At 40.3% G+C, this 132178-nt stretch overlaps 2 protein-coding genes and 1 long non-coding RNA gene across 4 annotated transcripts; 2 read left to right on the forward strand and 1 right to left on the reverse strand.

Moving 5' to 3' along the window:
- Positions 1-18960: 18960 nt before the first annotated feature.
- Positions 18961-19331, forward strand: LOC134284530 (uncharacterized). Its single transcript, XR_009995825.1, has 3 exons — positions 18961-19034; positions 19099-19162; positions 19231-19331. It is a non-coding gene; the product is annotated as an uncharacterized LOC134284530 (long non-coding RNA).
- Positions 19332-21177: 1846 nt separating this feature from the next.
- Positions 21178-22989, forward strand: LOC109402455 (uncharacterized). The gene is made up of 2 exons (XM_019675143.3): positions 21178-21371; positions 21456-22989. Exons 1-2 carry the CDS (start codon positions 21312-21314, stop codon positions 22944-22946), a joined length of 1551 nt encoding a protein of 516 aa, XP_019530688.3. The 5' UTR covers positions 21178-21311; the 3' UTR covers positions 22947-22989.
- An 11869-nt stretch (positions 22990-34858) lies between these two features.
- Positions 34859-110379, reverse strand: LOC115264097 (elongation of very long chain fatty acids protein AAEL008004). Of its 2 annotated transcripts, none has more exons than XM_062843503.1 (9): positions 110279-110379; positions 90644-90726; positions 73843-73950; positions 61600-61683; positions 60395-60451; positions 53877-53982; positions 51620-51756; positions 51384-51536; positions 34859-35643 (listed from the first exon to the last, which is right to left on the reverse strand). In XM_062843503.1, exons 1-9 carry the CDS (start codon positions 110334-110336, stop codon positions 35350-35352), a joined length of 1080 nt encoding a protein of 359 aa, XP_062699487.1. In that variant the 5' UTR covers positions 110337-110379; the 3' UTR covers positions 34859-35349. The 2 variants fall into 2 exon arrangements, with proteins under 2 accessions (XP_062699487.1, XP_062699489.1); XM_062843505.1 differs by lacking the exon at positions 61600-61683 and adding an exon at positions 65241-65321.
- Positions 110380-132178: the final 21799 nt, after the last annotated feature.

Raw genomic sequence — 132178 nt, forward strand, 5'->3', positions numbered from 1 at the left:
AACTACCACAAGTTGAAAACTTGTTTAAAGATTCATAGTACTCAAATCCGTCTAAGTCAACCACAATTTATTGACATGTCACCTGTGGATCACCGGTCGTACGCAGCTATTGAATTTTAACTTTGTTTAATAAGGGGCTGTCCATAAACCACGTGGTCATGAGGGGGGTTCGGCCACTGACCATTTTGTATGGACAAATAAAACAAATTGTATGGATTAATGACCACGGGGGGGGGGTTGAAAAGTCCCAAAAATATGACCACGTGGTTTATGGACAGCCCCTAATAAGTTTATTCAGATTTCCTCAGCGACCCAAATATATATACGGATACTCATACCACAGATAACAGATGTTTATGCTAGTACAAATTTTTCGCAGAATCCTGTGTAAATGCTCAAAACGATATACGTTGGCTCACTACCGCCATCTACTCAACTGATTTCGACATTACATCTAACTTGAATGCAAAAATACTTCAAAGTTCCACTTTCATTCAAGATCGAATACAATCTTGAATGTAAAATTGCGTAGTTCATGCAATCTTGAAAGCGATCACTGACTATCGATCACTGCGCCATCTCTAAATGATTGCCACATGAGTTTCAGCTGCTCGTTACATACAAAATGACTGTTGAGCATTTTTACACACATTGCCAATATAAGCATAAACGTCTGTTATCTGTGCTCATACCGAATATCGATAGTATATTCATTATTCATACTTCTCCTTAACTACAATTTAATTACAATGATGTCATAAGAACCAATGCATACATCTTTCAAGTAATACCTGCTCTTATGTTTTAAAATTCTGTAAATAAAGCATTACAATCTGTCTTTTGAGAAACGCATAAGTTAAGATACGCCATCGTCTAACATCACCTTTTTTGTCGTGGATATCATCATAATCTATGTTGACAGAATCATGTAATTTCTACCACAAAATACGTCTTGTGAAACAGAACATAGTTCATCTCTTGGTTCAACCCTTATCCAATATACTACTTATTCCAAGTTTTCTATTTATTATTTCTAACATCAAACTATATTACCACGAGAAACTATCCTTCTTCAACTTGAACGCTCGTCTGTCTACCTTTCCGACTGCAAAGTTGGTATATTATATCACAAATGCAGTTGAAACGGGTATCGCAATGTCCTCAATATCATAGCATAGTTTCACCAGTTGTACATTTGCAACATTGTTTTTTTTATCTTTACTTTTCCGTCACTACGAATAAATACATTTAAAGACCACCATTTTCAATATGAGTCAGTAACATCTAGCTTACCGCAAATCAGTATGACACAGTGAAATATCAAACATCAAATTTAAACCTCGAATTGTTGTCAATGAGCTTGTGCCTGCTAGTTTTCTTTTATTACTCAAAATGTGTACCTACGCTCAAACTATTGCACAATCAGTACGAATGTTGTCATGACATCTTGAAGAAAGATAATTCAGACAATTTTCCCTATATCCAAGCATCGTTTGAGTGCAACAATATAATAATTTCACAAGTCAATGTTTGCTTAGAAATAATCTAATGTTTTTACTCTAGCCTCATTAGGTGTCCAACTCTACTACGGTCAAGCCAAAAATAACCTTCAAGAGTACTGCCTCAACGATTCCTTGAGAATATTCCCTTCTGCAAAACGACACCTCATACCGCGATCAAGAAAGCGATTACTTGCCTCATTCTCCCACGCATTTTTGACGGAACAAGAAATTTCTTTTCAAGTTGATTAAAAACTTCACTTGTAACGAAACACCTCCCACCAACGCACGTAGCTTACACTAGTTTACAAAATAAAACGAAAGTCGTGAACTTCTGCCAACGACCAAAATTTTTGAAGTACAATTTAGTGCTGATTTCGAATCCGCGCTTCAAAAAAAAATAAAGTAGAGCAGTTTTTGAGTTTTAGCTTAATATCGAGTTTTACAATTTTATAAAATATGGAATTTACTAAAATTCAAATATCTTGCGTTTTGTTTAACCAATTTCAAATCTTTTTTTATAAATTAAAAGCTGAATACAATACCATTCGATCATCTGAATGCAGGTTTTGCGTCAGATTGATGAAATTCAAGATATTGGCGAGTTTTTGGGACGATCTCCTTAAATTTTAGCAAAATTTCCATAAATATATGAAGAAATGTATTTTTTTTTTCAATAAAAGAAAAAAACAATCTAAAAATTCTTTCTCACCATTCTGACATTTGGCGGTGCGATAACTGCAAATTTGTTGCACTTACCGGAGTTGCAGTTAAAAAGCGTTGCAGTTAAACCGTTTGCACCAACCGAACGTCTACTGTATCACCATTACATGAAACGTAAATTTCCATAGGCTTTGTACAACATTATCGTTCTGCTTTCGTAAACCATCTCAAATTTACACGAAGCAAACTTCGATCATGAATCAACTCGCATCAGTGCACAAAGTATCTAGAACGTTGCTCGAAGCTTAATTTACGATTGCCTGAAGTATCTCTTTGTCTTACACGAATCCACCTCCTTCATTTCATGACGTATCCTTTAACATTACACGAAGCACGAATATCATTGAACAAAGCATAGTAACATTGCACGAAGCAAGCCTTAACAAAGCACGAAGCTTGACTCGTTATTGCACATAGCATCTTATCCTTTACACAAAGCAGCCAAAACACCTGTTCACGAAGAAAACAACATATTGCACGAAGCACGGCTCACTACAGTGCCAAGCATATTTACCTAGCACGAAGCTTGACTCATAATTGCACGAAGCATCTCTCAACCTTGCACGAAGCAGCCTCTCTTAAACTACGAAACATCTTTTAACACTACACGATGTATAACTCCGGGCATCACATATTCTTAACCGAAGCATTACACGAGCTTACACAAAGATACATATACATATCAAGCATCGCACGTGTTCAACTATACTGCACAACAATCCACAAGCAGCATCATTCATCAAAACCAACAATCACAGACAAACAGACGTAACATTTCGAACATTTTTCGATTCAAATTATAGTCACGGAAACATATTCGCCCAATGCTAAAAGGACTTTGTTTGGCCGACCACCAACTAGGTGGCGGTAGCGAGCAAACGTCTAACTCGAACAAAAACGATGCGAGCGCCACGGTTGGGCAGTTGGCCAACTATCAAATTTTGAAAAAGACCGTTAAATCGGTGTACGATGGGAATCATCAGAGTGTTACGTCTGTTTGTCTGTGCAACAAGTGTACATTACACTTAGAGTGCCTTTAACTTAGAGTGGCGTCAATGTCAAAATTGGAACAAAGATCATGTGTCAAATTGCTGTCAAATCCATACAAACGCGCGTTCCAAACGAGCAGGAGACCTGTCAAAATCGGAACATGACGCCACTCTCCCTTCCAGTCACTCTAATTACACTCTTTACATCAAAACAGTATTTTTCAGTTTACCCAATGAACAACAAATTACAAATTACAGAAATCAAACAAAAAACCCTGCAAAAAACTCCGAATCCCGCTCGGTACTGCTGCATTCGTTACTTCTCAAACATTCATCACATAACAGCGGCACTAAATAAACAGTACCAACATCACATCACCCTATCAACAGGCACTAGACCACTGTTAGGTGACAAATGCTCATTACCACACTGAAACCTTTCTTCTATCCATCCGCCAAAACATGGTTCTGTCCTGGAGCGACACACCATAGACTAACAACAATACACACCCTCCCACTGTTAAATCTCGCAATCGCCGCTTGGACCGCGAACGCATAACCGCAACAGTAATGAAACCAAAAAAACAAACAAACAACGTCATCACAAAAGCCAACACGCGCATTGCGTTCCTTTCTTCATTTAGAATAGCCGCTTCCACTTCCAAACACAATCTTCTGAAAACACTGCAGCTTCGCTCCTGTTCAAAACAAACGCCGATTCACCGATCTACTTCTGCAACAACGAGACAATGACCCCTTTTCACACCGCTGCCCGCACACAACAGATCATTTGATTTTTCATTGCAGTCTTTCTTTCACCTTTAATCGTCCATCCGACGTCCGAATCAAAATGTTCATTTTGTTTACATCCCTTTTTCATGCGAAAACAATGGATTACCGGCAAGGAGTGCGTTCAATCACAGAGAACAGACATCCAAGTCCAGTTCCGAAATTGTGTAAGGAATTTAACGGCCATTTGAAATCGGCAACACAAGTGGCAATACCGTGGCGCTGCAATCGGTTAATTTAACATACTAATTAAATTCACCACTTGAAATGTTTCATTTCACCACTGACTGTGGCAATATGGTGTTTGGCGGCGTTAGTGTTGTCATCGTATATTGGTTTGCAACCTTACTCAAGTGAAGATTCAAATCCTTACACAACTTTCTGATTGAAATTTGTTCTAGCCTGGATGTCTGTTCTCTGTGGTTCAACGTTGCTCAACAGGAGTAAAATCATTTTATTTTATATGGCGAAAAGCATCTAAACTCGAATTTCTCGAAATGAAAAGCTTTTACCGAAAAAATATTTGGTAGGCACCAAACCGGTCATCATTGTATCAGGTATCAGAAGGCCGGCTCCAGAGGCACGTTATCCTCCATTTGGGACATTTGTGCCATCGCCAAAATAACAGCCTATTTCATCATCTACCTGAGGGAAAAGGAAGGAAAAAGGATTTGGATGGGGATAGGGACAGGTAGGGAAATAGGAAAAATACCCTGGAAGAGGGTACTAACGCACAAGCGTACCACAATGGGTTCAAACAGCGCCCTGAAAAGGGCACTGTAATAACGCATAAAGCAAAAGAGAGCCTATAGCTCTTTACCACAGCGGGTTAAGAACAACAGAATATCCTGAAGATTCAGGTTTCTGAAGTCAGTTTCACTTAATAAGTGTTTACCGAATACTCGGAAACGCAGTTAAAAAAAGACACGGACACGTTCAATGCTTCCAGTGAGCTTTTCGCTCTTTGAAGGAAGCACGACACTAGACAACGGACTAGCATGCAACGCCCAGTGGCACAGCCGAAAACTTTTCCTGACAGCTGCGGCGGGAATCGAACCCGCGCTCCTCAGCACGATGCGACTAAGAGCTTGGTGACCCTAGCCACACGACCACGGAGCCGCACAAACTGGACAGTTACATATCAAATGATACGAAGTTCCATAATCGGATTCACAGCTATCACAGGCAAATGAATCAGCTTGCTGAATATTCGCCATGTGATAGCTGAGTCGGCAGTGGCCAGTCAATGCTTTGACCAGCATGCTGCAATTCTGCTTAGACAGATTAGTTAGATACTTCGCCACCCGTAGAGATGGCTCAGCACTATACAATTTGGTTTGACGACATGACTCCAAACTATTCCAATATTGTCTGTGTTGAGTGACAGCCCAGGTGTGAATCTGAAGCTTAATCCAACACTTCGATATCGGAATAGCTGGCTCAGGGCCAATGAAGTCATGTGATGCTCCAGAGCGAGCTAACTCATCAGCCAATTCATTTCCAGCTATGGAAGAATGGCCAGGTACCCATAGAAGGTGAACAGCGTTTGCTGAATTCAGCTCCTCGATTTGAGTTCGACAAGCGATAACTATCTTCGACCTGGAGTTGGCCGAAGCAAGTGCTTTAATAGCAGCCTGGCTATCTGAACAGAAGTATATTACTTTACCCATTACGTGCTGCTGAAGTGCTGATTGCACTCCACATATAAGAGCAAAGATTTCGGCCTGAAAAACGGTGCAGTGTCTACCAAGTGAGTAAGACTGATACAGCCTTAGCTCACGAGAATAAACACCAGCACCTGCTCGACCTTCGAGAAGGGAGCCATCAGTGTAACATACGATGCCGTCTGAAATACTTCTTTCCAGATAACCAGATGTCCACTCTTCCCGGGAAGGGAATTTCGTGGAAAATGTCCTATATGGAAAATTACAAGCAATTGTAAGATCACTTGGAGCAAGAACAATGTTGTCCCAATTCACCAAAAGTGAAAACAACGAGGTGTGTGTTGATGTGCGGTTCACAGCAGTTTCCTCTAGTAGACCGAGTACCCGTAACCGGTAAGTGCAAGAAAGTGCTTCTTGTTTGAGATGAATGTGTAGTGGGGCAACGTCAAAGAGAACTTCGAGCGCTGCCGTGGGTGTTGAAGAGAACGCTCCGGACATCGCCATTAAGCACATCCTTTGGAGATGGCCTAATTTTGATTGGACCGTTCTCACTTCACCCTTTTGCCACCACACAAGACATCCATAAGCCAATATTGGCCGAACCACAGTTGTGTAAATCCATTTGATATACTTGGGTTTTAGACCCCAAGTTGTACCAAAAGTACGCCGGCATTGCCCGAAGGCCATACAAGCTTTCTTGATTCTGAAGTCAATGTGAGGTGTCCAGGAAAGCTTGGAATCAAGAATGACTCCAACGTACTTTACCTGTTCAGTCACATCGATTTCAGAATCAAAGAGACGTAAAGGTCGAACGCCATTACGGTTTCGCCTTTCCGTGAAAAGAACAATAGATGTTTTACTCGGATTAACCGAAAGGCCATATTGGCGACACCAACCCTCAACTACCTGAAGGGCGTTTTGCATCAGGTCGAAAAGGGTGCTGATGCACATACCAACTAACAATGTTAGGTAGTCGTCGGCAAAACCATAAGTAGGAAAACCGCTATTATTGAGTTGCCTCAATAGCGTATCTGCTACGAGATTCCACAAAAGCGGTGATAAGACTCCCCCTTGGGGGCATCCACAAACACTCAATTTCCTAATCCCTGCTAGACGCAATGTCGAGAAGAGATACCGGTTTTTGAGCATTTGGTGAATCCAATTGGAAATCATTGGAGATAAACCATGACTCCGTGCGGCTTCCAATATGGCATCGAAAGGCACGTTGTCAAAGGCACCCTCGATATCTAAGAAAACACCCAAACAAGATTGCTTTTGAGCGAATGCTTTCTCGATATCGTAAACAACCTTGTGTAAAAGAGTCACAGTGGACTTACCAGATTGGTAGGCATGTTGGTTCACATGAAGAGGCACGTTGGCCAGATGAACATCACGGATGTGATGATCCACAATGCGTTCTAAGCATTTCAGAAGAAAAGAGGTCAAACTGATAGGTCTGAAACTCTTTGCTTCTTCATACGACGCACGACCCACTTTTGGAATAAACTTTACAGTAATATCCCGCCAGGATTTGGGAATATACCCTGTAGCAAAACTGCAAACAAGTAGTTTTTTCAAAACATGTTTGAAATAATCAAATCCCTTCTGAAGCAAAATAGGATAAATCCCATCTGCCCCAGGAGATTTGAAAGGAGCAAAGCTATTAAGAGCCCACTCAATCGATTCTATAGTTACAATACTCCGAGCCGAAGCTAAAGAATCATAACTACAAGAAAAGACATCAGGATCATCCGAAGATGTAATATCTACACATCCAGGGAAGTGTGTGCTGAATAAGCATTCCAGAACTTCCTCATCAGAGGAAGTCAGATCGCCATTTGGCAAACGAAGTTCGTTCACCCGGAAATCCTTAGATTTCGCAAGGATTTTGTTTAACCGGCTGACTTCACTCAAGCTGGAAACATTTGTACAAAGGTTTTTCCAGCCGGATCGTTTAGCAGACCGGAGAGCTTTCCTGTAGGCCTTGCGAGCCGACCTGAAAGCCTCCGAACCAGCCGAACGTCGTCTGTTCCAACTCTTTCTACATTGTTTCCTGAGTTTCGCCAGATCAGAGTTCCACCAAGGGGTTCCTCTTGTGATCTTCACAGACCGTAGAGGGCATGCTTCTTCAAAAGCTTCCATGATGAAGGTCGTTGTAGTATCAACGGCATCATCTAAATCACTTGGAGTGTCAATGGATGGTGAATATCCATGAAATTTGGCTGCAACCAGATCAGTATAAAGATCCCAGTTTGTTGACCGAGGATTCCTGAAACGCAATGTTTGCGAAGTAACATTAAAATGTTCAAAAAAGATGTAGCGATGGTCAGATAAAGATTCTTCATCTGACACATGCCAATTGGTCAGCTCGTGACTAATTCTGCTAGAGCAAAGCGTTATATCTAACACTTCCTCTCTAGCAGATACCATGAAGGTTGGGCGGTTGCCTATTGTAGTGTCCGAAGGAAGGGACTGACACACCTGGAGCAGCCGATTCCTCCGATTCTGACCCGCGTTTAGCAGAGCTGAGAGCTGCACAACTCTCTCGTTCAATTCACTTTACAAGACTGAAGCATCTTTTCATTTTCACCGTTTGCTTTGTTTTTCTGAAAGCGCTTTGCCGCTGCCAATGCTATATGCCCTGTTTCTCACTTTCTCAGTATCCCTCTCAATCCCTACATCCTCCTCCTGTCCTACTCTTTGATTCTTATGAATATTAAAAATTTTAAGGAACTTATGTTTCTATCAACCATATTTACTCATCATCATCATTCTTCATTCCTAATCCTTCACCTACATCCTATATCCTTTATACTTTACCCTTTATTCTTAATCCTTAATCCATTCTCTTTTAACTTTTATCTTGTATCCTTTACAGGGTACGAAAAACGGATCACGCCGAAAGACAAACGCTTTGTCCTAAGCGGTGCATGTTGGCAACAAAGGCGCTCCGCAACAAACGCATGTCAGGCGAAGAGAGCAATAAAACAAACATCGCTTGCCGTGCGTGTGTTGATATTCCGGCTTTTCTGCTGAAATTTTCGACCCACATTATCGAATGCATAAGCATTTGGACAAAATAAGACTCTCGCAAACCTCAGAGTTGAGTTTTAGTTGTAAAACAATGTGAAAATCACGATGTGAATAGAACGAGACAAATATTCCTACCGTTTTTGTTGTGAACAAAATTGGGAGCGATTTTGTCATTATCTGCTAACGAAAAAACAAAGCGTTGTTGCTGTGCCTTCTTTGTTGCCTATTTTTCGCTTGCGGTGCCATATTCTGCGTACACTGATCCTTTACCATTTATGTTTTATCCTTTATTCTTCATCCTTCATCTTTTTTTCCTTCATCTTTTATATTTTACCTTCATTCTTCGCCCTTCATCCTATATTCTTCCTCCTTCGTACTGCATACTACATCCTTGGTTATTTATCCATCATCTATCATCCTTCATTCTATATATTTCATCCTATATTCTTTATCCTTCATTCATAATCCTACAATCCTCATCCTTTATCATTCCTTGTACATCCATTCATTTTTTATCGTACATTCTTCATCCTTCATCATCATCATCATCCTTCATCCTTTATTCTACTTTCTTCGTTCTTTGTCCATCATCTTTCACCATTCATTCTACTTCCTTCATATTGTTCTTTACCCATCATCCTTCATACTACATTCTTAACCTCTATCTTTTGTCCTTCATACTTTATCCTTCATCCTATGTCCTTTATCATTTTTCATCCCATATCCATCATCCTTCATCGTTTATATTTCATCCTTCATCCAATATACATTAGCTTTTATCATTTATCCTTTATCCTTTTCTTTATCTTACATTCTTGTCCTTCATCCTTCATTCTTTATCCTTCATGCTGTATCATTTATACATCTTTCTTCCCTCATCATTTATCATACATTATTCATCCCTAATCCTTCATACTTCATCCTACATCTTTCATTGTATATCATACATCCTATATCCTTTATTCTTCATCCTACATCATTCTTCCTTTATCTTATATTTTTCTCCCTACATCATTTATTATTTAGCCATCATCATTCATTATTCATTCTACATACTTCATCATTTATTCTGCATCATACATCCTTTCTACTTTATTCTTCATCCTATATCATTTATCCTTCTTCATCATTAATCCTTCCTACATTATCCTACATCCTATCTCCTTCATTCTCCATCCTACATCAATTTTTTTTATCTTATATTCTTCTTCCGTTATACTTCATCCTACATCCTCCATTCTTTATCCATTATCTTTCATTATTTATTATTCATTCTTCATCCTACGTCCATATTATCCTTCATCATTTATCCTACATTCTTGTCCTTTATCCTTTGTCCTTCATCATACATCCTTCATTCTTCATCCGACATTTTTTTCCTAAATGCTACATCCCTTATTCTTTTTACTTCATTTTTTTCTTGCATCCTTAATCCTCCATTCTTTATCCTTTATCCATCATCTTTCACCATTCATTCTACTTCCTTCATCTTGTTCTTTACCCATCATCCTTCATACTACATTCTTAACCTCTATCTTTTGTCCTTCATACTTTATTCTTCATCCTATGTCCTTTATCATTTTTCATCCCATATCCATCATCCTTCATCGTTTATATTTCATCCTTCATCCAATATACATTAGCTTTTATCATTTATCCTTTACCCTTTTCCTTATCTTACATTCTTGTCCTTCATCCTTCATTCTTTATCCTTCATGCTGTATCCTTTATACATCTTTCTTCCCTCATCCTTTATCATACATTATTCATCCCTAATCCTTCATACTTCATCCTACATCTTTCATTGTTTATCATACATCCTTTATCCTTTATTCTTCATCCTACATCATTCTTCCTTTATCTTATATTCTTCTCCCTACATCATTCATTATTTAGCCATCATCTTTCATTATTTATTCTACATACTTCATCATTTATTCTGCATCATACATCCTTTTTACTTTATTCTTCATCCTATATCATTTATCCTTCTTCATCCTCAATCCTTCCTACATTATCCTATATCCTATATCCTTCATTCTCCATCCTACATCATTTTTTTTAATCTTATATTCTTCTTCCGTTATACTTCATCCTACATCCTCCATTCTTTATCCATAATCTTTCATTATTTATTATTCATTCTTCATCCTACGTCCATATTATCCTTTATCATTTATCCTACATTCTTGTCCTTTATCCTTTGTCCTTCATCATACATCCTTCATTCTTCATCCGACATTTTTTTCCTAAATGCTACATCCTTTATTCTTTATGCTTCATTTTTTTTCTTGCATCCTTAATCCTCCATTCTTTATCCTGCATCCTTCATTGTTAATCGTACATTCGTCATCCTTATCATCATTATCCTTCATCCTGCATTCTTCATCCTACTTTCTACATGCTCCATTCTACATCCTTTATTCTTTAACCTTTATCCTTCATCGTCTATCATGATAATAATTATCACAAACATCAACCGTTATCCTACATCCTAATCCTTCATTTTTCATCCTATATTATTCTTCCTTCATCTCACAATCTTCTTTCTTCATACTTCATCCTACATCCTCTATTCTTTATTCATCATTTAGTCTACATCTTTCATCCTCAATCCTACATTCTTCATCCTTTATCCTTCATTCTTTATCCTTCATCATACATTCTTCATACTTTATCCAAGGGGCTAGTTGCTTGGAACAGTGTGCCAAAAGGTGCCAAAAACACTGTTCTACAAGCTGTGTGGCACACTTTTGGCACTTGAATTTGGTGAAAAAACTAGGCAACCGTGTGCATGTGACCTGCAAAATGTAAACAAACAGTCTCGGTGGTTGCCAAGCAGAATCTAAATCACGAGCTAAATCACCAAGCAGTGGCACAACGAGGCACACTGAGACACAATTCAATACTCGGTGGAACACTGAGAATAATGAATTAACTACATCGGCTGTTTTCCTACTCTCCGCATCGACAAATGTGGCGCTTGCTTCTATGCGCGAAAAATCGCTAAAAGTAAATCGCAAAAATATTGTATGGCGAATATCATCTAAAGGCAAATTCTTCAAAGTGGAACACATTATTCGAAAAAATATTTGGTAGTGGTTGTGTACAATGGTGACCACTATTAAGCCTACCAAATATTTTTTCGGGAAAAGCTTTGTATTTCAAGTAATTCAAGTTTAGATGCATTTCGCCATACAAAATTAAATTGATTTACTCCTGCTGATCAACTGTGGCTGCGCGCAAAGCAGGTAGTCCATTGGCACAAGTAAAGATATGCTCAGCGTCTCCTCCTTGACTTTATGCTTCATCCTATATTTTTTTTTTCCTTCTTCATCCTTAATCCTTCCTACATTATCCTACATCCTATATCCATCATTCTTAATCCTACATAATTCACTCTTTATCTTATATTCATCTTCCGTCGTACTTTATCCTACATCCTCCATTCCTTATCCATAATCTTTGAACATATATTCTATATCCTTCTTCCTTTATCCACTATCCTTTATCATTTATCTTATTTCGTTGATACTTTTTCCTTCATCTACATTCTTGACATTCTACTCTGTCCTTCATCATATATCCTTTATACTTCTTCATTTATCCTTCATTCTACTTCTTAAATTCTTTCATCTTTAATCCTTCATTCTTCATCCTTAATTCTTCATCCTTCATCGTACATCCGTCATCCTTATCATCATCATCATCCTTTATCCTACAACCTGCATTCTACATCCTACTTCCTGCATGCTCCATCCTACATCATTTGTTCTTTAACCTTTATTCTTCACCCTATATTATTCTTCCTACATCTTATAATCTTTTTTCTTCATACTTCATCCTACATCCTTCATTCTTTATCCATCATCTTTTATCATTTAGTCTCCATCCCTCATCCTTTATCGTCCATCCTAAATCCTACATTCTTCATCCTATATCATTTATCCTTCTTCATTCTTAATCATTAATACATCATCATACATCCTTCATTTTTTTTCATCCTACATCCATCATCTTATATTCTCTATCCTTCATCGATTATAATTTTTCTTTCGTCCTACATTCTTGACCTTTGGCCTTCACCTACATCCTTCATTCTCTATCTTTCATCCATTATCCTACATGCTATATCCTCTATCCTTTTTTTCCACGTCCTTCTTCCTTTATCCTTTACTCTACATTCTTACTCTTCATCCTTAACACTTCATCCTACATTCTTGGTCTTTGATCCTTCATACTTCATCCTACATCCTTCATTGTTTATCCTCCATCATACATCCTTCATCATCGTCATCATCATTATCATCATCATCATAATTATTATCCTTCATCCTATATTCTTTATCCTTTATCCATCCTTTATCCTACATTCTTCATCCTTTACCTTTCCTACTTCTTTATTTATTCTGCAACTGAATCCACCCTTTCTGTCATCATCATAATCATCATTATCATTCATTCAGCATTATTCATACTTCATACTACATCCTGCATGCTCCATCTTACATCCTCAATCTTCATCCTTTAACTTTATCATCATCATCCTACATCCTATCTTTCATTGTTTATCCTACATCCATTTTCTTTCATTCTATATACTTCATCCTACATTCTTCATTATTTATCCTTCATCATTCATCATCATCAACATCGGCTTACCCTCCCGGGGGACTTCGCTTTCTACTAACTCTCTCGGGGAAATTTACTTTTGTTTCGGCTTACCCTCTCGGGGAATTCGCCTTCGCTTTCTGTTGGGGCTTACCCTCTCGGGGGAATTCACTGTTAGATTTCCTACTCGGGGGAATTAGCTCTTTAGATGCGGCTTACCCTCTCGGAGGACTTCGTCTTTAACTTACCCTCTCGGGGGAATTTGCATTTAGCTTACCCTATCGGGGGAATTCGCTCTTTCAATGTAGCTTACCCTCTCGGGGGAATTCGCTCTTTCAATGTAGCTTACCCTCTCGGGGGGATTCGCCTTTAGCTTACCCTCTCGGGGAAATTCGCTTTTAGCTTACCCACTCAGGGGAATTCGCTCTTTCGATGCGGCTTACCCTCTCGGGGGAATTCGCTTTTAGCTAACCCTCTCGGGGGAATTCGCTTTTTCGATGCGGCTTACCCTCTCGGGGGAATTCGCCTTTAGCTTATCCTCTCGGGGGAATTCGCTTTTAGCTTACCCTCTCGGGGGAATTCGCTTTTTCGATGCGGCTTACTCTCTCGGGGGAATTCGCCTTTAGCTTATCCTCTCGGGTGAATTCGCTTTTAGCTTACCCTCTCGGGGGAATTCGCTTTTAGCTTACCCTCTCGGGGGAATTCGCTTTTTCGATGCGGCTTACCCTCTCGGGGGAATTCGCCTTTAGCTTACCCTCTCGGGGGAATTTGCTTTTAGCTTACCCTCTAGGGGGAATTCGCTTTTTCGATGCGGCTTACCCTCTCGGGGGAATTCGCCTTTAGCTTACCCTCTCGGGGGAATTCGCTTTTAGCTTACCCTCTCGGGGGAATTCGCTTTTTCGATGCGGCTTACCCTCTCGGGGGAATTCGCCTTTAGCTTACCCTCTCGGGGGAATTTGCTTTTAGCTTACCCTCTAGGGGGAATTCGCTTTTTCGATGCGGCTTACCCTCTCGGGGGAATTCGCCTTTAGCTTACCCTCTCGGGGGAATTCGCTTTTAGCTTACCCTCTCGGGGGAATTCGCTTTTAGCTTACCCTCTCGGGGGAATTTGCTTTTAGCTTACCCTCTCGGGGGAATTCGCTTTTTCGATGCGGCTTACCCTTCGGGGGAATTTGCCTTTAGCTTACCCTCTCGGGGGAATTCGCTTTTTCGATGCGGCTTACCCTCTCGGGGGAATTCGCCTTTAGCTTACCCTCTCGGGGGAATTCGCTTTTAGCTTACCCTCTCGGGGGAATTCGCTTTTTCGATGCGGCTTACCCTCTCGGGGGAATTCGCCTTTAGCTTACCCTCTCGGGGGAATTCGCTTTTAGCTTACCCTCTCGGGGGAATTCGCTTTTAGCTTACCCTCTCGGGGGAATTCGCTTTTTCGATGCGGCTTACCCTCTCGGGGGAATTCGCCTTTAGCTTACCCTCTCGGGGGAATTTGCGTTTAGCTTACCCTCTCGGGGGAATTCGCTTTTTCGATGCGGCTTACCCTCTCGGGGGAATTCGCCTTTAGCTTACCCTCTCGGGGGAATTCGCTTTTAGCTTACCCTCTCGGGGGAATTCGCTTTTTCGATGCGGCTTACCCTCTCGGGGGAATTCGCCTTTAGCTTACCCTCTCGGGGGAATTCGCTTTTAGCTTCCCTCTCGGGGGAATTCGCTTTCTTGGTGCGGCTTACCCTCTCAAGGGAATTCGTTTTGCATTGTGGTTTTCTATAAAAAAATCTTTAGTATTTAGAATACGGAGTCTAACGAGTAACGAAATTAATATTGATTTCTCACAACTATTGATAATTTCTCAGCCAGCGGCTCAACCGACAGACAAGGAAACATATAAACGAACTTTTCTAATTTTTTCCGCAGTTGAACTAGCAATTAATACCGTTATTTTACATGAAAAGCCATTAAATTGAAACTTTACTACCCGTGCAATAGAAAATTCTGCGAACTTTCCACCACAAAAAATGTAGATCTACTACTACGATAATTTAGAAACCCACTGAATTATCATTTCTCAGTCACATTTTACACTCGATTTTACAGTAATCAAACTTATTTCGTTGACTTGTGCATCCAACGCCGCTGTCATGTACTCAAGCGAACTTGAGTACATTAGCTGCTGGAAGTCATGCGGAATTCGACTGTGATAATAACGAATTTGGGCCGAGTCTAAATGGGTGCAAATGTCGCAATAAACAAAACTCCAAAAAGCGTCGTCGCAGCCAAGCTCTTCCATTTTCAACACGCAGCTTTGTTTGTTTTGGTAACACAATCCGCTAAATCTCAACGTATCTATCACCTGACATAGAAAAACACAAAACAAGCCACTTTCCACTCTAACTTCATCTCTAAAAAAACAAAGAAACAAAGCAGCTGTGCCCTGTGGATGCGATCGGCGCGGAAAAATCTCCCTTCTACCTCCTTTCGCTCATATGACGCTATCATCCATTACGCTATTATTGCCGAAAAAAATCACCAACCAAACAAAACACAACATTTTCTGGGAGCTTACCTACCGACTGCGCCATTGTAGTGTCCGAAGGAAGGGACTGACACACCTGGAGCAGCCGATTCCTCCGATTCTGACCCGCGTTTAGCAGAGCTGAGAGCTGCACAACTCTCTCGTTCAATTCACTTTACAAGACTGAAGCATCTTTTCATTTTCACCGTTTGCTTTGTTTTTCTGAAAGCGCTTTGCCGCTGCCAATGCTATATGCCCTGTTTCTCACTTTCTCAGTATCCCTCTCAATCCCTACACCTATGTTAAGTAATGCAAGATCTGTACTACTTAAGTACTCCATCAAACTGGAGCCTCTCAAGTTAATGTCTGAGCTGCCCCAGATGATATGGTGAGCATTAGCATCACTGCCAACAATTAGCGGAAGGCCTTTTGAAGTGCAGTATGCGATGACTTGTTTGAAAGCATCCGTAGGGGATGGTTCATCATGCGGTAAATACACAGAACAATAGACGTATTTCCTGTTGAGGTTTCCAACAGATACATCAATGGACTACCCGCTTTGCGCGCAGCCACAGTTGATCAGCAGGAGTAAATCAATGGACTACCCGCTTCGCGCGCAGCCACAGTTGATCAGCAGGAGTAAATCAATTTAATTTTGTATGGCGAAATGCATCTAAACTTGAATTACTTGAAATACAAAGCTTTTCCCGAAAAAATATTTGGTAGGCTGAATAGTGGTCACCATTGTGCACAACCACTACCAAATATTTTTTCGAAAAATGTCTTCCACTTCGAGAAATTTGCCTTTAGATTGTATTCGCCATACAATATTTTTGCGATTTACTTTTAGCGATTTTTCGCGCATAGAAGCTAGCGCCACATTGGTCGATGCGGCGAGTAGGAAAACAGCCGATGTAGTTAATTCATTTAATTTTGTATGGCGAAATGCATCTAAACTTGAATTACTTGAAATAGAAAGCTTTTCCCGAAAAAATATTTGGTAGCCTTAATAGTGGTCACCATTGTCCACAACCACTACCAAATATTTTTTCAAATAATGTGTTCCACTTCAAGAAATTTGCCTTTAGATTGTATTCGCCATACAATATTTTTGCGATTTACTTTTAGCGATTTTTCGCGCATAGAAGCTAGCGCCACATTGGTCAATGCGGAGAGTAGGAAAACAGCCGATGTAGTTAATTCATTGTGATAGCACATACATCTCTGGTGGTTAGTTCAGAGATGAGTGTAGCAACTATTGCGTTGTTGACAAGCACACAGGCTCGAGGCATGACACGCGAGTTTGCCATTTCATGTTTACTGAAAGTGGCAAACACCGGGTTCACAAGGTTCCCTAGATAGAAATTTCCCTTACGAAAGTAAGGTTCTTGTACAAAGGCCACTTGGGCTGTACCATTTTGCATAAGTCTGCAAAGATTGATCGTTGCTGTTCTTTTATGCTGAAGATTGATCTGAGCTATCTTAACCGTAGCCACTACCCAAACTAGGTAAGATTAAACTCTTCGCAACAACAGCACAACAAAGAACAGCAACGATAAAACCAAATCGGTATCGATTGGAAAGCAGATCATTTGATTTTTCATTGCAGTCTTTCTTTCACCTTTAATCGTCCATCCGACGTCCGAATCAAAATGTTCATTTTGTTTACATCCCTTTTTCATGCGAAAACAATGGATTACCGGCAAGGAGTGCGTTCAATCACAGAGAACAGACATCCAAGTCCAGTTCCGAAATTGTGTAAGGAATTTAACGGCCATTTGAAATCGGCAACACAAGTGGCAATACCGTGGCGCTGCAATCGGTTAATTTAACATACTAATTAAATTCACCACTTGAAATGTTTCATTTCACCACTGACTGTGGCAATATGGTGTTTGGCGGCGTTAGTGTTGTCATCGTATATTGGTTTGCAACCTTACTCAAGTGAAGATTCAAATCCTTACACAACTTTCTGATTGAAATTTGTTCTAGCCTGGATGTCTGTTCTCTGTGCCTGGATGTCTGTTCTCTGTGGTTCAATGTTGCTCAACAGGAGTAAAATCATTTTATTTTATATGGCGAAAAGCATCTAAACTCGAATTTCTCGAAATGAAAAGCTTTTACCGAAAAAATATTTGGTAGGCACCAAACCGGTCATCATTGTGCACAACCGCTACCAAATATTTTTTCGAATAATGTGTTTCACTTCGAGAAATATGCCTTTAGATGCTATTCGCCATACAATATTTTTGCGATTTACTTTTAGCGATCTTTCGCGCATAGAATCTAGTGCCACATTGGTCGATGCGGAGAGTAGGAAAACAGTCAAAGCATTTAATTCATTAATTTTCTCCTCGTCGCCATTGTAACACAGAGAACAGACATCCAAGTCCAGTTCCGAAACTGTGTAAGGAATTTAACGGCCATTTGAAATCGGCAACACATGTGGCAATCGCGTGGCGCTGCAATCGGTTAATTTCCCATACTAACTTTATTCACCACTTGAAATGTTTCAATGAACTACCCGCTTTGCGCGCAGCCACAGTTGATCATCAGGAGTAAATCAATTTAATTTTGTATGGCGAAATGCATCTAAACTCGAATTACTTGAAATAGAAAGCTTTTCCCGAAAAAATATTCGGTAGCCTTAATAGTGGTCACCATTGTGCACAACCACTACCAAATATTTTTTCGAATAATGTCTTCCACTTCGAGAAATTTGCCTTTAGATTGTATTCGCCATACAATATTTTTGCGATTTACTTTTAGCAATTTTTCGCGCATAGAAGCTAGCGCCACATTGGTCGATGCGGAGAGTAGGAAAACAGCCGATGTAGGTAATTCATTCATTGAGCCTTAACAGAAAAGCACCTCTACCGCCTTTACCGGCACTTTAACATTAACGCAGCTGCTTGTTTCCCACTTCAAGTTGTTTTTGTTTACCTTGACTGGCATTTCCCACCCGTGTTGTGCATGATATTTCGATTGGATGCACATCCAGACACTGACGAGAGTTTCGACTGGAAATTTGTTGAATATTTTAACTGTCTTTCTCAGTCTGGGGAAATTCAAAACGACTACGGGCGACGTCGGGCAATACAATACGTTTCGGCCTTGTTTATTTGGCCTTTTTCAAGGGTAAACTAAAATAGAGTACAGTCCAGGTCGTTGATAATAGGTGTGTCCAGTCCAGTGTCCCCAAACAAAATCAAATAGTTATTTCGTAAGTTTTTGAATATGGTATAAAATGTTAAATGTCCCTAATAAGTGTTATTTACAAAATCCAGGCATACAAGAAGCCCAACATGAAAATTGCGGCATATATAAATGTAACGAAGAACGACAGACAGTGTAGGTGTAGTTTTATGTTATGTTTTCTGTTCTATGTTGTGATACCAAAATTGTATACTCTATTTTAGTTTACCCTTGAAAAAGGCCAAATAAACAAGGCCGAAACGTCGGGCAATACAAAACTAGTCGTTTTGAATTTCCCCAGACTGAGAAAGCCAGGTAAAATATTATAGACACTATAGATTCCATACACTGAAAAAATAAATCACATATCACATGGAAAATTTCCATTAGTTTGGCTATATAACTGTTATTGGATTTTCCGATGAAAATTTCATTGGAAATTTCACACGAAATCGATACGGTATATGAAAAACATTAGGAAATCACATAACTTCTATTGGAAAATCACATAACTTCGCAAAATCTATGTAATATTCCCATATAATTCAATGGATACGTGTATGGAAACAGTCCATGTGAAAATCAGATGAAAACAATGTGGAAACTTTTTTCAGTGTAGATTCGCGGAGACATGGTTGAGCAATATTGATCATCCGAGAAAAAGTTGGAACTTCGGAAGTCAAAACTTCGGCGAAGTTCGGCGTCGGCATTCTAATTTGGGGTTCGCCGACGCATAAGAATTCGCCCCCAAAACGACGATTCGACCGCTTGGGAGTGTTGTCGTCGTCGTGATGATGCTTCCCGAAAGCAATGTCAAATTCGTTCGGGGTTTCAAAACATTGGAAAGAAATTCATTTTTTTACAGTCAGATTGAGATTTACGAGTAAATGAGTGTGATCCGAAGGTATAACTGCTTATTCTGAGCATAACAGTATTTTTTACGGCAGTGAAAACTAATTAGAAGTACGATATTTCTGGGTCTGAAAATCGTTCAGGCGAAGTGGATAGCAAATCTAACCTAGAATATCCTACAATTCTAACCTCAACTCCTCACTTGCACAAGCCGGATCTCATTTTTCACGAAAATGGTGGAACAAAATGCAAAACTAATGTACGTGCGACCGAGGGAATTGAAAGTTCTACCATTCCCACTTAAAAAAATTGTCGGATGTGGGTTGTAAGTAGGAAAAATAAAATAATTCCCCCAACAGATTATGTTGATAGGTATGTAAAAAAGGTAAACATCATCAGTTCGGTAGTTGCGCTACCGAAACAAAGATGGGTAACAGTATGTTTTGTTTTGCCCTTGAAAGCCAATAGGAAGTAAGCAGCTGCGCTTATGCTAAAGTGCCGGTAGTGGCGCTTTTCGGATAAATGCGGAAAACGTGATGACAGTGTAAACAAGCAGAAAAGTTTGCGCTACGGAATCATAGACGGCGCTCGTGTTCCATGTGTTTTTCACATATACAGCGGCGCCGCCTGGCACCTATCCACTCGAAACATCATGCGCAACACGGGTGGAAAATGCCAGTCAGGAAAAAAGAAGTAAACAACTTGAAATTTGTATGGTGATGTAATCAATTTTCTGTTACTGCAATGAATCCAAAAGAAACGCGTAGGTATAATGATTTTGTTTCTAATAGTAAGAAATCAAAGCTTTTTTTCTCAGAGATGGCGCCACCACATTAAAAGTAAAATCATTTTTCTTGTATGGACAAATCATTGGCTTGCACTCGTTCCGCATCGCAGCGATTTGTGCCTTGGGGCAAAAAGTTGCAAATTAGAAACAAAATCATTATCCCTACGCGTTTCTTCTGGATTCATTGCAGTAACAGAGAATTGATTACATCACCATACAAATTATTGAAATCGTGACGTCATGCTCGTTTGGCTACACGAACTGACAGTTCGTTTGGCTACAGTTGTCTTCGTCTCCGCGTGTCTATGGAATCTATAGTGTCTATAATTCACATGTGTAAATCTTACCCATTTCTGAATAACTTCTTCTCAGCGTGTATGAAATAAACTTCGACGTCAGTCCACCTAGCGGTCACTAGTCATTTGAAATGCTGCTTGTACTGCCACACGCTTCTAGTACTGCGTTTGTTCTGGTACGTCCTTATTCTGCCGACGAAAATATCAGATGTTGTTTATTTTGATTCTGATACTTATCATCACTCCCACGCAAACCAAGCGCGCGCTTCATTGCGATGCAGTGCCCGATTTTATAAAAATAATCAATGTAAAGTGTTTTTTACCGGAAAATTGTGAAAGTTTATGTGCAACGCTTGTCAGAAGAGGAATAATGTCCGGGAAGGAAACGGAAATGTGCTCAAAAACGACCATTCAAGATCTTCCCGACGAGGTAGGTACAAGCTGTACAGCAGGTTCTTCTGCTTGGACAGAAGTGGTAACAGTAAATAACTGCTTTTCCATCATCCCCCCGCAGATGCTGGAGCAAATACTCCTGTTCCTGAGCCTCGACGATCGCCGCTCGGCCCTTCAAGTCAGCCGCCGGTGGTCCACCCTGAAGCCGTTCGATTGGTCCACGGTCCAGCTGGTGGTCGATTTCGCCCGGAACACCGGTCAAGAGGGTAACTACCACCGGACGCTGCTGGCCAGTTCACGCCAGTACCGGCACTTGGTGTTCTATTTTGGGTACGATTCGGAGAAGTACGAACTGCTGGTGGACATTCTGAGGCACTTCTGCCGGAAGGTGGAAACGCTGAAGCTCATACCGAACAATTTCGTTCCGGTAAAGTTGGCGCTGTTTGCAGATATTACGAAGCTTTGTTCAAATCTCCGCCATTTACACATCGATGCGTGCAATTTCGACTATAGTCGAGGGGAGTTGGAGTTTCATCCGATGGACAAGCTGGAGGAACTTTATCTGGAGAATAATCTGCTCAGCTTGATTCCTTCAATGAAGGATATCACCCCCAACATCACGCGGTTGCACATGCAGATCAGCTACTACTCGGAAGAGGCCCGGTTGTTCCTACGCTATTTCAGCTCGCAGTTGGTCGAGCTGGAGATTTGGTTTCTATCAGAGGATTACTTCCTTACGGTTTGTGAGATGCAATTTCCTCGTCTGGAAAAACTCAACTTCTACTGCGTCGATTTGGAAATTCTTCCAGGAGCATCAGAATTAGAGGTTGAGTTGATTGATCTGTTCTTCCATCAACTACCGCTCTTAAGGGAAGTAACCCTGCGGTGTAACATAGACGATCGGGTTATCCAGAATCTTTGCCGATCGTGTGTACACATTCAGTTCCTATGTCTCAGCTTGGATTACTTCCTGCAGGACAGCTTTAGAGCCATCTGTGAGCTAAAGAATCTGCAGCACCTAAGAATCGAAGAAGCAGCTGTTAATGTTCCCTTAGATTCGTACATACCAACGAAAAGTCTTCAAAAACTCTCCCTTTACTCAACGCGTATCGTCCACCAAGGCAAGTTCAACACCTTCGTCCAGTGTGCCTTCCCGAGCCTGGCGGTAATGGAAATGCTCCACCTGACGTCTCGCACCAACGAAGGACGCTTCTTCGAGCTGCATGGCGCCATTTGCTCCAAGATTCCCTCCCTTCAACGCTTGGTCCTCAGCGAACCGGCCGCCAACATAATCCTGGGACCGTTCCTGGAATTTTGCGCCACCCACGCCCCCAAGGAGCTCCGTTTCAAGTGCTGGAACATACTGGACGTCTTCCCGGAAGAAGAAATCCCCGCCACCCAGCAGATTCCAGTACAAAAGCTGATTCTGGACGCTCCGTTAATTTCCCCTTCGGTGCTGCAGAAGCTGATCCGTTCGATGCGGGAACTGCGATGGTTGGAGCTGGCAATGGCCGATTACTGCTCACCGGAAGTGATCCGGTCGCTCAGGGAGCAGTTCCCTCGCTGCTACGTGGTGGCGCGACGGAAGGTGCTGATTGAGGAACCGTTATGACAGTGTTGGGAGCAGTGCAAGGACCGGTCGTTTAGGTAGAAGGACGTCGTCGTTTGGCGATCTTTTGTACGGAAACGTACGTTTTGAAATATAGATTATTAGAATTTATTGTTACGTTAACATATTACGTATTTTCTGGAAACAAATTGTTCAAATCCGATTTTAGGATATTTAGCATTTAATCTATTGATGAAGAACTATGTATTCAGATTAATTTCTTCACGTCTACTTAGGCCATGAACCTGGTTTAACTATATGGGTAAACTAGCTTTACGAGTTACGCGGAGGTAAAGAAATTGGTCCTAAGTGTTGATTTCTATATTAGAATTAAAGAAATAACAAATGCACAACCTAAAACATAATAATATAGGTACTGTTTTTGCTTCGAAATTTGTCAAACCTAACGGATGTGGTGTAGGGATATCAGAGGCACGATCCCCTGTATGTGCCTGGAAGAGGGCACGAACGCCCATTGTGCCATTTGTACATATTTTAGAGTATATATAGTCTTTCCTGGGTGAATTCCTGAAGGAAATTCCTGAAGAAATGTCTGAAGGCACTTTAAGCATATAAGTTCTTATATGTTTAAAGTAAGTCACAGTGACTTCTACTCAACCAGAACCTGGTGCCGTGGATGACTCTTTTGTGGCATGTATGTAACTTGGAAGAATCACTGGAGGACTTATTGTCTCGCTTATTGTAAGAATTGCTAATGGAATCCCTGAGTAAACTTCTGAAGAAACTGCTGAAGGGATTCATGAAAGAATCCCCGGATAATTTCTTGGTTCCTCTATACATCCTTTTAAAATTATCTTCCAATACTAGTCGCTGGAAGAATTCTTCCAGAAATGCTTCAAGTAATTTAAAAAAATCGTCAGGTAATACCGGAAACATTCTTGGGTACATCCCTGAAGCAAATGATTGAAGGATTTTTGAAATTTCTGAAGGAACTTCTTTAAGAATTTTTGAAGAGAAACTGTGTGGAATATCTGAAGAAATCACTTCAGATATTCCTGGAGCAATCCTTGGAAGTATTCCCGGAGGAATTTCTGAAAGTATACCAGGAGGAAGTCGTGGATAAATTTCCTGGAGAAATCCTCGGATAAATTCTGGGAGCAATCCCTGAAATAATTTCTGAAGAAATCTTTGGAGAAATTCTTAGAGAAATTCCTGAAGCAATTCCTGGAAAAATCTCTAGAGAGAATCCTGAAGGAATGCCTGGAGGAACTTCTGAACAAATGTTTAGTGTAATCCTTGGAGCAATTCTTGGATGAGACCCAGCAAAAGTTCCTGGAGAAATTCTTGGATAAATTATTGGAGCAATCTCTGGAAGAATTCCAGGAGAAATCTCCAGATGAATTCTGCGAGGAATTCCTAGAGAAATTTCTGAAAAAATCAGGCAGCATCCATAGAAAAATTTCAGAAGAAATCTCTTGAGGAATTCCTAGAGGAAATCTCTGAGAAATTTCTGAAGAAATCTTAGAGAAATTCCTGAAGGAATCCCTGGAGGATTTCCAGAAGTAATCTTCGAAGGATTTCCTGGAGGAATCTCTGGTAAAATCCCTAAAGAAATTCTTGGAAAAATCTGGAGGAATCCCTGAAGCCATTCCTGAAGGAATATCTGGAGAAATTCATGATGGAAATCTCTGAGGAAATCCCTAGAGGATTTACTGGAGAAGCTGACATAATATCTAAAAAATGCCCAGGAATAATTCCAGGAAATGGTGGAATGAATTAAATGCTTTGGCTGTTTTCCTACTCTCCGCATTGACCAATGTGGTGCTAGCTTCTATGCGCGAAAAATCGCTAAAAGTAAATCGTAAAAATATTGCATGACGAATAGCATCTAAAGGCGTATTTCTCGAAGTGAAACACATTATTCGAAAAAATATTTGGTAGCGGTTGTGCACAATGATGACCGGTTTGGTGCCTACCAAATATTTTTTTGGTAAAAGCTTGTCATTTCGAGAAATTCGAGTTAAGATGCTTTTCGCCATACAAAATAAAATGGATTTACTCCTGCTGATGAACTGTGGGCGCGCGCCAAGCTGGTAGTCCATTCTTGAAAAATTCCTAGGGTAATTCCTGGAGGAGTTCCTTGAGAAATGACTGGGAAAAATCCTGGAGGAATGGCTGCAAGAATTCCTAGAGGTATTTCTGTGGGAATGGATTAAATGCTTTGGCTGTTTTCCTACTCTCCGCATCGACCAATGTGGCGCTAGCTTCTATGCGCGAAAAATCGCTAAAAGTAAATCGCAAAAATATTGTATGGCGAATAGCATCTAAAGGCAAATTTATCGAAGTGGAATACATTATTCGAAAAAATATTTGGTAGTGGTTGTGCACAATGGTGACTACTATTAAGCCTACCAAATATTTTTTCAGTAAAAGCTTTCTATTTCAAGTAATTCAAGTTTAGATGCTTTTCACCATACAAAAAAAATGGATTTACTCCTGCTGATCAACTGTGGATGTGCGCCAAGCGGGTAGTCCATTTATGAAGGGATTCCCAGATTAATTCCTGGTGAATTCTTGGAGACATCCTAGAAGTAATTCATGAGGTTATTTCTGGAGGAATTTTTCGAGGAGACCCTGGATGAAATCCTGGAGGAGCCCCTGAAGCAATTTCTGGAGCAATGTATGAAGGAATAGCAGGAGGAATCTCTGCAAGAATCCAAGGAGGAATCCCTGGAAGAATTCCTAGAAGAATGTCTAGGAATACCTGGTGGAATTCTTGGAGGAATTCCTGAAGTAACTTCTGGAGAAATCTTTGGAGGAATTCCTATAGGAGTCTCTGGAAAAATCCTTGGAGGAATCCCTTGAAGAATTCCTAAATGAGTTCCTGGGGAATTTCTGGAGCAATTCCTAGAGGAGTTTCTGAAGCAATTCCTGGAGAAATATCTGGAGGAATACCTGCAGGGATCGCTGAAAGAATTCATGGAGAAATCTCTGCAAGAATCCAAAGAAGAACCCCTGTAGGAATTCTCGGAGAGATGCCTAGAGGAATGCCTGTAAGAATTCCTGAGGGAAACACCAGAGGAACTCCTGGAGAAATCTCTAGAAGAATTTTTGACGAAATATCTGGTGGAATTCCTGGGGGAATTTTTAGAGAAATCCCTGCAGAAATTCCCAGAGGAATTCTGGGAACAATAACTGGATGAATTCCTGATGAAATTTCTGGAGGAATCTCCCAAGTAGGGGAATACCTGGAGTAATTTCCGAAAAAATCGCAGATGGAATTCTTTAAGAAATTCTGAAGGAATCCTTAGAAGAGGAATCCCTGAAGAAATTCCTGGAGGAACTCCTGAATAAACTCCAGACGGAATCCCAGAAGCAATTTCAAGAGGAATTCCTAAGGGAATATCTAAACAGTTCGTGGAGGAAGTACTGAATACATTCCTGGAGGTGTTTCTTGGAGAATTCAAGGAGGAATTCCTGAAGGAATACTAAGAAGAGTTCCAGAGGGAATCTTTGAAGGAATTTTTAAAATAAGATGTCCCAGAAAGATTACCAGAAGGTATTCTCGAGTGAAGTCCTGGTGAAATTCTTGGAAGAATCCCTGGAGGTATGCAAGAGGAATGCCAATTTCTGGAAGAATTCCTGGAGGATTTTTTTAGAGGAATCCCTGCAGCAATGTCCAGAGGAATCCCTGGAATAATTCGTGGAAAAATCCCAGGAAGAATTCCTGAAGAAATCGCACATGGAATTCTTGGAAAAATCTTGAAGGAATCCTAAGAAGAGTTCGTAGAGGAATTCCTTGACGAATCTCTGTTGCAGTTCCTGAAGAAACCCCAGGAGGAATCGTTGAAGCAATTTCAAGAGGAACTCCTGAAGGAATGCTAAACAGAGTTCCTAGGTGAATCCTTGGAGACATTTCCCTGTAGTTTTTCCTAAAAGAATCGCAGAAGAAATTTTCGGGTGAATCTCTGGAGGAATCTTAGGAAGAATTCCTGAAGAAATCAAAGATGAAATTTTTGGAGAAATCCAGAAGGAATCCATAGAGGAGTTCGTTAAGGAACTCCTTGAGAAATCCCTGTAGTAGTTCCTGGAGGAATTCCTGAAGAAACCCCAGGAGGAATTCCGGACGCAATACCAAGGGGAATTCCTAAGGGAATCCCTAAACATTTCCTGGCGGAAGTACTGGATTAATTCCTGGAGGATTTCCTGAAAGAATTTCAAGAGGAACTCCTGAAGTTTTTCTAAAAAAAAGTTTAAGGTAGAATCCTTGGGGGATTTTTTTTTTAAATAATCCCTGGAGTTGTCCCTGAGAAGAACACAGAAGAAATTCATTCAAATTTTACGAGGGAAACCTGGAGCAATTTCCCATGAGGAATTCCTTATAAATTCCCAGGAAGGATGCTTTTCTAAACAAATTCCAGGAAGAATTTCTATAGGAATATTTAAAAAAAATGTAGGAATCCATGTCTGAAATAAATTCTGGACCAATTATTGTTGGAATCTTTGGATGAACTCAGAAAATGTAGGCATTTAACCAAGCTTGTTATTTGGTAGCATTCTATGATAAGATTGGAATGATTCTCTTGGAGAAATAATTGGCGAAATTTCTTGTAGTTTTCGAATAAAAAAGGTTGGATGACAACCTTATTTATTAGAATATGTAGTTTATTTCCTGGGATAATTTTTCTGGAACTCTTAATTGTTGATAATCTTTGAGTTGGTTCGAATTTTTTAAAAAATCCTGTGTGTAGCCTCAAATGAACTGGTTTTCGGACAAATGTTCGTGGAGTGGCCAGTGACTTTGTCACGAGACAACAACCATGATGTTGTATTCCGAAGGTCTCCAGTGAATTTAGCTTACCCTACTACAACAAACCATCAGGTAGATCATTCCGTTCCGGTATGACTCTGCAGTCATAGGTAATCCTTGCACTGATGGCGGGTACCCAATCATCATCATCATCATCAACTATGAACAATGTAACTGAAAGTTATGCAGCAGTTATCAATTCGATCCCAAGTAACCAAAAGTTCTGCTTCCCATGACAAAATGCACTTTCAAGTTCCACAAAGTTCAGATAAAGTTCCGCACGGAACTTTCTAGCTGCTTATGGTAAGTTTCCAGTTCCCAAGTAGAGCGCTCAAGTAAAATTCCTCCTTTTTCCGTAAGTAATTTTGACATTTGTTTTACCGACAGCATTTTTACGAAACGATGCTGTAAGAAGGATGTGAAGAATAGGGCACTGCATACGGCGGTTGCTAGATAAATTGTTCGTTGTTCGTGTGGCGTTTCGTGGCCTTGTTGTTTACGATTTGGACTTAGAGAAATTTCGTTCGTTTCCTCAGGAAGTGTGATTGAAATTAAAATTTAATTTTTGCGCGCGTATGGGGAAAATTCAGATTGTGAGATTTCAACGGAGTTCCAAGGGAAATGCTAATGAGAGACATTGCGCTGGGATTCTAAGGGAACTTTTAATGGTATTACAGCGAGAACTATAGTTGGATACTAATTATAAATTCTGCAATATTGGAGTTCGGACTACGGTGGGAAGAATTCTGCTGGGACTCTGACGGTTACCTTGTGGAGTTTTAGACGAAATACGAGGTAGGACAAAGCTTTACGGGGAATTTAATGAAGATCCACGAAAGATTCTTTGTGATGAATCTTTTGGCATTCCGTACGAAGGTTTTTCTTTGGGGTTTCGCAGAAAGTCCTCTTGAAATTCTTCCAGATGTTCCACCGAAAAATCCACCAGAAGTTCACCAGGATTCTCATAAAATGTCTCTGAGATTTTCATTAGAAGTTCTACAAAAAATCCCTCCGTGAGTTCCTTCTAATTCAGGATTCATTTATTTATTTTGTTTTTTTTTCGGGATTTTCTAGGAGTTCCTTCAGGGTTTTCTCCAGAGGTGTTTTCTAAGATTCTACCAGGAGTTTTTTCGAACTATTCTACAATAATTTCATCCGGGATTTTTTTTAGTATTTTTTATCCGGGGTTCACTCAGATATTTATTCGGAGATTCCCGCAGGAATTCCTTCCGGGATCATTTCAAGAGTTCCTTCTAGGATTTCTACAGGAATTCATTCTTAGATTCGTCCTGGAGTTCTTTCAGTGATTCTTCCAGGAGTTCTTTCTAAAATACAACTTTTTGAGATTCCTCTAGGCATAATCTGGACGTTTCTTATGTGAATCCTCAAAGAATTCCTTTTGTAATGTCTATAGCTTCTTCCGGGATTCCTCCAGGAACTCCTTCTAGGTTTCCTCTAGGAGTAAATTTATGGATTCCTCTCATAGTTTCTTCTGGTATTTCTCCAGGATTTTCTTCTAAGATTACACCAGGGGTGGCATCAGGGACCTCTCCAGAAATTTTACCCGGGATATCTTCCGGGAATTTTTCAAAAGTTCTTTCCGGAATTTCTTCAGAACTTCCAGACTCCTGGAAAATAAGTCAAGGTTTTTCCAGGAGTTCCTTCTAAGATTTGTCCAATAATTCATCCAGGATATCCTTCCGGGATTCCTCCAAGAACTTCTACTGGGATTCCTTGCAGATTACATATTCTGGAATTCATTCTGGAAGTTTCTTAAATTTTGCTCATGGAAATACTCCAGAAGTTTTTTTTTATTCTTTATGGAAGTACTCCAAGACTTGCTCTTGTGTTCCTTATAAAATTCCTCCAACAGCTTCTTAAGGAATATCTCCAGCAGTTTGTAGGGAATATCTACACGAGCGATTTTAGAGATTCTTTCAATAGTTTCTTCCCAGATAAAAATCTGAAGACATTCCAAAAGGTTCTGGAGAAATCCTAAAAAAAAGTCGTGAAGGAATCCCTGAAAGAACTTCTAGAATAATTTCATAGGAATCTTCTGGAGAAATCTCTAGAGAATTCCATGAAGGAATCTCTGAAGGAATCCCGTATGGAATTACAGGAGTAATCCTAGAGAGAACTCCTGGAAGTTCTGAACAAATCCTAAACAAATTGCTGGAAGAATCTCTGAGGGAACTCCCTTTGGTATCCCAGAAAAAACTCCTGGAGCAATCCTGAATTAATTTCTAGAGAGATATAGGAAGGAATTTCTGGAGGAATCCTAAGCAGAAATTCTGAGGGAATCTCATAGCAACTCTCGTAGGGATCTCGGAACGAATTCCTGGAATTCAGAATGATTTCCTAATAAAATGGTAAATGACTATTTTTTTACCAGGAATAGTGTATTACGTATTTAAAGCTAATACCATACAAATTTCATCAAAATCGGTTGAATATTGGTGGAGATATCGTTGAAACAAGAATTTTGCCATTTGAGAAGTTTGAGCAAACGAATGTTTTGAAAAATATCACTTCTTCACTGTTATAGCTCTAGTCCAAAAAATACTGAACCGATTTCAATCTGTTCTGTATGTAAAGTATACATGTAGAAATATTGTGTAAAAATTTCATTCAATTTGATCTAGCCGTAATAAAGTTATAGCCGTATATGTGGCACAAAGTCACAATTAGCAAAAATGTTTTTTTTTTTTGTATCGTGACATTCAAACAGTTATAACTTGAAAAGTTTTCAAGCAATTTGGCTAAGAACAGTTTTTAGACCGTTCGCAATGCTGTTTTATTTTGTATGGCGAGTTTTAAAATTTTTAAAACTCGCCATACAAAATAAAACAGCATTGCGAACGGCCTATTATAATAGATTTACAGTTTCAAATGTTGATAAAAATCGGAACAGTCATGACAGTTGTACAAACAAAATAGTACATACGGAATAAAATGATTAAAAAGTACCTAAAATAGGGTCTTGTACCATTTGGGCAGGTGTACCTATTTTGGGCACTTGCCGCTATAACTCAGCGAATGTCAAACCGATTGATTTGATTTTTTGTATAGAGTTGGGCACGTACAGTATCTAACTCTATCCACTTATCCGCGAGCGGTAATGGCAGCGGCGGGCATATCCAACCGGTTCGGAGTTTGACGTTTCTTGGGGGAAAGTCAAAACAGTTTCATTCTCCCCCTCACCCCTTCGCCTACCGTTTGGTGGCGCCAACCGGTTGCCATCCCCAACAAACGTCAAAATGCGAATCGGTTAGTGGTGCCCGCCGCCGCCATTACCGCTCGCGGATAAGTGGATACAAAAATTCAAATCAATCGGTTTGAAATTGACTTAGTTATAGCGGCAACAAGTGCCCAAAATAGGTACACCTGCCCAAATGGTGCAAGACCTATGCCTTGAAGCGATTTGAGTTTTGAATACTAGGAAAACGTATTGAACCGATTTTGAGATTTTTTTTACCAGTTTATTGATACTCTGTTAAGAACTTCGAGTCAAATTTTCAGACGTCTTGACGAGTTACATCAAAATTATAGCCTACACAATTTTTAAAACGGGTGAAAAAATTTGCTAAAATCTTATTTTATGATATTAACAATGCCTGCGCCAATACCAAACTGAATTTGTTGCGATTGTGATGGTATTAGTTACACATTATATATTATTCCTGTTCAAAAAAATATTTGATTTTGTGAACGCAATGAAAAGCTACATTATTTTCGGTGTCCAAATTTCATCGAATACAGTCTTTACTTCCCTGGTTCTAGTGCACCATAGAACATTCAACAAACGAAATGAAATGATTATGATGCAACAGTTTTTAAAATCATTGTCTCCTCATCAGCTAAACTCAAATGCTATTTCCTTTTTTCAACTGTCGAACTATTTATAAACAATTCAGTTTTGGGGTGTCTTTATAAATTTTTAAACTACGTAACGGCAAATTATTCAACCTCAAGAAATTCAATCTTGTGTTCTGATGCAGCCATGCTGAGGGACGACGGAGTACGCATTATAGAGCGACACGGCTAAATACTAATGCACACTGTGAACGCGCAGGCGCGAAAGAAGAAACACAAAGAAAGAGAAATGCCCCTTTTACTCACGGAATAATACATCGACATATTATTCCGTACGGAAAATCAACAACATGACTGACAGCATCGCACGACAGTGCCATCTGTTGGCAAATAGCTTTCTGGCTGCGAATTAATTATCAACTGCGAACGCTTAAGTAATTTTGATTGCAAAAGTTTTACGTGAGCATTACTTGTCCTATCCTTTTACACAGTACTTATCAAGTGGAAACTAGCCATTAAGAGGTTAACAATGAGCCTTGCTGGAACTTCGCACACAAATTCCAGCAAGGCTCATTGATAGCCTCTTTAGCAGCCAGAAAGTTCCATACGGAACTTTATCTGAACTTCGTGGAACTTGAAAGCTGCTTAAGATGCTACTCAGAACTTTCTAGTTCCTTGAAGTTAATTTATTTTTGTCATTTTAGCAAAACCATTATAAGCAAATTTTCATAGACAACTAAATCAATGAATATGAAGTGCAAATGAAAAAAAATATGACGCCCACCAGATACGAACCGGTTATCGCTGCGTTAGAGCCCTACACTCTACCCCGACACCACATTTGCGATGAAGTGCAAAGCGGATGAAATCTAACTTGAATCAAACCTCTGTCGACATCAAGGTTTGCACACTTGTACAGTATTGAAGTTAATTTATCCATATTATGTATCTGTAGCAGCGTAGCGGTATGACGGCAGCTTATCACGTAGGAGGTCCCGGTTGAAACCTACATAGGAGCGCATAAGTATAAGTAAATATGTATGTTTCTCAACAAGTTGTGATGAACTTGAACATTTTTGTTTTCACATTCATTTTGAGGAAGTTTCGTCAGAAGCTGCTTAGAAGGCTATTCAACTTCCTTATGTGAACTTTCAAGTTCCGAAATTACTTAAAAATAAAGCTGCTTAGAAGGCTAAAGAGCAACCTCTAACAAGCTGCTTAGCTTATAAAGTACCCTATTATCTGAACTTTTGGTTACTTGGGATGACAGTACCATAGGGGGAAGGGAAATAAAGTTTCAGTACAATATGGGGACAGCGGAAAACAATCGCTCTTAGAAGTTAAGGATCGCTTAAGTATGACTGTGAAGAAGTCTAAAACTTTTCAAGTGCAGAAAAATGGAACAGTAGTGTCATCAATCTTGGATATATAATATCGGACAACAAATATTGATTAGTGCCGAGAAAAAATCGCTTGATTGAAGAGGACACGCATCAGTGCAACATTTACAACCTACAACTTGTCCCATGGGAAGAATAATGCAGTGGAACAGAACAACCCAAGACGAGACGATGAGGAACCTAATGCTAGCTGAGGCTAAGTATAAAAATAAACTTTTGATAATCGTAGAGTTTTTTTTTTTTTGCATAATCGTTCTACAATGGGATTGTAAAATCCTCGGACGCCATGATGAAACAGTCCAAACTGGGAATTTCGGATCGTCCAAAACCACAACCATTTCGTAAATTTTCAGCAATATTTACCTTTATTGGATTGACCGCCCAAGCGCTCTAACAGGTGGTTCTGTGTCTGTAACCAATGTACTTTGTTCGACTTTCATTTTTTTTTTGTTTCGCCAGATTCGCGCCATGGAAATGACTGCGCTTCCAATGCTTATGGCGCTGTTGTTGTTCTGTGTTTGTGTCTATGTGTATGTGTTTTGTAAATATTCTGCGAATGGCTTTTCTTTTGTATATGTACGTACTCGAAGCGGATATACAATATGGACACGGAGCGCACTCGATGGGTGTAAGCATTTGTTTTTCTTTTTTCTACTTTTGGATTTAACAATTATTTGAAATTGTTTGCGGCGGAATATGCTTCAATATTTTTTTTTATTTTTACATTTTCTCCTTACTACACAATTTGCTTGCTTTTGCATTTCCCTTACAAAAAAATAAAGAAATCACATTAGAGTTTTTTCGTTTCTTATCATTTTTTAGGTTTATATCCTACATAACGACAGAGGCGTCTCTGTCTGTCTGTCCCCTAAACACCTTCTATTTTTTGTGTGTTTTGTATTTTGTGTGTATCATAGACTTGATATCTACTGTTGTAGCCTTATTAAAGTAGGTAGTTCCTGTTCCTGAATCAGTGTGTTTTGTCTGTATGGGTTGATGATCGTGTTTGGGTGTACGTTGAATGATCTTACCGTTTCGTCAAGAGGGATAGAAGGAAGAAATCCAAAAAATGGCCCAATATGCCAGAGAAGCCACTAAAACAAATACACATTTATTTTCCTCACATTGTAAAGCTGTCTGTGTGTGCCTGTCCTAACAGTCGTGTCCTAATAATTGAAATAAGTAAAAAAAATCCTAGTTGATAGGTAAAATATAGCATCCAAAGGGTACTGTCTGGCGTTTTCTTTTTTAGAATCTTCACCGTTAGTTCACTTTTTTCTTCCTCCACTAACTGCTGTTGTATAACCTTAAACCTACATCCTTAACGCCTACGCTTTCAGGTTATCTAAACTATTTACAAATTATATGCTTGCCTGTCTCGCTCTTCGCCCAGTAGTAGTTCCTCTTTGATTCTATTCCTTTACATTCACAAATTACTTCCCTACACTGCTCTAAACAAAACCACTCCAAATATGCCGCCATTTTGTTTGGTTTGATTCTGTTTTGTTTTATTCCTTGTTTTTTTTTTTTGCTTAATTTTTCCTGAATCCTCCCCACAGTGTAAGACGAACCTGCCAGGCTGACGCTACTATCACCACGCAAGTTACTAACACTTTATTTAAAAACTCTAAATAAAGGTAACACATTTCTCTCCTATCGTCGTCGCCGCATCCATCCATCCATCGGAAGGGGCCGGCGACGATGAAGATCGAAACGGAAAAGCTTTCACCTCTCGTTTATTCTCTTTCTCTCTCTCTCGCTTAGTTTGTTTTGGCTTTTGCTTACATTTTTTTTGTATATGTGTTGTGTGTTTTGTGTGTAACTGTGTGCTTTGTTTGTTTGGTTTACATTTCCTGCGTGTTTTGATTGTTTTCTTGCTTCTCTGCTGATTAAAACTTTTTATCATAATTTTCGCTTTACAAACAGTAACATTTTTTTCGGTGTGTACATGTTTCGCATTTTTTATTCTCGATAAAATATACTTTGCTTGCACTTTATTGCGAATGTTGACGATTTTTATCCCGATTTGGTGTGAATATGTTTCAGTGTGTATGTATGATCGAAGAAGAGATTGACAAAAAAAACTGGAAATACAAATAAAAACTTGACAGCGAGTTCACATGCACATTTTCTGTGTGTGTCTTTGTGTTGGTTTGTGTGTGTTGGTTTATGAATTAATAATATTAAAGAAGTTTCACAATAAATTAATTAATCATAACAATAGAAACCACTGCGCTTTGTATGCGTGAAGGAGTGTACTAGGGAAGGAAGGAAGGGGAACTTTTGGTTCTCGTTGAGAGGAGCAAAAAGGAAGCCAGGGAAGTATGTTGGATTGCATATTGTCTGTGTATGTGTGTATGGGTATTTGTGAGTGTACTATCGCCTCCCGTACGGGGAAGTGTCTGCTTTATCGTATTCGCTATTATTGGACCTGATTGCGGCTGCTGGGTTGTCGCTGCGTGATCTCGATCTCGGCCGGGAGATCGCCCCGAACGTAGTAGTCGGCGGCCTTGTTGCCATTGCCGACGCCGTTGGACAGTAACGAGGTGCCGTTGGAGGTGGCACTGCCGTTACTGTGATGGTGCACCGAACCGTTCTTCCCGTGGTGTCCGTTGGCAGTGATGGCGCTACCGTTACTACTGGCAGCACTGCCATTCTGCAGTTTGGCTTCTTCTGCTGCCAGCCGTCTGGCTTCGGCGGCTGCCGCTTTTCTCAGCTGAAAATGTAAGAAGAAAACAGTTGTGGTTAGCAATAGTTGACGAAACATAGATCGTAGCTTAACTGCCTATGATCGCATAATTCGACAATGAGTTTTCATAAGGGCCTAACTGACTTGATCGATTTCTCTTCGTCGACTCTCTCTTTCGCTAATAACTTGATCGGAACAAACAAAATCATTATTCTTTTTGTTTCTATAACAACATGTAGTCGTCTTCTTCGCATGTCAACCAAAAAATCTTTGGAAAACTCAACACACATTCTGTGATGACACAAAGAGGGGATCGATGAAGAGAACTCGAAAATGTCAGTTAGGCCCTGATATGCGATCATGGGCAGTTAATATGTCTGATAAAAAAGACGAGAATTTGCAAGGAATGCGTGTTAAAAGACACATGTAGCCGCATCTGTGTCGGGTTCGACACCCGATCAGTCCAGGAACTTTTCGTAAAGGAAACTTCCTAGCCTTCCATGGGCATAAAGTATCTGTCACGCTATCGCTATCGTCACACATGCAAAATGGTCAAAACTTTAGAAGAGCTCATAGGTACTGGAATTAGATGAAGGCAGACTTTGTCTGAACACTGTTGACTGCTGAAAGCCGGCCCGCCACCGAAGTAAAGACTATCACTAAAATAACTAAAACGGCCGCTATGAAAAGAACAGATAGCGCCACCGTAGCCTTGTGTGTTTGACGTAACTCGACTGCTGTCACCGTGTTACAGTCCAAATGCGGTGAGTAGCGAAAAAGTTGGCTACAATGATCCATTGGAAACTCGTTATTTGAAACGTCAGGACCTTGAATGAACCTGGACGAGTGAATCTTTGGTTCGTGAATTTCAGGAAGTTGATGTGAGCTTGGCTGCTAATCAAGTAGTACGATGGCTCATATTAGGTGAATGTGGATTCAGGGCGGTGAAATAGGTCAACTTTGCTGCAGACAGCCGGATATAATGGTCATCTTCCTGACTGCAGCAAAGTTGACTTATTTCACAGCCCTGAATTCTCATTCACCTGATATTTCACCATTATATTCACCTACTTTGAACGCAAGGACATCCACAAGCATACCTGGTGACACCCAAAGGGCAAAGTTCTTCTTCTTCTTTATGGCTCGACGTCCCCACTGGAACTTGGTCTACCTCGCTTTATCTTAGTCTTCATTGAGCATTTTCACAGTTATTAATTCTAGATTGAGTTTAAATAAGGGCGAAACTAACATGATCGATTTCTCTTCATCGACTCTCTCTTCTTCAAATTAAACTGACAAGATGCAAGTTTGATTAAACTTTTTTACGTTTGGATGCAAGATCGCATCCCAACCTAGCATTTTATGACCAAAAAGTTTAATCAAACTTGCATCTTGTCGGTTTAATTTGAAGAAGAGAGGGTCGATGAAGAGAAATCGATCATGTTACCACAGATAACAGACGTTTATGCTTATATTGGCAATGTGTGTAAAAATGCTCAACAGCCATTTCGTATGTAACGAGCAGCTGAAACTCATGTGGCAATCATTTAGAGATGGCGCAGTGATCGATAGTCAGTGATCGCTTTCAAGATTGCATGCACTATGCAATTTTACATTCAAGATTGTATTCGATCTTGAATGAAACTGGAACTTTGAACTATTCTTGCATTCAAGTTAGATGTAATGCCGCAATCAGTTGAGTAGATGGCAGTAGTGAGCCGACGTATATCGTTTTGAACATTTACACAGGATTCTGCGAAAAATTTGTACTAGCATAAACATCTGTTATCTGTGATGTTACTTTCACCCTTATTTAAACTCAATCTAGAATTTAAGGGCTTTCTTTGTCTGTCATTGCATGAATTTGTATATTGTGAGGCAAGTACAATGATACACTATGCCCAGGAAGTCGAGAAAATTTTCCCGACCGGAGCGGGAATCGAACCCGCCGTCTCTGGATTGGCGATCCATAGCCTTAACCATTAGGCTAACTGAAGACCCCAAAGGGCAAAGTGTGCAACCTAATCAACCATGCACTGGTATATGGCCGACACTCGGACGTCATTGATGTTAGAACTTTGAGGGGTTCCAACATCGACTCAGATTACTATCTCGCACTGCTCAAAGATGACTTAGGAACGGGTGGTTAAACGAGGAGTGCCAGAGGGTAACAGACGAGAAGAATGCTGCCCGGCAGAGCAGTGAGCGATATACCTAAGCAAGAGTAGCCGAAAACCGCATTCGACGCAAAAAGAAAAGAAAGCATAAGAAAAATGTCATTGCTCAGGCACAAGAGTATATGGAACCGAATGATATGCGGAGGTTTTACGAAACAGTTAACCCGGGAGTGGTCACGTCGTGTACTGAGCACACACACCATAAAAAATGCACGCTTGTGGTACACAGCGTGAGCTCGGCGTCGCTGCAGGTAATCAAAGACGCGACTGCTCGATGGTTAACGGTGTACGAAGATAAAACCAGGGGTGGTAGATCCTACCCTCTACGCCCTCCCAAACATGCCCACCTGCGCGCCATCTGCTGTTGGTTCTAATTTGTAAACATCTTTTGTTTAGTTATTCATAAACATCACCAATAGTAAAAACATTAGCGTTTTTCTCTTCCTTTCGGTGCTGGTGCTCAGTTTTTTAGGTAATTGTCGAAATTTCTTGGGTTGTAGTGTTAAATTATCCTCATATTAAAGCACCAGAACCGCTCTGGGAGTATTCAATTTTCCACCGATTTCCGCACTCCAAACAAAAGGAAAACAAAAACAAGCGAGAGTAAGCGAGAGAAATATTTTATAATGGCGAAAACAAAACACTGATTTGTTTTTGGAATAAAATTTTTCAATATAATCTAAATAAAATGTGTGGGATTATGCTTGAATCATATGCTGACTCGCTTTTAGCATGATAAAACGGTGTTAAAATCAATTTTGCGAAGGAAAATAGATATTTTCTTGGTTGGCCGTTACGTCCTTCTAATTGATTGATGCACCAAGCGAAAAGAAGAAGAAGTTTTGACATCCAAGCGGTGTGCCGTCGATTAGATCCTCGTCGCTGATTGGTCGATGGATGTAAACGGCACACCGCTTGGATGTCAAAACTCTTCTTCTTACCGCTTGGTGCATCAATCAATGGTACTAAAATTGAATGGGCCTTTTCATTTGACGTCTTAAATCAGCTGATTTTTCGGGCGTTTGACAGTTCTTCTATGAAGATGACACTTTCTTGTTAGCATCTGTTGTTCAAGCTTTGTAAACAAATGCATGCACGGAACTGTCACATGAAAAGGCCTATAGAGGGTAGGCGCAAATTGTTCCCAGTTGACAGCCAGCTTACTCCCCTGGATAAAACAGCACCTTCTCCTGTCATGTGCTATGACCGTGATGGACAATAGTAAGAAATCAAAGCTTGTTTTTCTCAGAGATGGCGCCACCACATTAAAAGTAAAATCATTTTTCTTGTATGGACAAATCGTTGGCTTGCACTCGTTCCGCATCGCAGCGATTTGTGCCTTGGGGCAAAAAGTTGCAAATTAGAAACAAAATCATTATCCCTACGCGTTTCTTCTGGATTCATTGCAGTAACAGAGAATTCATTACATCACCATACAAATTTCAAGTTGTTTACTTCTTTTTTTCTGACTGGCATTTTCCACCCGTGTTGCGCATGATGTTTCGAGTGGTTAGGTGCCAGGCGGCGCCGCTGTATATGTGAAAAACACATGGAACACGAGCGCCGTCTATGATTCCGTAGCGCAAACTTTTCTGCTTGCTTACACTGTTATCACGTTTACCGCATTTATCAGAAAAGCGCCACTACCGGCACTTTAGCATAAGCGCAGCTGCTTACTTCCTATTGCTGACAGATACCCACAGTAGGTGCAGTTCATTGAAATACACGGTAAAAAATACATTAGGTTTCTACACACACACACTAAGATCAGATTACCCATAAATGATGATTCATTTCTGTCAAATACACTGAATTCTGTTGTTACGCGAGTAATCCGTCCGCACGGAGAAAAACGGATATACTTGTTAGTATATGTTATAATAATATTTTTTCATATCAAGGCTTTATTCCTTGCTGTGAATAAAAAATATGCATTGCGTTCATTTACATTAAGCAATGCCATGCATATAAGGTAAATATTGGCTCCCATGGATATCGATATGCTTATGTTACTCTAGGCACTTAAACATATTCAACTTGCCAACCGCCATTGCTGGAAATCATCTAAGCTGATGTTGTTCCTTTAAGTTACGAGTTTTTTTTATAGAAAACAGTGTTTTTTACATTCTGGGGAAAAAGAGTCAATGGTGAGTGCAATGGTTATTGTGATGTCGGTCATACCGAGGCCAAAGAATATTACAGACCGCATTTTTTTTTCGTTTTGGTAAGTACGGTAGCAAAAGGTATAAAAATTGGATATTTACGTTTCCCCTCGTCTCCATCAGATATCTGCACTGCCGGAAACTATTCATCCAGTTCCTGCGCCTGCACTGATCCGGAGGAACTATATTCGAAAATATTCGGTGGAGCAGAATGTAGGGACTTCTGTGTGTGCGACCTGATTGGCGGACCGGAGCTGCAGCTTATAATCGTTTTTTTTCTATATTTGTTGTATTTAATTTATTGTAGTTTAACTCATAAAATGTGAAATTAAGTCCAAAATTCCTGTTTTAAAAAGCGTAACTTGTTTACATACTTCTATTGAATTGCCATAATGAGAAAAAAAAAACAAACAAAATCGAATATACATTTGGTCGATATAAGCGATGTATGCATTCTAATGCAAAAACAAATTTTATGCATTGAATGAATAACCATAAAAATATGCATTCCAAAGGGTGGGCAGATCGAATATGGTTTTAGTAAACATTTTATGCATTTTAGCATTTTCCAATCTCTCCGTGCGTGAAAAACTAAATCGTGTAACTTCGAGAAAATCGTGTAAAAAATGGAGCAAAAATCGTGTAAAAAATGGAGCAAATAAAATCACGTACAAAAAGTCGTGTAAAAAAGAACTCACACACCAAATGCTTTCAGCAATATATCTTCAAAATTTTTTGCTTAACTTTTAGGAAAGTATGCTGAGTTTCAGCGAAACGTTACTGGTGATCAGCAGAGTATACTAAACAAAAGAGCAAATTTTGTTGAATTTCAGAATTTTTTTTGCTGAAACCTTCAGCTCGGCAAAATTTAGCAAAATTTTGCTGAAACCCTCAATTTATTTTTGGTGTGTAGTGTATGGGTAACATAGTTAGGCTGACCATCCGTCCCGTATTTAACGGGACAGCAAAATTTTCAAACACTCGTCACTAGAACATAGTTAACGTTTTTGGTTCAATTATTCGTTCTTTCTAGCTGAAATAGCATTATTAACAACATGCAATTGTGTTTCTGGACATTGATTTGCTTTTTGTTGTGTTTCCGAAATGTGTCCCGTATTTAAACGGGACAAATCTGGTCAGCCTAAACATAGTGGTTTCTGCTTTTAGTGGTGTTGCGTGTACGTACACGCTGCATTACACGAACACCACTTGAGTTACTGGTTGAAAATAGTAAACAAAGATCAGCTGTTCCCAGCAAAATCAAATGGGCATATTTTCAACCAGTAGATTTGCATTAGTGTTCGTGACACCGCGCTGCGAAACCACTATGGGTAAAGTTCGTTTTGAGTAGGTCGTAAGGTTACTGATTCACAAAAAGCTGAAGACCTATTCGAATCAAAATCCACAAAAACTTCAGATTTTTTCTATATTTTTTTTGGCTACAGTTGTCTTTGCCTCCGCGAGTCTATGGAATCTATCCACTTATCCGCAAGCGGTAATGGCGGCGGCGGGCACAATTAACCGATTCGGATTTTGACGTTTCTTGGGGATCGCAATCGGTTGGCGCCACTAAACGGTGGGTGAAGGGGTGAGGAGGAGAATGAAATTGTATTGACTTTCCCCCATGAAACGTCAAAATCTGAACCGGTTGGATATGCCCGCCGCCGCCATTACCGCTCGCGGATAAGTGGATAGTGTCTATAGCCAGCATCAATAGACCACTTCACGGCGAAATTCTATCTCTTTTACTCCTTCAGAGAGTTTGAAAACATCAGGACCAGTACCTGTCAAATTTGACAGGTGTTGGTCCTGTTGTTTTCTAATTTCCCGTAGGAGAGAAAGAGAGCGATTTCTTGATGACGTCACCGTGCAATGGGCAATAAGTCTTTACGATTTGTTATTTCTTGGATGCTTCTCAATACTGGCTGTCCAAGCACTAGAATAAATGGGCCTTTTCATTTGACGTCTTCAATCAGCTGATTGTTCGGGCGTTTGACAGTTCTTCTATGAAGATGACACGTTCTTGTTAGCAGCTGTTGTTCAAGCTTTGTAAACAAATGTATGCACGAATCTGTCACATGAAAAGGCCTATTTACGAGCGCTAAAGGCTGCCACACTTATGCTCGCTTTCTGGTAGGGATAAGCCTATCTGACTGTTGGCTTATGCCGTTTGGCAACTGGCATTGGCGGAGCCAGCATTTTCTTTTTTCTTACTCACTCTCCTAAACATACACGAGAAAAAGAAAGATAGAAGAGGAGGCAGCTTGCCCCCTCTTTCATCTCGCTCTTTCGCTTGCATGTTTGAGAGAGTGAGTAAGAAAAAAGAAAAAGCTGGCTCCGCTAATGGCAACTGGTCGATAAGATCGATCATAAAACTTATCGATCAGCTGTCAAACGACACAAGCAAAATATCAGATCATTTTAATCCTACCAGAAAGTGAGCATGATTGTAGCGACTACCTAATACCGCTCGTCAATGGACTACCCGCTTGGCGCACACCCACAGTTGATCAGCAGGAGTAAACCCATTGTATTTTGTATGGTGAAAAGCATCTAAACTTGAATTACTTGAAATAGAAAGCTTTTACTGAAAAAATATTTGGTAGGCTTAATAGTAGTCACCATTGTGCACAGCCACTACCAAATATCTTTTCGAATAATGTATTCCACTTCGATAAATTTGCCTTTGGATGCTATTCGCCATACAATATTTTTGAGATTTACTTTTAGAGATTTTTCGTGCATAGAAGCTAGCGCCACATTTGTCGATGCGGAGAGTAGGAATACAGCCGATGTAGTTAATTCACAGAGAACAGACATCCAAGTCCAGTTCCGGAACTGTGTAAGGAATTTAACGGCCATTTGAAATCGGCAACACAAGTGGCAATAGCGTGGCGCTGCAATCGCTTAATTTCCCATACTAATTTAATTCACCACTTGAAATGTTTCAACTCACCACTGACTGTGGCAATATGGTGTTTGGTGGCGTTAGTGGTGTCATCATGTATTGGTTTGCAACCTTACTCAAGTAAAGATTCAAATCCTTACACAACTTTCCGAATGAAATTTGTTCTAGCCTGGATGTCTGTTCTCTGTGTTTAATTCATTGCTGGGTGGACTCAAAACTTGGGGACAGTTGGGGACAGAACGGCGCATGCGACGATCGCTTTAGGGACGTCAACATCCGCTGATTCGAGATGCCGATGCCAAAACTGCAAGTGAAACCTGGAATCAATTGAAGGAACAGAACAAGAAGACCACAATAATGTGTTCAAGAGTATCGCTCATCTGCCTAGTCAGTGGCAAGAAGCTTTCAGTGGGAGAGGACCTTGAAGCGCACGTGTTTGAACTGGAGAAGCTGTTCTCAATACTCCAAGAAGCAGGTAAAGATTTTGGAGAAGTTCAAGTGACAATCCTGTTGAGGTGACTTCCGGCTTCATACGAAAGCGTCCGATCGGTCCTGCTGGTATTAAAGGACAACGAGTTGAAGATGCTTTTTGTCAAAGGAATAGTTCTGAAATATGCCCGGAAGCTGCAAGAAAAGAATATTATGTTGTTGGAGCAAAGAAGCTAACTTGTCATTTTTTGCGGAGGATTGTCCGGTATCCAACAAAACTGGCCATCACAATAAAGATCGAGACAAAATCGGCAGCAAGTTGGCAAAACGGAAGAATAAATCTGGTAAGGACTGGATTAGTGACTCCTGTCCAACGTTCCATATGAGTTGCGACAGAAGCTTTTTCGACGGCCTGAAGTCATACGCTGAGAAGAGTTTATTCCTGGTTAACTGTGAAGAAGTCAAAGTTCAAGCAACTGGATCTAAGACAATTTCATGCATTTATTTCAACGGTGGTCGGACAATCGTCACGCTGTCTGAAGTAATGTTAGTTCCCTGAATGGAGATTCACCAGGTGTTGGTAAGCAAGCTGAAAAGGAGCCAATATCCGATTTGGAACGAACAGGTGTCAAGTTCTCTTCAAGAAGAAAGTTATTGCTGTAGCATTGATACATGGATGCCTGTATCCAGTGAAGGTTTAGGATGAACGAACGATAATGGTTGTCGGGCAGATTTATACGAAAGATTGCCAGCATATGTGGCATAGATGCATGGGATATCGCTTTTATATCCTTCAAAAGAAGAATATTAAAGTTGTTGACAAGTCCAAGGCTTGTGCAGTCTCTGTTTTGTGGTCCAATGACCACCCATATTAATACTACCTTAGGTAGACATAATGAATCATAAACATTTAGGTACTGTCATGAATAGTATTTCATGTAGGTAGATATCCAATGCACACAACCATTAGGTAGACACTACAATCGCAAGGATGCAGTCACCCAGCAGATCGTCGGTTAGAACTTGGCGACTGGTATTCAGATGCGTGACAACGGGATTCAAGCAAACCTGAAAACTGGTCGCAAAAGTCACAGAAAAGAACCTACTACACACGGAAGTTTGCGGTCCCATGGAATTGTACTCGGCACAATAATGTACATATGAGAAAATATATAAAAATGATCAAGACGCAGCATGGACGGGTTCATACATACATTACATTTATTTGTTCAACATCATTAAGACAAGACATAATCAACAATAGTACGCCACAATACTCGGTTTGTGGCTGCCGCTCTCCATCCTCGGTCGCGCCCAATGCTCGCCAAGTCACGCTCCACCTGGTCCACCCATCGTGCTCTCTGCGCTCCACGCCTTCTTGTGCCAACCGGATCCGTTGCAAACACCAGCTTTGCAGGGTTGTTGTCCGGCATTCTTGCAACATGCCCTGCCCACCGTATCCTTCCGGCTTTGGCCACCTTCTGGATGCTGGGTTCGCCGTAAAGTGCAGCGAGCTCGTGGTTCATCCTTCTCCGCCACACACCGTTCTCCTGCACACCGCCGAAGATCGTTCTTAGCACGCGTCGCTCGAAAACTCCGAGTGCTTGTAGGTCCTCCTCGAGCATAGTCCATGTCTCGTGCCCGTAGAGGATCACCGGTCTTATTAGCGTTTTGTACATGGTGCATTTGGTGCGTGGGTGAATCTTTTTCGACCGCAGTTTCTTATGGATCCCATAGTAGGCCCGACTTCCGCTGATGATGCGCCTCCGAATTTCTCGGCTCACGTTGTTGTCAGCCGTTAGTAAGGATCCGAGGTAGACGAATTCCTCCACCACCTCGAAAGTATCCCCGTCTATCGTAACATTACTACCCAGACGGATCCGGTTGTGTTCGGTTCCGCCTACCAGCATGTACTTTGTTTTTGAGGCATTCACCACCAGTCCGACCTTTGCTGCTTCGCGTTTCAGGCGGGTGTACAGTTCTGCCACCGTTCCAAATGTTCTAGCGATAATGTCCATGTCGACCGCAAAGCACACAAATTGACCGGATTTTGTGAAAATCGTTCCCCGGCTGTTGAGCCCGGCTCGTCGCATCACACCTTCCAGCGCGATGTTGAAGAGTAGACATGAGAGTCCGTCACCTTGTCGCAGTCCCCGGCGAGATCCGAATGAACTGGATAGTTCACCCGAAACTCTTACGCAGTTTTGCACACCGTCCATCGTTGCTTTAATCAGTCTAGTCAACTTCCTAGGAAAGCCGTTTTCGTCCATGATTCTCCATAGCTCTGCGCGGTCGATACTATCGTATGCCGCTTTGAAGTCGACGAACAGGTGGTGCGTTGGGACCTAGTATTCAAGGCATTTCTGGAGGATTTGCCGTACGGTAAAGATCTGGTCCGTTGTCGACCGGCCGTCGATGAAGCCGGCTTGATAACTTCCCACGAACTCATTTGTTTTAGGTGACAGACGACGGAAGATGATCTGGGATAGCACTTTGTAGGCAGCATTCAAAATAGTGATCGCCCTGAAATTCTCACATTCCAAATGGTCGTCTTTCTTGTGAATGGGGCAGATTACCCCTTCCTTCCACTCCTCCGGTAGCTGTTCGGTTTCAGACAGGTAGCCAACTTTTCTGGGCCCATCTTGATGAGTTCAGCTGCGATACCATCCGTACCAGCTGCTTTGTTGGTTTTGAGCTGGTGAATGGCATCCTTAACTTCCCTCAGCGTGGGAGTTGGTTAATTTCCGTCCTCCGCTGCACTGGCGTCGTCGTTCCTTCCGTTGCCGTGGGCTCCCGTGCCTACGTTCTCCACGCCGTTCAGGTGCTGATCGAAGTGCTGCTTCCACCTTTCGATCACCTCACGTGCGTCCGTCAAGAGGCCTCCGTCTTTATCCCTGCATATTTCGGCTCGCGGCACGAAGCCGTTGCGGGATGCGTTGAGCTTCTGATAGAACTTCCGTGTCTCTTGGAAACAGCACAGCAGTTCCATTTCTTCACACTCCGCTTCTTCCAGGCGAAGCTTTTTCTCCCGAAAGAGGCGGGTCTGCTGTTTCCGCTTCTGTTTGTAACGTTCCACGTTCTGTCGAGTCCCTTGCTGCAGCATTACCGCCCTCGCTGCGTTCTTCTCCTCCAAAACCGTTCTGCACTCTTCGTCGAACCATTCGTTCCGTCGATTCCGTTCCACGTACCCGATGGTGCTCTCGGCTGCGTCGTTGATGGCTGCTTTCACTGAACTCCAGCAGTCCTCTAGAGGGGCCTCATCGAGCTCGCCCTCGTCTGGCAACGCGGCTTCGAGATTCTGCGCGTATGCTGAGGCGACATCCGGTTGCTTCAGTCGCTCTAGGTTGTACCGTGGCGGTCGCCGGTACCGCACATTGTTGATGACGGAGCGTTTTGGGCGCAGTTTGACCATCACCAGATAGTGGTCGGAGTCGATGTTGGCGCCACGATAGGTCCTGACGTCGATAATGTCGGAGAAGTGCCGTCCGTCAATCAGAACGTGGTCGATTTGAGATTCTGTCTGCTGTGGTGATCTCCAGGTGTAACGATAAGGGAGGCTGTGTTGGAAAAAGGTGCTACGTATGGCCATATTTTTGGAGGCGGCGAAATCAATGAGTCGTAGGCCGTTTTCGTTCGTTTGCTGGTGGGCGCTGAACTTACCAATCGTCGGTCTGAATTCCTCCTCCTGGCCTACCAGAGCGTTCAAATCTCCTATGATGATCTTGACGTCGTGGCTTGGGCAGCGGTCGTACTCGCGTTCGAGCTGCGCGTAAAATGCGTCCTTGTCATCATCAGTACTTCCGGAGTGTGGGCTGTGCACGTTTATTATGCTGAAGTTGAAGAATCGGCCCTTGATCCTTAACCTGCACATTCTTTCGTCGATCGGCCACCAACCGATCACGCGCTTCTGCATATCACCCATCACGATGAAAGCTGTTCCCAGCTCGCGTGTGTTGCCGCAGCTCTGGTAGATGGTATGATTACCTCTAAACGTTCGCACCATGGATCCTGTCCAACACACCTCCTGCAGCGCTACGATGCCGAACCCGCGGTCCTTCAGTAGATCGGCGAGTATGCGGGTGCTCCCAATGAAGTTGAGAGATCGGCAGTTCCACGTACCGAGTTTCCAATCGCAAGTCCTTTTTGTTCGCTGGGGTCGTTGCCGTTGGTCTCGGTTCGTATTATTCTGTTGCTGATTTTCCGTTACAATGGTTTGTTACGGCTGGCTCGTAGGGCCTGACACCAACCCACTACTTTCTGGAGGACCATAGTGCACAGTTGAGCTTAGAGTCCTTCCCTGGCACTCGGACGTAGATCAGCCGCCCCTAACATGGGGATCAGACGCTGTTGTGAGCCGCTCCTCCTGGAGAACAGACGCTCAGGTTTGCCGAAGCAAACCCCCCCCCCCTTCCCTGTCAGCCTACGACCAAAGTTCCCAACGACGGGTTCATAAACCCTTTAGGTCGGATAACGGTGTAGAGTATACATCAGTGCATATTTGCGAAATTTCACAAACTGTAGTTATGAGCACAAAATCACTATCAAAAACCAAGCTGCAGATATTCAGAAATGCTGCTGGATTGAAACCATTAAAGAATACTACGTTTGAGGAGGACCCAACTAACATTTTTGCTGCATAAGAGTTTAAGAGAGCTTTCATCCAAAGGCTATTGCTCCATAAGCTGTTAGGCAGCTACTTTTGTTAGTAGGGGAGTGTTGTGAAGTACATCTAAGTAGTCTTGACATAAGTTAATCTAAGTAGTCGTATTTTCATTGTCAGTTTAATAAATGAGGAGGTTAAAGGGGGTTGTAAGTAACAAAAACCCACTTTCAAGTAAATGAGGCTCATAGTTTTCCACTAATTTGTCATTCCATACAAAGTCCTGAAAAGCATGAAATCTAAAGATCAAAAGGGTCTCTCCACCCCTTTGCATTTGGGTCCCTCAAATGTATTCCTTAAAGTACCCTAGAACAAGCTTCAACAAGCGCTTTCCCCTACTCTAAGAGCTTTTATGCTTTTTTTATTTCTCCATATAAAAGCACAATTCAATCTAGTATACCAAGTTTCAATTTCACGGCTTTACACTTGAAATTTCAAGTTTTTTGGTGCATTCCTTCCAACGTGGAGACAGGTAAACATATCAAACAGGTTGCTTCGATTGGAAATAACTACCGAAAAAGAAAATGATGACCGTTGCATAATGGTTCCAATGCAAAGTAGAACACCAACCAAACAGCTGTCACCAGTTGAACCTATAGCTACGGCCGCGCAGTTTGGTTTAATGGTTCGAAAAACACGTGTAGTAGGTAAAAACTCGATTGCAAAGAAATAATAATATGTGTGAAAAAGCTGGTTAAATGCCAAAACAACAAATCCAGTTCAGCAGCTACCGCTACTATAGTTGCTGCAATATAAAATGCAAAACATCGTTTACGTCTGAAAAATATGAACAATAATACGTTTCTGATTTGTACAAGCAACTTTGTGGGAATTATTCAAAAACTATAAGAAACAAAGTCGGAATTTCCCATTTTTGTCAAAATTTGACGTAACTAAAGTCGTAACGGGAGCCGCCGTAACTTGCATTTTACTTTTGACAATAACCACATCTGAACCAACCCAACGTGACTGAAATGGAGAGTGGCGTCATATTCCATTCATTGATTCTAAAACGAAATACAAAATTTCGCTTTTATAGAAAAATACGAAATTATATAAAATGGTAAACAGCTCTAGTTTGACATATGCGGTCGACCTCGAAGTGACGGAGTTCAACAAACTTCACATGTGATTCGTCGGACTGAAAAATGGTCCTATCTGACGTACACTGACTGTACAAAAATTTATCAAACTATGGGTTAAAAGCTACACGGAGAAACTGAAAAACTCAACATTAGGTACATTTAAACTCAATTTTGAGTTCTTTTTCATCTCCCTTTTCATGCGCTCTTTCTGTTGTTGTCAGAGAGTGAAGAGAGAAACAGCCCAACTTTTGCAGTTCCGTGCGTCAAGCCAACACTGAGTTTCTAGCACAGTACTCAAATTTGAGTCAATACAACCTAGTCAAAATTTCGGTTGGGTGGAAAAAACTTAAAATTAGGTATTTTTTTCACATGGAAGCAAGCGGGAACAACCCAACAAAAACATCGATTCCATCAACTCAAAATTGGCTTGACGCACGCAACCCCGAAGTTGGGTGGAAAGAACTCACTTTTGGGTAGTTTCGTATCTCCGTGTAGGGGTGTGACACCAGATAAATATATTATCAACTACAACCAACAAAACTATCTAAAAATAAGTAAATATGTACTCTTCAGCCATGTTTTGTGAATCAAACCAGAAATCTAGATAGAACTTTCGGATACTGTTTTTGTCATATCCACCAGATAGAAGAGCAGTCACTGTGTTGCTGCATGTTGACATAAACACGAACAGTTGAAAAAGAAAATAAGCCATATTTTTGTTATGCCGCTGTGATCGGGTGTCAGCGGTCCCGTTCAAGCGACAACTCGTATTGTATTTTGTTTTGTTACTGACGTTGGCGGTCAAAAAACTGTCTTGGACGTAGGGTCAAAAGTAAATAAATATCTACCAATGCAATGCAATGGTTGGCAGGGCGAAAAGTTTCAAGTCCAAACCAGCCGAATGATGTGGTGACGTTGTGCCGTTACTATACGGTGAGTTGTCTATGTCCGAGCATATGTATGTCCATTAGAGTGGGTCAACGTTGTATGGAGAAACTTTAAATTTGATCGTATCAACCCGGAACAAAGCCTTTTCAATCTATATTAGCGTCCGAAACAACTGTGCAAAATTTGGGAGCGAATGGTTGCGTCCCCGTATTCCGCATTGCGATTGAAATTTGTATGGGAGTTAGTATGGGAAAACGTACTTTTTTGCATTTTACTCATAAGTTGAATTATTTTGTCCAATACCATGTAACTAATGATGTTGAAGTATAGCCTAGGATTTGCCGAAAAACTTTGCCGAAGGCCGCAGAGTAATCCGACGCTTGTGGAAAAAGTTATTTGCCTTGTAAGTTAGACCAAAAATTGAGATTTTATTATTTATGTTATTCCTTTACATGTTAACTGTTAAGCACCACCGGGCAATCTGTACGTTATAACTTTTTTCACAAGTGTCGGATCATTTTGCGGTCTTCGGTAAAGGTTTTCGGCTTATCCTAGGCTATAATTTACCGTCATTAATTAGATTGTTTTAGACGAAAAATTTCAATTTATGAGAAAAAAGCAAAAAAGTACGTTTTCCTATACTAAATTCCATACAAATTTCAATCGCAATGCGGAATACGGGGAAGCAACCAATCGCTCCCAAATTTTGCACAGTTACTTTGGACGCTTAAATGAATCGAAAAAGTTTTGTTCCGAAAAATCGACTTTGTTGACCCAGTCTAATTGTCCATATCATCATCAACGGGTGATAATGAGTTGACAAAATATCTTGCGAAGATTGGGCAGCAGCCCAGTTTAGTTCGGTTTAGTCAGTCAGTCAGTAACTTAAGGCATGTTTTCGGAGTTTGAAGGTGACGAAATCAGACTGAAGAATATTCGGCACACATTCACATATAATTCACTGAGCATCGGTCTACAAGATTGATGATGATTACAAGAGACGTCCCTCGTCTGTCCCGTCAATTTCGAGAAAACGAGTTCACTGCATAAAAAGCGTTTCCAATCTCCAATAAAAAATTTTCACCGTCAATTTGTGAAGACTTTTAAGTAAACTTAATAACAACAGGGTTCTAAAGCCTTATCTAGATATTTTACAACAAAACACGGTCCAAGAGTACATAGTGACCAATTTTATGTTTAATAATTTGGTTAAAAGTATATTTTTTAAATATTTTTATTAAATTTATTTTTTGATCTAGTGTCACTCCCCTTTAAGGTGAAACTGGACGCATTTTCTTACTTTTTTTATTTATCATTTTTCTCCGTCATTTCTCACTAAGAACAGCAATTGCTGCACCACTATCAAGTAAACCTCCCTAAGAGGAAGACATAACGGTTCTACGATTCTCTATCACATAACAATGAAAACGAAAAACAAAAACAAAAAAAGACACCCACCTTGTTCGCTTTGTACGTGCTCTGGTAGAACTCGTTGAACAGGAAGAAGAACATGACGGCGTGCATTCCGATCCACCAGACGAAGGCTTTCGGGTAGTTGCAGTCGATGAACAGCAGCTGGAAGGCGTGCACCATGATGGCGACAAACTGGATCTGTAAATGAACGCGATGCGACGACATCGATTACGGTTATAAGTAAATTGATTAGAAATTCTCTTTCCGGATGATGAACTTACCATCTGCAGACTGGTGAGGTACTTCTTCCACCAGAGGTACTTCTGGAACTGGGGTCCTAGGGCCGTGAACAGGTAGTACGTGTACATCACGATGTGTACGAAGGTGTTGAGCAGTCCGAAGAAGGTGCTGTGGCCACCTGGCGAGGGAAAACGGAGGGATGGAAAACAACGGATGTTAATGCAAGTGGTTAAAGTGAAATTATGGAAATGTATATTTGGCTCCGTTCTGGCTGATTGTGCTTGAGCCTGTCCAAAACACATTTTTTTAACAGAACAACTTGGATAGATAGGAAAATACTTAAAACTTAATATTTTGTTCCTGTGCCTTGGTTTCTACGATGCGATGCTTGATATCAGCAACCTGTTTAAACGAGACTACTCTTATGGGCTAAATTGGTGAGATCGTTCTATTTTAAATTATTGTTTAAAGCATTATTGGATATTCTTTGAGATTAAATTTTATCCGACTCTCGAATGTTATTCTATTATTCTTAGCATTATAAATACTTCGAAACTTTGATTCCATTTGATTGCTTCAAGGTTTCTGGAAAGAGGCTTCCAAGCTTCTGGAGAGAAGCTTCCAAGCTTCTGAAGAAAACCTTCCAAGCTTCTGGAGAGAAGCTTCCAAGCTTCTGGAGAGAAGCTTCCAAGCTTCTGGAGAGAAGCTTCCAAGCTTCTGGAGAGAAGCTTCCAAGCTTCTGGAGAGAAGCTTCCAAGCTTCTGGAGAGAAGCTCCCAAGCTTCTCTGGAGAGAAGCTTCCAAGCTTCTCTGGAGAGAAGCTTCCAAGCTTCTGGAGAGAAGCTTCCAAGCTTCTGGAGAGAAGCTTCCAAGCTTCTGGAGAAAACCTTCCAAGCTTCTGGAGAGAAGCTTCCAAGCTTCTGGAGAGAAGCTTCCAAGCTTCTGGAGAGAAGCTTCCAAGCTTCTGGAGAGAAGCTTCCAAGCTTCTGGAGAGAAGCTTCCAAGCTTCTGGAGAAAACCTTCCAAGCTTCTGGAGAGAAGCTTCCAAGCTTCTGGAGAGAAGCTTCCAAGCTTCTGGAGAGAAGCTTCCAAGCTTCTGGAGAGAACCTTCCAAGCTTCTGGAGAGAAGCTTCCAAGCTACTGGAGAGAAGCTTCCAAGCTTCTGGAGAGAAGCTTCCAAGCTTCTGGAGAAAACCTTCCAAGCTTCTGGAGAGAAGCTTCCAAGCTTCTGGAGAGAAGCTTCCAAGCTTCTGGAGAGAAGCTTCCGAGCTTCTGGAGGAAAACTTCCAAGCTTCCAAGCTTCTGGAGAGAAGCTTCCAAGCTACTGGAGAGAAGCTTCCAAGCTACTGGAGAGAAGCTTCCAAGCTTCTGGAGAGAAGCTTCCAAGCTTCCGGAGAGAAGCTTCCAAGCTTCTGGAGAGAAGCTTCCAAGCTTCTGGAGAGAAGCTTCCAAGCTTCTGGAGAGAAGCTTCCAAGCTTCTGGAGAGAAGCTTCCAAGCTTCTGGAGAGAAGCTTCCAAGCTTCTGGAGAGAAGCTTCCAAGCTTCTGGAGAGAAGCTTCCAAGCTTCTGGAGAGAAGCTTTCAAGCTTCTGGAGAGAAGCTTCCAAGCTACTGGAGAGAAGCTTCCAAGCTACTGGAGAGAAGCTTCCAAGCTTCTGGAGAGAAGCTTCCAAGCTTCCGGAGAGAAGCTTCCAAGCTTCTGGAGAGAAGCTTCCAAGCTTCTGGAGAGAAGCTTCCAAGCTTCTGGAGAGAAGCTTCCAAGCTTCTGGAGAGAAGCTTCCAAGCTTCTGGAGAGAAGCTTCCAAGCTTCTGGAGAGAAGCTTCCAAGCTTCTGGAGAGAAGCTTCCAAGCTTCTGGAGAGAAGCTTCCAAGCTTCTGGAGAGAAGCTTCCAAACTTCTGGAGAGTTCCTAAGGGAATTCCTCGAAATACCATAAAGGAATTACTCCTCCTAAATCGCAGATGAGAATTCACCAAAATCCCTGAAAAAATCCCAAATGCTCCCAGGGTTTCTCAATTTTTTTTTGAGAAGGATTCTTCAAATCCACAGAAGGAAATTACTCAAATAAATCAGTATCAGGTTAAATACAGTTTCATTTCCGTCTGACACTCAAACGACACATTTTCTTTGTTTTGATCGTTTTTGTTGAAAATAAGACTCTGACTTCGCTATTAATTTTAAATGAAAGATAAGTGAAAACTCAAAATAAAAAAAAAACCTGAACGACCAGATCTGGCAACACTGGAAATCGTGATTATCACTCAATCTAATACAATGCAATCCTGTCAGGGAGACACTTACCTGGGGTGAACTTGACGCCGAACCACACGGACATGGGCATGCATCCGTGGTGGATAACGTGCAGCGTCGACACTTGACTAGTTTTTTTGCGCATCACGAAGAAGAACTGCAAAAGAGAAACAAAAACAACGATCGATTAGCATCTTATGTTTTTAGCAAATTGCATTCACAGAGCGCATTTTGCGACTGCTTTTATTGCGTATTACAACCGAATGCGATAAATCTGCCTGGACTGACTGGGATCAGCCAATTAGCCGAACCGGATTGGTTCGACCTTATTTGTTTACGATCGCGAAGCAATCCTCGATCTTCACCAACCTCGGTTGCCAAGCCCTGAAAACGGCATCACTGGCCAGTTGTCAACATTGGTGTGACCAACCGACCGGCGATAAATCGCGATTTTTTGTGAAGTCGACGGAGAATTAAGAGTCACATGTTGTCATCCTGAGACGACGGTTGGTGATGAAGAAGCGCAAAGATGATGAAGCTGATGATCACCAACCGTTTCGCAGTCTGATGCTAATTGCCAGCACATAAAAATATTACATTTCCCAGCGCTTGCACCAGCACTGCTGCTGCAACTCAAGCGAAAGATGGATGATTTTTCAATCGGATTGAATCCCCTGTCTCCGTCTCCGTCTGTCTGTCATCAGCACTGGCGTTGCGTTGATGAAGTGCAAATTGCTAAAATGGTTTTGCGAGCAAAACAAATAGCCGCACTCGATCACGTAGTGACCGAGACTTGAGAGGAACTTTTTTCATTTAGTATTAATTAGTCGAATTAAATTCGCATTTGAAAATTCTTGATGGAAAGTGGCAACACTGCAAACTGTCAAATTACGGGTGACACTGAAACAAATTAACGGTTCCTTTTGAACAGAAAACTAGATGATTCCAAGGACGGCTCAGAATGAGCCAGAATTGGGTACTGCAGACTCACCTGAAGAAGTGATCCCGTGACAACAAATGTCAAGTACAGCTGTCAATAATCTCGACAAAGAGCCACTTGAAAGTGGTGGTGGTAGTGATCAGGCCATTTCCAAAAATTTGCGTCGTTCAATCCAAGTTAAAACCTCAACACATCTCAAGAGGAAAACAAAACACGTCAAACCACCCATAATAATGATGATTTGGAATATCTTCTCGGAGTCGCGGGACACGGAGCTGCAAAATTTGGAGGTCACAGCCCAAAAGTTCATTAATCCAGCTTGGAGAGTCAACATTTGCTTGCTCTTATGATCGCCATCGACGGATAATTGCTGTTCAATTGTGTTTTGTTTGCTGTATGTTTGGCACGCTGGGTACTTGCCCACAACTTGCCGCCAATTATTGCCACTATTGGAAACGGTTGTCAGCAGGGTACCGGACCGTGAGCGGTGCTTGAGGTCTGAATTGAAGAAACATTCCAACCTATGACGTAAATTCAACGATCGTACTTCAAGTACAACGATGGCGTGGATTGGGCTTTTCCCTCATTCTATTTAGAATAACATTCGAGCGTCCCTAGAAACGAGTTGAAGATTTTGGTAGGAAACGATTCCGTGATTCATTTCGCAGCTGTCAATCGATCATTCAGCACAGAGTATTCACTGAATAGTTGACTAACCGGTCCCCAGTCGCATTGTCATTTAATTCATTATTCGAACTAAAACTATAAATAATGATTGATTCCGATCCGACTGTGTGTTGTGTTGAGCGATTTTGTGCACCCCTGATAGCAAGCAGGGTTGGGCTAATTGATGGTTGGTTGAATGGTTGATGCGTTCTGAGAATGGAGGGATGGAACAACGCAACGGGGACCGCACCTTTCAGAAGAAGCTAAAAGAAGAAGGGGCGTTATGGGGTTATGGGCTCTTTTCAGTTGTTGTTATTGTTTTTCGAAATGCCATGACTCGGTGGATTGATGGATGTCTATAATCAACACCGTCAATCGATGACCACCACGGCGATGTTGGGACTGGTTGGATCAGGGGGTACTGTTGATTGCAGGACAATTCGATAATTGAATTAGAACTAACGAACTCTTTAGATAGAAACCTGGGGAATCATATGAATCATTCCCTTGGATGGAGATACTCGAATTCCCAGGAGGTAATAACTCGAATTCCCAGGAGGGAATTGCTCGGATTCCCAGATTCCAGGAATTCTCAGGGGGGAATTTGTTGAATTTCCAGAAGGGAATTCTTCGAATTTCCAGGAGAGAATTCCTCCAATTTCCAAGGAGGAAACTCCTCGAACTCCCAGCAGGGAATTCGTTTCATTTCCATAAAGTTATTTCTCGAGTTCCCAGGAGGGAATCCCTCGAATTTCTAACGAGGGAATTCCTCGGATTCCCATGGAAATACCTAGAATTCCCAGGAAAGGATCCCTCGAATTCCCAGGAAGGAATTACTCGAATTCCCAAGAGGGAATTCCTAGAATTCTCAGGAAGGAATTCCTCGAATTCCCAGGAGGAAATTCCTCGAATTCCCAGGAGGGAATTCCTCGAATTCCAAGGAAGGAATTCCTCGAATTTCCAGGGGTAAATTCCTTCAATTTCCAAGGAGGAAACTCCTCGAACCCCCAGCAGGAAATTCATTACATTTCCAGGAAGGTATTTCTCGAGTTCCCAAGAGAGAATTCCTCGGATTCCCAGGGGATTTCCTCAAGTTCCCAGGAAGTAATTCCTCGAATTTCCAGGAAGTAATTCAAGGAGGGAATTCCTCGAATTCCCAAGAGGTAATTCCTCGAATTCCCAGGAGGGAATTCTTCGAATTCCCAGGAGGGAGTTCCTGGAATTCCCAGGAGGGAATTCCTGGAATTCCCAGGAGGGGATTCTTTAAATTCTCAGGAGGGAATTCCTCGTATTCCCAGGAGGGAATGCCTCGAATTCCCAAGAGGGAATGCCTCGAATTCCCAGGAGGGAAATCCATGAATTCTCAGGAGGAAATTCCTAGAATTCCCAGGAGGGAATACATTTCATTTCCAGAAAGGAATTTCTCAAGTTCCCAGGAAGGAATTTTTCAAATTCCCAGGAGGGAATTCCTCGAATTTCCAGGAAGGAATTCCTCGAATTCCCAGGAGGGAATTCCTCGAATTCCCAGGAGGGAATTCCTCGAATTCCCAGGGGAGAATTCCTCGAATTTCCAGGAGAGAATTCCTCGAATATTCAGGGGAGAATTCCTCGAATTTCCAGGAGAGAATTCCTCGAATTTTCAGGAGAGAATTCCTCGAATTTCCAGGAGAGAATTCCTCGAATTTCCAGGAGAGAATTCCTCGAATTTCCAGGAGAGAATTCCTCGAGTTTCCAGGAGAGAATTCCTCGAATTCCCAGGACGGAGTTCCTCGAATTCCCAGGACGGAATTCCTCGAATTCCCAGGACGGAATTCCTCGAATTCCTCGAATTCCCAGGAGAGAATTCCTAGAATTCCCAGGAGGGAATTCCTAGAATTCCCAGGAGGGAATTCCTAGAATTCCCAGGAGGGAATTCCTAGAATTCCCAGGAGGGAATTCCTAGAATTCCCAGGAGGGAATTCCTAGAATTCCCAGGAGGGAATTCCTCGAGTTCCCAGGAGGGAATTCCTTGAATTCCTAGGAGGGAATTTCTCGAGTTCCCTGGAGGCGATTCCTCGAGTTCTCTGGAGGGAATTCCTCGAATTCCCAGGAGGGAATTTTTCGAATTCCCAGGAGGGAATTCCTCGAATTCCCATGAGGGGATTTTTCGAATTCTAAGGAGAGAATTCCTCGAACTCCCAGGAGGGAATTCCTCTAATTCTCAGGAGGGAATTCCTCGAATTGTTAGGAAGGGATTGCTTAAATGCCCAGAAGGGAACTTCTTGAGTTGAATCTTCGAATTTCCGGAAAGAATTTCTGCATACTCCCGAGAGGAAATTCCTCGAATTCCCATGAGGAAATTCAGCGGAAGAATTCGGTGATTCTCTGGACAGAATTACTCGAATGCCCTGGCAAATGAAATTCGAGGAGGAAATTCTTCGAAGTCCCAGGAAGGAATTCCTCGAATACCCAGAAAGGAATTCCTAAAATTCTCAGGAAGGAAATCCTCGAATTCACGAGAGAAAATTACTCGAATGCACAGGAGTGAATTCCTCAAATTCTCAAGAGGGAAACCCTCAACTGCCAAGGAGGAAGTTGCTCAAATCCGAGGAGGGAATTTTCCACATTCCCAGAAGGGAATTTTCGAAGAGCATTCTCAAAATTCCCGGAGAAAATTCTTCGAATTTTCAGAAAATAGTTCATTGAGAGGTATTTCCCTGGAAGAAATTTTCAATTCCAGCAATGGATTCCCTTGAAACATTACACGAAGGAAATTTTTCAAAATACCCAGTTGGAATTCCACAATTTTATGAAAGAAATCCTCCAATTCACAAGAAATAATTTCCGAAATTTTCCCGGAAAGAATTCACCGAATTCCCATGAAAATATTCGCCGAGTTTCCAGGAAGACGTTATCCGATGTTTTTTAATTCTTTGAATTTTCCGACAACGTTTTTTCAGGAATATATGCATTCAATCCAAGCCCACCAAATTATGTAAATTCTCAGGAAGAAGTTTTTCAAATTCTCTAGAAGAAATACTTCGAATTCTAAGAAAAACTTCCCGAAATTCCAAGGAAAATGATTTTAGGAATGTGCAAGAATGAATCTTTAGAGTAATCAGAATACAAATATCACTAACTGTTAGAACGGAATTCCCAAAATTCCCAGAAAGAAACGTTCTGAATTTAAAGAAAGGAGTTTCCCTAAATTTTGGCAGGAAATTCTCCAAAATCCTCGAGAGGAATTCACCGAACTTTGAGAGGGGAGAGCATTTCCCGAATTCTTAAAAAGCGATCCCTCGAATTCCTGGAAGAAGTATCTCCGAATTTTTAGAAATGCAGTCCCCGAATTCCCAGTTAAGAATACCCCAAATGCACAGGAAAGAATTGCCCGATTTTCTGCAGAAAGATTTCTCTGATTTTCTAAGAGTTATTACAAAATTGCCAGTAGGGTTTTTGTAATTCCGAGGAATAAATTTCGGAAATCACCTAGTAGAAATTTTGAAATTTTCAGAAATACATTCCCCAAATTCCCAACAAAGAATTTCCAAAAATTTTCAAGAAAAGTATACTGAAATTCACTTAAAAAATTCCTGGATTCTTATAGAGAGATTATCTAAAAATTTTCGCGGGAAGAAATCCTAAAATGGCAATGAGTGAACTTTCGAAAAGGAAATTATTGATTTTTAATGAATGAATTGCCTCAAACTTCCATTCCGAGGTACTTCATGCAGAACTTCATGCATGGTTTCCAGGAAATAATGCCCCAAATTTCCAGGATGGAATTCCCTGAATTTGCAGAATACAATTCGAATTTTCCGATTTCTCAGAAAAGGATTTTCTGAATTCTTAATTTTTCAAATTCCCGAGAGACGATCTTGTGAAAGGAATTTGTCGAATTCCCAAAAAAGGTAAGCAGAAACTATATTTTTGGATTCTCAGCTAGGGATTGCCAGATACCTCAGGGGATTTTCGAAATTTCCAGAGACGAACCAGCCAAGGCCTGAAAGTCTCTTAAATTAGCATTAGCATTAGCATTAAGCGAGTCGCACAAATTCGTAGGTGGTACAGTCCTAGACCGCTGTTATGAGGGTTGCCTCCTTCCCGTTCGAACCAAAGCACAAAGATTTGGGACTAATCTTTGACTCTTAGACAAGACTGACGCAATCCTCCAATGGTCGAGCATTGTCCTGGCCACGTCCTTGCGACTGCTGAGGAATGGGAAAGGATGGTTAGTTTTAGACACCTATGAAAAATGTAGACAACTCTACGATCTCTCAGGCCTAGGTGTCACGGGAATTTGGGTGTTGTTAGTGGAAGGGTAAACTCCAAAGGATACGCTTGGTTAACGTTCAGGCACACCATTGTTAAACTGCTTCGAATCAGTTGTCTGCCCAATTCATCCTTGTTTCCTCGTCTTCTTGTTGGCATTTGGTTGAATTACTAGATTCTTCAGTTGATAATCTGAAATATAAAATAATATTAACATCGTACGTCAAATAAGCTACATATTAGTGATACGCTCGCCAAAGTTACATATTTTTAAAATATTATTTATATCGTACGATACATTTACCTGAATCCTGCTGAAATAAAATGTTAATTAGCAGTACATTGAAACACAAATACTACAAAACACAAGGAAAAGAGCAGCAAACTTTGATCTTGGAATATTTAAAAATACGGTAAATATCAAGATCAAAATTTGATTTGGTAGATCTTACACCGCAACGCACCATTCTAAGGTGATCTACCCACGTTACGGGTCGGCCAAGGCCTGAAAGTCTCTTAAATAAAGACAAATCAATCAATCAATCTAAATTTCCAGAACGGAATCCCCACGATCTCCGTTAAGAAGTTCCCCGAATTCCCTGAAAGGAACGAAGAAAATTTTCCGGATTCCCAGAAATTCCGAATTTTTAGGAAAGTTTTCAAGTCAGGCAGATTTTCGCATACTTATGACTAATTTCCATAGTGTACTTACCGTATCGAAGAATTCCGTGAACTTGGAGAAGTAGTACCACCAACACGCGTGCACCATCTGTAGTTTTTTCCCGGGCGAATTCCACGTCACGAGCGATTGGGGTGATACATTCACACGTTCAATTTGCGTCAGCGAAATACCGAACCGGTACAGGTAAAGGATGAAGAGAAAAACACCAAATATTAGAATCAGGAGATTGACAGAGTGGCACAGTAGGACGCGACATCTGGCAGCGGATTCCCTAGCACACTAATTGGAACCAAGGTGCTTGTATGGTCAGGTACTGTGGAAAATAATATAATTCGGCTGACATCTTAAAATTCCGCCAGGCGAAGAATACCTCATCATACAGACACCTTGGTCACCACTACATACTAAACTGGAAAAAGTAGAGACAAAAAGAGCGAGCACAAAGCTGACGAGCGCTGCCGCGAAAACAAGCTGCTATCTCTAAACGAAGAAACTAACATGACTAGAAGAAGAAAAAAAAACACAAACACAGCCAATGAAGGGGAAATCTGGTTTTAATCACATTCACAAAGGGCAACGCCACAAACAAGACAAGGTGATAAGAGCACAAGGTGTTGAGGTGTTGATGCTTCCTATTACTTCCTAGTTGAGTTTCGTGAGCAAAAAAAAGGTGAGTTCTCTCGCTTTCTTGGTTAGTTTCTGTTGGGTTTAGAAGTGTTAGTAAGAAGCAAGCAGGTTTGGTTAGTGTCAGATTACTACTTTGAATAACAGGTGAGGGTTTGGATCAGTGTTTGTTTGTTTTTAGACAAAAATGGTGTTAATTTTAAATGGAAACAGGTTATCCAAAACGATGAAAAAAGGCAATAACGAAACGGATGGCCATAAGAGTGATCAAAACTACGAGAAGTTCTAACATTAGGAGCTACTTTCAATCTACTTGCGTTGCTTCGGCTGCTTAGTGACAGGGTAGAACACATACAATAAGAGGAGCTTTTGGTAAAGAGTGGAATAGTAGGCTTTTGGATTAATCACAATAGGCTATTGTATTGAATTGTTGGATTTAGCCACGAATGCACATGAGGGTGTGTGTACGTGTGAAGCACAAACACAGTTAGGGGAAAAAACAGACATGCATAACATTTTTCTCTCTCACATCAAAATGGCGGATGCAAAATGGTGATTGATTTTCTATAACAAACAACCAAAGATACTGTGCATTTTGGTACTCAACCTACCCTTAACGTTTTAGGGTGGTTACTATAGTCGACTGGCTGACATCGGAAGTTATAATGTCCCGTTAGCCAACCCGATATACCGATCTGTGGATTGGAATTAGAAAGAAAGAAGAGGTTCCAAGTTAGTTTTTGGTGGTCGAAAAAAACATTTCTCTGATTCTGGCACGGTTTTACCTCGCGTTCCGGAAGCCCGGGTGCAAAATGGCTTGTCCACACCTTAATGGGGACCACTTTGAACCCGGGCTTCAAAACTCGGCTGTGTGAAACGATCATGAATACGCTGAATTTAGGTTTGTCCGATAGGATTGATAGGGCTGTCTGTAGGAAAAGAAGGGAGTGTTGTCCACGTCTTACGGAGCTGTCATTTTGCGGGGGATTACGCTGGCGTCCTTCTGATGACCATTATCTGTCTTTCACTTTGTACACGCGCGATGAGTTTTAGCGATGTAACGGGTGGTGCGTTATGAGAATAGGTATGTGCGATATTAAATCCATTCATTTGGGAGTGATTGCTGAAGTTTCCGGTTGTTGCGGGGAGTTTCTTCGGACAATCTGTGTTTTTTTTTGGGCCATTGGGATTTGTTCTTTTGGGAAATGTAATTGTGCTATAATAACCAGTATCACCAGAATATAATATGATCGACAAACCTACCGGAAGAGATTAACTGATTTCATTCAGTGTTGCAACTGGGTGTCTCTCCGGTGGATCTTTTATCACCCTTTTATACTTACCTATCCATTCCGGGAATATAGTTTATACAGTTCAGAAATATGTGGGAATGCCTCTCGTGGAAGCTCGAAGAATTGTGACACAGTTCGGAAATAGTTGCTTTGAAAGTTATTGCACAGATGCTTGGAAAGCTTCAGAGATGCATGGACAGCTGGGGAAGCTCTGGAAAGAAGTTCGAATAGCTCTCCAGAGATAGGCAAGATTTCCAAAGAATCTCGGCAAGCTCTCCATAGAAGCTAGGAAAGCCTTCCGGAGAAGCTTGGAAAGCCTTTCAGAGAAACATAGAAAGCCTTCCGGAGAAGCTAAGAAAGCCTTCTGGAGAAGCTTGGAAAGCCTTCCGGAGAAGTTTGGAAAGCCTTCTGAAGAAGCTTGAAAAGCCTTCCGAAGGAGCTTGTAAAGCCTTCTGGAGAAGTTTGGAAAGTCTTGCAGAGAAGCTTAGAAAGCCTTCCAGAGAAGCTTAAAAAGCCTTTCAGAGAAGCTTGCAAAGCCTTACGCAGGGCTTTCCAAGCTTCTCCGAGCTTCCTCTTGAAGGCTTTTCTCGCTTCTCTGGAAGACTTTCCAAGCTCCCTCGGAAATCTTTCCAATCTCACGGAGAAGCTTGAAAAGCCTTCCAGAGAAGATTGTAAAGCCTTCTGGAGAAGCTTGGAAAGTCTTCCAGAAAAGCTTGCAAAGCCTCTCGGAGAAACTTGGAAAGCCCTCCAGAGAAACTTAGAAAGTGGTGTGGGGAAGCCTTCCAGAGATGCTCGGAAATGCTTCCAGAAAAGCATACAAAGCCTCTCGGAGAAGCTTAGAAATTAGAAAGCCTTGCAGAGTTGATTGGATAGCCTTCCAGAGAAGCTTAAAATTCTTTCCAGAGAAGCTTGGAAAGCACTCCAGAGAAGCTTGGAAAGCCTTCCGAAGAAGCCTGGAAAGCTCCCTTGAAAATCTTGGAAAGCCTTCTAGAGGAGCTTGGAAAACCTTCCAGAGAAGCTAGGAAAATCCTTCCAGAGAAGTTTGGAAAGCTCTCCAGAAATGCTTGGGAGCTTTTCAGAAAAGCTTGGGAAGCTTTTCAGAAAAGCTTGGAAAGCTTTCAAGAGAAGCTTGGAATGCCTTTCATATTGAAAGCTTTGCAGATAAGCTGAGCAAGCGGGAAGCTTGAAATTCTTTGCAGAGAAGCTTGGAAAGCATTCCAGAGAAGCTTTGAAAGTCTTCCAGAGAGGTTTGGAAGGCTTTTAAGAGAAGCTTAGAAAGCATTCCAGATAAACTTGGAAAACCTTCCGGAAAATTTGGGAAGCCTTCCAGAGGAGCTTGGTAATCCTTCTACTCGAATCCCACGAGGGGATTCCACAGACAAACAGACGTAACACCTTGAACGATTTTCATGGAAATCCATCGCCCAGATCACACTACCATAAAAGTAGTGGAAAAGTTGCACGAAACACTGTGTTGAGCAATATCGTCAACAGAAGGCGCTAGTGTGAAACGTCAGACACATAGAAAAAAAGATGCGCGCGCCTCTGGTTGTTAAAGCCACAACTATGAAAATTTAAAATGATCGTTAAAAGCGTGGTCGATGGAAATTTCCCAAGTGTTACGTCTGTTTGTCTGTAGGGATTCTACTTGAATCACACAAGGGGATTCTACTCGAATCCCACGAGGGGATTCTACTCGAATCCCACGAGGGGATTCTACTCGAATCCCGCGAGGGGATTCTACTCGAATCCCGCGAGGGGATTCTACTCGAATCCGGCGAGGAGATTCTACTCGAATCCCGCGAGGAGATTCTACTCGAATCCCGCGAGGGGGTTCTACTTGAATCCCGCGAGGGGATTTCCCTCGAATCCCGCGAGGGGATTCTACTCGAATCCCGCGAGGGGATTCTACTCGAATCCCGCGAGGGGAATGTACTCGAATCCCGCGAGGGGATTCTACTCGAATCCAGCGAGGGGATTCTACTTGAATCCCGCGTTGGGGTTCTTCTCGAATTCCGATGGGGATTGTTCTCGAATCCGGCCAGGGGATTCTACTCGAATCCCGTGAAAGACTTCTACTAGAATCCCAGGGAAGGGAATTCTACTCGAATCCCGCGAGGGGATTCTCCTCGAATCCCGTGAAGGGATTCAACTCGAATCCCGCGAGGGGACTCTACTCGAATTATAGAGGGAATTCTACTCGAATGCCGAAGAGGGGTCTACTCAAATTTCGAAGGGAATTCTAGATGAAATGATTAGAAGAGTTGAAAAGTTGTTCACAGTACTGTTGGGATGATCTGCATTGCGTTGTAGGTACTTTCCGCTTCCGAATCGTTCGTTCAGGGATGGCCTAGGTCATACCGCTAGGTGTTCCTGTTCTCGTACTCGGGACTGCAATAATGGGTTAGTAAACATCATCACCCTTAAACAACTTAAACCCTAGAATAACTACAGTACGGTTTGGAATACTGAAGTCGGTAATCTACCCGTTGGCCGATGTTGGTTGGAGGTGTATCAGTACTAGATCTGTGAGAGTTACGGTCCCGTTACTAGTGCGGGCGTTCTCCGTAGTAGAGTATCGTGTCCACTTGGTTCCAGCTGGATCGTTTTGTGTGATTATTTGGTATGTGTTTGGGGGTTGGGGGGCGTATGTGCTGCTGGCCTGTCGCACCGATTCCGCTCCTCTCTGGGTCATAGCTTGAGAGGATCCCTTATAAGGTGTGTGGTGGTGTATGGACGCTCTAGTACCTGCTCTGGTCCGTTCCTCGTGCGGGGAGCGGTACTAGAATCGAGCGATTTTCCTTCGAAAGGGGAGAACTTTTAATTTCTTCTTGAGAGAGGGGGCACTAGACTAGACTAACTGCGGTGGATCCTGACTTCTGAATATCTGGGGCTCTTCTCAATTCGTGGCGTTGTTGACGGTGTGTTGAAGGGGAAGGAAGGGATTCTGTGGCACTTACTCTCATCGCTTGGCCGGTCGTTCCGTGGTCCACCGGTTGACACCGGAAGCTGTAGGTTCCCCACCAACCGCCCATCAGACACTACAGTCGCGGGTTGGGGACAAGCGGGGTAAGGTTATTAAGCATTCGGTACAACAAGCAATCAGATCAACCATTGTTCAAGGGAAGGGAAGGACAGAAAAAAGAAAGAGAGAAAAATAATAAATTCGATTAGCGTTAGGCCGCAGGTAGCTGCAAAGGCTGCAAACGGTTCCGGGTTGTTCGAGTGCAGAGAGCCATGCACTGCCACAAGCGCTGCGCTGATTCATAGGAAGGTCGCACGGTTCTACGGGGCTATTGATCTCCTAGAATATGTAGGTACCTAGAGACATGTCGATGAATGGACGGCCTGCAGCAAAGAGCGTACAGAGGGTGGTAGAGGCACGGGGGTACAATGGCACGGTAATGAGGGTGCTTTGCTTGGTCTTCTTGCGCTCAAATTGAATCATAACAAAAGCATATGGTGGGATGGCAGATCCTGTCCGAAAGTGAAAGGAAGGTCGTCGTCATCGCAGTCGTCGTAGTTGATCTCGTCGTCGATCGAACGGTGGTAAAGTCGTTGCCCGGTCGTGTGGTGTGCTGCAGTGCGGATTATTTAAGTTAATGTGAATGTCTTCTGGTTGAGGTGACGCTGCTAGCGGAAAAAAGTTCTACCCAAAGGGTAATGATTCGATTTCCGGACGATTGGTTCACTGAACTGTGCCAGTCATTCGATAATCTTGACTGGGCGGTATACCAACGATGGAGTTCGTAATGGAATACATTTTTTCCGTAGGATCTTATTTGTTTGTATGAGTAATTGTCGATTTGTACATTTTTTTTTAATATAAAGAAAATGAAAATTGCATTAGAATGGAACGAGCTCACCATAGTTTTCAAATTGCAAGCGGTTCACAGAACACAAAAACTCATTATTATCCATATTTGCTTGATTTTAGCTGAGAGGAGCAGTTGCAGAATTGCCGGAATGTACACTTTTATGAAACTCATGTTAAATTTCAGAAAAAAAAAACATTTTGAAATTCCTCTAAGAACTCCTGAATACTTCTCGGGACTAGTACTTGCAATACTTCCGCAGTTTTTTTTTATAAAACCCTGCCTGGGATTCATGCAAGGATTCCTTCTGAAAAAAATAACTTCCGGAATTGTCCCAGAAAATCCATCTAAAACTTCTCCACAGAATGCCAGCAATAACCGAGAGAGAAAATCCAAGAAAACTCCAGGAAGAACATTGGGAAGAATCCCAAATTGAAAACCCCGCTTGGGTACTTCGACAGAAATCTCGATTGTAGAAATGTCGTGTGTTTCTTAAATTTTGACGTAGGACTACGTCTCTGTTTTTCCCGCGATATCATCCAAATTTCTTTCCAAGATTCTTCCCGGATTTTAGCAAAGGGTTTTCTTAGACATTTTTTCCGGAATTTTTCCAAAAAAATTGCAAAAAAACAACTCTGGGAATTCTTTACAAAATTGTTTAGAATATTCTCAATATTCAATTTTTTTCCAGGATATTTTCTTGAAATCCTAACAGATTTCCCTAAGGTTCCTGCACAAGTTCCCAAGGAAAACCCGGTTGAAATTCAAGGTAAAATCTCGGAAGAAATACACGCGAACATCCGACACAATATTTTTTTCAAAATTTTTCTTGGAGTTCGTTTACGATTCTTCCCCATTTCCCGAATTCTTTCTGGAATTTTAACCAGATTTCTTGAAGATTAATCCCAGGATTTCCCCAAGAATTTCCATTTTTCAAATGTGGTTCCGACAATAGTCGCAGGCAGAAATCCTGTGAGGAGCTATTTGAGAAATGCCGAAAGGTACTTTGGTAAGAACTTTGGGAGAAGTTCCGGGAAATTTTTTTCCGAATATCCTCTGGGACGTTGTTTTGAATATTTCGCTAATTTCTTGCAGGATGTTTTCGTGAATTCCAAACAGGGTTTCCTTGGGTTCCGGCTCAAGTTCCCAAAGAAAACCCGGTTGGATTTTGAGGAAAAATCCCGGAAGAAATACACACATATATTCCACACATTATTTTTTCAAAATTTCTCTTGGAGTTTGTTCTAGGAATACTCCCAATTTTTCCGATTTTTTTTCTAAAATTTCAACCGAATTTCTCGGAAATTTATCCCTGGTTTCCTACTCAAACTCTTTTCGGAACCTTGGTAAAACTCCCGAAAGAACGAAGTAATTCCGACAATAGCCGCAGGGAGAAGTCCCCTGAGGAGTTATTTGAGAAATACCAGAAGGAACTCTGATAGGAATTCCAAAAAAATTTTCGCGAATTTTTCTTTTAAATTTTCTCCCAGAATTTCTGAATGTACGTCCTAAAAACCTCTCGGGGTTTCTCCTTGCATCCTTTTTATCCTTTCCGCAGTTTCTCACAGAACCGTTTCCGGGTTTCCTGCAAGGATTCCTCCCTAATTGTTTCCCAAGATTCTATCCTAAAGAATTCTCAAGATACGGTAGAAATTCTTGGAGAAACCCTTATAAACCCATATAATTATAATCTCTCCGAGAACTCCGAGAGAAACCATGCGGCGCATTTTGTGAGCAATCTGGGAAGACAATTCCCGCATGGAACTCCGAATGAAATCACGGGAGAAGCTATAAGTGAAATGCCGGAAAGAACTTTGGTATGGGATTCAGGAGAAATTCCGGAAAAATTCTTTCAAATTTTCTCCCAGAATTCCTAAGGATATGTCCTGAAAAGATCCCGGGGATTCCCCTTGAAGTCTATTTACAACTTTCTACAGAACCATTTTTAGAATTGCTCCTAGAATTCCTTCCGGGATTTTTCCTAGAATTATTCCCAAAATTCCATCTGAAACTCCTGCCGGGATTATACCCGGATTCCAACACGGAATTTCTTCAAGGATTTTCCTGGGATTTCAACGAACCTTTTTCAAAAGAATCCCTAGGAATTTTTCGTGAAATAATTCTTAGAATTTCTGCAATTCCTTCCTGGATATTTATTTGAATTCCAACCCAGTTTCCTACGGGAGCTTTTGCAGGAAAACCTGCAGGTATTCTTACCGAACATTCTCCCGGAATGTTTTCCAACTTACGAGTTTCCTACTTCAATCCCTGCTAGCACGTGTAAGAGAAAATTCCAAGTGGAATTTCAGTCGAAATCCTGGGAGAAATTTTTTAACTTTTTCACGAAATTTTAGCGAATATCCCAAGAGAAAGCCTTACCAAGATTCCAGGAAGAACTCCAAAAGCAATCTCGACTGAAAACCCGGGCAAGGAATTTTAAGAGAAACTCTAGGAGGAGCTATTGGAGAAATGTAGGGAGAAACTCTGATAGGAATTTTGGAAAATATCCCTCATGAAATCACGGAACAAACCCGGGAGAAAATCGCCAGAAGAGATCCCGGAAGGGACTTTGTAAGAAGTCGCGGAAGGAAATTCCAGCAAGGAACTTCGGAAGAAATCCCGGGAAGTGTTATTCTAAATCCGAAATCCGGATAACTTCTAAAAGAACTCATGGAGGGATCCCACGAGAAATACTTGGAGTAACTACGGTAGAAGCTTCTGGAGAATCCTTGGAAAGTATATTAGAGGTGTCACATAAGGTACTTCATTCAAAGAAATCTTATAAAGAACGTCTGCACTCCTGTATCCTATCTTGTATGAATAACTGTGAAAATTTCCGGGAGGGGTTCCGGTAGATTTCACACGAAAACCTCCGGAAGCATACCTAGAAATCCTGAAGAGATCCCATGAGAAACTCCGAGTAAAATTCCGAAGGAAACCTCTGGAGAAGTTCTTGGAGAAATCCCCGGGGATATCTCTGTGAGGTATGTCGGACAAACCTCTGGGAGAAATCACGGGGAAAACTTTTGGGAAGGATTCCTGGAGAGTTCCCGCGAAGAACGTCTTGAAGAATCCCGTTAGGAAATTTGGAAGAAATACCAAAAATAGCTTCTCGAGAGATCGCCCGAGGAACGCTGGGTTGCAGAAATCGTGAAAACCTCCAACAGATCTCTCGAGACTACATTTGAAAGAAACACCTCATTAGGAACTTATGCAGGATCTGAAGAGAGAAATCACAGGGAAAACCCCCTGTCGGGTTCCAGGAAAGACCACGCGAGGTTTTTTTTTAGAAATGTTTTGAGAAACTTGTGGAGGAAATTCTGGGAGAAAATCAAAAAATTAAACTCCTGGAAAGATCCCGCGAACATTCCGGGGTAAACGTTTTATGAAATCTTGGGATAAGCTCTGAGAAAAATCCGATGCAAAACATAATCTGGGAGATATCTCACGAGGAACTATTAAATACCTATCAGGAGGAACTTCTACTGAAGTCCGGAGTAATCACGGGAGAAAATCCTGAAGAAATGCCGCGAGAGTCTCAGGAAGATACCAGGAAGAAAATCCGAGAAAATTCCTGGAGAAAAAACCGGAGATAATTCCGAAAAATTAAGAAGGAATTACGAGAGAAATTCTGAAAAAAATAACCGGAGGAAAGTTTGGCAGAAATCTAGGAAAAGTTTCGTCAGAAATCCCGGAAGGAACTCTGTGAGAAAGCTGGGAAGGGAACTCCCGCAAGGAATTCCGAAAGGAATCCCACAGGAGTTCTTTTGAGAAATTTCGGGAAGAAGTCTGGTAGAAATCATAGGAAAAACTCCTGGTAGGATTTGTGGGATAGATCACACGAATTCGAGAAGCTATCAGGAAGAACCTCAGAAGGAAAACCAGTGAAGATCCCGGGAAACCTCTGGAAGATATCTCGGGAGAGCCTCTGGGCGAAATTACGGGGAATACACTTGGGAGGGGTTCCGGGAGAGCTCCAGCGAGGAACTTGGAAAAACCCATTAGGATCTCAAACAGATATCTCGTGACTAACTAAATAAAAAAAAAATATCATAAGGAACTTCTGAAGGACCCTCAGAGAGAAATCACAGGAAAAAAACGCCCGGGAGCATCGAAAAAGCTCCCGGAAAAACCTTCTTAGGAAACCTCTGCAGGAAACCCGGAAGGATTTCTTTAGGAAAATCTAGGAGAAACTCTGAAATAAATTAAAAAAAAAATAAATAAAAAAAACTTTGGTGAGATCTCGCAGTGGGAGAAACTTCATAAGAAATCCTGGGAGAAACTATCAGAGAAGTCCAAGGAAAATATAATCTGGGACTCATGCAGAAATTCCGGGAGAGTCACTGGAAGAAAACAGGAATAAAATCCGAAAAAAAAAGTTCTCGAAAAGATCCTGCGAAAAAAACGCAGAAAATTCTGAAAAATAAAGAAGAAATTGCGATAGAAGGTTCTAAAAAAAAAATTTGGGATAAATGTAGCAATAGCTTTCTACAGAAACCCCGGAAGGAACTCTGTGAGAAATCAGGGAAGGGAACTTCGAATGGAATCCCGAAGGAGTTATTTGAGAAATTCCGGATAGAAGTGTGGTAGGCATTTCAGGAAAAATCCGGGAGAATCTTTAGAAAAAATCACGGGAAAAACTCCTGATAGGACGAACTCCGGGAGCAATCAGGAGAAAACCTCGGAAGGAAAAGCTGAAAAAAGCTCTGGGAAGAATCCGAAAAGAACTCTCACAGAGTTCCCGCGAGCAACTGCGGAAGAAATTCCGCGAGAAACTCTGAAGGAAACCTTGAAGAAATTCCTGTAAAACAACTCAGAAATATCTTGTGAAGAACCATTGACGAAATATCAGGAGGAACTCCCGAGGTAACATTTGAGAGGACTCACGGGGAAAACTTCGGGAGAAATACCGAAAAAATTGCTGGGAGAAACCTGGAAATGTGAGAGACATGTCGTTAGAAAAAAAAAGAAAAATTCCGGAAGAAACCATTGGGAAAAATTCTACGAAGAAAATAGGAACTCTAGTACAAATTGGAAGAGCAATATGTCGAAAACACAGGGAAACCCAGATAGAAAGAAATTCCAGAATGAACTGTGTAGAAATCATAAAGTGAACTCCGGGAGCTTCTGACGAAATCCTGGTAGAAACTCTGGATGATATTCCGGAAAAATATGGGAGAAATCTCATATTCCCTGAGACATCCCGTGGAAAATCCGACATAAATGCTGAAAAAAGAAGTAACTAAAGAAGTAAGGATAAAATTATGAAAAAAAAGTCCGGAGAAAGCTCTGGGAGAAACTTTGAAAATTTCTATAAGATTTTTTGAAAAACCTATTGGAAAAACTCCCAGGAATAACTTCTGCAAAGATAGAAGAAGGAACACAGGTAAAAATGTCGGGAAGAACAGTAGAATGAATCACAAGAAAACTTCATTTAAAGAGAATTCTTGAAATTTCAAGAGTAATCCCGAGAGTAAAACAGACCTCAGGAGCCGTAGTTTCGATAGCAAACAATATTTTGAAAAGCATCTATCAGAACCAGAAAGAATTTTGAGAAATTTTGAAGGACACAAGGAGGAAAAAAAATGAAAATGGAAAAAAATCAAAATGTCTAAAGAAAAACCAAAAAAATGGAATTAAAGCTAAAAAGCATGTATATTTACATTCCATCAATTAATGAAAAGAGTTCGAAAGTTCCTTCAAGAGACTTGTTAAAAAATCTTCGAACTATTCTAATGCTCCTGATGGTAGATATAATGACTTTATTCTTTCGTACAGTTGACTCAATCATGTGAACATTATAATAAAGCCAATTTTGAGATTTGTCCTAACAACTAAAGTGAACATTCAGGTTGGAATAATAGAAAAAAATCAAAACAAATCAACAGGACATGTAGGACATGTTTATAAGGAGTGTATCGTAAAGTAGTTGAAAATGTTTACAATATCCTCAAAAATAGTTTAATAAAACTTTTAAGTTATTTTATTTTTGGAGGTACTGTATAAATCCTTGAAAAAAGAAATGGCTTTTATGACTTTCTAAAAATGTTCTTTTAACTGGGTTTTTAACCTAGATTACTGAACGCATGTTTTTAAATTTTTGCACACCTTCTAAAAACATGAAATTGCGAAAAAAGTTTGATAATGTTCCAAAACTGTTAATTTTTTTGTGCAAATATAATAAGCTCCAGAATGCTCATGATATAGGCAAATTATATTTTTCAAGAAAAATCTCCACTGCATTTAAGCGCAATTCTTAAAAATGAAAAAATGCCATTTTTGAGGGACCCCTTTTTTCTATGCTCCTCCAAATCATGTTGACGCAAATTAAAAATACATAAAATGAAAAATTCGCATTTTTTAAATAGGGTATGTTTTTCAATATATGGACGAGTAAGTTAGAGCAAAACATAGTATTTTAAAACCTTTTAAGATATTAAAAGCAGAACTTCAAAATTTGACCAAAAAATAGACGTTTTTTGGAGTGGACCATTTTGTAGATATAGGAGATTTTTCTATCGAAAATATAAATTTTGAAAGTCGGTGTTGAATGATATGTTATGTGTACATAACTGTTAATAAGCATCAATATTTTCCAGATTTTTTATCGAACAAATTTTACTCGCTACAGATTTTTGAAATGTTGAAAAATCTTAACAAAATTGCATTTTGTGCAGATTTTTATTTTGTGAGGTGTATTCATTCAACCATATTTTCAACAATACTAAACATTTTCCAAATTTTTCCAAGGTGTTCTAAACTTAACTATATTGTGAAGATTTCATAGAAGAACCGAAATGAAAAGACCAATCCAGCTTCGAGATAGAGCATTCTGAACATTTTCAACTACTTTCCGATACACTCCTTAGATGGCATCAATAATTTTCCAATATGACCATCATTATGAATTAGTGATGCTCGAGGATGGAAAGTCAACCCAATAATAGTGGAAATTGAAAAATATCATGACATTTTTTCATGCAATTCCGTGACATTTCCAATCCCTGGATTCAAATTCAAATTCATACTTTGTCGAAACACCAATCGTCCAGGTAATATCAATAGCACTCATAGGCGTTCTTCTATGTTAAGGAGCATCGAACCATCGCCATCATCTGACTCGATTCCGAACAATGAACTCTCGCCCATTCCCAGCTTTGGAATCCCACTCGTGCAAATTCCACCGCCGCCGCAGCACACCTCGAACCACACCGACAACAAGGACGACAATCCGCATTGCTCTGAAATGTAGCAAAAGTGAAAGGTGGCGCGTGCAATCCTGCAGTCGTTATCCCTGAAGGAGTCGATGATTCCGATTCTGTGTAGTTGTTGGAAGATTCCTAGCATCATTCAAGGACAACCTCAATCCGGAACTTCAATTGCTAATCGGGAAACTTTCAGCGCCCAGCAATTATCTAGAGCAATTGAATAACCTGTTCGAAGGTTATGGATGGGTAACGACGACCGCAATTGTAAAAGCTCTGTTTTTTTTTTGGAATCATATTGTCGGCTTCCGTGTATCTTCGTACTATGGGCAATGTTGTCGTAAACAGTTGGTAGTCAATTGAAATCGTCCGTAGTCGTCATCATGGCGGTCGTAGAACGGTCTACTATTGGTGGCTTACGCTACTCCGGTAGTTATAATTGTGAGGAGAAGGTCATTAGAGAATGGATTTTTTTTAATGGATTTAATGGGATCAAAGTTGATGGTTGAATGGTGAAACTCTCTATGGAAACTTGGTCATACCTCGTAGAACAGCCAGGCACTGAAGACGACTTGCACGAAGTTGTACAATATGAGGGTGTTTCGTAGCTGGAATGGTTTTCGGTTTTCCATAAGCCTTGGGCCTAGGACCTGGAAAGGGGGAAAAAAGAAAAAAAATGTTAATTCTATGATTCGTGCATTAATTGTGACTCATGTTTTAATCAGTTTATGGATAAACATCAAAAGATAAAATAAGACTTCTTATCTATTGAAAATCATCTTTCAGCAGCCCATTTTGGCATGCAGGTAAAATAATAAAAAAATTTAAAAAAAATAATAAAAAAAATCTTAAAACAGCTACAGCAAATAAAATAAAGTATGTTAATAAGCAATATTGAATAATAGGTAAATTTATTTGACCAAATTAGGATGATAGTGTGAAACTACACACAACAAAAACTAGTTAAAAGTTGATGAATTTAATACTTGATTGAGATGCAAAATAACAATTTTCCGAAAAATGAGCAAAAAAAAATAAAAAAAAATCTTTTTTTTTCTTTTAATATTATATAGGTACTACTAAATAAATGCTACTGAAAGCCTAAGTTTATGAAATGTAATGTGAAATTGCACATAGATAATCTTGTTTTAAATTGACGAATGTGATGCATGATTGAAAAACACGTAAAAAAAATGGATAAAATTTTAAAAACTTGCGTCCCCTCCAACCCCAACCATGCGTTCGCCCTGTGATTCACTTCTCATAAAAACCAATAATCGCAACGAACCAGTTTATCGCTGCTCCATGCACTAACCGCTCATGCTACCTAATCTCGACCCGACGGAAATTAGATATCCTTAGCGCTTAGCCCCGCCGCGCCATGTACCTAGCTAGAGAGTATCGATAAACGGTCGGACGACCATGAACCACTTTTTCCGGCTATCGAACGTCTAACGCCGCGTCTAACAGCAGAGCTGGTTCGATCTACCATCAAAGTTCCAAAACGAGTGGCGAAAAGATTAAATCACGACCCGTTGCGGCGCTGCCTCGTTCTTGGCCCCGCACCTGTTGCTGTGTCGTGTCCCCCTTTTGTTTCATATACCTAGGTACGACCGAAACTCCGCTCGCTGGTGAAGCCCATTGCAGCAACAATGTGTGCTCACCATCCACCTCACCGTCACTGACTATAGTCGACGGTATCGGAGGAAATTCAAGGTGAACAGCGAAAGCCTTTGGTGTTAGCTGCTGAATTTCATTAGCAGCTAGCTATCAGCTTATCAAATCTATCGCGATGGTGACGACGACGACGAGGAGAGACCGGTATACCTATTGGCATATTGGGTTACGTGATCACCACGGTACTGAAGTCAGCCGGCGATCGGTTGACGGAACGTGATCGGGGGCCGTGTGTTGTCGAGTCACACGGAGATCGTTGAAGACGAGCAAAAATGCAATGGAAAAGAGGATTTGGAAATGTAGAGAAGTCCATTGAAAGATTATGTTATAATTTCAGGTGAAATTTTGAAAATTTCTTCAAGAATTCCAGTTGAAACTATGGAAGCTTTGCGGTTTAATACCTGGAAGCACTTCGGGCGGAGTCCTGAAAGTATTTCGAACAAAAAAAAAACAGAAATATTCCGGGCTTGAAGAATTCCGATTAGTACCCCAATCCGAATAAAATCCTGGAAGGATTCCGAATGAATTCCTAAAAGAATTCAGTATGGAATCATGAAAGAATTCTGGTTGGAATCCTCATAGAATTTCGGCTGAAATCCTGGAACATTCTCGAATGGAATTCTGCAGGAATTCCGAATGAAATCCTGGAATAATTCCTAATGGAATACTGGAAGAATGCTGAATGAAATCCTGAAAGAATCTCTAATAGAATCCTGGAAGATTTCCGAGTGGAATTCTGAAAAAAATAAAATCCAAGAGGAATCCTGAAAGAATTCCAAATGGAATTCTTCGAGTGGAATCCTGGAAGAATGGTGAATGAAAAACAGGGAGAATCCCAAATAGAATCATGAAAGAATCTCGTATGAAACCCTGGGAAATTTGCGGCTGCAATCCTGGAATAATTCCGGATGGAAGCCTGGAAGAATTCCGAATAGGTTGCTGAAAGAATTCTGAATGGAATGCTGGAAGAGTTCCAAATGGAATCCCTGAAAAATGTCCAAAGGTATCCTTGAAAAATTCCAAATGAAATCCTGAAAGAATCCTAAATGGAGTCCTGGTGTTATTCCAGGAAAACTTCTGTAAGTATTTAGAACTGAATGTTGGAAAAACTCCGAACGAAATCCAATAGAATCTTTGAAAAAATCAGGGTAGAATCCTGGAAGAATTCCAAAATGAACTTTGAAAGTACTCTCGGCAAAATCAAGGAAGATTTACGAGTGAAATCCTTAGAAAAATTTGAGAGGAATCCTGGGTAAAATCCTGGAAAAATGCAAGTGGATCCCGGAAAAATTGAAAACGAAGTCCTGAAAGAATATCGAGTAGAATCCTGGAATTCCGGAAGAAATCCTTGTATCCATCCAAGGACTCGCTTCAGAATCCTACGAGGATTCACTTCAGAATCCTCCAAGGATTCACTTCAGAACCCTCCGAGGATTCGCTTCAGAATCCTTTGCGAATTTGCTTCAGAACCCTAGGAGGATTCGCTTCAGAATCCTCCAAGGATTCGCTTCAGAATCCTAAGAGAATTCGCTTCAGAAATCCTCCGAGGACTCGCTTCAAAAACCTCCGAGGATTCGCTTCAGAATCCTCCGAAGATTCACTTCAGGATCCTCCGAGGATTCGATTCAGAATCCTCTGCGGATGCGTTTCAGAATCCTGCGAGGACTCGCTTCAGAATCCTCCGAGGATTCGCTTCAGAATCCTCCGACGGTTCGTTTCAGAATCTTCCGAGGATTCACTTTAAAAACCTCCGAGGATTCGCTTCAAAATCCTACGAGGATTCGCTTCAGAATCTTCCGAGGATTCGCTTCAGAATCCTCCGAGGATTCGCTTCAGAATCCTCCGAGGATTCGCTTCAGAATCCTCCGAGGATTCACTTCAGAATCTACTGAGGATTCGCTTCAGAATCCTCCGAGGATTCGCTTCAGAATCTGCCGAAGATTCGCTTCAAAATCCTTCGATGATTCACTTCAGAATCCTCCTATGAATCGTTTCAGAATCCTCTGAGGATTCGCTTCAAAATCCTCCGAGGATTCCTTTCAGATTCCTTCAAGGATTCGCTACAAAATTCTCCGAGAATCCGCTCCAGAATCCTCCGAGGATTCGCTTCAGAATCTGCCGAAGATTCAAAATCCTCCGAAGATTCACTTCAGAATCCTCCTATGATTCGCTTCAGAATCCTCCGAAGATTCGCTTCAAAATCCTCCGAGGATTCCCTTCAGATTCCTCCAAGTATTCGCTACAAAATTCTCCGAGAATCCGCTCCAGAATCCTCCGAAGATTCGCTTCAGAATCTGCCGAAGATTCGCTTCAAAACCCTCCGAAGATTCGCTTCAGAATCCTCCGAAGATTCGCTTCAGAATCCTCCGAGGATTCGCTTCTGGGTCCTCCGAGGAATCGCTTCAGAATCCTCCGAGGATTCGCTTCAGAATCCTCCGAGGTTTCGCTTCAGAATCCTCCGAGAATTCGCTTCAGAATCCTCCGAGGATTCGCTTCAGAATCCTCCGAAGATTCGCTTCAGAATCCTCCGAGGATTCGCTTCAGAATCCTCCGAGGATTCGCTTCAGAATCCTCCGAGGATTTGCTTCAGAATCCTCCGAGAATCCGCTTCAGAATCCTCCGAGGATTCGCTTCAGAGTCCTCCGAGGATTCGCTTCAGAATCCTCCGAGGATTCGCTTCAGAATCCTCCGAGGACTCGCTTCAGAATCCTATGAGGATTCGCTTCAGAATCCTCCAAGGATTCGCTTCAGAATCCTCCGAGGATTCGCTTCAGAATCCTCCGAGGATTCGCTTCAGAATCCTCCGAGGATTCGCTTCAGAATCCTCCGAGGATTCGCTTCAGAGTCCTCGGAGGATTCGCTTCAGAATTCTCCAAGGATTCACTTCTGAACCCATCAAGGATTCGCTTCAGAATCCTCCAAGGATTCGCTTCAGAATCCTCCGAGGATTCGCTTCAAAATCCTTAGAGGATTCGCTTCAGAATCCTCCGAGGATTCGCTTCAGAATCCTCCGAGGATTCGCTTCAGAATCCTCCGAGGATTCGCTTCAGAATCCTCCGAGGATTCGCTTCAGAATCCTCCGAGGATTCGCTTCAGAATCCTCCGAGGATTCGCTCCAGAATCCTCCGAGGATTCGCTCCAGAATACTCCGAGGATTCGCTTCAGAATCCTCCGAGGATTCGCTTCAGAATCCTCCGAGGATTCATTTTAGAATCATCCGAGGATTCGATACAGAATCTTCCGAGGATTCGCTTAAGAATCCTCCGAGGATTCGCTTCAGAATCCTCCGAAGATTCGCTTCAGAATCCTCCGAGGATTCGCTTCAGAATCCTTCTAGGATTCGCTTTAGAATTCTCCAAGAATTTGCTTCAGAACCCTCTGGAGATTCGCTTCTGAATGCTCCCAGAATTTGCTTCAGAATCCTTCACGGATTCGCTTCAGAATTCTCCGAGGATTCGCTTCAGAATCGTCCGAGGATTCACTTCAGAGACTTCCGAAGATTCGCTTCAGACACCTCCGAGCATTTCCTTCAGAATCCTCTGAGGAATCGCTTCAGAATTCTCTGAGGATTCGATGCAGAATCATCTGAGGATTCACTACAGAGTCCTTTGAGAATGCACTTCAGAAATTTGCTTCAGAATTCTCCAAGATTTTTTTTCAGAATCCTCCACGAATTCGCTTCAGAATTCTCCGAAGATTCGCTTTGAAATCCTGCGGGAGTTGACTGCAAAACTGAAAAGGAATTACTTGAGTAATGAGGATTCTGTAGGAATTCGACTCCACATTCCCGTAAATTTTCCGAAACATTTAAGATATGCTACGATCGTTTCTTGATTAAACCCATTAGCAGTTGATGAATCACAAAGGCCCACTTATAACTTTTCCAGTATGTTTCTACCTGATCATTATCCCTCCTCGATCAAGTCGCCTCATTCCAGCAAACTTGCGTCAATCGATCAGCACTGCGCCGCGGCGGCGCATATGACATAATACTTGATGTTACGACGAAGGATATAACTCGCATTCTTTATCACCCTCCGACGAGCGACCGACCGACCGACCGGGAGGTAGGCAGGTGCCTCCCTCTGAAGGCTGCTACTCGTAGTGAGCACCCGCCGCCACCGAGGGGAGTCTCTCTTAATGTATTCAGAAAAAAAAATAATTGTTCAAACAATTAAAATCCAGCGATAGAATAGGGGAAACAAATACACTTGAACGCCTCTGATGAGACTGTGCCGTGGATCGGTTAGTATGAGCGATGATTACGATGAACGCTACTCTACCGTAGGTTCTATAACAAGATGCTGTGCAAACATTTTCAATTACCAGCAACGTCCGATTGTCGTCGCTGACGAGGTTTATCTCAGCGACACAATCTTCTATCTACCAGATGTAGGTATGAGAGTACCTGAAGTGTGTCTGGAAGTTGTCCGTGCATGGCGGTCTATGTAGTTTGATGTGTGACGCACTGATGTTGACAATCACTCAAATGACCATAACTCTGGAACGCATTGACCAATTTGGTCCAAATTTGTCAAGTCTACAAAAGGACCAATATCTTCGTTCAATGGTTACAAAAACAATGAATTAGGATAGGAGCTTCCATTATGTTTGAGGAAGATACAGCGGATAGACAAAATGATCGGAACAGGCAAACTTTTTACAAAAAATGGTCAACTAGCTGTAACTTTTCGAAAAGTGTATCAAAACTCTAAATTGACTATCGAATAGTTATGCCTTTTTCTAGAAAATTTTCAACTTCATGTAGAATATCCCGATCTTTTCCAAACTTAGACCCTTTAAAGGTCTACTAGTTTACCAACTGACGAATAGATTGGTATAGCAATGCCTTTTTAGATCAACTTATACTACTGTAAGAATATTTTTTTTATTTTTCATTTTTTTTATTTTCATTTTTATTTATTTTTTATTTTTTTTTTAATTTTTATTATTTTTTTTTCATTTTTTTTTAATTTTTTATCTTGTATTTTTATTTTCGTTCCATTGCGCAGTAAAAGTAAAGCAATCAATGCGATAGATAAATAAGTGCTATGGCTGAAATCTGTTTCTCTACTCACTGGAAGTATTTCTACTTACAGTCAATAGTGGTAGAAATCTTCCACGCGTGATAAGACGACGGAATCGCTTACCGACCTTAAGGTACACACTAGTTGTCAGTTGTTCACTCGGTGTAAAATTGGTTTGCCGCCACCAGCCACCAGGTTTACGTTAATTGTTACCCCCTCCACGATAGTGAAGGGGCACAGACAAAGGCTGAAGTAAAATGATCCCCTATGACGCCCCCTTTTAAGCTGTGGGCTCCATTAGACACACTACTGGGCATTACGAGATGCTAAGTGGAACGGTTAGTGTCATGTAACAGGCCGTTAATTAGCCACCACCGGGTTACATCCGATGATGATGATGATGATGATGGGTGCGAGGGAGTATGTGTGTATGTGATCGGCGTCATCGTCGGAAGGGAGCCAATTACAGCTGGAATTTGATACGAGCGCAAGATTAAGTCACGGGCGCAAAGCGATCGTTATACAACAAAGTTGTAAGTCATTTTGCAAAATGATAATCGCGCGGCCACCGGATCGTACCCTGTAATGTTGAAAAACGATCTAGCGAGAGCGTGGAATTCAGGTCGATCTCAGGCCAATTAGCGAAGTTCAAGGTGATGGAATGGCATTGGAATGATAGTTCAAATGATGAGAGCCACATTTTATTGTAACGTTTAGGAGCTCCGGAAAAAATCCTCAAATGATACAGTAGATAATTCAAAATTCTCGTCAGTTCGATATTGATAGTAAAGTTCCATCTCAAACTTCCTTTTTTTAAATTTTTCTGAAAGTTTTTTTTTTATGTTGCGAATAAGCTTTTAAAATTGTTATCAAAGTTTCATCTCAAACTTCATGGTGACACTTTTTTGTTTTTTTTTTTTTTTATTTTCATATAAGTGTTTTTATTTTTTATTTTTATATTTGCTTCGTTTATGTTTCGAAACAGCTTCCAATATTCAAAGCAAAGGCTCATCTCAAACTTCCTAATGTCTTCTTTTGATTTATTTTTATGGTATTTTTTCATTTTATATTTTCAACAAACTTGTTTTTTTCAGCATAAAACATCTCAAACACCTAGATGACATGTTTTTATTTTTTTTCCTTTTTTTACCCATTTTTTTTCTTTTCTAGCCCTGGAACTCAGACAAGTCCCAGCTCTACCTCCATTGGTTCTGTCAGACCGGTCAGCTGCCCGTAACAATATTGGCACTAATTTGCCACAAAACACTTCAATCACAAATCCGATTTCCGCTTTTCCGATTGCCACCCGTTGCGGTTAACCGCCAGTTTGCAACACACTACACCAATTCTGCAAAAGCAACAATCTTAAGCAATCGGCGTTTGGAGAGATCTCCTCCGGCTCCGGCGGAACGGATTCGTGCGCCAGCCAGCCCGCCAGCAGAGCAGCGCATCGGACCAATTTAGCCCACATGGTCACCACCAGCTCAAAACCACATCCGTAGCTAAGCGCGATCTCATCTAAATCAAAATATTATCGTTAGTGTTTTGCTGTTTGTCCGTCTGTGTTTAGTGGTGTGGACGGACATGGCCATTGAGTAACACGCCACGCCACGCCACTCACCTCGTCTCGCCACAATATCATAAGTCTATCTCTAAACGAATGCCAATGTCGTAATTAGTAAAATAATCAACATCAACAAAGAGGATGGATGGATGGATGGCCGCCACCGACACGGTATGGCTCACGGGGCCAGCGCCGCCGTCGCAAGCGGTAGGAGGTAAGCAAGCAAATTTGAGGTTAGATTAGGCTCTGACAATGCCAATGGAGATGGAGCTGTGATTCTTCTGAGTTTCAGTTCTAGGAGGAATAAAAATTTAAAAAAAATATCTCAAGAATTTAAAAATTATTCTACAGAAGTTTGATGAGCCTTCTTATCAAAATATGAGTGACAATTCTGTTTGAAGTTGAATGCGGATAGAGTTGTGACTTTTCTGAGTTAAAAATAAAACATTACAGAGAATTAATGAAAGTTAGAAAAACAAATCGTGACCATATACCAAAAATATAAAAATAAAATAATATAAAAAAAGTAATGGAAAAAAATAAACAAAGTCAAATTTTGAGAAGGGACTTTACTTTCAAAATCGTAGTAACGAACTCTGTTTGATATAAGATAATAGATATAGAGCCGTGATTCTGTGACTTGTTAAAATTAATTACAAAAAGAAATAAAATTTAAAACAAATGAAACAATGCAAATGATAAATTGGTGTTATTGCGAGGTCTGGAATGGGATGAAGATTAGGCTCTGACAGAGCTAATCTTCTTCTTCTATGTGGCTCTACGTTCCCATTGGAGCTTGGCTTGCCTCTCTTCAACTTAGTGTTTTTCGAGCATTTCCACAGTTAATAATTGAAGGGCTTTCTTTGCCTGCCATTGCATGAATGTGTACATTGTGTGGCAAGGACAATGATACACTATGCCCAAGGAGTCTAGAAAACTTCCCCGACTGGAACGAGAATCGAACCCACCGTCTCCGGATTGGCGATCCATAACCTTAAGCACTGGGCTAAATGGAGACCCCACAGAGTTAATGCCGATATAATTGCTACTCTGATAAGATCTAGTTATAATCAATGAATGAAAAAAAAAAATATGAAAAAAGCTCGATATGTAGTTTTAGATAAGGCTCTGACAAAGCCATAATGGAAACAGTTGCGATAATATAAAAGAAGGTGTTGCCAAGAAGTCAGAAATAAAACTAAAGATAAGGTTTTGTCAGAGCCAATGGAGATACAGTTGTAACCCTTCTGAATTCATTTAAGTAAAAAATAGAGAAAAAAAAGAAAAACAAGTATAAAACATAAAATGCGTGATATCAATAAGTCAGAGTTAGACAAACTAATTCCATCCCTAGTGACCTTTAACCATTTGTTTGTATTTTAGAAAACTAATGTAAATGGTTGAGACGTTATGTTCCACTCATCAACATTATCAAGAATCAAATAGTTTTGAGGAGTTCTTCGGAACCTCCATAAATCCAAATGCAAATTGTTGCGGTTCTCAGAGGGTTTCATAACTAATGGGACGTCAGATTGTTGTTTGACCTTCTCTTTTACAATAACCGGTGCTATAGTGAGTGACGATAGGGGCTCTCAAATACTTCATAATGATTGGTTGATTGGTTCGAGAGAAAGCTATAGTGGAAACTCGGCATGGATTTCCTGTCTTCTATTTTTTATCTTAAATTCCAGTTCTAAAGAAGATTCCCTAGAATGTTTTTGGAAACTATTTAAAAATCTGCTCCGACAGTACTTTTAGGATTTATCAAGGGATTCATTATTAAATGTATCCAAGAAATCCTTCATCTTATTTTTCGTTTTTTTCTATTTTTTTTGTCCTTCAATAGGAAACACACAGTGAAGTACTGGATATGTGGCATATTTATGCCACAAAAGTTCAGTCTATTGGACGCAGTGGCTTAATTTCCCCAACAGGGGAGGAAAAAAAACTGGATATGTAGCATTTCTTTGCAGAAATGGAGAACTGACCTCACCATAGAAAATTTCAGCTCAAATCTGGTATTTCACCGACCGTATCTTTTTTTTCTCTTTGAAAAATGAACCAGCCCAAGGCTTAAAGCAACTTGAATGTTATTTTTTTGTCAGAAATTATCTCTTCCGATATTTTTCTGGTATTCGGCAAGTTTAGTCTGAAAAAAATACTAGCGGTTAGACATCTAGGAAATCTGTCATCTGCCTTCTGTTAATTCCTCGATTAACATCATAAACTCTTGTAAATTCCTCCACACTATTCAATTCGAAAGAGTTTCCTAAACAACCCAGTGAGTTGAGCTAGGAGAAAACGTAGTTTGAGTGAGTTTCTTTTTTTTATATTTTTGAAGATATACTCAAGTTGTATCAGAAATGTCTCCAAGGGTTCATCCGCCCTTTAGATAAACCTCTTAAAAGGGGTGCACACCATGAATTGATTTGTAAAGGTCACCTTTCTCGAGGATAACTACAAAGATAAACGCATGATGACTTCAGGGTGAGATTGTTTAATATCAGCCAAAGAAAGTTCTAGGTAATGTCAGACCCTGCTGAAGCAAAATTTTGAGATCTTCAATTGTGCAACTTTATATTTGTAGATGCCTTTTGGCTCATGCAACGGTGGTTCAAAACGATAAACTTGGTACAGTATGATGTGATAATGATAATGCAGTTCTTCAAACTCCATGCAAGCTGTTACTTTGAGATTCATAATTGAGTTCAATACCCGCTCTAATTTAAAGCTTCAACCCTCTAATACCAACCCCACCTCTAGACGGAGTAAATTTTAAACATTTTTATATTCTTTTCTGGGCAATCAGAGTTTTGATATATTTGGTCGATATTTTGAACTATTCCGAATATCTCAAAATGGTTTTTGGAATATTTCTCGTTCTTAAAAATCGGTATCCCAAATAGGCTGTCAGGAAAAATATAAAAGTGTGAAGATGTTCAGAAATAAACATTAGAAAAGGGTGGAGCGGACCTGGTGTGATGGTTAGTAAAGTGTGGGTCCCGAGATGAACTAGCCTAGGGCTAAAAATCTCGTTAATAAAGATAAAAAAAAACATTAGAAAACACAAAAACCATACACACTAAGATTCAGATGTTCCAGCTCAGTATTTTTTTCACTGAGTTCAGTATTTTTTCCATCTTTTTACTGAGTTTTCAACAGCAGATTTATTTCGGTACACTCGGTAATCGTATTTACCGTTCACCAGTAACGATATTTACCGTGCTTCAGTAATTTTTGACAGTTTGTGAGCTGAGCTCGGTAACTCATTTACAGAATATCCGCAAAATAAATAACCGAGCGTACCGAGTTAAATCTGCTGTTGAGAACTCAGTAAAAAGATGGGAAAAATACCGAGCTGATCTTAGTGTGTAGTTCACAAAATTGCGAATTAAAAAAAAATCTTCTCTCAAAGCATATTCAAATCAATTTTAGATGTCGAAAAATGATATTTAGATCAAAATCAAAAATATAAGTATTTTTTATGTTATTAACTCTTAGTTTTCATTTTTTTATTTTTTATTTTTTAATGTTTTGGTGTTAACAATGTAAACCCTATCTAATTTTATCGATCGATTTTTTATATGCTCACGCGAATCGTTCTAAACACTTATAAATCTTTTAATATTCTACCTTGCATAATTCGATGGAATCACCCTTCTAATCGTCACAATTTAAGAAAATTCATATTTTTGGAGCCTCTGAAACATTTAAGCATTGTTTCAGGCGACCCAGACAACCAATTTGCACGTATAATGAAGTTTATGTTCATGTTATACGTACTTTTATGCGGTAAAGTTAGATCGCATAAGATGCAGTAAAAGTGCCTTATGCGTACAAAAGTGGAGGATACGTGCATTGACGGAAAAATAATGACGCTATATGACTTGAAGCGATATCTTATGCGATGTACGGTATGCACTATTGCGACGTAATATAGCATTATATGCGACTTAAAATATTCAAAATGAAAAAATCTTGTCATCTAAGTATCGAACTAATAACCTTTGGATTATCGAGCCGCACTTCACATTTAACACCAAACACTACTTATGAAACACACTGATTCAATGTCATGACATTCTAACTCACCTCAGTGCTTGTTGGAATGCACTTGGTTTCCGTGCACTGTACGTGTTCGGCAGGCTCTTTGGAAATCAAAATGATGTAGCATGATTTCCCGCACAGTTACCACTACTCCTCTCTTGCTAGTACCACCCATTGTTAATTATAAGGTCAACAAAACAAAAATGATGACTTTGTAACTTGTTTTGTAACCATAATGATAACTTTTCACTTTCTTTTAGCTTTTTTGCCAAAAAGCCAACAGCACCTCTTTCATTGTTATCACATATCACATTGCAAAATGCCAACGTTAACGATTCTAGCTTATGCGAATTTGTATGTACATTTTAACGAGTTTATTTTCTCTTTTATGCGATTTAGTTTGTACACCAATGCGAGTTAAACTGACATAATTAGAAAAGCACCAAGCGAAGTCGTATAATCATCGCAGTACGCAATTATGCGAATTCAATTGATACTTTGCGAGTTCGCTTGAACGCTTTTTCGAATAAGCTTAGTGCATCGCAACAAAACATCGGAATATCGTCTACTACGATGTAGTCATACATTATAAAAGTTAATTTGCACTCTTATATGATTTTACCAGATACATCACAGTTAATTCAAAAAATAACATCATATGAACATTGTCTCTCAGCCGTACATATATGCGATAGTGACTTACAATAGTACTTTATACGATGTACAGCGTGCATTCCTGGTTGTCTGAGGAACCTGAAGATTAAATTGAAACTACGGAGCATTTCTAGCCCCAAAACACGAAAAAAATGCCAAAAAAAGATACCAATTTTTCAATTTGAACAATCATGGTCAGGTCAGATTTCGTGAATCATTTACTTTTGCATCAACACTAGTGGTGTCATCGACGTTACACAAAGTAACATATTCAGTGACCAGCTCGTAGGTTTCAAACATAATTTTAAAAAACTCCCTATATGAGCACCCTTGCATTTATTTTTCAACTTCAGCAAACAGCTTCTCAGTGAAATTACGAAATGTTACCGCCTTCTCGGAAATAAGAAATTGTTCATCTGTTTGTTTTACATTTTTGCGTCCTAATAAGGCTTGCTTAAATTTTGATTTTCCCAGAAATTCCTCTATGGGCTCATTTCTTTTATCGAAGATTAATACAATAATTTACTCTAGTAATGACTCCAGTTTCTTACAGAGATTGATTCAGATGTTTTTCTAGTAAATCCTTCAGTAATTTCTTTAGAAAATCTTCATGAGATTCCTCCATAAATTTCGAAGGGTTCTTTGAATTTTATTTTCCGATATTACTCCACGGATTCCTTCTGAATCTACTTCAGAAATTCGGTCCTAAAATCTACCAAGGTTCTCTTCGGAGACTCCCCCAGCGATTTCTTAGGATTTTTTCCAGGGATTTTTGAAGAAATTTGTCCATGGCTTTTTGTGATACTCCCTTAAGAATGTTTTCAGAAATTTTCCCAAGAATTTTTTTTGATACGATTTCTATGAGTTTTCATTTTGAAACTTATTCACGAATTAATTTAAAAATATAGGAGATTCTTTCAGAAATTTGTAGAGGTAGATTTTTTAAGGAGTCCACCAAAGATTTGTTCAAGAATTGTTCTAATGATTCCATTGAAATTAAGCGCAGTAATGATTCCAGGAATTTCTTCAGGGACTTTTCCAAAAAAAATCTGCAGAAATCTTCCAGAGTTTATTGCAATATTATTTTCAGTAATTCAGTAATGTAGGCAAGAGTTCTATCAGAGATTCAGGATTTCATGCAGATATTCCTCCATGTATTTCCCCAGTTTTCTCCGATAACTCCTCTTAGTATCACTTTAAGAATTTCTCCACAAATTGTTAGAGAAATTAATTAAGAAATCCGTTTAGATATATCTCAAAAGTTTTAATAGATTTTTTCTAAAACTCCACAATTAGTTTCCTGAGACCTTCTTCGCAAGTTATTCTTGGTATTTTTTTCACAATTTGCCTGCGATTTCTTCAGATATTTCTTTATGCAAGAAAATTTTTTGAGATTTCCACATGGATTGTACTATAGATTTAATCAAAAAAGCCTATAGAGATTCCTTCAAAAATATCTCCAGATACTTTCTCAGACTTTTAGTGATTTCTTCGGGAGTTTTAGCAAGAGATTTCATCTAAAGTTCCTTCATGTATTTTTCTACAGAAATTACTTGAAAATTTCATCAAAAATGCTAAAGGAATGTCTTCCGAAATTATCAGTAGTTGCTTGAGAAATTCCTTCAGGGATTGCTGTAGAAATTCCAACAAGGATTTCTTTTAAGAAGCCGCTCCTGCGGGTCCGTTACAAACATCTCCTTCAGAGGCTTCTGCAGGAAATGTTTCAGATATATTCAGGCGATTTTTTTTTATAAAACACTGGAAGAATTATTGAAAGAATCCCTGGTGAAATTTCTAAAAAAAATCCCTGAAGAACTGTCTGAAGGAATCCCTTGAAAACTCTTTGAATCTTTGAAGATTCATAGAAGGAATTTTTGGCAATTTTCGGAAGGGATTCCCGATCAAACATACGAACCTGACGTTCAATGAATGCCTGGAAAATCTGGCGAAACTCTTTAGATACCTTCATGAGTTCTAGAAAAAAAAAACATGGAAAACTTCTGGAGGAACTCTGAAATTAATTTCGAAAAAAAATGCTTGATAAATTTCTGTAGGGGTACTTGAACAAATCCGTAGGAGAATTGTAGAATAAATCTCTTGAAAAGTGTCTGACGAACACAGGTGGTATACTTGAAGCACTTATCAAATTACTGAGCCCTGGAGGATTTTCTGAAGGAATCTTTGGAAGAGCTCCTGGAGACACGACTGAAAAGGTTCTTAGGACAATTTCTTATATAATTTCTTAAGGGATTGGTAGGGTAATTTGCCAATTGTTGCACGGCTAAAAATTCGCCAATTGTTGCACACCTCATAAGAATAACATGGAGTGTGCAACAATAGTCGAGTTTTTAGCCGTGCAACAATTGGAAAATTACCCTACACAAAAGTCCCCAAAGTACCATGAGGAAATTTCCAGCAGAAATAGATTAAAAAAATGTGAAAGAATTCTTTAGAGAACTACTGAAAATATTTCTGAAAAAGAAACGCCTAAAGGTAGGCAATTTCTTAAAAAATTGCCCCAATTTAACAAAAATATGCTATTTTGAAATAAAACTTACATGTTAACATCAATTTTCACTCATAGCTTTGTTCAATAAGCCTTCTATGAATAAATAAAAGTGTTTTGTGAGTCATTTGATATACAAGGCGTTGCTGGAAGGCGATTTTTTGAAAGACAGTCTTTCCACCGAGTTTTGATTCACATTCAAAATTCGATATTTTTATGTAAAACCTGTCACAATGAATTAAATGCTTTGGCTGTTTTCCTATTCTCCGCATCGACCAATGTGGCGCTAGCTTCTATGCGCGAAAAATCGCTAAAAGTAAATCGCAAAAATATTGTATGACAAATAGCATCTAAAGGCGTATTTCTCGAAGTGGAACACATTATTCGAAAAAATATTTGGTAGCGGTTGTGCACAATGATGACCGGTTTGGTGCCCACCAAATATTTTTTCGTTAAAAGCTTTTCATTTCGAGAAATTCGAGTTTAGATGCTTTTCGCCATACAGAATAAAATGTTTTTACTCCTGCTGACCAGCATTCAACGCACTCCCTGCGGGTAATCCTTTGAAACTGAACCCCTAGATTATGGTACCAGATAGAATACCTGAATAGATGGAGTAATACCTGAAAAAGCCAATGGAGAAATTCCAACAATGATTCCTGAAAGCGTTTCAGAAAAAAAGATCTGAATTTATGAAGGAAAACTCTAGAGGGAAGATCCCTGAAAAATCTCCTAATCTATGAAAAAAAATTCTCGTGGATTGTCATCTCTTGAAGAAATCTTCAAAGGTGTGAAATTCCAAGACAAATCCCAAAAAAAAACAAAATCCAGAAGGAATTCCTTCAGAAATATTTAAAGAAATACGTAAAGGAACACATACACGAGCATCTGTAGCAATCCCTAAATTAAATTTCCTGAAGAATCTCTAAAAGAATTCCAGAAGGTATTTCTTAAGAAATTTCTGAAAAAATACCGTGGACTAATTTTATTATGAATCCTATGAGAAACTTATGAAGAAGACCCAAGGAAAATACTGGAGAAATACCTTAAAGAATCCAAAAATCCCTTAAAAAATTCGAAGAAATACAATTTTTGTGACTTTTTATATCAAAATTCTCTTCAGTTCGAAAACTGAAAAAAAAACAAAAACAAAAAATATCTAACATTCTAACCCACAGTGTACCAGCTGATGAGGTCACTTTGGGACCTTCGGAAGCTGCGTTTGGGTTAATTATCTCCACGCATCAGCAGCAGCTAGCTGCCTGCAACTTCCAACCTCTGCGGTCATTATCGGATAAGCTACCGGAGGCCAACAATTATAAGTAGGTAGAGATAGACAGATACCTGGTGAACGCAAAGGCCTTTTTTTTCGTAGCGCGCTGGTCTAGGGCGGCAACCAATGTAAATTGACTGCGAACCGGGTGGCGGCGCGGCGTGTGAATACCGCCGCGCCGCTTGACATAAAGAGGAAAGTGAAGTGCCTGCCGCCAGGTCGAGAGACCGACCGACCGACCGATCGACCGCGCGCGAATGCGTTTCTGAGAAAATTAGGCAAAGGTCGTCGAGCGAATTGAAGTAGGTACGGTGGGTGGACGGAGGAGGTAAGCACTCATCAACAACTACTGCGTACTGTGAGTACTGGTGCGCGCACAAGTGAATGGAGTGGATGAATGGTTGATTGTGGCGAAGAAGACGCGAAAAGAGAGCGGGAGAAATGTGAATCAAACAGCAACGACAGCGGCAGCAGCAGAAGCAGTAGCAGTAAACCAAAGTCAAGGTCAAGGTCACCGACGGCGACGACGACGAAGGCGATGGATGAAAGTGGCGATTCAGGTTGTTTTGAACAGTTGGTTTACGGTGGTACTTACTTTGACTAAGTAAACATATCCTAAACATAGCGCTAGTGTGGGGAAGGGAGATGACATTAGGGGCCAATCCTTTGTCCGGGGATCTGAAATGGAGAATAGAGGTGATTAAATTGATGCGAGTTAATTGGTAAAATTGTAATAGAATCAATGTTACAGATCAGGTAAAAGTTTGTTTTAGCAATTATCTTTTACATAGTATCTTCTAACTTCATTCCCCTGATTTCCGTTTCCTATTTTCAATTTCTCACTGCAAGCTTTTTTCTTCTGTATTCGGTATTATGTTTCATATCTTCTATATTTTTTTCTAGTTTTCTGTCTTCCAAATTCCATCTTCTTACTTCTGTCTTATATTTTCTATTTTCCGGCTTTTATCTTCAATTTTATGCCTTCTATCTTCTGCTTTTCATTCCTTTTGTTGATGTATATTAAGTATTCTGCTATTTGTTTTCTATCTTCAGTCTTCCTATCTTCTAACGTCTGATTCCTGCCTTCTATTTCAGTTCTACTGATTCTCTCCTCTCTGTTCCTACATTCTACCTTTTCCCGTCTATTTCTTATTTCCTATACCTTCTCATCGGATTTTTGTCTTCTGTCTTTTGTTTGCTGTCATCAATTTTTTATCTTATTGAATGTCTTCCACCTTTTTTCAAATGTTTTCTATGTTTACTATTCCGGCTATCTTCTATCTTTGAGTTTTTATTATTTTTTTCTTTAATTTGTTAATCTGTTCACTGTTACCAGTCTGCTCCTAATCTCCTTCGAATAGAATCAAATGAACATCTACACGTCTCTGTTGTGTGCAATGTGCATGAATGTCACAGCGGGAGAGAAATTATTATGTTCATCTAATTCCATCCCAATAAGGAGATTTGGATTGTGAAAAGGAACCAACCATGTGCATTAGTGGAATCGAGTTCAGTTCTGTGACTTCAGTGATGGTCAAGTGGCTGCGTAGCTTGGAGGAGAAAAGCACCCGTCATTCAAATTGAGAGTCGTGAGTTCGATTCCCACCGGAGCACGTGGATTTTCAGATCAGATTGCAGAATTTCTGAAGAATTCCGCGGGGAATCTTCGAAGGAATTTCTGGGGAAATCTTTCGAATAATTCGTAATGAATCGCTTAGAAAATCCTTTGCGAAATCTCTGAAAGATACTCTAGAGCACGAGCATGAGCATGAGCACAGATGACCGCACAATTCGTAGTTGCTACTCCGTGATTGACCAGAACAATCGAAATTGCACAAGGAACCAATGAATAGGGCTTAGGACTAGCTTACTATTCTCAATGTACACAGGTCGAGAGCTCTCAACTTTAATAGGGTCAATAACGGCGAAGGCCACGTCCTTACGGTCATCGAGGATGGGAGGTAATGTTAGTAAGACAAACGTTGTTATAAAGACCGCGAATCGCTGCATCTCCACGTTTGTCTCAGGAAGGTTTTTTTTTGGTTAGTAGGGTAAGGTACATTGTCAGTCCGGGAGTCACCTATGGTTGGTGATATGATTTGACAATGGATCAATATACACAAACCGCCGTTAACAACCGACCACTTTTCGACGCAAAAACTAGCCAAAAAGAAAATTCTATCGCGCGTCTCCACTCCACTAGGGACCAGAAACCTTTAGTCTATTCCACACAGAAATACACTGAACGCGACTCACTTGTCGGCGATCGGATTTTTTTCGACCGGCGAGCCCGAACTAACACTTTTCACTCTTTTGTGTAAATACAAAAAATGAAAGAAAATATTTATTATCAACTAAAAGTGTATTGGGAACTAGCGCGACGGGAAGCCAAAAATTCGGAACCGACTCGATCCACGATCACGACGCGTTCACCGCACACTCACCGCCGTCTAAATGCTCACTTCGGAATACAAAATAGAAAAGGAAAAAAATCGAACCACCGAAGCAAACGCGCGCGAACTCGCACCCGGACGAAATTCTATAGCACACTGATGCACGCTGGGTCCGCCGCCGTCGAAATGCTCACTTCGGAATAGAAAAAGAACAAATCGAACCACCGAAGCAAACGCGCGCGAACTGGCACCCGGAAAAAATTCTACTACACACACGAAATCTCTGAAAGATACTCTAGACTTGATAAATCTGAAATTTTTGGAGAGCTCTCTGGCAGAGTTCCTAAGGACAGCTTTGAGAGTTTAAGAAAAAAAGGCCAGTACTTTGTAAAACATTGTCTGTTAGGATCTATTCCCAGATTAATTTCATTTTAATGAAATCCATTAAGATGCACGGTTCCTCTTTGAAGTAACTCTGGGATTAAATGTCTTGAAAAAATCTTGAAAAAATCCCTAGAAGAGTTTCGGAAGACATTCTTAGATTCTGGAGATAATCCCAAAAATAATTCCGGAAAAATCTCTGAATAACTCCTGAGTTTATGGGAGGAAATTTCTGGATAAACTCTAGGAATCTAAAGTATATTTCCGGGAAAAACATTTCGAAAACATATGAGAAAAATTTTCGAAGGGATACTTGAAAGATTTCCGGAAAGAGACTGTGGAAAAAAATATAAAAAAATACTTAAAGGACTAAAATAAAAATAAAACTATGAAATTTACGAAAATTATTCCAGTATAGACCCAAAGAATAGTACTGTAAGGAATTTTTGAAAGTATTCTAGGCGGAATTTCTATGAGGATTCCGAGAGAAATCACGGGCAGAATTTCCTGAAAGAATTCTGGGAGGATTTCTGATTTCTGACCTGCTTCTGAAAAGAAGTTTTGAAAGAATTTTGGGAGAATATCCAGAAGAATTTCAAAAGAAATCTGAGAAAGATGTTCTGAAGAAAATTCTGAAATAATTTTGCAAAAAAAACATGGAAGAAATCTGAAATAATGAATAGGAAAAAAAACCCCAGGAGAAACCTTAAGCATTTTCCAAGTTTTTTTTTAAATTCCAGGAGATTTCACTAAACAATTCAGGAATCACCGGAAGAAAACCTAGAAGAGTTCCATAAAAAATATTCCTTGAAGATTTTCATATAAAAACTTTGGAAGAATTCGAATAAAAATCTCTGAAAGAATTCCTGTAGGATTTCCAAAAAGATTCCTGTGAATTATGCCTTCAAGAATTTCGAGAGGAATTCTTAAAATTTCTTGAGAAATATTTCGAGTAATTCCAGAATTTCCAAAAAAAAAATCTTGGAGAAATCAGTATGGAAATTCAAGAGTTCGCTACGGAATTCTCCGAAAACTTGCTGTGATATTCTTCGAGAATTCCTTGTGGAATTCTCCAAAAATTAAATGAGGAATTCTTCAACAATTTCTTGCGGAGTTCTTCAAGAGTTTCTTACAAAATTCTACAAGTATTCTCTACGGAATTCATCAAGAATTCTGCAAGAATCCCGTAGGGAATTCTCTAAGAATTTTTGGTTACCAGCGTTTTAGAATTACCAGCGGAATTCTTCAAAAATTCCCTGTGTAATTCTCAAAGAAGTCCCTGCAGAATTCTCCAAGAGTCCCCATCTGAATTCTTCAAGAATTCTTTGCTGAATTCTCCAAGAATTTCCTGTGGAATTCTACAGTTATGCCCTGTGGAAATCGCCAAGAACTCCCTGTGGAATTTTCCAAGAACTTCCTGCTGAAATCTCCAAAAAAAAATTACGGAATAGCTGTTGGAATCCGTGGAAGAAAAATCCAAGAAATAATACCGTTAGGAAGCCTTGAAAGGTTTCCAAGAGGAATTTCTATGAAGATTCCGAGAGAAATCAGGGGAAGAATTTCCTGAAAGAATTTTGGGACGATTCCTTCGGGAGCTCCTTTTGAAAAAAAAATTTCAAAATAAATCTTAGAAAGATATTTTGAAGAAAATTCTGGAAGAGTTTTTCAAGAAATCCATGGAAGAATTCTGAAATAATTAACAAGAAAAATACCCCGAAGAATCCTTGGAAATTGTCCACGATTATTTAAGTAAAATTCCAGAAGATTTCACTAAACAAGAATTCCGAAAGAATTCCATGCTAGAATATTAAGTGGAATTCCTCAAGGATTTCCATAAAAAAATCTTTGGAAGAATTCGAAAAAAAAAATCTTTGAAAGAATTCCTGTAGGGTTTCCAAAAAGATTCCTGGAAATAATGCCTTGAAGAACTTCGAGAGGAATCCCTAAAATTCCTTGAGAAATCTTTGGGGTAATTCGTGAACTTCCAACTAAAATTCTTGGAGAAATCATTGTTAAAGTTTACTTCCGGATACAATCTCTAAGAGAACTCCTTTGGAAATTTTCGAATAAAATTATAATAAGAATAACTCATCGGTAGGAATTCCTAGAGATAAATCTTTGCGAAATTCTTGAAAAAGTCACGGAAAGAATCTCAATAAAAAATCTGAAAAAAAATTCTGGAAATATACCGGGAGGAATCTAATGGAGATTTCTGAAAATAATCCCTAGGAGAACTCCTAGCAGTATCCGAGAGGCATTCTTGAAAAAATCTTTGAAAGCGTTTTGGAAGAACTCCGGAATTCCTTCTCATAAAAAAAAACCGAGACAAATCCCTGAACGAATTCCCGGAGGAATCTAAATGAAAATTTTCGGAAAGGAAATGGAATGATTCCCGGGTGGATTCCAGGAATATTTTCGAGAGGTGACTTTGGAAAAACTGCCAAGAAAATGCTGTTAGGAAACCTTTTCAGGATTTCAGGAAACAATTCCTGGAAGAATCTCGGTAGAAGTCCTTAGGATAACTCCGAAATGAGTCCGAGAAAGTTTAACGAGAAATCTTTCTGAGAATCCCCGGAGGAATGCCTGGAAAAGTTCTTGGAAGAATTCCGAGATTGATCGCAACAAAAATAACGTTAGGAATCCTTGGATGAATTTCCAACGAAATTCTTGAAAACAAACAATTTCGGAATTCACAAACAAACAATTCTTGAAACAATTTCGGAATGGCTTCAGGAAAGAAATCTGGAACAAGTCTTTGGGATAGTTCTGATTTGAACCTGTGGAAAGTCTTCGAGTGTAAGCCCTGGAACGATTTGTAAAAAGCACTGTAAAAAATTAGGGGAAAACCCTGGAAAAACTCTAGCAGAAGTTCTTTGAATAATTCGGGATGATGACCCTGGAAGAATCCCGGGTGGAATCTTGTAGGAGTTCTGGTTTCCATAGAAGGGAAAAAATTGAAAGAAAATCTTTGGAAAGATTTCTTGAAGAATTTTTGAGGAATTTCAAAAGCATAACAGATATCCCGGAGAAATCATTAAAAGAATTCCGGAATGAATGCCCGGAAAAGTTCTGGGAAAAATGGGAAGGATTCTGGATGCATTTTTTGTAAAAAAAATCGGAATGAATTCCTTCTAGAGTTTCTCTAGAGAAATTTCTAAAGAATTTCGGAAAGAATCTTTGACAGAATGCCAAGGGGGAGTCCTAAAAAATAAAAATAAAAAATCGAAAAAACTCTGATTTATTAAGAGAAAAATGCTTAGAATATTTCCGGGATAATCCTTGAAAGAATTTAGAGAAATTTAAAGAAAAATTTCTGCAGGAATTCCAGGAAGCATCTTAGAATAACATTCTGAACGAATCCTGGGATGTGTTGCTGGAGCAAATTATTGAAATATCCAGTGATACAGTTTTTGGAAAAATCTGCTGGAGGAATCTTTGAAACAGCACCTGGAAGGACTAAACTTCTGGAGATTTATCGGAAATACGAATAAAGCGAAATCGAAAGTACGGTCTATAGAACTGCAGTTTTGGGAAATTGAAACCAAAATTTTCGATTTTAAACACAGACCTTTTTTTTATGTGTTTTTTTTTACATTTTGCTTACGACAGCATTGGTAGCCCTCTTATCGGAAAATTCAAATAAAATCCTTGGACAATTTTTAGAAAAAAAAAATCATTGAACATAAATTCTCGAGAAATTCTCGGCGGTTCTTCTGACGGATTCATCGAAGGGTTTCCTTGGAGGATTCCTTGGAAGAATCTCCCAGGAACTCTGGTTGAGACACTTTGAGATGAATTATCTCATAAGTTTCAAGAAGAGCCCGGGGAACAATTTGTGGAGGAATTCACAAAGGCATTTCTGGAGGAAATTCTGGAGAAATCTTCGGCAGAATTTTACAAGAAGAATTGTCAGAAAATTTTAAGGGAATTCTTCTGGAGCTGGAGCTTTTGTATGAATCCTTACAAGAATTATAGGAGAAATCCTTAAAGGGACCCTTAGAAGCCAATTCTTAAAGAGCTTTACGCAATTTTTCAAAGAATTCTTAAAAAGAAAATTTAACGAGGAATCGTCGAACTGAACGTTTAGTTACTGAAGAGCTTCTACACAAAAAAATAAGTATTACTCGGAGAAATTTATGAAGCATTTTCAAAAGAAATTCTGAAAGATTTTTTCATTTGTTTTACAAATAATTCACACCATCTTCTGGCAAGGCTGCAAAGACTGAACATTGCTTACACTTATGGGATCATTCACAAACCATGGCTCTTTAAAGGGAGAAGGTCTGGCCAATGTCTACGCAAGAAATTTCAGACGGAATGTTTGAAAAGATGCCTGCTTTAATGCGTTTAGCAATTCATTGAGCGAACTGTGAAAAATTCCAAGAAAATAACTACTTAAAAATCCTTGAAGGGTTTTTTCAAATAATAATAGAGAAATTCTTGGAATAACCCTTTCAGGAATTGTAAATGGGGAATTTCTGAAAATGTTTCTTGGAAAACGTAATAAAAAACGTCGTAGGAATTTCATGGGCAAATATTTACAGGAATTCCTAAACAAATCCTCGGATGATTCTGCGAAGAATTCTGGAAGAAACTTCAGAATAAGTTTTTGGGAAAATTTCTGAAGAATTCTTGATCTCTGACAAACCCTCGTTGTATTTCTCGGAAGAAAACTCTTTTTTTTTATCTACCCTTAACTAATGCAAGAATGTTAAGACGGACTCCCTAAGTAAAACCAAACATTTCGTGGTTTCGTGAAATTCTAGAAAACATCAGACTTTTAAAGACTGTCAATGGCGTTTTCCGTATTTTTGATATTTTTCGTTTTCGGTTTTCTATATTTTCTCCACTGTTTTCTGTTCTTTATCTGTCTTCGAGCTTCGATCTTCCTCAGTCTGGATCTTCTCTCTTCGGTCTTGAATATTCTGTCTACTATATTTTGTGTTTTGCCGTATATCTTAATCATTCTTCTATGTCCATCTTTTCTGGTTTCTTTATTATATTTTCTGCCTTTACCTTCCTCTTTTTTTCTGGTGTTTTATGCATTCTGCCTTTTATTTCGTATTTTCTGCTTTTGAACTTTACTATTCTGTCTTTTCTTTTTTATCTTCTATTTTTTGTCTACCTTTTCTGTTGATGATTAATTACTTTCTATCTTATATTATTTGTTTACTTACTCTCTGCATTCTGTCTACTGTGTTGAATATTTTGTCTTCGGCATTCTACCCTTCATCACCTTTTATTCCTTCTTTTTTCTTTTATATTCTGTCCTCTAATATCCGCATTTTATTTTCTATATACCGACTTCAATTGTTTTTTTTTTGTATTTATTCTCTGTTAACTGCTTGTTTCCGATTATCAATGGTGTTCCATGTAAAATCTTATTTTTTCTGCATGATTTCTTCTGTTTCTTCCTTCAAATTTCCACATAGAACAACTACCACAAAGTGAATACACATTGAGTTACTAATTACACTAAAAGCAGTTATTTGCCCAGACCCTCGCAATCATATTTACACACAATTCAACCCATTATTGGCGCGTAATTATGTCAGCCCTTCTTCCATCCATCGCATCGCCGAGCAGAGACGGGAAGTTCCCGCTTAGGGTGGTGTGATCATCGTGTGTGCCCCTACAACAATTGATCCGGGCGGAATACCTAATGAGGCGTTAAACCGCTTACTTGCTTGCTACGTACCCGTACCCGACATGAACAAACGCACTCGAACGCAGTACATAGTAGTAATAATCGAGTGATTTACCTACGACACCGGTTGAAAAGTTAAACAACTGGTGTTCAACACGGGCGGCCTAACTGGGTTTGGGTATTAATGGAGTGACTAATGAGTAATCCTAATAAACCGGCCGAATTGGACTGGAACTTGTCATAGAGCTTTTAATCTTCGTCACATTCTCACAACAATGATAATGATGAGTCGAGTGTGATGATTAACCAAGCACGCATACGGAAATTACATCGGTGACGATCGTGAATCATGAGGGACTTTTTCACCATATGTGGGGAAAGTGGGGTCAACTGGGGAGCCGATTTCGATTTTAATGCTTTTGAAATTTTATGAATCGAAAAGTACGATTCAGAAAAGGGAAAAGATCACCGAAGATGATCTTTGCTACATTTGTAAGTTTTCAAGGCGTTGCATACATTACGGCGTTAAGATTGATGCTGTAGGTAGATGAACATTTGTAAGTCTTTCACCAGTATTGGGTAGGCGTGAACAAAAGTTAAACGCAATAGAAACGAATGTTTCTTTCTTAGATAAGAAAATCGAACAATTGTTAACCATTTCTGTTTAATAAATTAACCCAATTTCCCCCTCATTCAAGATGACAACGTTTGCGAATCGCAGGAAAACACACTCTCGTAGAAGGTGTCGAATTGCATTAACCCATTCTTCTTCGCAAGCTAGGCTACCCGCGTAATTGATATGATTAGGTCGTGTGTTAGCAAGCCGTAATGAAGTTTCTCTGGGTTAGTCCCCGGGTTAGGTTTCTTCCTTCTCTCTCCGTCATCGTCATCGTCGCCACAACCAGATCCCTGCACAACTTGTCCAGGACTGTGCGCGCGTGGAAGGAGGACTCCCTTGCTGGGACATGACCTCGTTCGTCCACCCCAAACCAGTGCAGCGGTAGTAGAACACCACGGGGAATCACACTCCCCGTCGCCCCCAAAAAGCCCATCGAGTCACCACGTTCACCGTACTCTACAACAACGCAGCGTACGGCACTAGTACCCAGTTCATTGGCCTCGGTGTCGGTGTCGACGAAAGCAAAAATTCTCATATTGCCTCATTCGAGGCAAGGCAGCTAGCTTACCAGTCAGTAGTCAGGCCAGCAGCGCAAGTGCGGTGGCAGCGACGACACCGACCAGCAACCAGCAGCATTATTTGTGTGAGGAGCTTGGGAAGGCAAGCATTTACACACAAACGCACCACGGACGGCTCTACCCACACCCGATTCGGAAGGTGCCATATATCAAAAAACACTTGTTGAAACAAACCTTCGCAGTGACACCACCACCCGGTGCACTGTGGGCCAGGATGTGGAAGCCTGCGGCAAAAGTTTCGCAAAAAGTTCACTGCAGATTCTCCAAAATTTCCTTAGAACTTCCCTTCGGAATACTCCAAGAATTCCCTTCGGAATTCTCCAAGAATTCCCTTTCGGAGTTCTCCAAGAATTCCCTTCGGAATTCTCCAAGAATTCCCTTCGGAATTCTCCAAGAATTTCCTTCGGAATTCTCCAAGAATTTCCATCGGAATTCTCCAAGAATTTCCTTCGGAATTCTCCAAGAATTTCCTTCGGAATTCTCCAAGAATTTCCTTCGGAATTCTCCAAGAATTTCCTTCGGAATTCTCCAAGAATTTCCTTCGGAATTCTCCAAGAATTTCCTTCGGAATTCTCCAAGAATTTCTTTCGGAATTCTCCAAGAATTCCCTTCGGAATTCTCCAAGAATTCCCTTCGGAATTCTCCAAGAATTCCATTCGGAATTCTCCAAGAATTCCATTCGGAATTCTCCAAGAATTCCATTCGGAATTCTCCAAGAATTCCATTCGGAATTCTCCAAGAACTCCATTCGGAATTCTCCAAGAATTCCCTTCGGAATTCTCCAAGAATTCCCTTCGGAATTCTCCAAGAATTCCCTGCGGAATTCTCCAAGAATTCCCAGTAGTATTTTCCGAGAGTTCCCTGCGGAATTCTTCAAGAATTTCCTGCGGAATTCTCCAAGAATTCCCTGCGGAATTCTCCAAGAATTCCCTGCGGAATTCTCCAGGAATTCCCTGCGGAATTCTCCAAGAATTCCCTGCGGAATTCTCCAGGAATTCCCTGCGGAATTCTCCAGGAATTCCCTGCGGAATTCTCCAGGAATTCCCTGCGGAATTCTCCAGGAATTCCCTGCGGAATTCTCCAGGAATTCCCTGCGGAATTATCCAGGAATTCCCTACGGAATTCTTCAAAATTCCCTGCAGAATTCTCCGAGAATTCCCTGCAGTATTTTCCGAGAATTCCCGGCAGAATTCTCCAAGAATTCCCTGCGAAATTCTCCGAGAATTCGCTGCGGAATTCTCCAAGAATCCGCTGCGGAATTCTCCAAGAATTCCCTGCGGAATTCTCCAAGTAATCGCTGCGGAATTCTCCAAGAATTCCCTGCGGAATTCTCCAAGTAATCCCTGCGGAATTCATTGCGGAATTCTCCATGAATTCCCTGCGTAATTCTCCAAGAATTCTCTGTGGAATTCTCCAAGAATTCCCTGCGAAATTCTCCAAGAATTCCCTGCGGAATTCTCCAAGAATTCCCTACGCAATTCTCCAAGAATTCCCTGTAGAATTCTCCAAGAATTCCCTGTGGAATTCTCCAAGAATTCCCTGCGCAATTCTCCAAGAATTCCCTTCAGAATTCTCCAAGAATTCCCTTCGAAATTCTCCAAGAATTCCCTTCCAAATTCTCCAAAAATTCCCTTCGGAATTCTCCAAGAATTCCCTTCGGAATTCTCCAAGAATTCCCTTCGGAATTCTCCAAGAATTCCCTGCGGAATTCTCCAAGAATTCCCTGCGGAATTCTCCAAGATTTCCCTGCGTAATTCTCCGAGAATTTCCTGCGGCATTCTCCAAGAACTTCCTGCGGAATTCTCCAAGAATTCCCTGCGGAATTCTCCAAGAATTCCCTGCGGAATCCTCCAAGAATTCCCTGCGGAATTCTCCGAAAATTCCCTGCGGAATTCTTCGGGATTTCTCTGCGGAATTCTCCGAGAATTTCCTGTGGAATTCTCCGAGAATTTCCTGTGGAATTCTCCAAGAACTCCCTGCGGAATTCTTGAAGAATTCCCTGCGGAATTCTTCAAGAATTCTCTGCGGAATTCTCCAAGAATTCCCTGCGAAATTCTCCAAGAATTCCCTGCGAAATTCTCCAAGAATTCACTGCGGAATTCTCCAAGAATTCCCTGCGGAATTCTACAAGAATTCCATGCGGAATTCTCCAAGAATTCCCTGCGGAATTCTCCAAGAATTCCCTGCGGAATTCTCCAAGAATTCCCAGCGGAATTCTCCAAGAATTCCCTGCGGAATTCTCCAAGAATTCCCTGCGGAATTCTTCAAGAACTCCCTGCGGAATTCACCAAGAATTCCCTTCAGAATTCTCCAAGAATTTGCTTTGGAATTCTCCAAGAATTTGCCTCGGAATTCTCCAAGAATTTGCTTCGGAATTCTCCAAGAATTCCCTTCGGAATTCTCCAAGAATTCGCTTCGGAATACTCCAAGAGTTCCCATCGGAATTCTCCAAGAATTCCTTTCGGAATTCTCCAAGAATTCCCTTCGGAATTCTCCAAGAATTCCCTTCGGAATTCTCCAAGAATTCCCTTCGGAATTCTCCAAGAATTCGCTTCGGAATACTCCAAGAGTTCCCATCGGAATTCTCCAAGAATTCCCATCGGAATTCTCCAAGAATTCCCTTCGGAATTCTCCAAGAATCCCTCAACATTCCAGCGGGAATTCATTCAGAACTCCAAAGGGAATTTTCTCAGAATTTCAGTTGATGTCCTTTCAGGATTTCAGCAGGAAAAATTCCATTGGAAAATTGATCAAAATTCCAATGGTTTCAGAATACCAGTGGAAACTCCTCCGCCATAATTTAGTCGCAAAATCTCGCTTCCTAATCCACAGTGCCCAAGTCACCACCGCGCTCAGTCGATTGCTTTTGCTTGACTCAGTATAATTACGGTTGTGTACCGTGTTTTTTTTTTTCAGTTTAAGGTGTTTGGCTTAAATTTTATGCCATTCTCGCGCATGCAAATATGGCCAGCTGCTGCTGGCTGGCTGCAACTCGGTAGCAACTAAGTGGCAAATTTGGCACTAGGTAGGAGCGTTCTGCACAACCAACGGAAGGAAACCGGCAGGACTGACTGACTGACAGACAGACCGAATGCAATTGTGGTATTGTGGCACGAGAGACCAAATTCGGTGGTGGTGCTAGCGGAAGCCTTGGAGACTTGACGCTGCTGGATATGATAAGAGACCACACGTTGGTTATCGCGGTTGGTTACTTACCGTGACAACAACAGTAGTGGTGACAGCTCATCAACGCCAGTCAGATTTGGCAAATAGAAAAGAAGGCGCGAAGCTTCGAAATATGAGAGGAAAAATTAGATAAGAAATTTTACGATATTTTGATTGTCCAGTTAGGTCCAATCTGTGTCTTACACTTGAGATCTTCAGAAAAATTTTGTTAAAAAAAGAAGTGTTCCTGGCATTTAACAGCTGCCACTGTTGTTTATAGCTTGTGAAAAGTTTTCAATGTATGACTTAGATTTCTATAAACAGAACTTATCAAACTGCTAATATCGTTCGAACTACAGTTGAATTTCATTGAAACATGGATATGTTCCATGAAGAGGTCTTGAATAAACTTCGTATCATTTACAATTTTTTTTAAATTTTTGTTTGTATATTTATTTTTTTTTTACTTCGATTTCTATGACTACTTACTGAGCTTCGGTAGTCGTTTCAAAATGAAGTTGAATATCATTGAAATAAAGTAATCTTCAGTAAACAAAGTGTTTTTCAATTACAAATATTGTCAATTGATAAGTTTCACAGAAAAATCTTCGTCAATTTTTCAAAAAAAAAAATATTTCTTTTTTTTCAGCTGTTAATCTCTTCCCAATTTGTTCACCGAGGTCGGTGAAACAGTTCCAATCAGTGACCGTGTGTGTGTATGAAGCAAAGCCGGTAGTCAATCTCGTGATAATTGTTACACAATCGATGCCGCGTTTATAAAACACCCCTCTCGAAACTCTCGAACTGATAAGGGTGCGATGCGGTACTGTGGCGCTTATCACCTTGACCGACTGAATCCAAATTGTGAGGCTGAATTTGGCGCAGAGTTGGTTGGGTGAATGGGTGTGTACCGATGACTGACTCGATGGAAACGCTTCCGAACGCAAAGTGAGCTGAGCTGATAATTTCGATTACTTTGCCATTTACTTGACGGGGATGATGATGAATCATTTGCATCGAGTCGCGTGATAAGGAAGGTAGTGTGCTTGGGACGATGACCGAGCCGGGAACGTGAGTCACGTGATGAAGTGCTTTTCAAGCAGGGTTAGAAAATTAATCTGATCAACAGTACACAAATGGCTTCGCTACTGTGGATCCAGTAAAGTTAAAAATAATCTTTAGATGCCATATGTGCACAAAAAAACTTTTCAAAGACCTCTGGAATTCCAAAAGAATTCCTGCAAGCGTTCTATTAAAATACCCACTGGTATTCGGAGAAGAACTTTTGCTGCAGTTTTGATAAAATTACGGCTCTCCGATAACATTCCGAAAAAACTCCCTCTGGATTTCTAAACGAATTCCAACAGAAATTTTACGAAAATAATCGATGGATCTCTGAAAAAAATTTTCAATTAAATTCTGCAGGAATTTGCCCCACAATTCTGTGAAATTTCTTCCTTGGACAACTTGGACAACTTCCACTGAAAGTCTGAGAGAATTGCCACTAAAATTCTGTATAAATTCTCATATGCTGGAATTCTTGAAAACTTCCATTGGAATTTCAATAAAATTCGCGCAACAGTTCTTTTAAATATTCTGCTGGAATTCCAGGGGAATTTTCACTAGAATTCTCAGAGAACTTCTGCTGAAATTTTGAGAAAACCTCCGTTGAAAATCTGAAAGAATGTTCACTCAAATTCTGTAAGCACCTTCGCTAAAATTTAGAAAGAATATGCTGTGAAAATTTCGCTGGAATTATGAGAGGATTCCTGGTAGAGTTCTGAGAAAATTGCCACTGGTATTCTGAGAGAATTTTTGCCGCAGTTTTGAGAAAATGCTCGCAGGAAATCTGAGAGGATATTCGGTAGAGTTCTGTAAAAGTTCCCACAGAAATTTTGAGAAAATTTCTGCAGGAATTCTTGAAAACTTCCACTTGAATTTTGATAGAACTTCCGCTACAATTCTGAAAAAAAAAATCTCGCGAGGATTGAGGGGGAATTTCCATTAGAATTCAGAGAGAACTTTCGCTGGATATCTAAGGCAACTTCCGTTCGAACTCTGAAAGAAACTCCACTGCAATCTCGAAAGCATTCTCGCTGAATTTCTGGGAGAATTTCCTCTATTATTCCGTGAGAACTTTTACGGGAGCTTTGAGAATTTCTACTGGAATTCTGAAAGATTTTCCGCGTAAATTCTGATAGAACTTGCAGCTTGCAGTGAAATTCTAAGGAAGATTCCTTTGAAGTTCAGAGAAAAATCCCACGGGAACTCTGAGAGAATAACCATTAGAATTCTGAGAAAATGTCTAATGGAATTCTAAGGAAATTCTCGCATGGATTCTAAAATCTTCCACTGAATATCAATTAATTTTTCACTACAGTTTTGAAAAAAAAATCTGCTGGAAATATGGGAAAATTTCCTCTAGAGTTCAGAGATAATTTCCACTGAAAACCAGAGAAAACTTCCGAAGAAATTCGGAAAGAACTTCGACAAGAATCCTGAATGCGTTCTCACTGAAGTGATTTAGAGAAGTTCCGCTGAAATTCTGTTAGAACTTTCACTGAAACTCTGAGAGACTTCCTGCAAAAATTATGAGAAAATTTCTATAATTCTAAGAAAACCTTCGCTGAAATTTTGAGAGAGTTTTCCCTGGAGTTCTGAGAGAATTTTCGATGATATCTCCACTAGAAATCTGACTGCAATAATGGAAGAATTCCCACTGGAATTATGAGAAAATTGACGCTGGAGTTTTGAGCTGATTCTGGAATGCTAATCTGATTCCCTCTGGAGCATTGAAAGAGTCAGTTGAGAGTTTCAACTCTGGGCACCCATGTAGATGATCGAAAGAGCCCTTTTTGAAATTCTTTGATGAGTCGCTCCAGAGTGCTCTTAGACTTCTCACTTAAATTTTAACCAGCTTCTTTCTGAAAAATATTCTCTGGAAATATGGAGGCAATATTTCAGGAGAATTCCAGCGAAACTTCGTGAGGAATTCCAAGGGAAATTCATGAGAAATTTCAAAAGAACTTCGTGGGGAATTTAAAAAAAAATCATGTAAATGCTCGCTGGAAATCTGAGAAGATATTCGGTAAAGTTCTGCAAAAAATCCCACAGAAATTTTGACAAAATTTCTGCAGGAATTTTTGAAAACTTCCACTTGAATACAATTCTGAATAAATCTCGCGAGTATTCTGGGGGAAATTCTATTGGAACTCTGAGAGAACTTTCGCTGGATATCTGAGAAAACTCCCGTTGGAACTCTGAAAGAAAGTCCACTGCAATCCTGAATGCTTCTTCTTCTTCTTTACGGCTCTACGTCCTCCTGAAAGCATTCTCGCTTAATTTCTGGGAGAATTTCCTCTATTATTCCTTGAGAACTTTCACGGGAGCTTCGAGAAAATTTCTGCTGGAATTCTGAAAAAAATCCCACTGGAATTCTAAAAGTTTTTCCGCGCAAATTCTGGGAGAACTTGTAGTGAAATTCGAAGAATGATTCCTTTGAAGTTCAGATAAAATTCCCACTCTGAGAGATTTACCACTCGAATTCCGACCATATGTCTAATGAAATTCTAAGAAATACTCGCAGAGATTTTAAAAAATCCTAAAAAAAAATTATTTTTCGCTATAATTTGGAATAAAAAATTAAAAACATAAAACGTCGGGTGCGAAAGGGTCTTGGCTAGAAAAATACGCCTGAACCGATACCAAAGTGGAACAAAATTGACCCTTTCGCACCCGACGTTTTATGTTTAAAGAAAACATTTTCGGTTTATTGATTGAGATCGTGCCCTGAAGAAGGTCTAAACTAGGGCCGAAACGTTGGCGAAGATTTAAAAGAATCATCGCAAGGCTTCTTTTACTGTATTGCCGGAAAATGACTTCCGAAAGAATTCCGCAAGAGCTTCCGCAACAATCCTGAATGCGTTCTCACTGAAGTTGATTAGAGAAGTTCCACTAAAATTCTGTTAGAACTTTCACTGAAACTCCGAGAGACTTCCTGCAAAAAATATGAGAAAATTCCCGCTATAATTCTAAGAAAATTTTCGCTGAAATTTTGAGGGAGTTTTCCCTGGAGTACTGATAGATTACCCTATGATATCTCCAAGTCTGATATCTACAATCCTGACAGAATTCCCACTGCAATGATGGAAGAATTTCCACTGGAATTCTGAGAAAATTGACGCTGGACTTTTGAGCTGATAAATGCAGGCGATTATATTCTGGAATGCTAATCTGATTCCCTCTGGAGCATTGAAAGAGTGAGTTGAGAGTTTCAGCCCTGGGAAACCGTGGTGGTGCAGTGGGCCGAAAGAGCTGCTTTTGACATTCTTTGATAAGTCGCTCCAGAGTGCTCTTAGACTTCTCACCTAAATTTTGAGCAGTTTCTTTCTGGAAATATTCTCTAGAATTATGAAGGAAATATTTCGGGAGAGTTCCAGGGAAACTTTGTGAGGAATTCCAAGGGAAATTCATGAAGAATTTTAGAAGAATTTCGCGGGGAAATTCAAAAGAAATTATTTCAGAATTCTGTGAAGAACTACAGGAAGTTTCCGTGGGAGATTTCAGCAAAATTTGGGTAAGAATTCTAATAGAACAGAAGTTCATCATAAACTTTCAAAAAATCACAATATTTTTTTTGATTTTATGGTTTTTTTTATTTATTTTTTTTTATCAAAATATGTTTTACATAGCGCAATGTTTGAATGAATTTGTCCAGATATTCCAAAAGAGGGTTTCTTAAATTTTCTTTCTGGATTTTATTAGGTTTTTGTTCGATTCTTTTTTTATTTTATGCAATATAACTTTTAAAATAGGGCCCATATAGCCGAGGCGGTAAACGCACGGATATTCAGCATGACCATGCAGAGGGTGACGGGTTCGTTTCCCTGTCGGTCCAAGATCTTTTCGTAAAGGAAATTTCCTTGACTTCCTTGGGCATAGAGTATCTTCGTGCCTGCCACACGATATACGCATGCAAAATGGTCATTGGCAGAGGAAGATCTCAATTAATAACTGTGGAAGTGCTCATAGAACACTAAGCTGAGACAGGCTTTGTCCCAGTGAGGACGTTACGCCAAGAAGAAGAAGAAGATTTTTTTTTATTTTTATTTTTGTGAATTTTAACTTAAATGCTAATTCTACACTCAGAAGAATATTTTTAAGAATTCTTTTCAAAGGCCTCATTATTTGTTTGAATACAACAAAGGTTTTCAAAGAAGTTTTTTATGAGTTTCAGTATTTTTGTTTCTTGTTTTTTAAATATTTTGTAACATATGTCATAAACCTGAATAAAATAAAATATATTTTTATTTTTTCGTTTTAAAGTTTTATTTTTTTTTAAACGCTTTTTAGAAGATGCAGAGTTTGCATAAATTTGTCCGGAATTTTTAGCAGTTAGTTTTAAAACATTTCTTAAAAAATTTCAGAACACGTTTGCCTGTTTATTTTTTTCAATTTTATTGTATGAAAATGTATATAATAAAGCTCTAGAAATTAACCTTCAATTTTTTTTTAGAAAAGCATTCCAAAGAACACAACCACTTTTTTCTATTTTTTTAAAGTTCGTTTCATAAGGTGTAAATCTGTCCAAGTTTCAGCAGAGCTTTGAATACTTTTAAGTGTAATGTATTTTTTTTTTTTCTAAAATTGCATAACGTGATGCTGCAGCATCACGCCCATATAGCCGAGGCGGTAAACGCACGGGTATTCAGCATAACCATGCTGAGGGTGACGGGTTCGATTCCCAGTCGGTCCAGGATCTTTTCGTAAAGGAAATTTCCTTGACTTCCTTGGGCATAGAGTATCTTCGTGCCTGCCACACGATATACACATGCAAAATGGTCATTGGCAGAGGAAGCTCTCAGTTAATAACTGTGGAAGTGCTCATAGAACACTAAGCTGAGAAGCAGGCTTTGTCCCAATGAGGACGTTACGCCAAGAAGAGGAGAGAGGAGGATGCTGTAGCAATTAACACTGATATTTTTTTAGAATCGCTCGAGTAGGTTATTCAAACTTATACAGAAGTTCTTCCAAAGTTTTTCTTTGAACAGAACCTTTTTAATTTTTCTCTTTTATTTTGTTTTTTTTTTGTTTATTAATTTCAATATATTTTTCAGCATTTGTTTAACATCCCGCAGTAGTTTTCTAGGAACTTCTTTATGAAATTCAGTAGCGTTTTCTTCTTTTTTCAAATTATTTTTTGAAATATGTTTTTTAATGTATGAAAAGATACTCTAATAATTTATCCAGTTTTTTTTTAGAATTGCATTGAGTAATTTAAGGTCAGACAGAAGCTTATCCGAAGCTAACAAAAAAAAACAAAATATTTTTTTTTTATTTTTCTCTTTTGTTGAAGTGAAGTATGTTTGGTTTTTCTCGAAAGTAGGGTCAAGCAAGAAGTTGTCATTCAATCCGGGTAGAGCTTAATGGCAAAAAAATGGCAAATTTTACCATTAAAACAGAATGTTTGAATGGCAAAATGTGTTATTTGTTTGTTTGAAATAAGAGTTAAAATAACAAAAATAATAACAAAATTTTGGTAGCAGAAAAACTTAAAAATAACTTATTTTGCCATTGTAATAACAAAGTAATGGTAAAGCATGCGGATTAAATTGAAGAACAAAATAAGTTATTATTGAGATATTGGTAACAAAATAAGACCCAAATTAACTGTTATCGGTGAATAACAAAATATGACATTCTTGAGATATTGATAACAGAATAAGAACAAATTTAGCTGTTAATGTGGCGATCGAAATAATGGTAGGTTTGGTTGTTCAAATTCAATTTTAAAATAATGGTAGATTCAGCTATTTCTTTTTTTTTTCAATAAAATTAAAGTTCATCAATCAATGTAAAAACAGTTTTATTTTATGGAAATTAAAAACTCAAAACGAAATGAACTTAAAAATCTGCTCTGGCTTCTATTTAGGAACGTTTGCGCAGCGTAGGGTTGTTTGCGATAACATTCGCGATATGCTTATTAACCATTTTGGATTTCTCCATCGCAATCCCTACGGGGTGCTATAATAGTTAATGGTATATTAAGAGTAAAATATGTTATGGTGCCTAATGTTTATGAATAATTTCTCACAATATCAAAATAATGGCAAATTTAGCTAGGAATGTAAATTATGTTATTGTTTTGATATTTTATACAATTCATTATAAAAGGTGCTAAATTGCAAGTTTTACCATGATAGTAATTTTTGTTATTGATGTGTTATTAAGCATTATTCATGAATATCATATCAATAACAAGATTTGCTATCATTGTATATTTTGCTATTGATTTGCCATTTTAAGTTTTTCATAATAACAGAAGAATGGCAAAACGAGATATGATGGCAAAACCAGTTATTATTTTGTCCTTTGTTTGCCATTAGCCTCTACCCGGGTATTGTATATAGAAATAATTATACGAATTCAAAGAATATTCCAAACTTACCTCCGTATTTATCCATGTAGTGGTGCATACTGTCAATGTATTTCATGATTAAGGCCATTTTGTGTGTGTGGGTTTGGTTTGTTCCTTAACTAAGCTGCAAAGATAAGAAAAAGAGAGAGGAAAAATAATTAGCTTTTATAAACACATGGAGAAAGTGTAAGAAACAACAAGATCATTAAAAATTCAGGACAAAGGTCATTCCAAAAGGTCCGTCTTCAATGCTGTTTGGGGGTTACTCGTATTTTTTATGTGGTACTAAGTTTAGGTTCGGTCGTAAAAATCACAACACCCTTGTGTTTTGATTCGTGTGGAACGTGTTTGCATATTTAGAAGCATTGATTGTCATCGTTGCCAGAAAGTGTATGCTTTGACGTGAGACTACGTTTTCGAACGGCGTTCCAAAAATTTGGTACAAAAGTGTGGAATTTATGGATGTTAAAAGACATATAGTTCAAATCGACCCAGTGATTCCTTTAATCTAGAATAATGAAAACAATCTCTCCAATAATGGTGTCCATTCGGGACATAATCGTGACTAAACGTGCATGTATCATAACTAGCTGGATCAATTTGTATTAGAGACAGGGCCCTTACCACCTATAATCGAAAATCAGTGTTTTTTCTCAAGATTTGGGTATACGAAGAGTAGTAAACAGCGCAAATATGCTTTCGAAGGCGTACCCAACAAACATTATTGCTGTACAATAGATGAATAAACCGTATTTATGCTTAATTTTAAAATGTTTAGCTGAACAAGCTGTTATTCAGCTATCATTGTTAGTTGGGTAGTCCTACGTCAACGACCCCCATACGACTCCCAGATGTTGTCGAGGATTCCCACCCGGGTTGGATGAGACGATTCCATTTCTTCATTTCCTCGCAATGGAAATGAAGCCGGAAAACTACGTCGGCACCATGTCAGGGATGGAAAAACTAAGCGCCAGTAGGTAGCTGGCAACATTAAAACTCCGACTGCGCGATTTATGATTCCGGTGTTTTATTGGTTCAAGTTTTATGTGTTTGTTGTGTCTCGGTGTGCTGTGCTCACTCATCGATGGTCCTCTAGTAGACTAGAGAGGGAAGGTGGTGTAGGAAGGGAGTAGGGTTGGAAATGTAGGATGGTGGCACAGTTAGATCGCAATCAAGAAGGTATCGACGCGACGCCGACTAGCAAGTTGCGTGCTTCGAATGCACGTTGGAGAGAATGACACACAAATGCCAGTCCAGTCCGACAACATGGGTGCGTTTTGCGTATTTACTCTGATGGAGCTGGGTGCCGAGTAGAATGTAGGATGTCGTTACATAATGATACTCTGTTAAAAATCAAACCAAGTTTGAAAATTTGAAAAATTAAAAATGAAAAAAATGTATGTAAAATAAAAACTTTGAAACTCATCAAGTTATTTCAGCCGAATCAGAAGGAGAACAAAATAGCCTTAAAATATATCAGAGCAACACAACGATATTCATAACACACTATGCTAGCTTAACACGAATGTAAACACCCGTGGTAAAATGTTGTTAATAAAGTATACCAATAATCACAAAACTTGGTTTGCGATGAAGAACTTTGATTTTTTTTTATCTATATCAACGAGATTTTAAGCCCTAGGCTTGTTCATCTCGGGACCCACGCTTTACTTCTTTTCCGAAGGAAGAACTCACATTTTGCGAGTTTGTCGGGAGTGGGATTCGATCCCAGGTCCTCGGCGGGATAGTCAAGTGTTCTAACCATCACACCAGATCCGCTCTCCACTCAACTTTTAAATTATAACTTTCAACACCAGAGAGTTTCTTAAACCTTTGAAGATATGACGACAAGGCGTTGTAGCTGGGCTTCAAGATTGAAGAAAAGTTAGTGGCACCTTTTGGTCGGGTTCATCCGTATAGAATGCACAGTCTCCTGTGAATCGATAAATTCCTACTTCCAGTACAACATTCGAAACGCATTCATCAACACCCTACTCTCTGTAATGAGAATGGGAATTCCTCACCGCTTCGTCACATTTAACAGACCTACATTACATGTCGGTGGTAGGCACAGTTCAAACAACAACCAATGGATTAATTATGATGTTCGACCCTACAAGACTACAAGGCGATGCGTGCGGTGGTGGTGGGTACCAGGAGACATCATTAACCATAATAATAATAATGACAGAGAGCCGTCAACGCGCGCTGTAAGCACTCGTCAAGAAGACCTCTCCTCCTGCTCGGGGCACGCTGATCTGACTTTTGGTTCGATCACGGACTACGCCGCCCGTTCCAATCGTATACCAATCATTATCATCACTCACCATTCCATTCATCATTGGCTTTTTACAGGGAGTTGAAAAAATGTTTGTTCATCTTGACAAGACAATACAAATTTGCGTTTTAAGGTTTTCTTCAAGAAGAATTCGTAATCTGTGATCCTATAATTCACGGATCCATGGTTTTTTTTTTAATTTCATTTTCATTTAATTTTTTTTTTACTAACACATGTTCGTTGTATATATATGCTGCAAACTTTCTACAGAATTCATCCAATTCATTTCGAGCTATGGAAGAATGGCCAGGTACAATAGATGTTTTACTCGGATTAACCGAAAGGCCATATTGGCGACACCAACCCTCAACTACCTGAAGGGCGTTTTGCATCAGGTCGAAAAGGGTGCTGATGCACATACCGACTAACAACGTTAGGTAGTCGTCGGCAAAACCATAAGTAGGAAAACCGCTATTATTGAGTTGCCTCAATAGCGTATCTGGTACGAGATTCCACAAAAGCGGTGATAAAACTCTCCCTTGGGGGCATCCACAAACACGCAATTTCCTTTTCGCCGCTTGACGCAATGTCGAGAAGAGATGTCGGATTTTGAGCATTTGGTGAATCCAATTGGAAATCATTGGAGATATACCATGACCCCGTGCGGTTTCCAATATGGCATCGAAAGGCACGATGTCAAAGGCACCCTCGATATCTAAAAAAAACACCCAAGCAGGATTGCTTTTGAGCGAATGCTTTCTCGATATCGTGAACAACTTTGTGTAAAAGAGTCACAGTGGACTTACCAGATTGGTAAGCATGTTGGTTCACATGAAGAGGCATATTGGTCAGATGAACATCACGGATGTGATGATCTACAATGCGTTCTAAGCATTTCAGAAGAAAAGAGGTTTAACTGATAGGTCTGAAACTCTTTGCTTCTTCATATGACGCACGACCCACTTTCAGAATAAACTTTACAGTAATATCCCGCCAGGATTTGGGAATATACCCTGTAGCAAAACTGCAAAGAAGTAGTTTTTTTCAAAACATGTTTGAAATACACTAAGGTCTTTTTTTTACACGGGTAGTTTTTCTGCTTTAACTCGGTCAATTTTGAACCTACCTATCTGATTTTCCGTACACAGGTAGTACTTACCGTGTACAAATTTTCATGTGAATTGGCCCAAAATTGACCGAGTTAAAGCAGAAAAACTACCCGTGTAAAAAAGACCTTGGTGTAATCAAATCCCATCTGGAGCAAAATAGGATAAATCCCATCTGCCCCAGGAGATTTGAAAGGAGCAAAGCTATTTAGTGCCCATTTAATCGATTCTAAAGTTATGATACTCCGAGCCGAAGCTATAGAATCATAACTATGCACAATAAAAGACATCAGGTTCATTCAAAGATGTAATATCCACACATTCGGGGAAGTGTGTACTGAATAGACATTCCAAAACTTCCTCATCAGAGGAAGTGAAATCACTTTTTTACAAACAAAGTTCGTTCACTTGAAAATCTTTAGATTTTGCAAGGATTTTGTTTAACCGACTGGCTCACTCAAACAGGAAACATTTGTACAAAGGTTTTTCCAGCCGGATCGTTCAGCAGACCGAAAAGCTTTCTGGTAAGCCTTGCGAGCCGACCTGAAAGCCTCCGATCCAGCCGAACGTCGTCTGTTCCAACTCTTTCTACATTGTTTCCTGAGCTTCGCCAGATCAGAGTTCCACCAAGGGGTTCGTCTTATGGTCTTCACAGACCGCAGAGGGCAAGCTTCTTCACAAGCTTCCATGATGAAGGCCGTTGTAGTATCAACGGCTTCATCTAAATCACTTGGATTGTCAATGGATGGTGAGTATCCATGAAATTTGGCTGCAACCAAATCGGTAAAGAGATCCCAGTTGGTTGTCCGGGGGTTCCTGAAACGCAATGTTTACGAAGTAACATATCCACCATTTTCAACTGTCCATTCTCAGTGAGGCCATTCCTCCATAATCCCGACATACCCCGGGCAAAATACGGCAGCTCACAAGTTGATTAACTTCGAGTAAGTAAATGCAAAAAAATGTGTAGTTACCGATGACAAAACCATGAATAAACCACAAGCCCTGAAGAAAACGTTGGCAATGAAATAAAAATATCAACGCCTATTTCTGTGACTGCAAGCTAAAATCATTAAAATGTCCACCAAAATCAGTCAACCTAGTAAAAAACATACATGCACAACTCATGTGCAATCATATGTTCGTTCATAGCCATTTGCTAGAACCATAACCGGATTGAAAAATCCGTTTCCCTTCCTTCCAACTTCAGTGCACTGTATGTATCTATATCTTTATATCTTCAGAGTAATAAGTACACCACCAGCCTTACGCCTGGCATCCACGCACCAATGTGTGAACCCTCTGCCCACCAACACTTCGACATCCGCATGAATTTGTGCAGATGCAGAGGTATATTCGGTCTGATGTGGATACAAATGATTGCAATCATCACTTCTTTCCCTTCCCTACATTGGCCTGCAATCTGACGTGGCAGGCGCCATTGTCGCTTAAAAATAGAAGACCACCAACACTCACATACTGAAGATGCCTGCTTAGTCCCCGGTAGATATCTCATTGGTTCTTTATGTGAGTGGACTTGGTTTGGCGATACTGGAGTAGCATCCACGGGCGGTAAATCAAGCTCAATATACCTTCTGGTTCTGGTTAGCTACGGAATAAAATTATGTCGACGATAAGCATTTCTTATTGAGGGCAGTGAAAATGATAAATACCCAAATGACATTTTCATGACATTTTACAACCCTATTCGTGGAATATTACAAGAAAGCTATACAAGAAGATGCTACAGATCCGACTGTGAGAAGCTACATTCTCAACTAGGTTAGGACTGTAAATTTTGAAGTCCTAGAATCAATGGTATTTTGGATAGCACCGTATCTAACTGACACAGCATTTATCCATTTGAAGTATTTCGGAGTACCTTTGAATAGTTTAAATATCTGCTTAATGTTCATAAATTCTGCCTCCGTTAAGATACCTTTCGTACACCCTATACTGTACGCCGCACAGCACCCTACAAAGGTAAAGTTTCAATTAATCAAATTAACTCCCGTTTTCCCGCCTCAGGTTTTCCGGACGGAACCAGAGAACAGCACCTGACTGACATGCGGACTGATGGACGGATGGACGAACGAACAGACGGAGCGACGGTGCCAGGCCAGTTGATACGATCTAAATGTGCCATCCATCCATGGCCGAGAGGTTTTGGTGGACTTGATGGCGCCTTGCGTGTTCTACCTGGTCTATATTTTTCTACCTCCGATGACGGCGCCGCTGGCCGCCACCACTGCTATCAAGACCAAATTGGCTGACTGGTGTTGTGATGGTTTACAACTCGAAGGCCAAAACACACACACCTGTGCCAATCAATTGTCGGCGAATGACTTTTTGAGTTGCTTATGGGCTGACGCATATTGGGATGAAACAATCCACTATTGGACAGGAATGTTTCTGAAGAGGTTGATAGTGATAAACGAGACACACCCCTGGTTTCAGTTATGATGCCCGATTTGTCCCTAATCCCAAATCCAAAGAGACTACTGCTGGCAACACACATTCTGAATCTGAACACTTTCCGTTGTAGATAAGCAACAAGTGATGATTCTTTGTGTTTGGAACTTATTGAAACCCTTATGTAACGATCAGAGTTGTGCAATTTCATGATGGTCAATGCCTAACGATACTCATCGTGACCCTCAATGACAAACGTCGACCATCAACACAAAGGCAAACCACACCAAAGTAGGGTATGTGTGCCATCAGCAGACATGGGCAAAACACCAAACCGTGCCGCACCGGTGGCGTGTTTGCCCGTAAACACACCACCGTGTGTGTTTATATCACCACCTTCGTTCAGCTTTTACTGATGAACACGCAGTGCGACTGGCGAAACACTCGTGTCGGTGTTATAACTCAGCCTCAGTTTCGGCTCCGTGTTTCAGTTTTGGTTGGGCACGGAGGCCGAGTGTTTCCGATTGTATGAAACACCAAAGCAGTGAGCTCGGCCAAAGTGCGTGGTAGCTTGGCTGCATCAGAGCCACTGAGTCAGAAGGGACGAGAAAGACGCAAAAGGAGCCGCCAAGTACTTCACTCTCGTCGTCGACCAACAGCATTTGCAACTGATGCTGGAGAATGAACGGCACCGAGCGCTTGAACTCGCACGAGTGTTTTGCATAATCGAAAACACTCGGGCTCCGTGTTACCCGAAGCGTCAAACACCGTGCCCAGTGCCTGAGCACTGCCACCGGCACCGGTGTTGAGCCAGACACGGTGCGTGTTCGTTCTGAAACACGGAGAGCTAGGTGGTGGCTTGGCACCCACGGTGGTGTGTTTGAGCATCGACTCCTCGTGCAGTGCAGTGTTTGGACATGTCTGGCCATCAGTAATCTCACGCTCCCAGATTCATCCTATTCGAAAACAACCGATTACGGCACCGATTGATTTCGTTCTTTTTGTTTTCATGGGTGCTCACTTATAACAAAAAATACAAAAATAAGAAACAAAACAAACAGCGCATCAATTCTTTGATTTTCGTAGGATGAAAATGAGAGCCACATGCTTAATAAAGGAACCAATACCCTATCGACAACATCAAACAGCAGCGATCGTTTCTACTTCTTGAACTTCACAAAATGACCATCATTCGGGTCAAACTTGATGACGGTCATGAGTGTCATAATTTCTGCGTCCGAACTCCAAAAAATCCTTTCGATTACTATCGTTCTTCGTGATATGAAAGTTATTATTCATTCCACCTTGGGAATTGTTTTTTTTTTTTTCATTGTAAATTGGGGAGACGTGAATTCACTGGGTTCGAAGGGATCGAAGATTGAAGATATACCATAAAAACACACATAATTGGCATTCTAAGTACGGTTCTGTAGGTCACGTTTTCAAACGAAAGACAGTTCCTAATATCTGGCATCCCTGCCGTCTTTGCACACGGGTTCCTTTTAGAATTCCTACAGAAATTAAAAAAAAATCCTAGCTACGTCAATGACAAAAAAACACCGCACCTTTCGTGAAAGCAATCAAATCACCGGCGATATCATTCTTCAGTTAGGCTCAGTGTACCAGTTATGGCTATAGTACCTCAAATTCGCCATAGTTGATTTTCAATCTTTAACGATGCAAATCATCAAGAAAAAATATGTGATCAATAGATCACGATCATAAAAGATGATTGCATTCATTTAAAGTTCACATTTTGCTCAAATTATGATAGAAATAAATCATTTTCCTTAAAATTTCGGCTTCCTTGCACCCTATTTCGCCATAGTGTACCAGTTATGGCAAATCCCATAAGGAGTGCATGTAAATAGTGCGAAGTGGAACCGAAATTAAAAAGTATGTCCATAACTGGTACAGGGTTCCTATCATTGGCACACGCCGTAATAAATAGTAAAAGTGGGTTTGGCTCAGATTTTATATTTTTCCTGTAATGTATGAAAACAAATCTATCATTTGACATATCGACAACATTCGTCGGTCTTCTTCTTATTTTTGTGGAAGTAGTTTTTCTTAGGTAGTGCGATTACTGGTACAGGCACCCTAATAGAAAATCAAGGTGCTGCTGCTGCTACGTCGTGAATTAAGAATGCAATTTCATCATGAACAGTGAAATACCCATACTGATTGCTTGATGGTATTGGAAGACCACGCCCGCTGAAGAGATACAGTGCTAGATGTTCGTTTAAATAACTTGATGATTTTGTGGCTATATCGGTCTCTTTCTACTCATAGTATAAGGGAGTAGAGATCAAAGTGGATAATGAAATGATAGATATGATAGAATTCGCTAGGTAGCGAACAAGTGTGAAAATTTTTATAGAAGGTGAAATTAGGCAAGTAGGCCATGTATTGAACGAATACATCGAATGCGTGAAACTTCTGCCGTGCGACCTGTGCTTTTAAACAGATCGGCTTGGTTGGTAGTTTTCATACCACCTTACCAAGACTGGCAAAAGTTTCAGGCACCCAACTGCCTAATGTATTGTTCTGTTTTTCATCACAAATTCTATCGATCGGTAGCTTTTTCGGAATTCGCACTCCGTTCATAGGGGTATGCCTATATCGCGGCGTGTTCTTCCTATTAGCTTTTTCGATCTTATAGGATAGAACACTTTTCTTTTTGAGCCAAACTTTTCATATCATATGCTGATTTATCGACCGTATTCTATTAATAACTTGATGATTTTGTGGCTATATCGGTCTCTTTCTACTCATAATATAAGGGAGTAGAGATCAAAGTGGATAATGAAATGATAGATATGATAGAATTCGCTAGGTAGCGAACAAGTGTGAAAATTTTTATAGAAGGTGAAATTAGGCAAGTAGGCCATGTATTGAACGAATACATCGAATGCGTGAAACTTCTGCCGTGCGACCTGTGCTTTTAAACAGATCGGCTTGGTTGGTAGTTTTCATACCACCTTACCAAGACTGGCAAAAGCTACCGATCGATAGAATTTGTGATGAAAAACAGAACAATACATTAGGCAGTCGGGTGCCTGAAACTTTTGCCAGTCTTGGTAAGGTGGTATGAAAACTACCAACCAAGCCGATCTGTTTAAAAGCACAGGTCGCACGGCAGAAGTTTCACGCATTCGATGTATTCGTTCAATACATGGCCTACTTGCCTAATTTCACCTTCTATAAAAATTTTCACACTTGTTCGCTACCTAGCGAATTCTATCATATCTATCATTTCATTATCCACTTTGATCTCTACTCCCTTATACTATGAGTAGAAAGAGACCGATATAGCCACAAAATCATCAAGTTATTAATAGAATACGGTCGATAAATCAGCATATGTTCGTTTAAATAGACCCTTCTTCTTCTTCTTCTTCTTTGTGACTCTACGTTCCTACTGAAACTAGACGTGCCTCTCTTCAACTTAGTGTTCTTTGTACACTTCTACAGTTATTAATCGCCGGGCTTTCTTTGATTTGATACACTATGCCCAGGTAAGTCGACCGCCGATGAAATTCGTGAGTGACTGTACATTGAATGATATTTTTACGATTTTTTTCCCTGGGAAATATTTAGTATTTTCTTCAAAATCTAGCGTTTCAACAACAATACACTAAAATGAATGCATTACATGTAAACATTCACTTCTAATTATGAGAATAACTGCTTCAAGCGCCTTCCTGCTATTCTTCGCCATTAATCATTCATTCAGTCGCTTCCGATACGAACAGCAACAACTAACAATGCCAAGCGAATAGCGCATCGCATCACACCGGTGATGAGCTTGCGTGTTCGTTCTGGGCATATTTCTCTACTCGCTTCAGTAAAGAGGAATGAATATGAATGGAAAGAGGTTAATATAGAGATCCCTGCTTGGCAACGAAATTTAAACAAAATTGAATTCCATAAATGAAGTCATAAGCTATTTTCAAAGATGAGAGTTGATTGTTATGATAATTGGCAACACTGCTCCAGTAAAACCAAATTCGATTCAATATGTTGGATACACTAGATGTTGCCAAATTCAAATGGTCAGCGAATTTCTCATGGGTATCAAGTGTTACCCAAGTGTTTAAAAGCAGGCAACACTGCTAATCTAGGTAAAGAAAATCAGTGTAGACTTCCTTTACACTAGGTTTGTTCGTGGATGCCATAGGAATCCCCGTTGTAGAAAACCTAACACTTATGGGATTTCGCCTAATTGCCCAAGTAATATTGTTATGGTTAATTGGTCTTGTAGAGATTCTCAGAGCCGTCATAAAGCCGAATACTGTTTAGGTTAGTTTAATGATGATTCTAAGAACCTCCTCTAGTCTTTTTAACTAAACAGAGTTAATTGGGTGGGAATGCTAGCCCAGACGTAAGTCAAGGCAATAGAGTTAATAAACTATAGAGGACGAATGTCGCTGCTGTTCCCATTGTTCTCGTTCGCAAACATGTCGGGTATCTATCTGTCAAACTGCATACTTTTTCGCTTTAACACTTATAGCCTAGCTTATCTGCACCAGCAAGAGATATTTCGACAGCGACGTCGGCAACATTATTCCTTTATAGTTTTTTTACCTCTATTGTCAAGACAGTGCCATACTTTCTTTGACAAAGTTATAGACCTGGAACAGAACTACTATACAATAATGACTAAGATCCAATTAGTTGGCAATTTTACCGACAGAGGCGCTACGCAAAAGTAGTTGCGATATACACTCACCAGTAGAAGCACAAGCGACTTCTCAAGATATAGTTTATTTAGGATAATGGTGTCTTCGGATCTTCTATAGATGAATCTGATGAACAATCTGATAATTCACCCATAAGTTGGAGATTTCACCGCTAGCTGGTGTTAGGTTTCAAGTAAAGTATTAGACTTTTTATCTCGAGATCCAAAGCAGACAGAAAAATGTTGTCTTCGGCAAAGTTGTTCAGAAGAGTAAAAAATAATCTGGTCATTCGCCAATTAGTTGGTGATTTTACCGCCAAGTGGCACTAGTTGTCAAGTAAAGTTTCTTACATCTCTTTCTCAGGATCGAAATCAGATAGAAAAATGTCGTCTTTGGCACAAGTTGTTCAGAAGGGCAAGAACAAATCTGATGATGCCTACTTAAATTATGCTGAACAGTCTGATAGCTTATAGACATTCAGCAGCAATATATGATACTATTTGAACGATTTTGTCATCTAACAGCAAACCCGGGATCTAGAACATTTGGAGAATTTCAGTTTTAAGAGAATGCTTGATGCTTGCAGAAAATTCCTGAAGAATTCTTTTTCCAAAGAACTCCCAAAACCCTAACGAAATGGTTCCGAAGAATCTCACAGAACCTCCTAGGCATTTTAATTGTGATTACGGAAGAATTAAGTTTTCTCACGGATTTTTCCAGGAGTTCTTTCCGAGGTTCCTCCAGAAACTGCTTACGAGATTCCTTCGGAACTTCCTTCCGATATTCCTAAAGGAATTCACTCCGAGATTCTCGCAGGAATTACTTCCGAGATTCCTCCAGAAATTCCGTCTGAAATTCCTTCGATTTGTTTTCTCTAGAATGCATTTTTAGATAGAAATATTGCACAACCATTTGTGAAAACCCAGAAAAGACTTTTGAAAGAATTCCTTTCAACAAAAAAGTTGCTGAAAAATTTAAGAAATTGTTGGAAGATATCCTAAGGAAAGGTTGTAATCTTCTTCTTCTTCTTCTTGGCGTAACGTCCTCACTGGGACAAAGCCTGCTTCTCAGCTTAGTGTTCTATAAGCACTTCCACAGTTATTAACTGAGAGCTTCCTCTGCCAATGACCATTTTGCATGTGTATATCGTGTGGCAGGCACGAAGATACTCTATGCCCAAGGAAGTCAAGGAAATTTCCTTTACGGAAAGATCCTGGACCGACCGGGAATCGAACCCGTCACCCTCAGCATGGTCATGCTGAATACCCGTGCGTTTACCGCCTCGGCTATATGGGCCCTTCGAAAGGTTGTAATGTAATAATTTAATAAAAACGTGAAAATATAATAAAACAAAAAAAAACATAGTAAATTTTCTTACACTTACAGAGCATCTGGAGTAACTTCATACGAAATTCCTTAAAACACACAAAGGAATTCCGTAATAAACTCCTTGAGGTTCACATTGAGAACATCTAAGAGAGTAATCAGTTTCGTACCTTTTAATTCCGCCCTATGTTGCTTATCCGAAACTGATTACACTCATTCAAAGAGGGTATTCTGCTTAAAGGGTTCGAAAAGTCGGTACAACATCTAAGAGTATTCTAGAATCAACTTCCGGAGGAATTCGAGGAATTCATGCACAAATTGCAGAAGGAGCTTCTCGAGAAACTGAAGAAGGAACTTCTTGAATTTCAGGTTTCCTCACGTTTTTTTTTTCTTTAACCCGCGAGCAATCGCGCAGTAGTATTTTATACAACACGTTGAAAAAATCTCGCTTTTTGTACTCAGCATTAGTATGGTGCTGACGGTGGTGGTCAACTACGCGAGTTACGGAAGGTTGAACACAATACCTTCCAGAATTCATCAAAAATTTCTCCAGTAGTAGCTTCTAGGATTACTCCAAGAATTCTTTGTAAGATTTTTCCTTTAAATCCTTCCTGGATACCTCAAGGAGTTTTTCTGTGCTAGTTCTAGGAGTTTCTTTCTGTATTTATCAAGTAGTTTCGTTGGAGATTCCTCAAAGAGTTACTACTGAGATTCCCTTTTTAAAGATTCTTCGAAAATTCCGAGGGTTCCTTTAGTGTTTAGTAGTTCTTCCACTAACTCCTCCTAAACTTCCTTCTGATATTTTGTCCAGGAGTCAGCTGTTCCTTCAAAAGACCTTTATGGAATTCCTAAAAGAGTTCCTGTTGTGATTCCTTTTGAGTATTTCTTCATCTGAGATTTAAATACCTCGAAGCACTTTTCTGGAATTTCTTCACGAGTTTTTTTCCACTGATTGCTCCTGGGGTTTTTTTCTGAGTTTCTCCAGATAGAAACTCCTTTCTGAGATCAGTGCCTCCTAGCATTCCTCCAGCAGTTTCTTCACCGGTTCCCTCCGGAGCTCGTTTTAAGATTTCTCCAGAATCTCTTCCTAAGGTTCGTCCAGTATTTACTTCTGTGATTAACCCAGGAACTCCATCTGGGATTCCACCAGGAGTTCATTATAGGATTCTTTCCTGGATTATTCGTGGCGTTACTTCTAAAATTCCTCTAGAAATTCTTTCTTAAATTTCTGCAGACCATCATTTCGGGATAACTCTTGGAGCTTCTTCCCGGATGCCTAAGGGATGTGTCTGTAGCATTCCTCAAGAAGGGCTTTGATCCATTCTTCCCGGTGGAGCGAACCTGGTGTGATGATTAGAACACTTGACTATCACGCCGAGGACCTGGGATCGGATCCCACTCCCGACATACTCACAAAATGTGGGTTCTTCCTTCGGAAGGGAAGTAAAGCGTGGGTTAAAAATCTCGTTAATACAGATAAAAAAAAACTTTCTTCCTACCAAACCTTCGGGAGAATCTGCAGGATTTTCTTCTGATATTCCTCCAGAGATTTCAACCGGGTTTTCTTCCGGTATTCCTTCAGAAGTTCTTCAAGAATTTCTTCCAAGATTCCTTGGGACATTGTACTGATTACATTTGCTCGTAAGTGTTATATAAACATTATGAAAGCTACGATTATCTCGCATCGACGCTTTGGTCCTGGTTAGAAGCGCAAAATGGTAGTTCGCTCAATGTTAGCATAAGATTGCCTAGCCAATATAATCAAATTTCCAATGAGATATCCAATTGAAATGTCATCCAATATTAGGCGGATTTTCGTGAGAGCCGATCAACGACGAATCAAATGTCCATCCTGTGGCAGATTCTCGATAAATTTCGGGAGTATAACTTACATATCTATCACATGCTTATTGATTTCAAGGCGGCGTACGATTCAGTGAAGATCAACGAACGAATTATGATCGAACATGGTGTTCCGACGAAGTTGGATAGACTGATTCGTGAAATGCTTGATGGATCGAAATCATGCGTACGGATTGCCGAATGAAAATTCGTCATCGTTCGTAACGTTAGACTGGCTGAAGCAGGGCGATGCTCTTTCGAACTCACTCCAACATAGCGCTGGAAGGAGCGATAAGGAGAGCTGGAGTGCAAAGGAGCACAACCATTATTGTTACGCGGTCGCATATGCTTCTGGGCTTCGTGCATGATACTGACATCTTCAGAATCGACCGTCGGGTCGTGGAAGAGAGGACTTTTTGTCTAGAAAAGTCTGGATCGTGTTGAAAACCTTACCAATTCCGTATAAAACCTTACAAATTCCCGGCAAAACCTTACAAATCCCAGGCAAAACCTTACAAATTCTGGAAAAAAATGTGGATCTTCCACATTTATGCCGTCCTAAGAACTCTTCCTTGCAAAAAAACGAGCGATTTCATACAAATGAAATAAAATTCTATCATTGTACAATACGGGGCCAGCTACTCGATAAAGAATCACATTTCCATGTGTTCACGCCAGGCCAATTGAAACTAGGGCAATTTCTTATCAACTGTGAGTCGCTTATCTAACTTTTATGCAAAGTAAGTTTCTAGTTCATCATTGAGCTCGATTCCCAAAAAAAAGTCACTTTTTCCGATTGTTGCGCGATCCCAATGGTCAGAACCTGTCCATTCCCGCATTGCTTTCACTTTCCAGTTTCCACCTCTAAGCATTTGCTATCAAACTCCCAAGTATTCTCTCGGAACTGGAAGAGACGCGCTTTCGGACAAACCGGCTTACTCTTAGGTATGTCGCCCGGCGGTGCCGGCTGACCTCGAAAATCTTCAAATTTACTGGATCCGGACACCAGACTGGCGGCGGTGTTGCATCAGTTACGTTGGTTACATAAACCCGAATTCTCGTAATCTACTACCAACCGCGCGCGCGTCGTCGAAAAGTTGATTTTGGAAGACTCCCATCGACGTATACTCTCCTGCTACCTACCTACCTACCTATAGGTATACTGTATACTGTTATAGTATACTGTTTGTTGATGGCAGATGACGCTCTTTCGATTTGTTGGCACTTGGCCCGGAAGGTGCACGCGAGAAAACACCGCCGACCGCGGCAGCGGTCGGTGTTCCAAATTTAGAGACCACGACGACACGGTGCGGTCGCGGTGGTGCCGTCGTGTAATATTTTCGGAACGAACTTTACCGCTTCCGCTCGCACTTGCCGGCCGGGCCTCCAACAGTCAAGCCGGCTTGGCTTGGCTAGTGAAGACGGCTGGCGATGACATCATTCGATTCTGATGTTCGCGTTCGCGGTTTGGGTTTGATTCTGAGCCATCGTTGTCGTTGGCGAAGACGTGGTTACAAAACGAAATTCAATTGCTGGTGGTGGTGGGCTGGTGAGATGAGTGATAGACGAGTGCAAGTGCATGCCTCACTCAAACACGGGCGGGCAGTGCCATATGACTGACTGCGGGGAGAAATAAATAGATCAGACCGTTGACGACGTCGCTGATGCCGTTTTCGTCATGACGGTGAGGTTTGTTGGCGTCGGCGAACGTCAACGGAGTACGGTCAGAGGTAAATCTGTATTTACGTGTTGAACATGCTTGAATTGTTCATAACCAGCTTTTCATTTTACTGGTGTCGGTCATTTCATTAAGAGTTTGTCACGTGAGACTTCGATGAGAACGCTTTGGAACGTCAGGAGAAGAACGCGTCATCGATTAACGAAGATCATGAAAGCTCCCCTCGGTGGATTCTCAAGTCGGGTCTAGTCCGCTCAACTCAGTCGAGCTACTCCTACTAGCGTCCTGAGATCCTGAGTATAAGTCTGGATCAAGGGTCTTCCGAAATCCATCTCTGAGCTACATCCTGCTTACAATACTAGCTTCAACACAGTCTTAACGAAATCGCGAGCAATCGTCGTCGATCTGTTTGGACCGCCAACCAGAACGCACTGCCTGCTTCACCGAGAAAGACCCTGATACGCTTCCCGATTCCAGTCATCACAGTTCTAAGGTTGAGTATGACAACGGTATCTTCCGCTTTCCTGTATCATGCAAGCATCCCTCAACTTAGAACAATTCTGTGCCTGATATGTCGTCGCCCTCCTACAGGTTATACATGGTATGGATCAAGTTTCGGATACATCTCTACAACCAGAATGCACTGCCTGGAGCAATTAGAAGACCCAAGCCCCTCGACTCAGTCACGCTTGCCTTGCAGATTCCGGCCATCACTGTCGTCCCTAATCCTGTAGTCGAGAGTGGTGACGAGGGCCTCCGCCAACTCTCTCTTCAGGCAAGTTTCCTCTTAATTCTAACGTTTTCCACTGACGCACGCTCGTGTTCTTATGCACGAAGATCAAGAACTTGCATGCCTTTCTCCCAATGAACGACGGTTTTACTTTCAGAACGTACGCAGGCTCTGTATCGAAATCGACGACTGCTTCCTGACAGTAAGCGACAGGGTATACGATATCATCATTTTGACCAAAACATAGCTGGATGATGCCATCTTTTCTGCACAGCTGTTTGGAAATCAATATAGCGTGTGCAGAATCGTAGATCGTAGTCATGTTAATAGTAGCTAATCCAGAGGTGAAGGAGTTCTCTCTGCCGTTTGATCGAGCATCAGCATCTATTGTAACCTAGATGATGTAGATGATTCTCTAGAACAAATGTGGTTTCGGCATGTTGTGTCAATAACTTCATCTAGGATATGAACTTCATCTGGGACCGAGCCTCCAGCGGTAGACCAGGTCGGTCTAACTTACCAATTGCTAAAGTAAGGCTCTTTTAGACGGCTTCAATCTAAGCTCATGCACAGAAAAGGTGACAAGGGAGAGATTTTTTTTCTAATTTTGACAAAGGGCGGAGAAGCGCCTAGTGTGTGGAACATCGGTAATAAGAGGGGTATAACCCACAAAACCCTTTCCTTGTGCACGGGCTTGCGCAGATCAACGCAATATAAAACAGCAGAGGACGCTCGCTAGATTTCATTCTTGTTAATGCGCAGCCTTATTGGCTTGCCTGGTTCTGTGAGTGCACCTACAGAACCACTTGTAACTGTTGACCAAAGTCAACTGGGCTGTGGAAGTAAATGTTTGTTACATAGCACCAGTCTCATTTGAAGTCACTTTGATTAGATTAGATTGATTGATTAATTAGATTTGAACTTTGAGCTGATCATTATTAGAGTTGATTGAAAGTCAGTCAAATGACTGAGAATCAATCAATCGTACACTGACATATGTTGACCTTTACTGGCATTTGGAGATTTGGTGGTGTGCCTTAAACATATCGAAAAACTTATAATTAGAAGGCACATAATGTTTCCAAGTTACATATTGAGAGATAAATTTGTGAAAAAAAAACGCGTTCTGGTGGGATTTGAACCCACGACTCCGTATTCGCTAGATCGGCGCTTTAACTAACTAAACCACAGAACAATCCGACCCATACCATGAACACTTCCGACGAAAGTCACTCAGTCGAGTTGACTGAAAGTCTATCAGAATGTCTATCAGAATGTAAACTTATTATTATTATTAGCTCTTTATTATGGGGAAATTCAGCCCGAGGCTGGTTCATCCCCAGAATGTTAACTTACCGAAAAGAGTAAAAGACAGCGTTCAAGTTTGTGAGTTGAGCTGATAGAAATTCATTAGCGTTAATTGTAAGTCAACCAATTTAACTGGCTGATAACTAGTCAATCGAGATGACTGAAAGCTAGTCAGTTGAATTGACTGAAAGTCAGTCAATCGATATGACTGAAAGTCAGTTTGTTCAACTACAAATCAAACAGTCGAGATGACTGTTGTAGGTGAATGAATTCAGATAACTGAAAGTCAGTTGATATGACTGAAAGGCAGTCATCTCAACTGATTGAAAGTCAATCAATTTAGAATGAAGTTCGTTCATTTCCGCCAAAAATTTATATTATCCTATTTTTCGCTCCAGATTCATGCTCTGAAAGTGCTGCTGTAAAAATGCCGAGAGCTCAACTCGATCAACCGCTATCTGGACCTGCACGACAGTATGATGTGCCTGCAGTACTTCTGGTCAGGACTCTTGACGCCACGGCACCTAATCGATACCAGTTGTAGTCGAACATAGCAAGGGTCCCTTGGTAAACTGTTGTGACTGTCAGATCTGCGCCAGTCTATGCCAAGAAGGGTAGCCTAGAACGGTTGAACAAGCGGCATTCATGAAGCGTTTTCATGGAGTTCGAAAAGATCAGGCAGATGATGTTGATGTAATCCCAAGTAACCCCATGTAACAGTTTTAATTTAATGATATACTAGAAGGGAAAGAAAACACTTGGAGTATAATGAACCTTCCAGGTTTTCTGCAGGTTTTCCCTCACGAGACAGTAGTTTATCCAGGGATATCTCCAGATGTTCCTCTCAAGAAATCCTCTAGGGATTTATTAATTTCAGTAAGCCTTCCTTATTTTCTTCTAAAAATTTCTCCTGAGATTTCCTTCACACGATTTTCTTTATTCGGTCCCAGAATTTATCGTCAGATTTCATGCAGGAAATGTTTCCAAATTTATTGCTATTTTTTTCTAATTTTACGTCATGGATTTTTTCTTTGTGATTTTCCGAAAAAGATTTCCAATACTTCCTCCCGGGATTTATACCGGATTCTTCAGATTTTTTTTTGGGTTTTCTGCACAACATTTCTACAAAACATTTCCCGAATATTTTCATAGAGATTTACCTGATTTTTTGCAAGAGTTTTTTCCTGAGACTTCTGTTGGAGTTCCGCCAGGGATTTTTTTCGAGGGATTTTTTTGTGATTCTTCTTGGAATTCCTCGCTGGATTTATTTTAAAAGTTTTTGAGGGATTGCTTCCGAAGCTCCTCCTGTAATGTTTCTCAGAATCTCTCCCGAGACTACTCCCAGAAGTTTTCCAGAGATTTCTCAGAGTTGGACTTCTTCCGGAGAATTTTTCGCGATTCCTTTTGGAGTTCTTCGCAGGATTTCTCTAGGAGGTTTTTTGTGGGATAATTCCCTCATAATCCCTCCAGGGGTTACTCACAGATGTTTTCCCGAGATGTCTCGGAGTTGAATTTCTTCCGGAGATACGTTCAAAGTTATCCCAGAGCTCCGTCCGTCCGAGTTGCTTTCCAAAACTCTTCTTTTCTGTGTTATTTATGGGTTTTCCAAGAGTTTGTCCCAGAATTTCTACAGGAATCTTTCCCGAACGTTTTTCTATAGGTTTTCCTATATTTCCTCTGGGGTTCCTTCTGAGACTTTCACTAGAATTCCTCTACAGATTTAGTAAATTTAGTAATGCTCATAGAACATTAAGCTGAGAAGCAGGCTTTGTCCCAGTGAGGACGTTATGCCAAGAAGAGAGAGAGAGAGATTTAGTAAATTTTCCAGAATTTCTCTTGGAGTTCCACGAGGGATTTCTCCTGAAAGTTTCGAGATTGATTTCAGAGTTTCTCCTCTATTTTCCTTCATGTTCCTTTCCGGGATTATTTTCATAAATTTCCTCAAAATGGTATTGAGTTGAAACGGCTTTCATCAAAATGTTTTTCTTGAATTTCTCTTGAAGTTCCTCCCGAGATTTCTTTTTGTGGTTTTTTAGTATGTATCACGGAGTTCTGCCTGGACTTTTTAGCAAAATTCCTAATAGAACTGATCGTGAATTTCTACCAGGAGACCATCAAAGATTTTTTTTTATTTCTCACGTGGAGTTTTGCAGGTTCAGACAGGGGAATCCCAGAAGGTGTTCCGAGAGAAACTCCCGAAAAAAAAATCCAGCTAACAACTTCGGAGTAATTTAGGGGAAATTCCCGGAAGCAGCTCCATGAGAAATCTCGTGACGAACTCCCAGCAAAGTATCTCGAGTAATTTCGAGAGGATCTATTAGAGAAATTTCGTGAGAATCTTCGGTGGACATTTTGGGAAGAATCCCAAGAGAACCTCTGAGAGACGCCCCTGGAGGATCGCCGCATAATATTATTTATGAAAGTTGATGATGATGACGCGTAGAAGCAATCAACCCTAGCACCTCTATCATGTATCAATAGAGGAAATTTTTTTCTTTACTGTTCTGAGAGTCAAACCGATCAGTCCTTACTCGGCCAAGGATCGCAAACTGAATGATAACGTAATGCTACTTTTCATTACATTACCTCAAAATTTTCGGCGCTGTAAGTTTCTAATATGTTTGTTTAAGGACATTTTCATACACTCTAGCGTACAGATTTTCACGTGACCAGTCTAACAGTTGTTCGTCGTTCGTCGTTGTCGTCGCCGTCATCTGCCATGTGACTCGTCGATTACAGCATACCGAAGGCAGCTGCTGCTACTAGCACGCCTCCTCCCGTGTAACCCACGCTGTCCAGTCACGAGATGTGCTGAACGTTCTTTTTCTTCCTCTTGGCGTAAAGTACCCACTGGGACAAAACCTGCTTCTCAGCTCAGCAGTGTTCTGTGAGTACTTTCACAGTTATTACCTGAGAAGTTCTTCTGCCAATGCCCATTTTGCATGCTTATAACGTGTGGCAGATACGAAGATACTCTATGCCCAAAGAAGTCAAGGAAATTTTGATTACGAAAAGTTTCTGAACCGACCGAGAATCGAACCCGTCACTCTCATCATGGTCATGCTGAATACCAGGCATTTACAGCTGCGGGAGTTCGAGCCCTGCAGAACGTGTCGGTATTGCATGGGTATGCATGCTTAGTAGAAATGTAAGAAACAGTGGCCAGGGGAGGGCAAAATGTTCTCCAAGCATTCACACTGTAGGTTTCCACAAATGGACGAAGGCAACGGCACGACGCAGTCAATTATCTCCGGTAACGGATATGGTTAGGTAAATTGTTTTGATTGAGCTTCTTATGATTTGTGACGGACGATGGATGCACACGCTAGTTTCAGAATACCCATTAAATGGGTTTGAAATACCCATTTTTTGATTCTGTACTGAGATGTCAAAAGATGGGTATTTTTATGAAAACAAAAAATGGGTGCTTTAGCCCCATTATGAAGTTCCCCCTTTGAATCTATTAATGGGTAAATAATACGCTCATACGCTTATCAGTTGAGAAAATTTCTAGTCCGGCATTTTTTCAACTTTGCGTTTTCGTGGTTCCATCGGATGAAAAGTTTGACTAAAGCCGGATTAAAGCGAAGAATATCTACAAGAAGCACAAGAAATCAATTCGATAACTATTTTCCAACCCGTAAGTAATAATTTCAGTAAATATTTAAGTAGGTTGTTATCAACAAATTCCGTTTTCAATTGCAGGTGACTGAGTCCCCCGAGATGAGGATTGTGGATTGTTTTCGAAACGTGAAACAAGGCGGAAAATAAAGCCCAGCCCTGTAATAGACGGAAATATTAGAAAATATCATGGAAAATATATATTTATGTAACAGAAAGTCACTAAATTATTTGTTATTCCTTCTCAATTCATTTAAATTAACCCTTGAATAAACCCTTTAATTAACCTAACCTCAAACTGCAAAATCGTTCTGGAAATAATGGGGTATTTTTACCCATTTTTTGTACAAAAAGCAAGAGTAATAAATACCCATTTTATGAAGTTCGTGGCGAATACCCATTAATGGGTAGACGGCAAATACCCATTAAATGGGTTAAGCCACTTTAGTTCGAAATGGGTACTAAAATACCCATTAATGGGTATTCTGATACTAGCGTGCAGTACCTTTTCGATGTACGAGTAAGTGTAACTCATATGGTAATACCAAGGGTGTCGATACAAAAGTTGGATCACAGAAATCGGGATTCTTACCTGAAAAAGAGAGAGAGACGAAATAGAACAGTTAGATAAAACAGTAAAATCATTGTGAATGTTGTTTTATTTTGCAGTGTAATGATGACGATGAACGATCCAGGAAGCAATATAACCCCCATCTTATGGAATACGTGGAATACGCGCAAACACCCATGCTAACCAGCAGATAGTCAGACATCGAAAGACAGTCACGAAGATCTAAAAATATTCGCACTTTAACGTGACGTGTACGATGACATTTGCAGAGCACGCTTCTGCTCATATAAATGAATGATGATTACTGGGCAAATTGGTCGCGGTCGGTCCAAGCAACCGATGCGGATTGCGCCGCTGCCACCAGGTGGCGGTGGGA

The sequence above is a fragment of the Aedes albopictus genome, unplaced genomic scaffold (genome assembly GCF_035046485.1).
Source record: "Aedes albopictus strain Foshan unplaced genomic scaffold, AalbF5 HiC_scaffold_26, whole genome shotgun sequence".
In the NCBI taxonomy this organism is placed as follows: Eukaryota; Metazoa; Arthropoda; class Insecta; order Diptera; family Culicidae; genus Aedes; species Aedes albopictus.

Excerpts from the sequence above, each read along its gene's own strand:
- LOC109402455 (XM_019675143.3), top strand. The coding sequence starts at position 21,312 with ATGTCCGGGAAGGAAACGGAAATGTGCTCAAAAACGACCATTCAAGAT. Across the intron at positions 21,372-21,455 it reads TTCAAGATCTTCCCGACGAG|ATGCTGGAGCAAATACTCCT; the intron begins GTAGGTACAAGC and ends ATCCCCCCGCAG.
- LOC115264097 (XM_062843503.1), bottom strand. The coding sequence starts at position 110,336 with ATGGCCTTAATCATGAAATACATTGACAGTATGCACCACTACATGGAT. Across the intron at positions 90,727-110,278 it reads CTACATGGATAAATACGGAG|ATCCCCGGACAAAGGATTGG; the intron begins GTAAGTTTGGAA and ends TCTCCATTTCAG. Across the intron at positions 51,757-53,876 it reads CGGCGTCAAGTTCACCCCAG|GTGGCCACAGCACCTTCTTC; the intron begins GTAAGTGTCTCC and ends TTCCCTCGCCAG.